Genomic DNA, 138,742 nt, shown 5'->3' with positions numbered 1-138,742 from the left:
TGTTGCTTTCGCAGTTTACTTTTTGTATTTCCTCCCCCTCGCCTTCCCCGCCAGCACAATTAGCAAATAGGTGAGAACGGGGAAGGGCCGGGGCGATGCCCAGCAGGGAGAGAGAGGCTCGGGGGTGAGGGGATTGAATTCGGGTTTGCACCGATGTCCTGGAACAAACCAGCAAGGTCAAAGCCCCACGGGCATCCCCCGGTGAGGATGCGGGGCCGTGAGTGCCGTGACACACGCGAGGGAGGGCCGTGGTTCCCTTTGAGTCACTGCCTGACCTTGGCTGGGTCTGCCCCTGGCTCCCCCAGCTCGGGGAACCGGCTGGCCCAGGGCGTGGGGCACCCAAAATGTTCCCAAGATGACCCCAGATGTTCCCAAAATTACCTTAAATATTCCCAAAATTACCCCAGGTGTTCCCAAATTTACCCCAAACGTTCCCAAAATGACCCGCGGGTCCCCAGAGGAGCCCAAACCCTTCCTTGATAAAAGCTGGGGAAAAAAGGGATTTGAGGCATCTCAGCAATGCCCCATGAGGAGGGCACCAAACCCTTTGCCCACCTTGGCTTGTCCCAGCCTGGCAGAGCTGGGAGAGGAGAGGAGAGGAGAGGAGAGGAGAGGAGAGGAGAGGAGAGGAGAGGAGAGGAGAGGAGAGGAGAGGAGAGGAGAGGAGAGGAGAGGAGAGGAGAGGAGAGGAGAGGAGAGGAGAGGAGAGGAGAGGAGAGGAGAGGAGAGGAGAGGAGAGGAGAGGAGAGGAGAGGAGAGGAGAGGAGAGGAGAGGAGAGGAGAGGAGAGGAGAGGAGAGGAGAGGAGAGGAGAGGAGAGGAGAGGAGAGGAGAGGATGCTCCCACCCACCTGCAGTGAGCGATCCCTGGTGGCACCGGGTTTGTGCCACCGCTGGGACACCCCCTGTGTGTCACCACCTGCTCTGAGTCACCCTACAAACACTGTCAGCTGCTCTGGGGTCTCTCTCACATTTGGAAATGTGGGCACGTTCCTGGTGTGGCAGTGAGGGTGAGGGACATCCCTGTGGGATGAGGGTGCAGGGTGTCCCCCCAAGAGAGGGGAGGTCTGGGGTCCCCTGGGTTTGGATCACGAGTGCTGTGAGCCATGAGGCTCTGCCTGGGTGCTGCTTTCCCTCCTCATCCTCATCCTCAGCGTCCCCCCAGATCCAGCAGGGACCACAAGGTGACACCTTGGGGACCACACGCCACATCCTGGGGCTGGAATCTCCCGAGCACAGGGAGGAGAAAGGTCCTGGCTGGACCTTTCCTGCTGCAGATCCCCCAAACCCCCTCAGCACCCAATCCCAGGAGTTTGGGTGCCAATTCCCACCAGACAGTGATGGGAGCAGGGCAGGAGGTGCTGAGACCCATCCTGTTCCCCGGGTGCGGATTTCTTCTTAATAATTGTAATTTTTTAATTTGTGCGGATTTCTTCTTAATAATTGTATTTTTTTTATTTGTGCGGATTTCTTATTAATAATTGTATTTTTTTTATTTGTGCGCATTTCTTATTAATAATTGTATTTTTTTAAATTTGTGCGGATTTCTTATTAATAATTGTATTTTTTTATTTGTGCGGATTTCTTCTTAGTATTTGTAATTTTTTTGCAGATTTCTTATTAATAATTTTTTTGCGGATTTCTTATTAATAATTGTATTTTTTTTGCAGATTTCTTATTAATAATTGTAATTTTTTTTAATTTTGGCAGATTTCTTCCGAAAAATTGTAATTTTTTTTCTTTTTTTTTTTTTTTCTCTTTTTTTTTCTGTATGCTGGCTTTTTCGCGGGCTTTTTGCGGCGAGGTGTGCGGGGAGGCGGCAGCATGGCTAATCTGCTTTGTGAATAGAGCCTGCCGGGGGGGCGGCCGAGGGGATCGGGGAGGTGGAAGGAGCCGCATATTTGGGATTCCATCATCTGGGTGGGCTCCTTCTCCCCAGACTCTCAGGATGTGGGAAATGGAAGATGAAAGGAGCTGCATTTCCAGCCTCTCGGGTTACAATGTCTAAAGCAGAAAAGGGGTGGTTGGGGAAAGAAAGAGGAAGAAAAAAAAAAAAAAAAAAGAAAAAAAGAGAAAGAGTGGGGAAGGGGGGGAGTGGGATGCTACAGGGAAACCTGGGTTGGGAAATGGCCCGGGTGGGTTGGGGCAGGGAAGGGGGCGGCTGGGGCCGAGCCGCTCGTGTTTCACATCACGTCAGGGCTGAGGAATTTCCTCTGCTCTGGGGGTGCCTCGCAGAGAAAAAGGGGGAGGCTTTAGGGTTAGCTGGGGATGAATAATAGCCAAGAGAGGGATTAGGAGTGTTACCCAGGGGCTGCTGTTTACAAGCAAACCCTCCTGCCGGGAGCAGCAGGGGAAAGTGGGATGCATCGGGGTGATGGTGGGGTGATGGATGTGCCACCCACATCCCACATCCCACACATCCCACATCCCACATCCCTTCCCCAGAGCACAGGGGGATCCCCCCAGCCCCTCAGCAGGGTCCCAGCACATGTGGCGCGTCCTGGGGTGCCCAGCCTGCCTTCCCCACCTGTCCCCCTTCTGTCACCCTGAGCTGCAGACACCCAGATCCTCCCTGTGAGAATCCACAGAGGATTTGTGTCACCCCTGGAGAAGGAGCAGGGGGAAGGGATGCATGGAATGGGGAGGGGGCACAGAGACACAGCCTGGTGTTTGTACCCTGCTGGGTGATGGGAGCCAACCGCTCCAGGTTGTGTCCCAAAACACCTCATTTCCATTTCCCCTTTATTTATTCATTTTCATTTCCCCTCTGTTGTTACCCTGGGTGATGCAAGGTGGAGGTGGGGAGGAGTAAAGGGAGCCACATTTCTCCTGTGTGGTTCCACATCATCCTAGGACAGTGGGAAGGGATTGTCACAGGGTGGAAGTGCAGCCTCCAAGCTGGGCCCAGGGAAACTGTGGGATCCAACCCTGGGATAATGGCAGAGACACTGGAATGTGCTGTGGGCAACTGGGCTCCACTTCCAGGGTCTGCTCTCCCTGATTTAGCCCAGGGAAACTGAGGCACGGGAAGCCCCTGTGAGGCTGGAGTGGGGAAATGAGCTTATTCCAGCCCATAAAGGGGATGAAAGAGCAACGGGAAGGTGGCTGGAATCAGCTGGGTGCTGTTTGGAGGAGGCTGGGCTGGTCCATCCACCCTGGTGACACCCCTGACCATGCCTGGGGACCTGGACCTGGCCCAGTGACAGCGCCAGGGCCCGGCACCACTTGGGGGACACAAAACAAATCCATGCCCAGGCTTAACAGGTTTCTTCCTGCAGAGCATTTGCACAAGAAAAGCACATTTTAATGGCCATAGAACAAAGTCGGTGGCTAACTGCGGGCAGGAGGGTGCTCAGCTCTCCTCTTCCCCCTCCACCCTGCCTGTTCCCAGGTACATTCCTGGCATTGCTCCGTCCTGGAGTGCAGGGAGGGCCCTGACCCCCTGAGCATGGGAAAAATGCCTGTCTGCGTGCGGGAGAGGAGGCGCAAACAGTGCGGGGTGAGGAGGTCAGCCGGGAAATCCCTTTCATCTCCTGCCGGGCCCTCCCGACACGCGGCCGTGGGGTTTTGTGGGCAGAGGGAACAGGGGAGGCTCCCGATGGTGGAGCTGGGCTGGAGGAGGATGAATGGCCACGTGGGGATGGGATGGGATGGGATTGATGGGATGGGGTGGGATGGGATCCATGGGATCCATGGGATCCATGGGATCCATGGGATGGGATTGGATTGATGGGATGGGGTGGGATGGGATGGATGGGATGGGATGGGGTGGGATGGGATGGGATTGATGGGATGGGATGGGGTGGGATGGGATGGCCTGGCCAGGTGACAGTGGCCACCCCAGGATGGGTGATGGATGTGGTGTTTGTCCCCTTGTGCCACTCAGGTCACCGGGCCCTGCCACATGCCAGGGCGAGGGGGCAGAGGGGACCCCCACACCCCACAGCACCCCTGGCACACAGGCACCAGCTCTTGGTGCTGGTGGGTCAGCCCAGTTAGTGACAGGGAGGTTCCCAGTGTCACCTCAGAGAGCTCTGAGTGACAGAGGGACTGGACTGGTGCTGTCCCATCCTGCAGAGATCCCATGGATCTCAGCCGATGAACAGGACAAATTGGTCGTTGGCCATGATTAGGATGAGTAGAGCGTTTAGGAAGAATAGTAGGTAGGTGAAACATTTTGTAATGTAGGGGTCTGAGGCCATATATCATGTTGCAAATTGTAGGATGGACCATGATACAAACAGTGCAGTGGGGAAGAAGGTAAGAGAGTAGAAGTCTATTTTTAGGCTGATGGGGATTTTGAAGTTTATGATGAACTTTCATTCCCAGAGGGTGGTGAGGTTTTCTGTTCTGGAGTGGATGTAAAAGCCCATCCCCACCTGCAGGAGACCCGACACTGCTGCAAAGGCTGGGCCTGGCTCTGCACCGGGGCTGCTGCAGCAGGAAAAATCTCCTGGCAGGAGCACAATAAAGGCAGGTCCTGCTCTCCCTGTTTGGCAAAAACCTCCTGAGTGGAGGAGAAAGGGAAATCCCTGAGGAGCCCGGGAGATCCCGGGGCCGTCCCATCCTCTGCCGCATTCTGTCCCTCCTCTCTATCTCTGTGTCCCACCTGGACAATTACAAACCTCTCCCTGCGGTTTGAACTCTGCCATCTCTGTCCCAGCAGCCCCCCCTCACCCGGGGCCACCATCGTCACCGCTGTCACCTGCCCTTGTTGGCCAAAGGAGGAGTCGGAGCCAGCCCAGCCCGGCCCCGTGCGTGCGGAGCCGGATCCGGCCCGGCTTCCAGGAACCGGGGCTGTGTGTGTGTGTGAGTGTGTGTGTGTGTGTCCGTGTGTGAGTGTGTGTGTGTGTGTGCGTGCGCTCTGTGTTGTGTGTGTGCGTGTGCGTGTGTGCTCTGTGTGTGCGCTCTGTGTGTGTGTGTGAGTGTGTGTGTGTTTGTGTGCTCTGTGTGTGTGAGTGTGCGTGTGTGTGCGTGTGTCTGTGTGTGCGCTCTGTGTATGTGTGTCTGTGTGTGTGTGTCTGTGTGTGTGTGTCTCTGTCTGTGTGTCTGTGTATGTGCATGTGTGTGCACGTGTGTGTGTGTGTGTGTCTGTGTGTGCACGTGTGTGTGTGTGTCTCTGTGTGTGTCTCTGTCTGTGTGTCTGTGTGTCTCTGTTTATGTGCACGTGTGTCTGTGTCTCTGTGTGTGTGCCCGACAGCTGCTGCCTGCGGTGGCATCCGCTCCCCCCGGTGTGCTCAGCTCCCCATCCACCCTTCTCCCAAAGCACCCACTGCTCTGTGGGACCCAGCTCTGCCCAGCGGTTCCCCAGCGTGGCACCAGGGCTGCTCCTGCCTGCACCAAGCAGATGGTAAAACACGGCCTAACGAGATCAGAGATTAATCCCCACTTTGCTTCCAAATCGCATAATCGTGTAATTATTGCCAGTATCGGGGAGGAGCAGGCTCCTGCTTCCTCCTGGGCCGCTTTGCATGGCAGCGTGGTGTCAGGGGTGGGATCCTGCCCTGCTGCAGTGCAGGGCACTGTGGTGACACTGTGGTGACACTGCCCAGTGTCCTGCTGGGTTATTGCCTCCAGCTCAGTTTCCAGTGTGAGGTGTTGGGAGAGGCCCAGGTGTGTTTGAGCAGCTCCCCATCACGCCCCCATCCCCATCCAGCCTTGCTGTGGAGTTATCCACCTTGTGCCAGGGCAGGAAACACATCCCAGAGCACCTTTCCACAGGAGCAAACCCAGCCCAGAGACTCCCAGTTCCCACCAGTAAGAGTCCCTGGGGTGGAACTGGGCTGCTGGTGATGTGATGCTGCTCTATGCCCTGCACAGGAGTCAGGTGCCACCAGCACCACGCACTGCTGCCCCAGTACATTCTCTTGCTTTTCTGGGAGAGGAAATGGGGAAAATCCCACATTTAGGGCAGCACGTGTGGCTCTGAATTCCTGGGTGGCCGTGGCAGGGCCCCATTATCAGCAGGCCTCACTGTTTGCTGGAAAAGGGCGGCAGCGGGGCTGGCTGAGCCCACACTTCCTTCCTTTCCTGGAAGCCGCTCGCTGCGGCGTGACGCCCGCTCTGATAACAGCTGCTTTCACAACACGGGCTGGGCTGCCTCATCCCAGCTCTGCCACCCTCCTTCCCGCCCAGCAAACAGCCACTGCCTTCCCTGCCTCAGTTTACCTCCTTTCCAAGGTGGGAACGCAGCCTGGAGTACTGCAAGAGTGAGGGTGTGGGTGTGTTCCACTGCGGGGTGGAATGAAATGTATTGGGCCTCAGCCTCACTGTCTGTCCATCCATCTGTCTGTCTATCTATCTATCTATCTATCTATCTATCCTTCCATCCATCATCTATCCATCGTCCATCCGTCCATCCATCTGTCCGTCCATCTGTCCATCCATCCATCATCCATCCATCCATGGACCCATCCATAGATCCATCCATCCATCCATCCATCCATCCATCCATCCATCCATCCATCCATCCAGGAGAACTGGGGGCTCCTTCTCCACCTTGGCAGCACCCAGGGAAGGGCTCCTGAGCTGTGCTGACCCTCTCTGCTCCCCCTGTTCCCTGGAGAACCTCAGTGCAAGGTGCAGATGGGACAGGAGTGGCCTGGGGGGTTCTTTGTCCCCCTCATGCCCAGGGCAGAGCATTTGGTGGCTCCTGTGTGCTCCCAGGGGCTGAGCAATCTCAGCTGCCATTGCAGGGGAGTGGCAGGCAGGGTCCTGCCTCACTCAGGTGTGCCCAGCACCGTCCCCTCCCTGCGTGGTGGCAGGTCCCTGCACGCCCCAGGAGCCACCGCTGCGGGTCAGGGAGGGACAGGCTGAGGGGGAAACTGAGGTAGGGGTGGGAATGCCATGACTTGCCCGAATCCTTATGGAAAGGGACCCAGCAGCTGCTCCCTGGACACTGCTGGTGTGCAGCTCTGGGTGTTACATGGAGCCCAGCTGGTGCTAACAGGGTTTGGAAACCTGGCAGGGGCTGGTGCTGAAATCCTCCCAAACCCCACTGGGATCCACTCTGCACTGTGCAGGGGACAGGATCCCGCCTGTGCAGGGGACAAGGATCAGCATCAGGGTCTGGGGCTCCAGGGACCTCCCTGTGAGCCTGGCGTGGCCGAGCTGAGCTCCTGGGCCCATCCAAGGAGGAAGTTTGCAGGGTGAATTCCAGCAGACAGGTAAACAGCAGCCAGATGGGACCCAGCTACCTGCCCAGAGCCACCCTGCAGGCTGGGTTTGCTCAGCCCCGGTGTGTGTTTGCTCTGGGGAGGGTTTTCCCTTTGCTGGACGTCAGCAGCGGGGCCAGGACGTCACCCCAGCAGCTCTGCCGGGCTCCTGGTCACGCTCCTGGCCAGGTGCCTGATCCGGGGCTGCACTGCCCAAAGTGCCACTGGTGCCCAGCCTCACCCCCAGGTGCCAGTTGATGACCAGGGCTCCTCTGACACGGCCAAAAGGGCTGGGGGTGTTCAGGTGGGGGTCCTGGCCTCACTGCACCCCTTTGGAACTGAGGGGTTCTGCTGTCTCACCTGGCTCAGGCAGCAGAGGAGGCTGGCAGAGGGTGCCAGGCATGCCCTGGCACACGTGCAGGAGCACCTCACACCCAGCCCTGCTCTGCAGTGCCACCAGGAAAGCTCCCAGCCCTGTTGTGAGATCCTGCCTTGGCTCATGCAGCTTGCTCAGCTCACCCTGCTGCTGCTGCCACACCCAGCCTTCCCTGCTCCCGGGGGAAACTGAGGCACGGGGACGGCAGGATGGCTGCAGGGACATGGACTGAAGGTCACCAAGCATCACCCACCCATGGAGCAGCACTTCATCCCAGGTGCTGCTGTGTCACCCAGAGCCCCGGGGCTGCATCACTCCCAGCCAGGGGATGCTGCTGCTTCTTCTCCAGGTTTCCATCTCTCCCCATCCCTGCAGGCCGAGGTGGGCAGCTCTGGGGCGCCGTGCCCACCGCAGCATCACCGCAGCATCACCGCATTCGCTGCCCTTTTTGTGGTGATGAATAATGCAGAGCCCGGCCCCGAGGGCTCCTGGCTGCCACAGGAGGAGCCGGAGGCCGCTCCCTTCGCCCGCCGGGGCGCGGAGGGGAAATGCCGGGTCAGGACCTCGTCAGCGTGTGTTTACTGTGTCAGGAGAAGCCGTAAATTCACTCGCTTTAATTGAAAGCCGGTGCTGTGGGTTTGGCTTAATCCACCCTCCTCCTCCTCCTCCTCCTCCTCCTCCATTAGATAACGTCTCGCTGAAACCACTTTGCAAGCTGACGGCATTCCTGTGTGCTGAGCGCCGGGCGGGACAGACGGACACGGCCGCGCCGGGGGCTCACAAACCCCGCGGGGACTTTGCTGCTGCCAGCTCTGGTCACTGTAGGAGTGACAAGGGTAGGATGGTGGGGATGGATGGAGAGGAGAGATCTCTGCAGCCAGGGCTGGGAACTTGTGGGTTATTGCAAAGGGCCTGGGTGCAGGGCCCTGCTGGGAGCTGCCAGCCACAGCTGGAGCAGGGCTGAGAGAAGAGAGGGGCAGAGAGGATGAGGGGGTGAGAGAGTAAAAGGGGTAAAGGGAGCGAAGTTCTCATTACAATACCATAAATCTTCTTCTGTGCTGAATATTTTAATTCTTACCAACCGATCTAGTACAAGATACAAATCCTACAGCATTTCCATACAGCCTATAAGAATCATTACATTACCACACTGTGTTACATTTTAAACCCTAAAAACTCCTCTTTGGGCCCCTTCTGCCAAGCTGCAGGGTCTGCTCTGACCCTTGGGCCTGTCTGCAAGCAGAGGGTGTTCTTCCACCTTCAGTCTGGCCACACCATTGTTTTCCAGTTGTTCAGTACCTGAGGTATCTCAAAGCTTGCTTTCATTTCAATCTCACTTATAGTTTCCATATTCTCAAAATCTTTTGCCAGACAATCATATTTACAAGGCTTTCCTGTCTCATCTTCCCCAACAGGTCCCCTGTGCTCATCCTGCCCCAATCCTGGTCCCACTGACCCACTGGTGACATGAAACAGCAGAACAGGATGGCTGAAGGTGGTGGGATGCAGGAAGATGCAGAATTGTGCTGGGTGAGCACCCAGGAGCGGATTCAAAGGGCTGAAGTTGAAAAGACAAAGGGAAACTCTTTGGGAGGGGGGAAATCCAAGCTGGGATGGGCTGGGATGTTCCCAAAAAGAGCTGCTGGGGAGGAGCAATGGGAACCCTCTCAGAGGGGTCAGCACTGCTTCTCCTCGCCCCAACAAAGGGAAACTGAGTCACAGAGCTGGGCAGTGCTCGGGGAGTGCTCGGAGTCGGGGCTGTTTGTGGGGAGCCCGTTCCTCCTCGGGGTTCTGCAGAACTGGTGGAGGAGGAAGCACCGAGGCCATGGAGAGGTCAAACGCTGACTACCCCGTGTCCGTGAGGTCTGTCCCTGTGCCCTGTCCCCATCCCCTCGCAGGGACACCCGTGGGGTGTCCCCTTTTGCCTCCCCTTTCCCGCAGCCACGGAACGGAGGATCCCCGGCGTCTGGCACCAGGGGAAATTCGCTTTGCCAGCGGAGTTCAGGCGGAGGCCAGGGGCGGCCGGGGCTGTCGGGGTGTCCCGCGGCCGCCGCTGACCTGCCAGGAATGCTGTGAGTCACCGGGAAAGCATCCCCGGGCCGCCAGCCCCGCTCCGAGCCTCCGGAACCGGCACCTCGGCCTTGGGGTGCCGTGCCGGGGATACCCCGGGACTCCCTAATACAGCCCGGGCTTTGGGGTGCCGTGCCGGGACACCCCTTACACCCCGGTACACCCTGTTACACCCCGGGACTCCCCGGTACAACCCGAGACACCCCGGGACACCCCATTACACCCTGGGACACCCCTGTACATGCCAGGACACCCGGGGACACCCCGGGACACCTCGATACATCCCGGTACACCCCAATACAGCCCGGTTCACCCCGGTACACCCCGGGCTTTGGGGTGCCGTGCTCGGGACACCCCGGGACACTGCGGGACATCCCGGTACACCCCATTACACCCCGTATACCCCGGGACACCCCGGTACACCTCGATACAGCCCGAGACACCCCAGAAAACCCTCGGTACACCCCGGGACACTCCCGTACAGTCTGGGACAGCCCTGGACACCCTGGTTCACCTCGGGACGCCCCGATACACCTCGGGACATCCCCGTGCACCCCAGTACCACCCGGTACACCCTGGGACACCCTGGGACACCCAGGTACACCCCCGTACACTTTGATACACCCCGTTACACCTCGGGACACCCCCGTACACCCCAGGACACCACGGAACACCGCGGCACACCCCGTTACATCCCGTTACACCCCGGGACACCCCACAGGGGCACGGGCAGCGCTCACCCGGGGCTGAGCCCCGGTGCTGCGGCCAGCCCGGCAGGGACAGGGACAGGGACAGGGCAGGCCAGGAGCGATCCCCAGCTCCGGGAAAGGCCAGACATGAACTCAGCCCCTCCGAGAGGGAAGAGCTGACGCGATGCCGGGAGGTCACCGGGACACCGTGCCAGCCCAGCCCGGCACCGGGAGGGGAGTGGGAGATTCTCCCGGAGGCGGCTCCGGTTCGGTCCGGTCCTTCCCCCGGGCCAGCCAGTGTTCCAGGCTTTATCAGCTCTCGGCAGAGGAGGGAATGGCTTTTCCCTTATCGAGCCTCGGACCGTGCATTGTTTCTGGTCACGTTGCGAAATTAAAGAGGCAAACGGCATTTCGGGGAGGAATTGTGAATTCTTGGAAGGTTATCTGAGCGTGGCACCTGCCCCTGGTGTGGGGCACTGGGAGTGGGAATGCCAGGAGGAGACAATCCCAGAGCATCCATCCCTCTGTGGGTGAGCACCCAGAGCCTGCCCAGCTGTGCCCTCACAGCTGGACTCATCCTAAAGGGGAGGAACTTTCTGTGTTTTCAAAACAGTCTCAGGAGCAGCACCCATGGGTGGCCACAGGCAGCACCACGAGCAGGACCGTGGGGGCCACAAGGGTCCCTTGCCCCGGTGGCAGAGCAAGAGCTGCCACAAGGTTGCATCACCGAGGTTGGAAAACTCCTGGATCAGTCCTGAATCCATCCCCAAAAAATCAAACCCTTGGAGTTACCCAGCACCAGCAAACCCAGGCCCTGCTCTGTTGGGTCACATCCCTCACGTTCCTGTTTGCTCTGATCCTGCACCAGGCTCTCTGAAGAAAACAGAGCAGGCAGTTTTCAGGCTGGAAAACTCCTGGATCAGTCCTCAATCCATCACCAAGGGATCAAACCCTTGGAGTTACCCAGCACCAGCAAGCCCAGACCCTGCTCTGTTGGGTCACATCCTTCACACTCCTGTTTGCTCTGACCCTGCAGGGCTCCAGGCCCCATCCCAGCACACACAGACTGCACCTGCAGCCCCTCACACCCTGCTGGTGTCACTTTGACCATCTCCCTTGCCCTGGTGGCACAGCAGGATGCTGCCTCCAGACCTGGGTATTTTCTGCTGGGTGCATCCAGCCCAGCCCAGGATTGGCATCCCCAGGGGCCCTGAGGTTCTCTGCCTCCCCACACCCTCCCTCTGCACAGCCAGGGCCAGCTGGGGTGCAGGGGGTGTGGATGGACCCAAATTCCACGAATTTCTGGGAATTGAGCTACCAGACCACACACCACGCTCTCCACAGCTTCTGTTCCTGGGCAGAGAGGGGACAGGGACATGAGCAGCACCCATGGGTGGCTGCAGACAAGCAGGATGGGGAAACTGAGGCACAGAGCAGGTCTCTGGGCTGCCCATGGTGTCACCACAGCTGCTGAAGGAGGCAGCAAGGCCAGGAGCTGCCCCTGGAGCTGGGGAAGGATCTTCTGGGCTGGATCAGGCTCCAGAGGACGCAGCCCTGGAGCCCTCCCTGAATTTCCACCCACCTTCAGGCTCTTTTTGCAGGGCGGCTCTGGGCTTCTCCTGGGCACTGGGAGGATACAGGAGGATACAGGAGGCTGCACTGGGAGCTGTGATGCTCCAGCACTGGCTGCTCCCTTTGCTTCCCTGCAGTAAAACACAGCAGGTTATCGAAGGGACAAGCGTGACACAGGAGGAACTGGTGCCACCTCCTGCCTGTCCCCAGCACTAGGGCAGGGCACCCAGGAGGTGACAGAAGGGATCAGCTGTGGGCAGAAAGACAGTGACCTCCAGGCAAGGCTGTGGTACCACAAGGGACGTGTGGTGCTCTCCCAGCAGCCAGAGCTCATCCCTGTCCCCAAGGTGCCACCCCAAGGGCCACCTCAGCACCTCACCCCTGCTGTCCCATCCTCCCAGGAAGAGCAAAGACCCGAGGCTCTTGTGACACCTAATGGCAGCTGCTGTTATCCGACACTCCCAGCAAGGCTCATCTCACCCTGCAGCTGCAGACCAGGGCGTGCTCTGCTCCCACCCCAGGCTGGTGTTCCTGGGCTGCCAGAGGGGTTTGGGAGGTGGAAACATCAGCTCTGGGAAATGCAAGCCCAGGAGGTGTTTTTTACCCCGTTCCTCTCAGGAAGGCTGGCTGTGGTGTGGGATGGGGCTTTGGGAAGTGCCTGGAGCCCTGCAGGGTCAGAGCAAACAGGAGTGTGAGGGATGTGACCCAACAGAGCAGGGTCTGGGCTTGCTGGTGCTGGGTAACCCCAAGGGTTTGATTTTTTGGGGATGGATTCAGGACTGATCCAGGAGTTTTCCAGCCTGAAAACTGCCTGCTCTGTTTTCTTCAGAGAGCCTGGTGCAGGATCAGAGCAAACAGGAACGTGAGGGATGTGACCCAACAGAGCAGGGCCTGGGTTTGCTGGTGCTGGGTAACCCCAAGGGTTTGATCCTTTGGGGATGGATTCAGGACTGATCCAGGAGTTTTCCAACCTCGGTGATGGAACCTTGTGGCAGCTCCTGCTCCGAGGTTTCAGTGGGTGTCCTTTTGTCCCCTCTTGGGGATTTTTGAGCCTCCTGATCACTCCCAGCTCCCAGTGGTGCCTGCAGGAGAGCCAGGCAGGTGCACAGACAGGAGAAGCTGCCGCTGCTGCTCCTCAGTGCTGTCCCAACCCCTGCCCACAACCACAGCCCCAGACATCAGAGGATGCACACGCAGCAGCCCTGACACCCAAATCCAAATCCTGCTGCTGGGGGAACGCCCTGATAAACACAGCCCTGTCCCTGGGGAGGAGGATGGGTGCCCTCAGCTCACAGCACCCAAACCTCGGGCCAGGGGCTGCCACAAGGTTCCATCACTGATGTTGGAAAACTCCTGGATCCATCCCCAAAGGATCAAACCCTTGGAGTTACCCAGAACCAGCAAACCCAGGCCCTGCTCTGTTGGGTCACATCCCTCACGTTCCTGTTTGCTCTGATCCTGCACCAGGCTCTCTGAAGAAAACAGAGCAGGCAGTTTTCAGGCTGGAAAACTCCTGGATCAGTCCTCAATCCATCACCAAGGGATCAAACCCTTGGAGTTACCCAGCACCAGCAAGCCCAGACCCTGCTCTGTTGGGTCACATCCCTCACACTCCTGTTTGCTCTGACCCTGCAGGGCTCCAGGCACTTCCCAAAGCCCCATCCCAGCACACACAGACTGCACCTGCAGCCCCTCACACCCTGCTGGTGTCACTTTGACCATCTCCCTTGCCCTGGTGGCACAGCAGGATGCTGCCTCCAGACCTGGGTATTTTCTGCTGGGTGCATCCAGCCCAGCCCAGGATTGGCATCCCCAGGGGCCCTGAGGTTCTCTGCCTCCCCACACCCTCCCTCTGCACAGCCAGGGCCAGCTGGGGTGCAGGGGGTGTGGATGGACCCAAATTCCACGAATTTCTGGGAATTGAGCTACCAGACCACACGGTCTCCACAGCTTCTGTTCCTGGGCAGAGAGGGGACAGGGACACGAGCAGCACCCATGGGTGGCTGCAGACAAGCAGGATGGGGAAACTGAGGCACAGAGCAGGTCCCTGGGCTGCCCATGGTGTCACCACAGCTGCTGAAGGAGGCAGCAAGGCCAGGAGCTGCCCCTGGAGCTGGGGAAGGATCTTCTGGGCTGGATCAGGCTCCAGAGGACGCAGCCCTGGAGCCCCCCCTGAATTTCCACCCACCTTCAGGCTATTTTTCCTTGCTGAAGTGCCTCTTTGCAGGGTGGCTGGCAGAGGGGGGCACTGCCTTTAAGTGTATTTGATGGATAATTCCTCATTACTCTAATGCATTTGCAAGCTGGGATAATTGATGAATGTTTAACAGGATGCGTTTCCGACAGTCGGCTGGAGAAATGGACTCCCATTACTCTGCAAACGTTTCTTTTTACCATTGAACTCCTTTGTTTCAATTGATCCTCGCCTTTCCCATCACTTGCTGCTCATTAATAATCCCCAAAGCAGCTGCTCCCCCACTCCAGCTCCTCCCAACCTGCCGTGCCCGAGGCTTTAGGTTTGCAAGCAGATCGCTGCAGTTTTATAATAAACAACATTTTTCTCTACCCAAAGTGAGGCAAAAGCTGGGCAGGAGCAAGGCAGGGTGGCTGGGGAATCTCCTGGGTTCATCAGAGTGATACCAGCTGCTAATCAGGGGGAATTTGGGGTGGAGAGGGGGATGTGCAGGTCCCTGGGGCTGAGCCGAGCCCAAGGGAGAGGTTGCCCTTTGGGACTGGTATCAGCCCAGGCCAGGCTTGGAGCTGAGCCCTGCTCTGCCTGCAGAGCTTTTATCTGCACTCCCTGAGCTTGGGAAGGGCAGCCAGGGGTTATCAGCCCTGCCTGTGCCGTGGGCAGGCTCCGTGCCCACCCACAGAGGGTCCCTGTGTCTGTCCCCAGCCTGCAGAGCCTCTCGTGGGGCTGGGCTGCAGGGGACATCTCCCACTCGCTGAGCAGCCTGGAATCTCACCCGCTGTAGGAGTGACAGGGGCAGGACGGTCAGGATGGACAGAGAGGAGAGATCTCTGCAGCCAGGGCTGGGAACTTGTGGGTTATTGCAAAGGGCCTGGGTGCAGGGCCCTGCTGGGAGCTGCCAGCCACAGCTGGAGCAGGGCTGAGAGAAGAGAGGGGCAGAGAGGATGAGAGGGTGAGAGAGTAAAAGAGGCAAGAGCTAAGAGAGCAAAGTTCCCATTCCAATACCACAAATCTTCTTCTGTGCTGAATATTCTGATTCTCACTAAACAATCCAGTCCAAGATACAAATCCTACAGCATTTCCATACAGCCTGTAAGAATCATTACATTACCATACTGTGTTACATTTTAAACCCTTAAAACTCCTCTTTGGGCCCCTTCAAAAGGGGATCACCTTCATGGCCACACCATTGTTTTCCAGTTGTTCAGCAACTGAGGGATCTCAAAGCTTGCTTTCATTTCAATCTCGCCTACAGTTTCCATATTCTCAAAATCTTTTGCCAAGCAATCATATTTATAAGGCGTGGATGGGATGCTTTTCCCATCCACATCTTGCTCAGGATGAGGCACAAGAGCCTTGGCACAGGAGAAGAGCATCCACAGGCCTGGCTTAAGGCAGAATTTAGGAGGAAAAAATAAAAGAGAAAAAGGAGAAAAAAAACCAAAGTCCATAGAGGAGAAAATCAGCTGTGGGTGCTCAGGGGTTACACAGACCTGAGCGGGTGGTAGGAGGGGGATTCAGGTCAGCTGGAGAGATGGGGCAGGACAAGACTGCGAGACCTGAGATGGAGTGTGGGGAACAGGAGATGTTCCTGCCCTGGGCTGACCCTGTCCCAGGGCATGGACCCACCTGATGGAGCCCACACTGCTGGGGCCAGCGGGAACAGCAAACCCCAAATGGCTGAGCCATGGGAAAGAGCCCCTGAGCTCCCCAAAACGTGGCCTGCACCCCTTGCACCAAGAGCAAACAGGCTTGGGGCCATGGCTGATTGTCCCCAGAGCCCCATGCCAGGGAGCAGCTGCCTGCAAAACAGCCTGGGCAGGCCATAATCTGCTTTTGGGGGGCTCCCTTTGAAGTCTCAGCTCAGGAGGGTCTGGGGGTGACAGAGGAACCCACACAGCCCATGCCCACCATCCTCCACAGGATTAACACCCTGAGAAGGGATGAGCACCATGGGCAGGGATGGATGAGACCCCTGTGGCTGCAGACAAGGTGCTGAGGAGTTGGGGGACAGAGGGACAGCAGGGACTGGGAATTATCCGTGTTCCCATAAAGCACATCCCAGGCAGGATGTGTCCTGGAGATGCCCCCATGTCCTGGAGGTGCCCCCAGTGACTCTGGAGCTGCCCCCTGAGCAGCCCTGCTCTGTCCCTGCCCATCACTTGGAGCATTTCTGCGCCTGGGCACACCTGGGGGGTCCCACGGAGCTGCCAAAGCCAGCTCTGGTCCCCTCCTGAACTGCGGAGCTGCTCTTAAATCATCGCGGGAAGGCCGGTAAAAGCCTCGGTGCCTTCAAGCATGAAATACAAAGCACTCACCGCCCCCTTTCAGCCTCTTCCCTGAGTGCCCGACTCACCACATGAAACCTTTTATATCCCCCCTCCCCTCCCCGTTCTCCCCCATCAGCCCGGAGAGCGCCGGCGCCGCCAGCAGCACAATCCCAAATCGCTCCCTTTATTAGGAAAAAAAAAAAAAGGAGAAAAGGAAGAAAACCGAAGCTTCGATTTCCTTTCTCACCTCTGAGATGGCCTGGGGGGGTTGAGGAGGGGGGTGCGAGGCCAAAGTCACCCCAACCCCAACACTGAGCCCAAACCCAAATACACCAAAGGGTTGGGTTTGAACGGGAAGGGATCAGAGAGGAATTTTGCAGTGAGGGAGGGAGGCTGTGAGTGCAGAGGAACCATGGGGATGTGTGTAGGGGAGCAGGATGGTGGGGATGGATGGAGATGAGAGATCTCTGCAGCCAGGGCTGGGAACCTGTGGGTTATTGCAGAGGGCCTGGGTGCAGGGCCCTGCTGGGAGCTGCCAGCCACAGCTGGGGCAGGGCTGAGAGAAGAGAGGGGCAGAGAGGATGAGGGGGTGAGAGAGTAAAAGAGGCAAGAGCTAAGAAAGCAAAGTTCCCATTCCAATACCATAAATCATTTTCTGTGTTGAATATTCTCATTCTCACCAACCAATCTAGTCCAAGATACAAATCCTACAGCATTTCCATACAGCCTATAAGAATCATTACATGACCACACTGTGTTACATTTTAAACCCTAAAAACTCCTCTTTGGGCCCCTTCTGCCAAGCTGTAGGGTCTGCTCTGACCCTTGGAGCTGCCTGCAAGCAGAGGGTGTTGTTCCATCAAAAGGGGATCACCTTCAGCTGGCCACACCATTGTTTTCCAGTTGTTCAGTACCTGAGGTATCTCAAAGCTTGCTTTCATTTCAATCTCACTTATAGTTTCCATATTCTCAAAATCTTTTGCCAGGCAATCATATTTATAAGGCTTTCCTGTTTCATCCTCCCCAACAGATGCGGAAGGACCCCAGTGGCTGGATCAGGGCTGGTACCCAGAGCAGGAGGGCTGATGGAGCCAGTGATGCTCCCGCAGGCCGGGATAGGATTGGGATCCTCAATCCCACTGCAATCCCAGGGCATGGAGGCAGCCGGGGGTGCCTCGGGGCGCTGCCCAGCATCCTCCCTGCACCCTGGAGGTAGGGAGGGCCCCGTGGGGCGCTGTCCCTGCGGGCAGATGGGTCTGGGGGTGTCCCCAAGCCGGGGCAGGCGCAGATGGCGCACGTGGGCTGGCTCCTGTCGCGCTGCCATCAATCAGCGCCGGCTCCTCCGAGCACAGCAGCGGCTCCGGGCTGTAAATCTGCCCTGAACGAGGCTCAGGGTTTCTCTGCAAGGCCTGGCCTCACTGCTGGCATTCCCTCGGGTGGCAGCGTCGCGACGGGCAGACCTTGTGTCCCTGCCGGCCCCGCAAAGGGCGCCCGAGGACGGCGGCGGGAGGATGCTGAAGGTGGCATCTTCTGCTGCGGGGGAACAGCCCAGGGGAGGAGAAACGGCAGCTCCTGGCAGCCTGAACCCCTCCTCAGACATATTTCTCACCCTCCTGTGTCCTGCTGATGGAGCCCCAGCCGAGCAGGTGTCTCCCCACCCGCCGGGTCCTGCTGGGGTTTGTAGGGGACGATGAGGCACCCACAGGCCCTGCATGGCACCCACAGACCCTGAATGGGACCCACAGATCCTGCAGGGCACCCACAAACCCTGCACTGCACCCACAGACCCTGCACTGCACCCACAGACCCTGAATGGGACCCACAGACCCCACATGGCACCCACAGACCCTCTAGAGCACCCACAGACCCTGAAGAGCACCCACAGACCCTGAACTGCACCCACAGAACCTGAACTGCACCCACAGACCCTGCACAGAACCCATGGACCCTAATGGGCACCCACAGACTCTACACGACACCCACAGACCCTGCACTGCACCCACAGACCCTGCACTGCACCAACAGACCCTGAATGGCACCCACACACCCAGCAAACCCTACATGGCACCCACAGACTCTGCATGGCACCCACAGACCCTGCAGGGCACCCACAGACCCTGCAGGGCACCCACTCCCTCCCCAAACCAGGATTTGTCTGTGCAACACCAGGATTGGCCCCCAAGCTGCCCCAAGGAGAGACTGGGATGGGGACAGGGCCTCTCTGGGTGTCCAGAGGCTGTCTGGTCTCTGCAGTGGCCTGTCACCTTGTCCCCATCCTGCCTGGCACAGTGTCTGGGGGCGTTTCAATCCCCTCCTCCTCCTTTTCCTCAGCATCCTCTGGGTGTGGTGCAGCCCAAGGTAGCCCAGCATCCTTCCCACGTGCTTTATCCTCCCTCCTGGTGCTGCAGCTTCCCAGCAAGGCTGAATTGTTTCATCTCTTTCCAACATTTGCCTCGCTGGGAGCCAGCCCAGCCTTTAAACTGTGCCATGGTCTGTGTATAAAACCATTTAAACCATGCCTGGTCTGGGTATTTCTGGTACTGCTGCTTCACCCAGAGGCTCGGGGTTTCACTTTGCTGCCCCGGGTTTCTCCCATCGCCCCCAGGCTCCCTTGTGTCCACCCAAAGCTGGGGCAGCTCCAGCTCTTCCCTGCAAACACCGAGCCCTGCTCTGGCTGCATCCCTTCCTGATGCCAGCCAGCCTTGGCACAGAGAGGGCAACCCCCAGAGCAGGGTCTGTGGTGCTTCAGTGTCCCCTACAAACATCCCTGCTCCCCACAAAGGCTGATCTGATCTGTTCCTTCCCCTCCGCGGGGTGGGGGAGAGCGGCTGAGCTCTCTGCCTGGCTCATGTGAGCATCTTTCATCCCTGCACCGAACGTGCTCACATTTAAGGAGTAATTACAGCCTGGTGACTCAGCCGTTCTGGCAAACACCCGATGCTGCTCCCCCTGTTATCCCCACCCTGCTCAGGGGTGTGAGCTCGGGGCATCCCCAGCAGCAGATTTTGGGGGATGCAGCTCAGAGTGTCCCTTGAGAGGTTCAAGCCGCGGGGACAGCGGTGCGGGTTGTGCTCCGGCATCCCCCCGGCACATCCCGGCCCGGGAGCAGGGGAGGGCCGGGCGGCTGCGATTATTCAATCTGGAGCAACCCTGACCTGCTGACAAAGGCAAAGTTATTTTTAAAAAGCAACCACTCAGCGAAATTCGCCTCTGCTGCTCGTCCTGCTGCTGCTGCTGCTGCCCGCCGGGGAGAGAGAAACAGCATTTCTGTCCCGGGAAAGGCTGTCCTGGGATGGCAGCACCGGGGCAGGGGCGTGGGCTCTGCCCCATACCCTCCAGGCTCCGGCCCCGCTGGATTTTTGGGCTGTCGGATCTTCCACAGAGCCCCGGGAGCATCACAACCTGCTTTCCAGCATTATTTATATATATTATATATATATATATATATGTATCTCTATCTATATCTATATCTATATCTTTATATTTATATATATAATTATATATATAATTTTATATATATAATTATATATATATAATTTTGTATATATCATTATATACAGTTATATATATTATAATACTATATTATAGATAGTATTATTATATTATATTTATATAATATAATAATATATTTCTATATTAATAATACATTATAATATATTTTATATATTTATTATATATTGTATCTGAGCTTATACTATATTTATAGTTATTATATTATAATTATAGAACAGTATATTTATATCTATTAATATATAACATAATGATATATATTATATTATATTATATTATATTATATTATATTATATTATATTATATTATATTATATTTATTATTTATAGCCCCACGTGCATGGTGAGCCCGGGGGACCCCAAATTCACCCCCCAGAGCATCTCCCTGCTCCCTCCAGCAGCAGCAGAATGGATTCTGAAGGGCGCAGGGACATTTTGATGTCAGGGTGGTGCTCACTGCAGCAATGCAGGTGCAGGGACTGGGAATCACCAGGATTGCAGGGTGGGAGTGTGGGGGTCCCCCATTTTCACTGCCCCCTGCTCAGCCTGGGGGTCAGCAGCAGCCTCAGACTCAGCCCGTGCTGGGGTTTGTTCTCTCCGTGCCAAGGCTGGTTGGCATAAGGAAGGGAAGCAGCCAGAGCAGGGCTCGGTGTTTGCAAGGGAAGAGTTGGACCTGCTCCAAATTTCCAGGGTGAGAAAACCTCCCCGAGTCACGCTCCAGCTCCAAACAAACGCTCGGCTCCAGGGGCCGCCGATGATTCAGCCGGGTGAGACCTCGGCGCTCCCACCTTGCAGCCGCCCCCTTTCCAAATCTGAGAGCGCTCGGGGAGGGTTAATTCCCAGTTCAAGGGGGGATGGCTCCAAGATTGCCTGGCTCTTGCCCAGGGCTGTGATCCCAGCCCCGCTCGCCTTCACTCCCCCGAGGTGGCCCGGGAGCCCTCCTTCCCTTTTATTGCCACGAGGTGAATTAATACTCATTTCCTGAAGCTTTTATAGTTTCCTCCCAAATGGCTCTTACATCAGGGGCATATTGGGTTACAGCAAATACCAGCAGCAAGGAAGAGCCAGGCTTTGCTGTTCCCGTGCATTTGGGGACCGCCAGCCTCCGGTCCCTCTCCCTTCCCCCAGAGCCTGGTGGATGCTCCCAGCAACAAACGACTCCCTTGAGATGCTGGGAAACAAGAAGGACTCTCGTGAGGCTCTGCAGGAGGAGCCCTGGGCTGGCTGAGCCCCTGAGGGGTGTGGATTGGGGGGTGCCCCCCGGTTTCGGGCTGGTTTCGGGGTGCCTGCTGCGGCTGCCGAGGCTGCTGGCTCCGTCTCGCTCGGAGCGCACGCACACCTCTCGGGCTGGTTACTGTAGAAACGAAATTAGCACGGGGAGGGAATGCAATCCCAGAGCTAATTAAGGTAATTACAGCTTCACACCAGCTGCTCACGAGGTCCAAGGACCTTCTGGAACTTGTGGAGGGGATCAGGCGCTCCGGGGGACTTTGAATTCCGATTCCCCAGGACCACGCGGCTCTCGTGGTGGCACTTGTGTCACCCGCCGGTGTGACATTGAGCTGGGGGGGGATGCACGGCGGCAGATGTGCCCCCCAGATGTGCTGGCCCCATCGCAGTTTCAGGCTGTGATTGGGGCCTGGGGTGTGTTTGGGGTCCCTGGGGAGCTGCTTTGGAGGGGGTCAGTGCTGGGAGGTGGCAGGAAGTGCTCTGTGAGCCCAGGGCATCCTCTGGAGGTTTTGCTTTACAGATGTGTCACTTTGGCTCTTCAGCTGGGGACAGGGGAGGGGCAGGGAGGGAAACTAGAGCTGGCTTGGGGTGCCCTTGCACCCCATATTTCTATTGTATTATAGTTATCATATTATATTTATGGTTACTATATTATATTTATAATTATTATATTAAATTTATTATTTATAGGCTCACGTGCATGGTAGGCCATGGGCACCCCACATGCACCCCCCAAAGCATCTCCCTGCTCCCTCCACGAGCAGCAGAATGGATTCTGAAGGGCCCAGGGACATTTTGGGGACCCAGGGCCATTTTGGGGACCCGGGGGACAGGCTGGCTGGGGTCAGAGGCTGCAGGATGGGTGCAGGCAGCAGGGAGGTGGCAGCACCCAGAGCTGGTGGGTGTCAGGGGTGTTTGGGTGGGGCGCTGGAAAATGAGATTTCTGCTCCAGGCTTGGATGAGCTCACTGGAACCAGTTGGACATACTGGGGATGGGGTGAACGACCTGGCACAGGGTCAGCCCCAGCATCCCCAGATCTCCTCATCCTCCTTTCAGCTGGCAAAACGTTCCCCCCCAGTGGTAAAACCCATGGATTTTGGAGCTGATTCCTGGCACTGATGGAGACGGGAGCCAGGAGGATGTGGCCAAACGTGTTTGTGCCGAGAGTGCCCGGGGGCGTTGAGGGGCTGGCACCGGGGGCTGCGCTGCCCGGGGGCTGGCGGGGGCCGGGGCTGGGGACGGGAGCTCCGGGTGCCGCCGTGTGTCAGCAGCAGCAGCAGAGCCGGCAGCGGGCGGTGATTCACCGCTTCCCAGCAGCTGATATTTATTACTCAGCCTCGCTGCGGGCCCGACATGAAATGTGGTCCAGGGAGGGGGAATAAACACCGAGCGGAGCGAGAGGGGGGCGGCGGCATCGCCCGTGCAACCTGATGGGTTTCCCCATCCTCCCCCTCCCGCTGCTCTCTCCGGCTGGTGGATTTTGATGGAGGAAAATAAAGGCTCACAAAAATCACTCTCTCTCTCTCTCCTGGCTTGTCCCCGTTTGCCCTGTGCTTTGGCAGCTCCGCCGCGGTGGGCTGGGACGTGGCAGGAATGGAAGCGAGGAGGGAGGGAGGGAGGGAGGGACGGCAGGATGGGGTTCTCCTGGGATGCCTGGCCCCAGCAGGGTGATGGGGCTGAACTGGGACCCTCCTCCTGAATGGGACCCCCCTCTTGCAGCCTGTTTTCCCTGGCTTTGGAGAAAGCCAGGCGTGATGTGGAACTGCGGGCATGAGAACTGCCCAGGTCGGTTCACGGGTGAGAGGCAGGAACGGGGACCCATGAGATGAAGAGGTGGGGGAGAAGGGGGCAAATCCCCGAGAGATGGTCCCCAGAGCTCGTCCTGCACCCTGAGAGGGGTGGTGTGGGGAGGGTTTGGGTCTAGGGCTGCATCCATGGCAGCAGAATGGACCCATGGCAGCAGGGTGGACCTATGGGAGGGATGGGGTCCCATGGGATGAAGAGGTGGGGGAGAAGGGGGCAAATCCCCGAGAGATGGTCCCCAGAGCTTGTCCTGCACCCTGAGAGGGGTGGTGTGGGGAGGGTTTGGGTCTAGGGCTGGATCCTCAGCAGCAGGGTGGATCCATGGCAGCAAGGTGGATCCACAGGAGTAGGATGGATCCACAGGAGTAGGATGGATCCATGGCAGCAGGGTGGACCCACGGGAGGGATGGGGTCCCATGGGATGAAGAGGTGAGGGAGAAGGGGGCAAAATCCCGAGAGATGGTCCCCAGAGCTTGTCCTGCACCGTGAGGAGGGTGATGTGGGGAGAGTGAGGCAGTTTGGGTCTGGGGTTGGATCCTGAGCAACAGGATGGATCCGTGGGGATAGGATGGATCCATGGCAGCAGGGTGGATCCATAGGAGTAGGATGGATCCATGGCAGCAGAATGGACCCACAGGAGCAGGGTGGATCCATTGGAATACAATGGATCCATGGCAGCAGGGTGGATCCACGGGAGCAGGATGGATCCATGGCAGCAGGGTGGATCCACGGGAGCAGGGTGGATCTGGTGCAAAGCAAAGCAGCCAAAGCACAAGCATGCAGCTGCTGCTTGGGGACAGATCCAGCACAGAGGGCTGGCTCGGGTGCGGGCAGCTGGTTGTGCTGCAGGGGATGGAGCTGCTGCAAAGGGACGGGTCTGATGCAGAGGGATGTGACTCAGAGTGACACGAGTGCCAGGCTTTGTGTATCCCGCCACTCCAGCCCTGCTGATCCCCTCTCCCACCCCAGCATCGCAGGCACACGGGTCCATCACCTCCCCTCGCCCCCCAGCAGAGCCCCACCTGTGCCTCAGTTTCCCTGTGCAGCAGCCAAGGGGCAGAGGCCGCTCCGTCCCCGTTTCCCTGAGTGCCTCCATGTGTCCATCCACCCTCCAGCGGCTCGGTGAGGACGGGGGGCTCCGACCTCCTCCCACAAGGGCCCGTGCGAGCTCCCCCGGGTTATTTATCACCGCTCCCAGGGCCGGTGTGCAGCTCCCGGGGATATTTTTAGCCCGCTGCAGGGAATCACGGCGGCGAGGGCTCGGGAGCAGCAGGAGGGAGGCAGAGGTGCCGCAGCACGAAACCCTGCCAGTATTCCTGCTCCAAAAACCCTTTCCAGGGAGGATCCCCGCTCCGGGATGGCTGCGGGGTCACGCCCGGGCCTGGCGCCGTCGCATCCCCGCTGGGACCCGGGGGCTGCAGGCTGGGCTGGGCACGCAGCGAGGAGCCGAGGGCGGCTGCAGCACACACAGGAGCTGAGCAGGCTGCTGCTGTCTGCTCGAGACAGGAAGACATTAGAGAGCAGCGCCGTCTGCATCCCTAATCGGCCTCGCTCCGCCGCTGCCGCCCGCTCCCCCTCACGGCGCTGCGCCGGGGGCTGCGGGAAAGCCGGGCCGGGGAGCACCGGGAATGAAGGGCCAGGGAAAGCTGGGAAAGCTGGGCCAGGGAAAGCTGGGAATGAAGGGCCAGGGAAAGCTGGGAATGAAGGGCCAGGGAAAGCTGGGAAACCAGGGCCGGGGAGCACCGGGAATGAAGGGCCAGGGAAAGCTGGGAAAGCCGGGCCGGGGAGCACGAGCACCGGGAATGAAGGGCCAGGGAAAGCTGGGAAAGCCGGGCCGGGGAGCACCGGGAATGAAGGGCCAGGGAAAGCTGGGAAAGCCGGGCCGGGGAGCACCGGGAATGAAGGGCCAGGGAAAGCTGGGAAAGCAGGGCCAGGGAAAGCTGGGAATGAAGGGCCAGGGAAAGCTGGGAAACCAGGGCTGGGGAGCACCGGGAATGAAGGGCCAGGGAAAGCTGGGAAACCAGGGCCGGGGAGCCCCGGGAATGAAGGGCCAAGGGAAAGCAGGAAAGCCATGCCGGGGAGCCCCGGGAATGAGGGGTCAGGGACCCCAGGGAAAGCAGGGCCAGGGAGCACCAGGAATGAAGGGCGAGGGAGCCCCGGGAAATTCGGGCTAGGCACCCCTGGGAAGGACGGGGCAGGGAGCACCAGGAAAACCGAGCCAAGGAGCCCCAGGAAAGCTGAGCTAGGGAGCCCCAGGAAAGCAGGGCCAGGGACCCCAGGAATGTAGAGCAGGGAGCCCGAGGAAAGCCAGGCTGGGGACCCCAGGGAAAGAAGGGCCAGGGAAAGCTGGGAAAGCTGGGCCAGGGAGCACCGGGAAATTCGGGCCAGGGACCCCTGCGAAAGCAGGGCCAGGGACTCCCAGGAAAGGTGGCCAGGGAGCCCCGGAAAGCAGGGCCAGGAGCCTCACAATAGCCAGGCCAGGGACCCCCAAGAAATTCAGGCCAGGACCCCTGGGAAAGCAGGGCCAGGGAGCCCCGGGAAATTCGGGCTAGGGACCCCTGGGAAAGTGGAGCTAGGGACTTCCAGGAAAGAAGGGCCAGGGATCCCAGGAAAGCCGGGCCAGGACCCCTGGGAAAGCAGGGCCAGGGAGCCCTGGGATAGCCAGGCTAGGGACCCCCAGGAAATTCAGGCCAGGGACCCCGGGATAGCCAGGCTAGGGACCCCCAGGAAATTCAGGCCAGGGACCCCGGGATAGCCAGGCTAGGGACCCCCAGGAAATTCAGGCCAGGGACCTCCAGGAAAGAAGGGCCAGGGACCTCCGGGTGCTCCGTCCCTGCAGTGGGTGCTGCTGCCCACCCTGGTGCTGCTGCCACCCCTGTCCCTGTGGGTGGGTGCTCTGCAGCACCCGTGTGGCACTGCCACACACCCCTGTGTGCACACACACGTGTGCCCATGTACACACATACACACACACGTGTGCCTTGCTGGCAGGGAAAGAGCACCCACCCTGAGCTCTGGGCTCACCCACCCAGGCCTTGCTGAGCAAGGAGGGACCCCTTGTGCCAGCCCCCCAAACACTCTGTAGCTTTATTCTCCTGTGACCCTCTTACCCCCAGTGCCAACAACACTCCCCATTTCCACACCCCAAAGCTCATTACAGCCTGCAGCAGCTGCAGAGCACTCAGTGACTGCTTCCCAAACACCCCAGGATTTGGGCACATGAGGATCTGGGCAAGCAGGACCAGGGCTGGGTACTCCAGGGTGCAGGGCTGGGCACCCAGAACAGGGGCTGGGCATCCCAGGGTGCAGGGCTGGGCACCCAGAACAGGGGCTGGGCACCCAGAACTAGGCTGGGCATCCCAGAGTGCAGGGCTGGGTACTCAGAACAGGGGCTGGGCATCCAGAACTAGGGCTGAGCATGCCAGGGTACAGGGCTCAGCATCCAGGACCACAGCTGGGCATCCCAGGGTGCAGGGCTGGGCACCCAGAACTAGGGTTGGGCATGCCAGGGTGCAGGGCTGGGCATCCAGAACTAGGGTTGGGCATGCCAGGGTGCAGGGCTGGGCATCCAGAACTAGGGTTGGGCATGCCAGGGTGCGGCGCTCAGCATCCAGGACCACAGCTGGGCATCCCAGGTTGCAGGGCTGGGCACCCAGAGCTAGGGCTGGGTACACCAGGGTGCAGGGCTCAACATCCAGGACCACATCTGGGCAGCCCAGGATGCAGGGCAGGATTCCCAGGACCAGGGACAGACACCCTGGGGACAGGGACAGACAGACATTCCCCCCTGGCAGTGCTGGCAGGGCATGGTGCTGATGTGTGAGGCACCGCCCTCCTGTTCCAGGCAGTTTCCCAGTTTATTTTCTCCCCTATTAGATTCCAGCTGTCAGGATGGCTCCTATAAATATACATAAGGGCTCATTTCCATGACAGTTTATTCGGGAGCAAATTCCACAGCTGCCTGGCAGACGCTGCTGCAGTGGGTGAGAGTCGTGCCCGAAACCAGCCCTGCCTCAGTTTCCCCATCTGCAGCCCAGGCGACAGGGAATGGCTTTCCCCACATTTTTGACAATCTGTTCCTGGAAAACCCAGGGTGTTATTATCAAGGCTATTTATAGCCTGCTAAATGTGTTATTAATGTGATTATTTGCTGTGTGGCAATGGGTAATTGCCTTGGGTGGGGAGTGTGTGTGAGGTGCTGCATGGGGATGGTCACAGACCCAACCTGCTTCCAGCTGAGGGGGAAGCTCACCCCAAAAACCCCAGGAGGGCACTGGGGTGTGCCTGGTGGGTGATGGGGTCCCAGGGCACAACCAGGGACCCACCAGGGCAGGGCAGGTGAGGGGGTTTGGTGGCTCCAGCGCTGGAGTCCAGCTCTTGTTTCGATCATGATGATTAGCTGAGTCACAGCTGGGGTGCTGCTAATTAAATGTATTTCTTAATTAACAAGATCACAGAGAAGGCCTGCCAGCCCGGCTTGGCTTTCAATCACGGCTGACAGAGGCAGCTGCGGCCACGAGGAGCAGCGATCAGCCCAGCCCGTGCTCAGCACTGCCCCTGCAGAGCTGGGGATGCTCCCCTGGATCTGGGGATGTTCCCTGGATCTGGGGATGTTCCCTGGATCTGGGGATGTTCCCTGGATCTGGGGATGCTCCCCTGGATCTGGGGATGTTCCCTGGATCTGGGGATGCTCCCCTGGATCTGGGGATGCTCTGCTGGATCTGGGGATGCTCCCCTGGATCTGGGGATGTTCCCCTGGATCTGGGGATGCTCCCTGGATCTGGGGATGCTCCCCTGGATCTGGGGATGCTCTGCTGGATCTGGGGATGTTCCCCTGGATCTGGGGATGCTCCCCTGGATCTGGGGATGCTCCCTGGATCTGGGGATGCTCTGCTGGATCTGGGGATGTTCCCCTGGATCTGGGGATGCTCCCCTGGATCTGGGGATGTTCCCCTGGATCTGGGGGTGTTCCCTGGATCTGGGGATGTTCCCTGGATCTGGGGATGCTCTGCTGGATCTGGGGATGCTCCGCTGGATCTGGGGATGCTCTGCCGGATCTGGGGATGCTCCCTGGATCTGGGGATGCTCCCTGGATCTGGGGATGCTCTGCTGGATCTGGGGATGCTCCCTGGATCTGGGGATGCTCTGCTGGATCTGGGGATGCTCTGCTGGATCTGGGGATGCTTCCCTGGATCTGGGGATGCTCCGCTACCCTCCTGCTCCTCAGGGCCCATCCCACAGGCAGCAGGAGGGTGAGGATGAGGAGGGCTCCTGCCCGGCATCGCCCAGCCCTGGCTGTGCCTCTCTGGGGTGCAGTGAGTGTGTCAGGGCTGCTCTGCCCTGTGACTCAGGGCTGCTTCATCCCTCGCTGCCACCTGAGCCCCGGCCGAGCCTGGCTATTAATTAATATTAATAACAACCCCTTGCAGCTGCTGTTCACTGGCCTCAAAGCACAACCTGAAGTAACCCCCGGTCCCGATGGGGAAATCTCCACTCCGCACCGGATGGGGAAACTGAGGCACGGGAACTGGGGCAGGCACCGTGCCAGAAGCTTTCCCTGCTCACGCATAGAGACAGAGCCTGGAAAATGAGGAAGCAAAAGCCCAGGGACTGCCCCATGGCAGTGCATGGATGGGTGAGCCGGAGTGGGTGGAGAGGGTTTTCCTAGCTGGAAAAAAAAAAAAAAAAAAAGAAAAAAAAAGGGAAAAAAAATTTAAAAATACAGAAATAAATAAATACAGAAATAAATAAATACATAAATAAATAAGCCCATTGTGCCCCCCATGCCTAGCTCTGTTTTCTGGCTCCCTGGCAAGTGGGATGCTGAGCTCCCCGAGGGGATTTCGCGTGTCCTCGGCCCCCGGCGCGGGCGGGAATGGGAGCTGGGGCTTCTCCCGCTTTTTGGCAGTCTGGTCATGTCCTGGCGGCGGAGCAGCAGCAGGACTGAGTTACGTTCCAGCGGCAGCAGTGACTCACGGCCACCCCAGCCTCCCGGCGAGCAGCCGGCACATTGCAGAGATTCCTGGATGGAGGAAGGAAAATAAAATTAAATAATAACAACTGCCAGCATCATCCCCCCCACCTCCACCGCCACCTCCGCCCCTTCTTCCTTCCCCCAGCCTCCCACAACACAGGCGCAAACAGCGAATTCCTGCGGCACCGGGAAACACCTCCCGCCTCGCCAGAGCAGGGATGCACGACCTGTGCTTCCCCAGTGCACGAAATGCCCTTTGCAGGCTCCCGCGGGGGCACCGAGGAGCAGGTGGAACCTTCTCCCTCCTCAAATGCTGCCCCAAGCATGGGGACACCCCCAGAGTGAAAAAATGGGGTGCAGCTGGGTGGATCCTGGGATCCCCCTCTGGGTCTGAGTTGCTCCCTGAGGGACTTGGGGGGTGAGGAACCCCTAAGGTTACACAATCCTGGCTGTGGGGTTTTATTTTTTGGGGGGGGGTATCACCAATATTTTCCATCATTTAGCATCATCTCCTACCCCCACAGCGAGGTCCTGCCCATGCGCTGCAAAAATGGGGTGCAGGTGGAAGGATCCTGGGATCCCCCTCTGGATCTGGGTTGCTCCCTGAGGGATTGGGGGTGTGAAGAACCCCTAAGGTTACACAGGTTACACAATCTTGGCTGTGGGGTTTTATTTTTTTTGAGGGGGGGGGTATCACCAATATTTTCCATCATTTAGCATCATCTCGCATCCATGCAGGGGGTGCCCCCAGACCCAGGGGACACCCGTGTCCCTCGTGTCCCCGCAGCCCTGGGAGCCCCCCGGGGCAGGGCTCTGCTGTGGCCGCCCCTGAACTCCGTTTATTTATTTATTATTTAAAGCGCTTGGCGGGAGCAGCGGAAGCGCCGGTGGGGCTGAGAGGCTGCAGAGGCTGCAGAGGCTGAGCTGCTGCAGCTCCGGCACCGCGGCGCTGCGGAGAGCTGCCCAAAAACCTGCCCAAAAAACGCCTCAGTGAGGGGGGAGTGCCCAAAAACCTGCCCAAAAACACCTCAGTGAGGGGGGAGTGCCCAAAAACCTGCCCAAAAACGCCTCAGCCAGGGGAGAGCTGCCCAAAAATGCCTCAGTGAAGGGGAGAGCTGCCCAAAAATGCCTCAGTGAAGGGGGAGCTGCCCAAAAATGCCTCAGTGAGGGGGGAGTGCCCAAAAACCTGCCCAAAAACGCCTCAGTGAGGGGGGAGTGTCCCCTGCCCCATAGCGAGGGGTGTGCTGCCCAAAATCTCATAGTGAGGGGTGTGTGACTCAGGATCTCATAGTAAGGGGTGTGTGACCCAAAATTCAGTGAGGGATGTGCTGCCCAAAATCTCACAGTGAGGGGTGTGCTGCCCAAAATCTCAGTGAGGGGTGTGTTGAACTACTCAAAATCTCATAGAGAGGGGTGTGCTATTCAGTATCTCTTTATGAGGGGCGTGCTACCCAAAATCTCACAATGAGGGGTGTGCTACCCTAAATCTCAGTGAGGGGTGCGTGACCCAAAATCTCATGGTGAGGGATGTGCTGCCCAAAATCTCATAGTGAGGGATATGAGATCCAAAATCTCATAGCGAGGGATGTGCTGCCCAAAATCTTACAGTGAAAGGTGTGCTACTCAAAATCTCAGTGAGGGGTGTGCTACTCAATATCTCATAGTGAGGGGTGTGCTGCCCAAAATCCCACAGTGAGGGGTGTGCTACCTTAAATCTCATAGTGAGGGGTGTGCTGCCCCAAGAGCCCCATGGCAAGGGTTGTCCTGTCCCACAGTGAGGGATGTGCTGTCCTCGAGCAGGGACCCTCTGCTGTGGGTCACAGCCCCTATGGAACTCAACACCTACAAGCACTCGGCGTGGGGCTGGCCCCTATGGAGCCCAGCACCCTTACAACCAAATCCCAGGGGTTACAGAGCAGAATCTGCTGTCCCAGCAGAGCAGACACCCAAAGAACAGCCCCTAGAGAGCACAAAACCCCATCCCATGTAGTGCAGAGGGACCTGCAGTCAGTGAGTGAGGAACATGCCCAGTGGAACAGTCCCCAAAGAGGGGGACAGCCAGGCATGCAGAGAACCCCCTACAGAGCCTGTCCCGATGGATGAAGAGCCCAGAGCCCCCAGAGCAGCCCCCAGAGCAGCCCTGCAGGCTGGGCCTGTGGGGTCCTACTGCCCCACATGGTTCCCATCCCACCCCACACCTGGAGGGCACCAGCCCAGGCCCTGCTGAGCCCCTTCTTGGGGATCAGAGGGGGACTGCACCCACAGAGCCCTGCAAGGGGGGACCACAGCTGTGCCCCTGCCACCTCCCCTGCTCCCTCAAACCTCTCCATGTGCCCCAGAGGTGGGGGCCACATAGAATGCATGACATTCATGGGCTGTGTTAATCCACTTCCAGTGATTGCACTGGTACATCTGAAGGGTTAATGGCATGCAATTAATAGCAGCGTGCTTATTTTGCTGTTTAACATGTTGTTCATCTGCCTTTATGGTACAGAGGCATACAAACAACGCCAGTGGCAGCTCATACTGTTCCTGAATTTAAGAGATTCTCTGGAATCTCTTAGAGTTTAGAGAATCTCCTTAGAATTTAAGAGATTCTCTGGAATCTCTTAGAGTTTAGAGAATCTCCTTAGAATTTAAGAGATCCTCTGGAATTAGAGTCTCTGCAGCAGATAACAAACAGTACCATTTGTACGTGTGGCTCTGAATTCAGCAGAGCGTTATCCCCAGCTGGATTTGGGATGGACAGTGGAGGCTCTGCAGGGCAGCAGCTCAGGGACACAGGTTCCCCTGGGTGTCTCTGATGCTGTCCCAGCCCAGCACAGCCCCTGTGGCTTTCACAGGGTATTTTGGTCAGTGCTTACGGGAAGAGGCGTGGGGGGGCCCGCGGGGGGATGCCAGTAAATGGCCTCTGAGCCTTCCCCATTCTCGAGAATAGGAAACTGTGGCTTCTGCACCGGGGTTTCACTTTCTGTTCTGGAGGCGGGAGGGCCAAACTGCTCTGCTTGACCACTGCTGTGGCACTGCCTGGGGACTGAAAAATCCATCACTGTATTTATTCTCTGCACGTGTAAAAATCCTTTTATTTGTGGAATCAAAATAAAGTCTGATCTCTGAAAGTTTGGTCTCCCACCCTCCTGCTCGGGGATGCTCAGGGCAGTGATGCTGTCACCCTGTCCTTGAGGGTGGCACAGTGCAGGCCCAGCCTGCAGGGCTGCTCTGGGGGCTGCTCTGGGGGCTCTGGGCTCTTCATCCATCGGGACAGGCTCTGTAGGGGGTTCTCTGCATGCCTGGCTGTCCCCCTCTTTGGGGACTGTTCCACTGGGCATGTTCCTCACTCACTGACTGCAGGTCCCTCTGCACTACATGGGATGGGGTTTTGTGCTCTCTAGGGGCTGTTCTTTGGGTGCCTGCTCTGCTGGGACAGCAGATTCTGCTCTGTAACCCCTGGGATTTGGTTGTAAGGGTGCTGGGCTCCATAGGGGCCAGCCCCACACAGGGCCTGCCCTGGTGCCCTGTGCCACCTCTCCTCTGTGGCAGCTCCTTTCCAAGGCACCCATGGGTGCTGTAATGGTCCCGAGGGTGCTGAGGATGAGAAGGGAGGAGAGCAGGAGCTCTAAAAATACCCCCAGGTGCCCTCTGCCCCGGGAGCGATTCCTCACTGGGTAAACAGGAAATTTATTCTGAGGCCATTCATGAGCTGAGCTGAGGGCAGCTCCGTGCCCGGGGCTTGTTTTGTTCCTCTGCTCCTCGCTGACACAGCGGTGACACAGCTGAGGTGGAAGGGCCACCGGGCAGAACCTTCCAGCCCCGAGGGTTTCCCCTTTGCTCACTCTTTCCTCCCCTTGCTCACCCTGCCAGGGTTGCTGAGAGGGGGTTCCCCTTCCCACGGAGTGACTCTGGGAGCTGAGGCTGCTTTGGGGTGTCTCTGCAAAGCCCTGCTTGTGCTGTGTGCAGCTGGGCTCAGATGGCACCCTGAGATCCAGCTCCTCCTCTCCTTGACAGCATCTCTGGAGCTGGAGGAGGTAAAGCCACCACAGTTTGCTCTTTCCCAGGATGAGCTAGGTAGAGAAGACTGAGGAAGGACATTGCTCACAGCTTTTTCCTGTCTCCCCAAAGCCCCCCAGGGTGGTGACAGCTGTGATTCATCTTTACCCCCCACCTCATCCTTTCCCCAGGTGTTGTTCCCATTTGCAGGACCCTGCTCCACCTCCCTTCCCAGTCTGCAGGGCTCTGTTCAGCCTGTGACACCCCTGGGCCTCTGCCCAAGGCTGCAATCCCTGCCTGCCAGGGATCATGAGCTCCTCCAGCTCTGGGCATGAGGCCCCTGGCGGGCTCAGAAGTGGCAGCTTCTGCCTGGGCAACGTTTTTGGGGAGCTAAAGAGGACACAGAGAGAAAAATGTGGGGCTGCAGCCTAAAGCACTGACTGAAATGAACAGGGGTGCTCATTATGCTGATGATAGAGAGGGGATCCCTGTGTTTCCCCAGCATCACCTGTGTGGATGTGACCTTGTCCCAAAGTGTTTTCCTATGGAAATGTAACTGAGGGAGGTAAAGGGTGGAAGGTGCTTGTGGGCAGGAGGGTGCAGGGAAAGCCTGGGATGGGCAGGAGTGAGGGCTGTCTGGGGTTAAGGGGTACCCCCACACCATGGGACTGCAGTGTGAGGCCAGGAGTGGTGACAAACTGGAAAAGGGACATCCTGAATCCAGCACAGGTGTCCCTGAGCTGTGAGGCTGAGCTACAAGCTGGATCCCTGATATATTTGTGACACAAATGTGGAGCCACGGGGACAATCCCACGGGGTTCTCTGTAAAACAGGCGCCCAAAGAAGGCTGCACGGAGCGCAGAGAGGGTGCCAGGAGGGTTTATCCGAGCAGCCCCAGCCCCGCGGGCTCTCCCGGCTCGGGCATCCCCGCCCGGCTGCGGAACCACGGAGCGGTGCTGCCCTCGCGTGGCCACGGGCGGCACCGCATCGCGCCCGGGCCGGGGACTCCCCCAAATCCCCCAAATCCCCCCTCCCCAAATCCCTGCTCCCCCAAATCCCGGGCTCCCCAAATCCCCCGCTCCCCCAAATCCCGGACTCCTCTAAATCCCTGCTCCCCAAATCGCCGCTCCTCTAAATCCCCCAAATCCCCTGCTCCCCAAATCCCTGACCCCCCCAAATCCTCTGCTCCCCCAAATCCCCCCCTCCCCTAAATCCCCGCTTCCCAAATCCCCCAAATCCCCATCTCCCGCAAATCCCTGCTCCCCAAATCCCCCTGCTCCCCAAATCCTGGGCTCCCCCAAAGCCCCACTCCCCAAATCTCCCACTCCCCAAAATCCTTGCTCCTCAAATCCCCGCTCCCCAAATCCCCGCTCCCCCAAATCCCGGGCTTCCCAAATCCCCCGCTCTCCAAAATCCCTCACTCCCCAAAATTCCCGCTCCCCCAAATCCCCTCCTCCCCAAATCCCCATTCCCCAAATCCCCGCTCCCCTAAATCCCCCACTCCCGAAATCCCCCAAATCCCCCGCTCCCCAAATCCCCTCTCCCCCAAATCCCTCACTCTCCAGTTCCCCATGTTCCCCAAATCCCGGGCTCCCCTAAATCCCCTCTCCCCCAAATACCCCAAATCCCCGCTCCCTCACATCCCCGCTTCCCCAAATTCCCCGCGTCCCCAAATCCCCACTCCTCAAAATCCCGAGCTCCCCTAAATACCCCAAATCTCCCGCTCCCCAAAATTCCCGCTCCACCAAATCTCCATTTCGCAATCCCCCGCTCCCCAAATCCCAGGCTCCCCAAAATCCTGCTGCTCCTAGGGGCTCTGTCCAGCACGGAGAGTGAGCAGGGAGCAAAAGGGGATCCCAGCTTTGTCCGTGTGCTGGCAAACGTGTCCCCATCCTGCCCCATCGCGATGGAAATCCAGAACGCAGCGATGTCGGGGGTGTGCCCAAAGGCAGCAGTGAGAGCAGGCAGGGGGAGTGTGACCCCCCCCAAGGCAGCACAGGGCTGGGAATGGCCTCATTCTGCTTCATCTTCATCCTCCTCCTCCTCGGTGATCCCCGCAGCAGAGCGCGCCATGGCCTTCATCCAGCGCTGTTTGAGCTCCTCGGTGTCGGCCACGAAGGTGAACACCTGCCGGGACTGCACCAGCTGGAACAGGTGCCGGGACTCGCTCTGGGGCAGGTCCCGCACCTGGTAGCCCAGCAGGGGGATGGAGGTGTGGGCTCGGACATCCTGCCAAGGAGAGAGACAGGGGTGGGAGGCAGGGCATGGGCACAGCGGGATGGGATGTCCCTTGGGCACATTGGGATGTCACATGGGCACATTGGGATGTCCCTTGGGCACAGCGGGATGAGATGTCCCTTGGGCACAGTGGGATGTCCTTTGGGCACATTGGGATGTCCTTTGGGCACATCGGGATGTCCCTTGGGCACATTGGGATGTCCCTTGGGCACATCGGGATGAGATGTCCCTTGGGCACAGTGGGATGTCCTTTGGGCACATTGGGATGTCTCGGGCACAGCAGGATGTCCCTTGGGCACATTGGGATGTCCTTTGGGCACATTGGGATGTCCCTTGGGCACATCGGGATGAGATGTCCCTTGGGCACAGTGGGATGTCCTTTGGGCACATTGGGATGTCCTTTGGGCACAGTGGGATGTCCCTTGGGCACAGTAGGATGTCCTTTGGGCACAGTAGGATGTCTCTTGGGCACATCAGAATGGGTTGTCCTTTGGGCACAGTGGCATGTCCCTTGGCACAGCGGGATGGGATGTCCCTTGGGCACAGCGGGATGTCCCAGGATGTCCCTTGGGCAAAGCGAGATGTCCCTTGGACACATTGGGATGGGATGTCCCTTGGGCACAGTGGGATATCCCTTGGACAAAGCAGGATATCCCTTGGACACAGGAGGATGGGATGTCCCTTGGGCCCAGTGGGATGTCCTGGGGTGTCCCTTGGGCACAGTGGGACGTCCTTTGGGCACATCAGGATGTCCTGGGATGTCCCTTGAGCACAGTGGGATGTCCCCTGGGGGTGCATTCGAGCCAGGCCTCACCTGGGGGGCTGCATAGATGTAGAGCACGAGGGGATCGTCCTGTGGGATCACGAACCAGCCCCGCGTGCCCCCCTTGCCGTTCTTGTCCAGCAGCTGCAGGGAACTGCAGAGCAAACTCCTGCTTGATACCTCTGCAGCTCCTTTCTGCCAAAACAACCAACAAATCCCTCAACCAACAAATCCCTCAATATCCAGTGCAGATGGCAGAAAGGGCACTGAGCTGAGAGAATTTCCTGGGGAATTCCCTGCCCACTCCAGGGAAGGCAGGGGCAGGTGAGGGGCTGTCCTAGATGTGACAGTGCTTCATCCTGTGGTGAAGGGAGTTGCTTGGTCCCAAAGCTTGGAGCACGAGGGAGGGAAGGAGATCAACACATCCATCTTCTGAGTGCCCTGGGAGTGACTCCCACCCCTCCTGGGACAGCGAGGCTGGGACAGAGAGGCTGGAGCCGGGGTGGGTGGCAGTGCTCAGGGGGCAGAGCAGGGTGGTGCTCACCTCCAGGATGCCTTTGTGCTTCCCCTCGCGGTCCTCCAGCACCGTGTGGCCGGTGAGGAAGATGAAACACTCCTGGCAGACGCGGTTGGGGCGGTTCCCATCGTACTGCAGCTCAGCCTTGTAGTCAGAGCAGCGAGCACACACCACCTGCAGCCACCAACGGGGACACTGGTGACACTGGGGCAGGGCCAGGGGACCCAGCCACAGCTCTATGAGGAGCTGAGGGGCAGGAGCAGCCCCTGTCACAGACATCTTTTATGAAAAATCCTTTCCTTAGGATTTTTTCCTTCTGAGAAGATGAGAGGCCTCAGGAACAAAATGTAAACAATGGTTATCTGCTGCTGTGGAATGCAACAGGTGCATCTGTGATTGGTCTCATGGGGTTGTTTGTAATTAATGGTCAATCACAGTCAGCTGGCTTGGACCGAGAGTCCAAGCCACAAACCTTTGTTATCATTCTTTCTTTTTCTATTCTTAGCCAGCCTTCTGATGAAATCCTTTCTTCTATTCTTTTAGTACAGTTTTAATGTAAGATGTATAATAAAATAATAAATCAAGCCTTTTGAAACATGGAGTCAGATCCTCATCTCTTCCCTCATCCTTGGACCCCTGTGAACATGGTCACACAGCCCCAAGCCTAGGAAAGGGGTACAAGGTGTAGGAGAGGTGCAGCAGCCACCTGAGCAGGCCAGGAGGGAGGGAAGGAGGGAGGGGACACTCCCAGGCCAGCAGGAGGGAGGGAGGGGACACTCACATAGCCACAGGCCCGGCAGTGGTGCCTGCGGCGGGTGATGGCATTGAAGGGCTCCCTGCAGCGCATGCACATGGTCACCAGGTTGTCCCTCACCCACTGAGGGGCTCGGCGGCCCAGCTCCTCTGCCTGGGGGTGGGACAGCACAGGCTGGGTGTCCTCAGCCTCCCCACAGGCTGGTTTAGCTAGGGAAACTGAGGCACAGCACAGTGTGTTCTCCCAGGTGGGGCACAGGGAGAGCAGGGGCGTTACCTTCAGTGCAGGGGTGTCTGTCTCCAGTCCATGGACTGCTGTCTTAAAGGTCTCACTCCTCTTCTCCTTCCTGTCAATGGCATCTTGGAAGGCCTGGAGGGGAAGGCAGGGCTGGAGGGGCACTGGGGGTGCCCTCACCCAGGGGGCTGTGCCCCCTTTCCCAGCACTCCGTGGTACCTGGATCCAGTCGTTCATCTCCTCCTCAGACCTGGGTACAAAAAGGACCTGGATGAGCTGTTGTCCCTCCTCCCTGAGGATCTGCATGACTTCACCCTTCCCCTCACCTGGCTTGGAGCTCCAGTGTCCGCTGCTTTCCTGAAACCAGAAAGGTGTGAGGGAACTCGGTGTCCTTCAGCTCCCGCACCTGTGGGAGACAGAGGAAGGATGTGGAGCTGAACCCACTTCCAGCACACTTGGATTTTCTCCATGATGTGGGGCCCAGGGATGTCCCTCTGGCACGAGCCCTTCAGCCCCTCAGATCCCACAGGCACAAGATTCCACCAGCATTTCCCAGGATCAGAGCATCAACCCCATTCACAAAGCCACCCCTGGCTCCAGCTCCTCCCTCCCTCCTGAGGAAATTCAGGTAGCAGCCACAGCCCAGAGCAGAGGCTTTAGGAGCAGGCAGGAGCTAGGGGAAGCACAAGATGTGTGTCTGACCTTCATGCCCCCCACATCCATGCGGAGGTGGACCTGGAACTCGGCGCCCACCTGGATGACCTTGGGCACGCAGTAGAGCAGCATGTTGTTGAACTGGGAGGGCAGAAGAGGGTGGGTTGGAGCCCAGCACTGCCTGCTCTGAGCTGTGGGCTTGTCTGGGCTCTGGGGTCCTTCACTGCCACCTAAAACTTGTCTGTTTCTGCCTCAGCCCCCTCCTACCCTGCAAAGGTGAAGCATCTCCCAGGGATCAGCAGATTGCCAACTGTGCCCTGCACTGAGCGGGGTCAAACCCTCCCTCCCCAGCTCTGAATTCATCCTCGCTGTTTCAAGGTGACCCAGCAACACCCTGGCCAGGCTGTACCACCCCTCTCCCCACTCCCATCTCATGTTCTCCCTGCCCCAGGCACCCCAGCTCCCACCAGGAACAGGTATTTCTCCGACGTGCTGTTGCTGCGGGTGGAGATTTTTTGGATTGGCCCCTCCTTGATCAGCTCATTGGAGGGATCCACGATGTCATCCTCGAGGCCCAGCCTCTGATAGACCACCCAGAGGTTCTGCAGCCGTTCCTGGGGGGGTCACAGGATCTGTTCTTGTGGGGTGCTGAGTACTGGGAGAGGTGGCACAGCTCTCCCAGCCCAGACTGATCTTTGGGAGCAGCTCCCAGCCTTGACCAGCTGGTCACACCCCAGCTGATGCTACAGATGTGACTTGGTGGTGAGGTTGGGCATTAAGAGCAGGGTCTAAGCTCCACAGCTGAACCCACAGGGCTGTTGGCCCCTTCAGGGGGACTGTGCAGTGAGCTGCAAAGCATTTCCAGCTGGGTCAGGGCCTCACCATCTCAGCAATGGCTGCATTGGAGTGCTTGGCCACCATAAAAATCATCTCCAGGGCCTCTGCAATGAGAACAGACAGGAGGTGAAACACCTGCTCTGGAGCTGTGGGAGGAAGATTCTGGCTCTGTCCCTTATGGATGCACATGAGTAGCAGCTGCTGCCCTTCCATGAGCACAACCAAAGTGGCCCTGAAATGCTGTGCAGGAGTCTGGGTACAGCTGGACTGCACATGGAGGGACAGACAGCCCACTCCTGTACCCCTCCATCCCAGCAGGACTGGGAGCTGTGCTATCTACAGGGGTCTGAAAGCTCCCCCAGCTGCTACAGGGGATACTGTGGACACCTGGCACACCACCCTTATCCTCCCCAGCCCATGAAAAGGAAGATTAATCTCTCTCCCTGCTAGAAAAGGATCAGACTGAGAGGTTTATCCAAAGGCACAGGGCAGCTGGTGAGTGAATCCAGGTTTTCTGGTGCCCATGTACAACCCCAGGTGTAGGAGCACCGGGGGTAGGACGGTGGGGACGGACGGACAGACAGACACGAGAGATCTCTGCAGCCAGGGCTGGGAACTTGTGAGTTATTGCAAAGGGCCTGGGTGCAGGGTCCTGCTGGGAGCTGCCAGCCACAGCTGGAGCAGGGCTGAGAGAAGAGAGGGGCAGAGAGGATGAGAGGGTGAGAGAGTAAAAAAGGTAAGAGAGTGAGGTTCCTATTCCAATACAATAAATCTTCTTCTGTGTTGAATGTTCTCATTCTCACTAACCAATCTAGTAGAAGATACAAATCCTACAGCATTTCCATACAGCCTATAAGAATCATTACATTACCACTGTAATTACATTTTAAACCCTAAAAACTCCTCTTTGGGCCCCTTCTGCCAAGCTGTAGGGTCTTCTCTGACCCTCGGAGCTGTCTGCAAGCAGAGGGTGTTCTTCCATCAAAAGGGGATCACCTTCAGCTGGCCACACCTTTGTTTTTCAGTTGTTCAGTAACTGAGGTATCTCAAAGCTTGCTTTCATTTCAATCTCACTTATAGTTTCTATATTCTCAATTTTTTTTGCCAGACAATCATATTTATAAGGCTTTCCTGTTTCATGTTCCCCGACAACCAGGGGTTGTTATTTCCCCACAAACCCACCCTGCCCTCCCCTCCGTGAGCCCTTACTCTCAGCATCGCCCCTGTCGGGGGACTGGGGCGGGAGTTTCCGGACGTAATCCTTGAGGAGGAGCTCGTAGCGCGGGATCCTCTGCACAGGCTCCAGCATGTGGTGCTGCAGCGTCAGGTTAGCACAGACCTTCCTCTTCTGGCCAGGGACAGCAGGCACGGACAGAGGAACAGTGACCAAGGCAGCTCCCACCCTCTGTTTCCTCATTCCATGGAGATTTTGGGAGCTGTGCTGCCAAAACCTCCCTTCCCCACTCCCTGTAAGTTTTCTGTGCTGTCTAGGTGGCCTGGAAAGGCCCAGGGATGGCCTTGAAGAGCCCGGTGCTTCAAAGGACGAGGAGAGACTTCTGATCTTGTCTCGGTCTCGGTGTTTATTAATTGTTTATCTAAAAGATTTTCTTTCAGCCCGACAGAGGTCTGCACAGCAAGTCAGCCATGGGCACACTCCACAAGCCCCCAGGCGGTCACTTATCTTTATACCCGAAGTTACGTGTACAATATTTATCATTTTTCCCCAATACCTTCTACCCTTATTAACCGGTGCACTTTTAGTAATAACCAATCCCAAAGTGCCACCACCACCACAGAAGATGGAGGCCAAGAAGAAGAAGAAGAAGAACAGGACACGCCCCAATTCCTCCATCTTACTTCTTTAGACCCCCCTGTACCAAAATCCTAAACCCTGTGTTTTACACTTTAACTAACTTATCCCTTCACCATTCACCCAGTGAAACCTTCCCAGTCCTCATACAGGTGTCGTCTCCTGTGTAGGATCAAAGCCCTGCCACCAGACACTTCTGGCAACATTCCAGGACTCCCGAGCCCCCCAAGGTTGGTCTCGGCCACTCTGCACCTCCGTCCTGAGGTGCTGAGATCCCACACTCCCCTGCCCTGTCCTTACCTGGATGTCAGCAATGAGCTCCTGGAAGGGCGGTGATTTCTCTGACCAGGCAGTGATGAGCTCCACGGCCTTGTCGAAGTTCTTGACGTACTCCCCGTACATCTTGAGGAAGGGTGCCAGCTTCTGGATGACATCTCCGATGCGGGGGTTGTGGTGCCTGCAGGAGGGAAGCACAGACCAGCAGCTTCCTCAGGACAGACAGACAGACAGACAGTGAGGGATGAACTGAAGGAGCACAGTGGAGGACTGTGGTTTGCTCTGCTGCAGGCTGCTACAGCCCCACAGTGTTTCCTGCTCTCCAGAACAGGAATGTCCCCACCTTGCAGCCAACCTTGCACCCAGGCACACCCTCAAGCCACCTGAGATGTCACCCAGCTTTCCATACTCTGATCTGAGCATTTTAAGGAAGTGTTTTCCAGCAAAAGACACTTGGAGTAAAACAGGTTGTGTGAGCATGTTCACAGGGATCTTAGGATGAGGGAAGAGATGAGGATCTGACTCCATGTTTCAGAAGGCTGATTTATTATTTTATGATATATATTATATTAAAACTATACTAAAAGAATAGAAGAAAGGATTTCATTAGAAGGCTGGCTAAGAATAGAAAAAGAAGGAATTATAACAAAGTTTGTGGCTTGGACTCTGTCTGAGCCAGCTGATTGTGATTGGCCATTAATTACAAACAACCATATGAGACCAATCAAAGATGCACCTGTTGCATTCCACAGCAGCAGATAATTATTGTTTACATTTTGTTCCTGAGGTCTCTCAGCTTCTCAGGAGGAAAAATCCTAAGGAAAGGATTTTTTCTAAAAGATGTCTGTGACAGGCTGAGCTCTGGTCCTGATGGGAGCCTGAACTCAGTGCTGCTCCCCCATTCTGGCCAAAGCACCCAGGTGTGCTGCCCTCCCATCCCCTCCTGAGGCTCACCAATCCTCCATGCGCTTCTGCAGCTCTGGCAGGAAGAACTCAGCATGGAACTGGTAGATGGAGGAGATGTTGGAAAAGATCATCTTCACCACCTCCTCTGGGACCGTCTTCCCAGTTTTGGCTTCTTTCATCAGCTCTGTATAGAATACCTGGAAGGAAGGAGGGTGAACAAAAAGGGCCAGGGAGATGCTTGAGGATCCCATTCCCTCTCTAGGACTGGCATATCACCCAGTGAAAGGTCTGTGCAGGAGGAAAATTCCAAACTCCAAGAGGAGAGGGGGATGGAAGGCTTTGCTGGGACAAAGGTGCTTCCCACAGGTGTGTGGTGTAGAAAAGACAAATGCCAGACCCAATCTCCGGCTGTAAAGACCAGCAGCCCACATGTTTCTCATTTTTACAGCTTCAGTCCCTCCAAAATCCCCTTGCACTGGTCCCTCCACTCCCCAGTTCACCTGGTCAAGGAGGTGCAGGCGGTTGACATAAGCCTGCTCTGTCTCCAGCAGCTCCAGGGCAATTTTCTTCTCCTCTGGTTCCTGCATGGGGAGCAAGGCTCAGCCTCATGGGCAGAGATGAGACCCTGAGCCAGCCCTGAGTGTGGGCACCCACCCCAGCAGCTCTGGAGCTCACCTGGCTGCCAGGCTCCAGGCCTGGGCCCTGTGGCCTCCTCCAGTCGTCCTCACGGATTTTGGAGCGCAGAGAACGGAGGCATTTGAAGCTGAGTCCACGCTGGCCTTGCTGACCCTTCTCCTCCTCATCCTCTTTTCTGCTCAGAGAGTGGCTCTGGCTGGCAGGGAATGCTGGAAGCTGCCTGCCTGCCTGCTTGTCCCTCTGGGCAGATGTGCTGTCCCTGCTACAAAGGAATGGGATCAGCTCAGCCATTCCCCCAGCACAGCCCAGCTCAAAGCCACCAAAAGGGACAAGAGCAGCAGCTGCTCAGCACTGTCACTGCCCTGCAGTGCAAACATCCTCAGCATCCTCCATGGCCAGGATCCAGTTTCTCTTCTCCCAGAGCCCCCTGTTGATGTGCCCAATCCCCCAGCACAGCCCAGCTCAAAGCCACCAAAAGGGACAAGAGCAGCAGCTGCCCAGTGCTGACAATGCTCTGCAGTGCAAACATCCTCAGCATCCTCCATGGTCAGGATCCAGTTTCTCTTCTCCCAGAGCCCCCTGTTGCTGTTCCCAGTCCCTCTCCTCCTCTAGAAAAGCAGGATGCTGCTGTTTATCCCACCCACAGCTCTGGATTTCTGCCTGCTGCCACCATGGAGAAAAGCAGGGAGCAGCCCAATAGCCAAGAGTTTTGAGCCATGTGTGGGAGGTTTTGCAGACAGGTTGTTTTTGGTGGTGTTCTCTCTTCCCTTTTCTGGCAAAGACAAAGAAAGCAGGTCCAGAGAGGGCATGAGGGAGAAGCCAGGCTGTGAAGGTGACAGCAGGTGACTTGTCTGTCATCCAAGAGCTGGTCACTGCAGGAAACTGCTCTGGCCAGAACTGGAAAGAAATCCACTGCTGGCCTGCAGGCAGGAGTGGGATGGATGGGATGGGAAAGACATGAAGAATTTGGACATCAAACTGCAAAGCTGAGGATGGGAAGTGGCTTGAGGGGCAGAGACTCATCTGAAGAGGATGCCAGCTCCATCCCATGCTCAGGATGTCTGTGAGCTCAGGAGAGCATCCACAGCCATGCACAAATCCCCTCCTGTCCAGGGGCGTTGGCAGAACCCTTCAGAAGCTTTTTCCATCTCTCCTGGTGCCTCCCAAACCTGTGTCAGCCTGAAGCCACAGCTGAGTCCCAACAGGGAACTTCTCTCTTTCTATTTATGCTGACTTAGGCCAGACCATTGTCTGCTCATTCCCAGGTTCCCCAGCTTCCTCTGAAAGTATTGAGTTACTTTTATTTCCTCTAAATCAAAGGCAAACAACAAACACACTGCAGCAGGGACATGGGGGCAGATCAAACACTGCAGTGGCTCCAACACAACATCACTGGGGGATGATGGGGACAACTCAAAGCCTGGGGACAGCACACAGCAGAGATGCAGGAGTTCCTGGAATGAAAGGAAATCTTGTGCCTGAGCATCTTCAGGAATTGCTGCAAAACTCACCTGCTCAACCACCCAGCCCCTCCAAGCTCACTGAGAGCATCTCATGGGTACAAGGAATGGCAGGATTCCATATCTTGATCCATCAGATGGAGAAAGTGAGAATAACTCACTTGAAATCTCAGAATTAGTTTTACACCAGGGCCAGGGCAGATGCCCTCGCACACGCTGTCTGAGGGTCCCAGCTCAGTCTCCAAAGGAAGGAGCTGCTTTATGAAAGGAATTCTCTCTCTCCCTTACCATATTGCTTTCTGTTTCCTTTCCTAGGAGCCACATCTCTGCAACCAGCTGGACAGTCTGAGGCTGGGACCCTCCCAGACACCCAGGCAGTCAATTCCCAGTGACAACCCCTGCCCAGAGGGACAATTCCCAAACCACGATTCCTTTCCCCAGCAGGAAGATGCACCAGCCAGGCTGAGTGTGAAGATGCTGGCTGTGGGGAAATGGGCTGCCACAGCCTAACCCTGAGCCAGGCACAACCACTCACACCCCACTGAGGTTTTCAGATTCTGCTCATGACCCTCAGCAGGAGGAAGACACTGAGGCTGACCTGAGTTGTGAAGGATTGTAAATCACCTTGTCAGCTTCTCCAAAATCGCCTTGTCAGCTTCTCCACAGGCTCCAAACCACCTCCACAGCGGGTTTCTTCCTTTCCAAACCCACCCCACGTGGAGCCCTAACACACCCTGAGCACCCAGAGCCCTCCTGCCTTACCAGTGCTCTTCAAATGCAGCCACCAGCTTCACCACACTCTGCTGACAATCTGCTTTTCCATCCATGGCACAGGCTGGGAGCAGCTCCAGGGTGTCCAGGAGCTGCAGCTCCTTCCTGTGTCCCCTTCTCTGCTCTGAAGTGCTTCTGGCTGCAGTTTGGGAGTGAGGATTTGCACGAGGCAAAGCCCAACCGCTGCCCTCTCTGTGGCAGCGGAGCTTGTCACTGGGCTGGCCTCAAAAGGGAAGGGAAAGAGGAACCAGAGCACTTTGTGGGTAGGAGAAATGCTGAGAAAACACTGGGAATGGCTTCAGTTTGGGAGGGACCCAAGTGTGGCACAGCCGAGGGCAGAGCAGCAGCAGGGATGGCGCAGGGCAGGTGTGACCTGGGACACCTCAGGTGGAGTGGGCTGTGTCCTCTCGGGGTCTCTCGCTGCTCACAGTGACCCTGAGATACATTAGAAAATATCTTTTCCCAGCCAGGCAATCAAAGAAGGAGTCAGAGCTCTTCATTTCTTGGTCTCAAGGTTGTTTATTTTTTCTCCTGTCCTGCTGAGGTCCGCTCAGCAAGACAGTCCCAGGCACTCTGCCTGCCCCCAGGGTGGTGTTATCTTTTTATACAAAACACATGTACAATATTTACAATTGCTTCCCAATACCTATCACCTGTGTTAGACAGTGAGCTTCTACTCTAAACCAATCTAAAAGTGCCAACATCACAGCAGAAGATGGAGGCCAAGAAGAAAAAGGAGAAAGGCTGGACACACCCAGATCCCTCCATCTTGCCCCCTGAACCCCCATTCTAAAAACCCCAAAAAACTATTTTTCACCCTGTGATAAATTCAGTATCATTCTACTTAAACTTTCATCACTTGTAAATAAGGTTGATAATTGTTTTTTCTAAGGGCTAAATCAAAGGCACAGGGGGCTTGGGCTCTGTGCCAAGCTCTCTGAGCCCCCAGGGCAGGGGCTATAGCCCTCCAGGGCAGCCAGAGGGATTTCCTGGGTTCTGAGTGTCCCACCAGGGTGGGAGTCTGGACAGTCTGGATGGCTGGAGTGGGCTGGCAGGACGCTGGTGCCCAGCTAGGGCTGGTGTGTCTGCCCCAAACACCCAGAGCTGCATGGCTGCGGGGCCAGCCAAGGACTGCTGGTAACAACAGACGAGGATTGTCGGTGATAACCGTGAGACAGAACAAGATGTGGCTGGAGAAGGGACCGTGTGGACATAGGGCAGTATTTTTCCAGAAAGGTCTAAGACAGTGCACTGTGTATGAGATCCAATGTGCACGGCAAGTGACAAACCCATCCCAGAGCTTGTGCCCCAGGAGGGTCAGGCAGACCAGTGACGGAACCAGCACTGGAGATCTGCTTTCCTTTTTTTCTCTTTTCCTTTCCTGGTATTTTTTGGGTCTTTTTAAATTTTCCTTCTCTTCTCTTCTCTTCTCTTCTCTTCTCTTCTCTTCTCTTCTCTTCTCTTCTCTTCTCTTCTCTTCTCTTCTCTTCTCTTCTCTTCTCTTCTCTTCTCTTCCTCTCTTCTCTTCCCCCCCTTTTTTCCCTTCCCTTCCCTTCCTCTTTAACTCCATTTATCTTTTATCTCTCCCCTCTCCCGTGTGCTCACAATCCCCGTCAGTCACTCACACCCAACTCCCCAAACCCCTAAACCCCTTCTCCATTTTCCGCTGCCCCTCCGCCTCTCCCGCCGCCGCCATCGCCTCCCCTCATACCTGCTCCCCCCCGCCCCTCAGTGGTTCCTCCCGCCCCTCAATGGTTCCGCGGTTCCCCCCCCGGCCCGCGGCGCGGTGGTGGCGGCCGGTGACGCGGGAGCCATGGCGGCCATGGCGGCGCTGCCCCCGGGGCCGCTGTCGCCGCCTGGCGGGGGCGCGGCGGACGCGGCGGGGCCTGAGGGCGCCGAGGGCCTGTTCGTGCTGCTGGGCGCGGGGCTCGCCGCCGCCAGCCACCCCCTGCTCTACGTCAAGCTGCTTGTGCAGGTCCGCTTTGGGGGGGGGACGGTGTGGTGGGGGTACCGTGTGTAACGGGAGGGGTGAATCCGGGATAACGGGAGGATTTGTGGATAGTGCTCCTATAGAGGCCTCCGTGCGCTGGGGGGTCACTGTTTGTGCAGCCCTACCCGGTATAACGGGGCCCCCTGTGCGGTGGGGGCACCTATAGGATGGGGGGTACCTATAGGACGGGGGGACCTCAATGTAATTAACGGGGTGGGGTCCCTGTGGGTAACAGAGCATCGGGACCCCGGTGTAATTAACGGGGCGGGGTCCCAATGGGTAACAGAGCATCGGGACCCCGGTGGACTTAATGGAGTGGGGTCCCTGTGAGTAACGGGGGATCGGGACCCCGGTGTAATTAACGGGGTGGGGTCCCAGTGGGTAACGGGGGATCGGGACCCCGGTGTAATTAATGGGATGGGGTCCCTGTGAGTAACGGGGGATCGGGACCCCAGTATAACAGGAGGAGATATACTGGATTTCCATAGGGGCACTGGATTCCTGCAGTGCCCCCATGGAAACCCCCATGTGCTAGGGTTATATACATGGTATGTGCAGCCCCCCGTTACAGTGGGACCCCCTGTGCAATGGGGGTATCTACAGAATGGGGGGCACCTATAGAATGGGGGACCCCTGTGTGGGATGGGGGATTGAGACCCCACTGTTACAGGTGGGAGTGGATTCCTGGTTCGTGCCCCTGTGGAGGCTTTGGGCACCTATAGAATGGGGGACCCCCATGGGTAATGTAACGGGGTGCAGTCCCTGTGTGGGATGGGGGATTGGGACCCCACTGTCACAGGTGGGAGTGGATTCCTGGTTCGTGCCCCTGTAGAGGACTCCCTGCCCTGGGGGTCACTGTACATGCAGCCCCCCCATTATAAGGGACCCCCTGAGCACTTACAGAATGAGGGACCTGTGGGTAATGGAGTGCCCCATATGTAAGGGAATGGGGTCCCCTATACACTGGTGGACCTATATAAAAATGGGGTCCCATATAATAGGAGGGTGAGGATGCCTTCTACAATAGGGGCACCATATATAGGGAATAGGGGACACCATACAGTGGGGGCTCCTTTGTAGTGGGGCATTTGGATCCCTCCTATGACAGGGAATGGGGACACCCAGCAATCTGGGAACCCCTATAAAATTACCCCTCTGCCATGGGGCCTCCCATATAAGAAGGGATAGGAAACCTCAAAACCCTCTCAGTAACAGGGAGCTCCTAAAATTGGAGGGTGGAGGACCCTCTGTAACCTAGGCACCCCATAAGAAGGGGAAAGGAGTGTCTGAGAGTGATGGGGGGATACTGGGATCAGTCCTCTTCATCCCAGGGACTTTGGGAACACCAGAACAGAGATCTGCTCACGAGCTTTCTCTCTCAGGTTGGCCATGAGCCACTACCTCCAACCATTGGCAGAAATGTGCTGGGGAGGAAGGTCCTGTACCTGCCTGGCTTCTTCACCTATGGTGAGTGACTGTCCCTCCCTGCCAGCACGAGGTCCTGCCCTCCTGGAGTCAGGGCTGGGAGCTGCCAGGCAGCCTGAGCTGACCCCAGCAGCACTCCCACATCCCCTTGGGATCATCCTGAGGCTCCAGTGAGGCATAAACCACCACAACTCCTTGCAAGGCTGTCACATTCATGTACCTCTTGCTGGGGGTGTTGGTGCTGCATCGTGTTCCTGTGGCACATTGCTCTGGGTTTGCACCATGGTGGAGGGGTTTGGGGGCTTTTAGGTGCTGTAGGTTTGTTGCAGGAGGTTTTTGTGTGTTTTGGAGGTTGCAAAATACTTTCCTTCTGCTCCAAAACAGCCCTGGAATAACCTGCCCCCTGCCCTGCTCATTTGTGTTATAGATGGAGCCCTAAAAAGGGACAGAAATACCAAGAAAAGGGCAGGTAATATATTTAGAAGGAAAGAAAATCAGTAGTTTCCTCTTTTGTGGGTGGAGCAGCATGGGAGAGGTGGGTGAATACTTTGTGACCTGCTGTCACAGCAGGCTTGCTGTGTGGAAGGGGAATGCACTGTCCTGGCAGCTGAGCTGGGCCAATCCCAAAATCTGCCAGTGGTGCCCATGGGGTGGAACCAGCACAGGAGCAGGATGAGAGCCCTGGAAGCCCATCCTGGGACACCCAGGGCTGGAAATGCTCCAGTGCTGCCCTTTGGAAGATGCAATTTCCAGAGATATGGGCAGAGTTGGGTGATGGAGAGGTGCAGAGCCTGCCTGGCTTTGCTTGGACAGCACAGAACAGGGACAGGAGCAGTCAGTAGCCACCAGCACACAGTGGGTTCTATCCTACCTTGTTATATGTGGGAGAAATGGGATCTCTGGGCTTTTTTTGCAACTGGAGACCTGAGGAAGTTTGCCTGGGAGAAGGTGGTGGGGCAGGAACTGAACGTGGGTTTGTGAGATCCATATGAACCCTCCTGGGGTGGAGGGAGGAGGTGACAGCACAGAGCACATGGGATGATCCCCCCTGCCTGGTTCAGTCCAAACTGCCTTGGAGCCCTTTCAGGTGAGCAAAACCATCAAAAAGACAAAAAATAGCCCAAAATATTGCAGCTGTCCTTCCAGATTAGCCAGATGGCAGAGTAAGAATTCTTGTCCTCCAGTGAGAAGTTTCTTTAGGACTGTACAATGAGTCACTTACTGTGGGGCCATGGAGTGCTGAGCTGAGCCTGGTGTGGTTTCAGCTGAGCCCTGGGGGTGTTTGGGGTGCTCTCCATGTCCCCTTCCCTGCTGACAGTACCCTGGTGTTGTCCCTCCCAGCCAGACACATCGTGGAAGTGGATGGGAAGAGAGGCCTCTTCCGTGGCCTCACCCCTCGCCTCATCTCAAGCACTTTATCAACCATCACCAGGGGGAGTGTGAAGAAGGTAAAGGTCAGCTTCTCTCCATTAATCACCTGCAGGGGCAGTGCTACTGCAGCAAGAGCTGCACAGGAGGACTGATACATCCATCCTCAAAGCATTTTTTAATTTATAAACCATTTTAATTTGATTTGGCATCCCTGTACCTTGTATCCTCTGTCTGCAGTTTTGTGACTCCTCTATTCCTCTGTTTTACTTTCCATCCTTTCTTCTCCTGTGTTTTTTTCTTGCCTGTTTGTCTTGCCTTTGCATCTAGAGTCTAGAGCACAGTTTTTTGTAGTTTCTCCCATCCTCAGACATTGTGGGTCAGGATCTCCATCAGTTCTGAGCATGTCGCTTCCCTCTCCACTCAGGCTTTTCCACTGGAAGACATGGAGCATGTGTCTAACAAGGATGATGTGAAAACTTCACTTAGGAAAGTGGTCAGAGAGGTGAGAAGTAGATATTGCCCATTCATGAGTGGCTGGGGACATCCCTGGGGACGTGGATGAGATCACTTGGAGAGAAACTGGAGTGAGAAGTTTGTGGTGAGAAATTTGTGGATTTGTTTGTCTGTCAGTTTAGTGGCCATTCTGTGTCAATCCATTAAATAATTCACAGGGGCAGAGGTTCACCACAAGAACAGATCTCAAAAGAGAGACCCAAAATGTGTGAGGGAAAGGGAGCAGGTGGAGCACACAGCTTTTCTCACAGTATTTTCTCCTCCCTTCCCAGACATCCCACGAGATGATGATGCAGTGTGTGTCCCGGGTTGTGTCACACCCCCTGCACGGTGAGTCCTGTGCCCTGGCTGGCAGCTCCCTCCAGGCTGGGCATCACCCCAAACCCTGCACACTCAGGGGGATGGTTCTTATACTTCTCTATCATAGGAGGCTGATGCTGGGGTTTGCCTTCAGGCACAAACACAGCTGAGCAAGAGTTTCTCTCTTGCCACTCATCCAGGACCTTGTCCTAGAGATCCCATTGGGGTTAGAGCCAGTAGCAGCTTTCCAGTGCCTAAAGGTGCTCCAAGAGAGCTGGAGAGGGACTTTGGATGAGGGCATGGAGACACAGGACACAGGGAATGGCTTCCCACTGCTGGAGAGCTGGGTTAGATGGGATTTTGGGAATAAATCTTCTCTGTGAGGGTGGGGAGGCCTTGGCACAGAGAAGCTGTGGCTGCCCCATGCCTGGAAGTGTCCAAGGCCAGGCTGGACAGGGCTTGGAGCAACCTAGGACAGTGGAAGGTGTCCCTGCCTATGCCAGGGAGTTTGGGAAAATATAGATCTTTTGGAAAAAGTTAGGGACTTGACAGATCCCTTCCAACCCAAACCTCTCTGTGATCCTCTGAAATCCTTCCCACCACTTACAGGCTCAGGAAAGGCCCCAGTTTCTAATGAGTCTTGCAGTGCTGATGACCACTGAGAGGAGCTGGAGATGCTGTGAGTTGAGGGAGAGCAGAAGGGTCATGTTTCATTTCCCTTGACATCCAGTACAACCCAAAGTGGATTTGTTTGTCTATCAGCCCTGTGTTTCTTTCCTCCCAGTGATCTCCATGCGCTGCATGGTCCAGTTCGTGGGCCGGGAAGTCAAATACAGGTGAGTGGCTGCACCTGGGGAGGCTCTGGAATGCCAGGTACTGATTCCAGATCAAATATAGGGTGCTCTGGGATGGTCCCTGTGAGTGGGGCATGGCTGTGAGTGGAGCAGGCTGCTCACAACCCTCCACCTCCCAGGGAAGTGGTCTGGAAAAAGCTGCCACATTCCCTTCCATCCACATGAAATAAACACTGCTGGTGGCCTAATGGAACTTAATGGTGGCTCCCATGCCATGGGGAATAGGGTTATCCAGGAGGCTTGAGAGGCTGAAAAGTTAATCTGAGCTGTGCTTAGAGGGTGGGTGACTGGGGCTTTAAAGGATGTGGAAGGCTGGGCTCTGTCCCTGATGTGCCTCTGTTCCACCTTGTGCCTGTTTGAGGCTGTATCACCTCTTGCTGAGTCTTCTTCCTTTTTCCTTTGCCTATTAATGGAAAGAGAAGGCAGCAGGGAGGCAGAGTGGGTAACACAAAGCTTTGCTGCAGCCCTGCTTAGTCTGTAAAATTTTTCCAGGCCTTTTGCAGTACCAGCTGCCTCTCTGCAGGGCAGAACTGCCTGTGGAGCAATGTGGAGGCACACTAGACAGGATTGCAGCCAGCCCACAACAGCCAGCTCGAGTTCCCAAAGGCAGACAGGGTTCTTGGGCTTAGAATCATCCAAATCAACCCATATCACACAACACCTGTACCCACTCACAAAGCCTCACAGAGCTCTTGTGCCTTCAGCACTGGACAGTTGTGTGCAGCTTGTTCTGCTGGTGTCACTGCAGACTGGCAGAGCACAGACACGACCTTCCTTTCCTCCAACCTGCCTGGTGTGAGGAGAACAGGCAGAACGAGCTGCTGGAATGATGGTTGAGGGCTGCAGGATGCATGTGAAGCTGCACAGGGCAGAGGTGGAACCACTCTGCACACTCACAGCTCTTTTCCTTTCTTGGCAGCGGTGTGTTCAGTGCCATTGGCAGGATATTTAAGGAAGAAGGGATCCTGGGATTCTTTGTGTAAGTGAATTGTTGTTTAAATACCTTCTCCCATAGCCTGAAGGCACTGATGGCTCTGCTGGCAGCTTTGCCACCCCCACCTGGAGTCACACTGAGCTGAAACCTTGTCTGACCAAGGGACTCCCACAGTTAAATCTGTGCCTTTGACAGCAATCCAGGTTGACCATTGAGTTTGCCCCAGATCTTATCTTCAATCAAACCTTCAGAGCCCAGAGCAAGCTGTGTTTTTTCTTATCTTTCTTTTTCCCTTGGTGCTTCTTTGTGTTTCAGTGAAGGGCCATTTAAAGCATTGTTTGTGCAACAGGCCCCAAGATCAAGTGCAACAATAAGTTCCCTTGTTGAAATGAAAGCCAGGCCCTGGATAAGCAGCAAATTGCTCTGCAGAGCACCGTGGGTGCTTGTAATGAGCAGGTTTACCTGTGTGGCTGGAGTGTGGTGGTGCCTGGACCAGGAGGAGCTGAAAGATGTTTCCAGCTGCTTTCAGAGCCTGGCAAATTGGTGCATCACTGAAATGGAAGTTTAGTGGACACCTTTTTGCTTGAACCCTTAATTAATGCTTCCTGCCTTTCTTTTTCACATCTACATAAAACAGAACCACCTGCTGTCTCTGCTCGTGGTGGGGAGATAACTCAATTTATTATGTCAATAATAGTAAAGGCAGCTCTGGAATTTCAGTAGGGATTTCCAGGATGCCTTTGGCTCTGCACTCACAAAATATGGGCCTCCAGATGAAACCTGAATGCATGAGGAAGAGGGAAAGAATCACAAGGGGTCTCACCCTGTCCTTCCCCAAGGGGAAATGGCCAGGGATCTGCACCCATTGAGGGTCACTGCTTCTTCCTTTGGCAGCCCACAGCTTCTCAGCTGAGCTGTGCAGCTCCAAATCTGCTCCACTCAATACAGGATGGTCCCTGTGAGTGGGGCATGGCTGGAGCAGGCTGCTCACAACCCTCCACCTCCCAGGGAAGTGATTGAAAGAAGCCACCACATTCCCTTCCATCCACATGGAAATAAACACTGCTGGTGGCCTAATGAAACTTAATGGTTCTCAGGAAAGGCTTTAACACAACCCCAATTGTCTCAGGAGGGCTCTGAAGTTCTACATGCTCTACAACCCTGTTAGGAAATCCCACTGCTGTGAGGGGAGCACAAACTGCATCTGAAGGGCCAAACTGCTGATTTTCTCCTCTGAGCCCTGGTGCAATCCCAGCACATCCACTGCCCTAAAATCATGGCAGGGCACTTGTTTCTCATGGCCTTATAACAGTGGCACACACTCTCTGAGTCTTCTCTCACACTCTCTGGGTGTGTGCCTGGCTGGAGATAAAGGCTTTGCAAGGATGGGTTTATCTCCCTTCCCCTCATATCTGCAGCAGGCTCCTGCCAGCCCAGGGAGGTGTTCCCTGAGCTCCAAAGCTGCTGGGCATGGTCAGTTCAAACTTGGCTTGTCCCAGGTCCCTTGCACTGGGGTTTCTGCTGTTGGGTCACATTGCTGTACATCATTGAGGCTTCCTCCTCTGCCTGCTGCTGTTCCAGCTTTTCATCATCTTCCAAAGATATTCCCAGTTCAGATCTTGGACATCTCAGCAGGTGTGAGAATTGCAGCACTCACTTTTTTATGTCAATAGTAGTAAAGGCAGTGCTGGAATTCCAGGAGGGGTTTTCAGGGCTGATGCCTTTGGCTTGTTGGTTTTTTTTAGTTATTTTCTGCAGCTCTCAGACCCCTGGTTTCCAGTCATCAGCTCAGGGCCAGCAGCTGTCATTACTTTGGAGGGGAGAAAGGGATGGGATCCTTATTGGAAGTGGAATAAACAGTCTGACTCCCTCTCAACAGTTGGGTGAGGTTTTCCTTCTGGGGCTGCCTTGGCACAGCCCTTTGCTTCTGGAATTTATTAGGCTCTGTTGTATCTGCAGCAGCTCAGGAGCTTCAGACTTAACTTTGAGTTACAGAAAGGATGGATTTTTTACAAAGGCTGAAAGCCAAACACAAAGCAGAACATCTCTTTGGGGCCAGAGAGCTTTGATTTCTTTGTCCTGTCTGCTGCTCTCATGTATCACATCTTTGAAGCCAGGGAATTTTCTGCTGAAGGTTTCTGCTGTGCCTGGCCCCTGAGACCTCAGCTGCATCCCCAGGGCTGCTGGGGCCTTAACAATGCTCAGGTTGTTCCCAAAACCAGTCCCAGCTGCTGCTTTGGTGCTGCAGCAACCACAGCAGGAAACAAACTGGTCCTTTGCTCCGAGGAGGCAGCATGGTGGTGTTTGGAAAGAAACAAAAGACTCAGATTAACGTGGCTGGAGGGGGCTCTTGGCAGCTCAGCAAACACTCCTGTGGCTCTTGACAGGCTTCTTTTCAGAGCTGACCACATCTGCTGGTGAAACACAGGTTTGACACACACCTGGATCCTTTTGCAGTGGAACAACCCCTGCAAAAGCAGGAAACCCTGCACTGCTGCAGCAGAGAAAACTGGAGAAACCCTCTGGAATATTTTATTAAAGTTTTAGTGCTGTTATCTGCAAAAGCTGGCAGTGCTGGTGCTGCTGGGAGCTCCAGTGTATCAGTGGGTGGCATTAACCAAAGAACTCTGCTCCTGGGGGCAGCAGGGACTGGGAAAAATCAATGTTCCCCCAGTTACTCCCATTTCTCAGTGGAGCAGGTTGTGCAGGAATAACCCCTCTCATTTTGATTTCTAAAAGGAGAGAGATTCCACAAAGAGATGAACTTCTCATTGTGCATCCAAAAGAGCATCTTCAGAAATGGAAATCACTTCATCTGTGTCTCACTTGGGTTTCTCAGCAGCAGGAACAAGGGGAATTGAATCATGCCCAAAAAAATCCCCCAAAAAATTCAGCCAGAGCAGCACGAGTAGTACCAAGTTTGAAGGCTGAGAGAGCTCTTCCCTGAAATTTCCCTTTTCCCTTCCTCCCAAAGTAGAAATTCCATTTGGGGGGAGTGGAGTTCCTCTGAGCTGGTGGAGGGAAGGAGGGCTGGGCATCTCAGGAGGTGCCACTGGGACCCTCCTGCACCTCACACCCTCTTTTTGCCCTTGCAGTGGGTTAGTCCCTCACGTCCTGGGGGATGTCATCTTCCTCTGGTGCTGCAACCTCCTGGCTCACTTCATCAACACCTACGCTGTGGACGACAACGTGAGTGGAAGTGCCCGAGGGAGGGCTTGGGGTCTGGAGCAAGCAGCTGCAGTGGGGAGGGATTCCTGGGGAGCAGGGGCTGACTTAGTACAGACCCCAGGCTTTGGGGACATCCCTGTGAGAGTGCTGGGGGCTCTGTGTCTGCTCAGGGCTGTGCTTCACCTTTGGGTGATCACAGTTCCCCAAATGCCTTCCCAGACTCTCAGCTGGAATGCAGCTGCTCTCTGTTGCTTTCTGCCTCCTCCCCTGCCCCTCACCTCAGGCGGTGTCACACAGTGACAGTGCCAGCCTGGTGTCATCCCCTGCTCCACAACGCCTTTGGTTTCTCTCTGCAGTTCAGCCAGGCCTCGGTGATCCGGAGCTACACCAAGTTCGTGATGGGGGTATGTAGGAGCTGCTGTGTCCTTTCCCCTCCTCCTGCCACCTCTGGGCTCAGAGCTCCTGCCCTGGGGACACAGGCTGCTCTGTACATGACATCCCTTATCCAAGGATAATTCTGCTAACATGCAAAAGCTGGAAATAGCGTTTTTGACATGGGGAGCTTTAGAGAGGCTGCTGCTTTTCTGTGCTTTCAGATCGCTGTGAGCATGCTGACCTACCCGTTCCTTCTCGTGGGAGATCTCATGGCAGTGAACAACTGCGGGTATGTCCTTCACACTGAGATCTAAAGCCTTTCTTTTCCTTTCTTGCAGCCCCTTGTTGTCTGAATGGGCTGCTAACGACCGTAAAGCTTTCCTCCAGCCCCGTAAACTCTGTGGCACCTCGCAGAGCTGGCTCGTATCCTCTCCCAGGTTGCTTATAATTTTAGATCAGAGGGCACAGACACGAGCAGCAGAAAAGCTCAGGTGGTGAGAAATCGGGAGAGTTGTGGTGGTCTGAGCTGAGCAGGAGGCACAGGGATCAAAGGGACAGTGCTGGCTCCAGGGAGCAGCACGAGGGAAGCAGAGCTCTTATGGCAGCAGACAGGAGCAGGACCAAGCTTGCCTTCCCAATCGCACCGCTGCAAGTCTTCTGCATTTTTTTTTGCTCATGGGAACGGGATCCGAGTCTGGTGCCGTGTTTTCTCAGTATCTGCTGGCTTTTGAAAGTGTAGATACGGTCCTGGACTCTCAAAGTCTCCAGGTAACGCTCCTTGTTTGTGCACTCCAGGGGTAATTAAATTACAGATCTGCTGCATTGTAAATAACGAGCTGTCACTTGGCTGCCAGCCCGGTGTGGACACTGTCCCCGTGTCCTCGTTCACACCTCCTGCTGCTCTTTTGTTACCTGTGCGGGTAAGGTGACACATCCACCTCAGCCGTTCCCTGTTGCCCTGCAGGTTGCGCGCCGGCCTCCCTCCCTACGCTCCTGCCTTTGCATCCTGGATCCACTGCTGGAGGTACCTCAGTGCTCAGGTGAGGGAGCAGGGCACACACGGGGCTTTGGGCTCCCTCTGCTCCTTTCCCAAGTCTCCAGCGTTCCCCAAAAGTGCCTGTGCTGCATCCTTGCTGTGCTCTGTAACCTGCTTTTGTCCCTCCAGTTGTGGCACTGGTACCAGCATGGCAGTGCTGCATCCTTGCCATGCTCTGTAACCTGCTTCTATCCCTCCAGTTGTGGCACTGGTACCAGCCTGGCAGTGCTGCTGTGCTCTGTAACCTGCTTTTGTCCCTCCAGTTGTGGCACTGGTACCAGCATGGCAGTGCTGCATCCTTGCCATGCTCTGTAGCCTGCTTCTGTCCCTCCAGTTGTGGCACTGGTACCAGCCTGGCAGTGCTGCTGTGCTCTGTAACCTGCTTTTGTCCCTCCAGTTGTGACACTGGTACCAGCATGGCAATGCTGCATCCTTGCTGTGCTTTGTAGCCTGCTTCTATCCCTCCAGTTGTGGCACAGATACCAGCTTGGCAGCGCTGCTGTGCCCCTTGCACACCCCAAGCTTGCAGCCTGTGAGCTTCTATCCCGTGCATTTCACACAGCAGAGTCTGTGCCCCTCTGCATGTCACCCCTGGAGGAAATGCTCACCTCAGCACCCACAGGGCTGGAACCTCACTTTGCCCAGCCTTGCAGCCCTGCCATGGGCATGGAGTGGGGCCCTGCTGAAGCAGCTGCAGCTCCCTGGGCAGGTCTGAGGCTGCCCTGACCCCGGGCTCTCCTCCTCAGGGGCAGCTGTTCCGTGGCTCCAGCCTCCTGTTCCGCAGGGCGCCCGTCCCAGCCTCCTTCCCCATGGACTGACGCCTCGGCAGGGACAGCTCATCAGCCTGGACTCCTCAAGAAACCCCCAGCTTGTTTCGATATCTGTACATTTCTATTTTCTGATCCAAAGTCCATGGTGCCAGAACTGACACCTCCTCCAGCAAGACCAGGAACAGACTTCTGGACATCTGGCTCAGGCTCCAGCTGCACCAAAGCTCCATCCTCGTGGCTGTCTCAACTGGGGTGTATAGCAGAGAGAGCAGAAAGCTGTTGTCTCTTTAGTCCAGGCTGTAGCTCTGGAGTTGCTGGGGAAGTTCAGGAATCCAGAAAATGCCCAGGTACTAAAGGAGCCAGCCATGAGCTGCAGGGACAAAAGACTGCTTTGTTCTGCCTGAGCTGATAAGCAGCAGGAGATCCAAGGTCACCTCCCTGGGAAGGTTATGCCCGGTGACAGCTCCTGCCTCATCCTTTCTGGAGAGAGCACCTTGGCCTGGCAGGTAGCTCATCCTGGGCAAGATCAACCTGGCATCCATATTCAAGGTTTGAGGGTACCCGATCACCCAGGAACATCCCACCTCCCACGGGCATGAAAATGAAATTATAGGATCAAAACAGGGAAGGGAAACAGATCCCACTGCAAAGAACAGCAGAGTCCCAAAGAGACAGGTCCAGCCCAGCTCAGGGCAGTGATGGGATGTGGACACAGAGAGCCCTTGGGAAGGGACATGTGCTGCCAGTGGTGCTGCTTTGGGCAGGATTTCAGTCATGGAATGGGCTGTGTTTGGGTACAGCCAGCAGGGCTGTGGGCTGGGCAGGCAGCCTGCACACAGTGGGTGCTGGGTTGGACTGGCTTGGCTGCACTGAGGGGCATCTCCCAGCTCCTGCTCCTGTTGCTGATGGAAATGGAGCTGCTGGGATCTGAGAGCTGCTCACAAAGGGCTCTCCTGCAGCAGGGGCAGCCATCCAGGGCTGTCTGCAATGAAGGGATGCACCTTGAGCTGGCCAAAGGCTGCTGAGGCATCAGAGTTGAAGGCTCCTGGTGTCAGTGGAGCATGGCTCTGTGTGTAGCAGAGCTCACCAGGGCAGGATTGATGCTCAGCTCCCCAGACAAGACTTTCTTTGCACCAGTCTGTCCTGTGATGGCAGCCAGGCAGATTTCCCCCATTTCACTTCCCCACAAAGCAGTCTTTTGCACAGAGGTGATGCTCCCCTCCTGGGAAGAGGTTTAGCAATGCTTGAGCAGGTTCCCATGTGGGGTCACATCCTGGTCCTCTGGGGACCTGCCATCACAGGGGGCTTTTCTCCAGCAGGCAGGGTCGATGCACACCCCTGGCAGGGTTGCAGGACAGTGCTGGTGTGTGCAGGGTTGCAGGACAGTGCTGGTGTGTGTGTGCAGGCTTGCAGGACAGTGCTGGTGTGTGCAGGGAGTGGCAGCCCCCACCCAGCTCCCTTCAGTGTGGTGAAGTCAGTCCTGTCTGTCCTCCCTCGCTCCCAGTTTGTGTTACAGTTAAATAATGCATGGACCTGTTCCCTAACACCACAGATGATTTCAAAGAGGATTTAATTATGCTCCAAAATACAGTTATAAAACAACTATTGGGTGGTTTGGTTTTTTTGGGGTTTTTCTGTGATTTTATTTTTGTGTGTGATTTTTTTTTCCCCTGTATAATGTATTCCCTCAGGGAAAGTTTCTGTTTAAGACAGGCACTTCCTTTGGTCTTCTCTACAAATCAGGGGCTAAACCAGCTGTTTAAAACTCAGATTCCCCCTGATTTTCCTCACCTCCATGGAAAGTGGGCATATTTAGGCTGAGCAAACTGCAATGAGTGCACCTGGAATGAGGGTGGAGGCAGCAGAGGGCTTGGCTGCTTGAAGCAATATATTTGAAATTAGGTTTTTGGAGTTAAAATTGACCCTGAGGTCTTCTGGAAAGTGGTGATGGGGACCCTTTGCTGCTCTCAGACTGGTGAGGTGGGCTCAGCCATTCCATCTTCCCCCTCACAGCTCCATCCTTCCCTTTAACCACCTTGTTTTGTGACCTGCTCCCACACAGGGCATTGCACCTGCCAGGTCACACAGCACCTGCTCAGGAACCTTTGCCCTCCAAATTAAAGCCACCTTCTGCTGCTCACATGCCTGTCAAACCTCCTGCAGCCTCTGCACAGCCTGACTGCAAGCCCTGCAGGGAAAAGTGCTATTTCCTGTCCTTTGAGGAGTTTACCTAAGGAATTTACCTAAGGGGTTTACCTAAAGCTGCACCAGTGGATGCATCCTGCCAGTAATTTCTTCCCAGTTCATCAGGGCCCACAAACTTGGCTGAAAACCCAACAGTTGACTGTAGTTTTTGCTCAATTTAAATGAAAACCAGGTTTCAAAGCTTTCACTGCACTGCCTTACTTTGAAGCAAGGGCCTGCCATTCTTAGGATGATTGAACATTTCCTCACCTCGTCTTTCTATTCCCGATTCTTCTTGTCCTGTCCTTCATTTGAGGGGCCTCAGGACAATTTTTATTTGAGGGACAACAAGGACAAATGTCTGCACAAAAAGCAGGCAAGGAGACAACCCAAACACTGGCTGGGCATCCCTCTCCCTTAAATTGCTGCCCATTCGTCAGTGCTTGGCCCTGCAGCTGGTGCTCAGGTGAAGGGAATGGGGCCCCATTCCCACAGGAGAGGGGAACCAGGGTGGAACATGTGGCTGGGAGAACAAATGAAGGGGTGGAGGAGGAGGTTTGGGTCTGGCGCCCAGGATGGAGCCGGGGGTTTGTCCTCCTGTCTGCCCAGGAAACAGCCTCTGGTTTAAATATTGACTCTCCCTCCTGCACAAAGCCAGGCTGGGTGGGGATTGCTGCTGTTCTGTGCCCACACCGTTTATCAGCCTCCAGTGGAGAGCTGAGATTGCTGGGACTTTGGCCTCATCTGCTCCCAGCTGCCCGGGGGAGAAGGGAGGCAGCGACAGCAGCCAGGAGAGGGAATCTCAGGTCAAGGCTGGTCTGTGTCTTCCGCTGGGCATGGATGCTCGAGTCTGGCAGGATCTGGAAAGCAGCAAGATGAGCCTTTGTGCCCAGGGAAGTGCAGCTGAGCTCAGAGCCAATGTTCCATCCTCTTCTTTCCCCTGCAGAGCCGTCCTGCTGGAGACCCTTCAGTTCAGTCCAAACCCCCTCCTGGCCGTGCCGCTCTCCTGCCCTGGAGCCGGGAGGGAACATCCCAGAGAGCCCTCCCGATGCCTGGATGGTGCCTGGTGTCTCCCTGGTGTCTGGTCAGTGGGAAGGGCAGGGGCTGCCAGCCTTCCCTCCCCTGCAGCCATGGAGGGCCCCATCTTGCAGCCACGCATGAGGAAGTGCCCTGTGGCACAGCTGCCCTCGATAACGCTGTTTGCTCTGTTCTCCCGCAGCGCCGAGCTCCACGTAGGCAAATAATTCCTTAAAAAAAATATATATATATGTAAAAAAATAATAACCCTCACAGAGGAGATCCTGCTGCTGGGGTGGTGGGGCTGGCTGGTGCCAGGAAATGCTCAGGGTGGGGACTTGGACTGGACCAGCAGCGTGGTGGCCCTGGACCTGTCCCTGTCTTCACACAGCCCCATCCCCTGGGATGGCCTTCATTTGAAATAGGGGATTACAGAGGAGCCAGGTCTTCGTGGATTCCCCCCTGGATAAGGGAAATCCTGCCTGGAAACAAGGAGAAGAGGCCACAAAGAGCACAGGAGCAAAGCTCGGCACAGCAGCCTGACCTGCCACGCTGACAGGGACAGCCCCGTCCATCACTCACGGTTGGTAAGAGGATGGGAACGAGGTGGGAAAGCTGCTTTCCATGCTCCTGCTTGCCTGCTGTGGGTTTTTTAGGGTAAACTCCCTCAAATTCCCCTAAACTGAGCTGCTCTGTTCCCTCCTGGGCAGTGCTCCCAGGGGGAGCCGGTGGTGTTTCATCCCACCCTGAGGGGATCTGAGTCTTTTGGGGAAGAGGTGGCAGCACAAAGTCAGCACAAGGTCAGACTCCTTTCCCTGCAGCCACCGTGACCCCTGCACACCTCCCTCGGCACTTACAACGTGCCGGCACTTACAACTCCCCATCCCAGGGGAGAAACACGAGGGGAAAAGTCTCCCCAGCTTTAAACTTGTCCCTTCTCCCCCTGCTGTGACCCCGGGCCGGGCAGGCGTGGCGAGGGTGGGCATTGCCGTGGCTGCGGCCCTGGCTCGAGGCGCTGCCCCTCGCTGCAGACATGTGAACGCTCCCATCCCTCAGAATGGAGTTTCTCCCTCCCTGAAAAGCCGCCTGCGCTCTGCGGCCGGGCGGCTCTTGTCAGGCTGCCAGAGGAGGCCGGAGCAGCGTCACATGCAGCAAAGTTTTACAAGGCGAGCGAGCGTCTGGGGAGAGGGACGGGAGAGGGACCGACCGCCGCACGCACACACTCGGACGCGCACGCGGAGAAACCTCCTCCAGCTCTCATCCCAACGCTGATTTTTTTTCTTCCCTCCTTTTTTTTCCTTTTGTTTTTGGAAGAACAAAGACTTTGGGGTGGGTTGGCGCTGTTGTTTTTCCGGGGTTGCTGTCGGTGGATGGGGGGAGGCTGGAGGTGGAGGGGGGCAGACGGTGGCTTGAATGTGAGAAAGTCCCAAATTTCTCTGGCCGAGTTGCCGAGATCATCTGTGCAAAACTTAGAGGAGGAAAGACGGGGGGGGGGAATAATTAAAAAATAAAATATGATGACGTCACTCAGAGCAGGGGTGCCTTCCCTGCTGCCTGTCAGATGCGCCTGAAAAGAACAGGGCAATAAAACAACAGCCGCCTCTGTCTCCCTCGTTAAACACAGCACTAATTGGATGTTAATTTTTCCTTGCTCTTCTCGCTGCTCGATTGTGAGGGCTCTGCCTGGCTCTCCCTCTCCCGCTTCCTTTCTTTCCTGTTGCAATGCTCTTGGCAGCTCTGAGGGACTCCGGACTGTTCGCTCCCCTCCCGCTCGTGGACTGGAATAATTCAGGAGCTGGGAGAATTAAAAAAGACGAGGCGCGGGGGCGAACGGTTCAGAAACGGGGCGGGCGTGATGGATTTTGAGAGCTACGCTAATCTCCCCGTTTCCCGTGCATTGTCCTACCGACTTGGAGCTATTCTCTTCCCATTTGATTTCTCTTCCCTTCCTTTCCCTTTGCGTTGGGTTTGGACTGCAGGGCAAAAATATATGTTTCAAAAAAAAAAAAGGCATAAAGAAAAGGGAAAAAGGCAGGAAAAAATAGAAAAAAGACTAAAAAAAAGGGGGAAAAAAAGAAGAAAAAAGCCAAAAAAAAAAAAAAAGAGGAAAAGAAAAAAAGCCTGGTTCAATGACGACAAACCCCCAAACCTCCTCCCAGCTCCCCCCGTCTCGCCGCGCTGCCTAACCCCTGCGTGGAAACAGGCGTTTTAGGGAGCCAGAGCAGGAAGTTGTTGTTCTCTGTCTTGCCCAGGTCATCCTTCCAGGGTATGTGAGCAAGGGCGGTGGGCACGAGGGCTCAGTGGGCGCCCAGCAGCCGTCGGCCGCCACCCACGCTACCCCCGGCCGACGAGGCGGGTGAGCAGCGCAGGGGGAAAGGGGGCCGGGTGGTGTTTTGGGGGACGCAAGAGGGGCCCAAGGGACAGGATGGGTGGGGGAGCGGAGGGGAGGGAGCAGGAGGCGGAGGTGGGGGGAGAGAGCGAGAGCCGGGGAGTAAAGTCCTACCTGGGATCGGTGCCAACTTCCTGCAAAGGGTTACAGACCCGCGGCTTTGAGAGCCCACCAGAGGCGAGTGCGCTCTTGTCACGGTTCCAAGGCGAGATGAAGGCAGCGGGAACAGGTACAGCAGATGCCGAGTGGCCTCGTTTGCCCGCCGAGCGGGGCTTCGGCTCGATTTAAGCCTTGCCGACGAGGAGCCTTCGGTGCTCCCGCCGGCGGGGGCCTCACCATCCCCGCACGAGGCCACCGGGGCTGTCGGGTGCCAAGGGTGGGGTGGGTGGCTCGGTGGCGGGGGGGGTGTGTGTGCATGGCACGGGGGGGGCCTCCGCAGCTCGCTCGCCTTCTTGCCGTTTGGATTAACATGCGGAAGATGCGCCTGTCACTTTGCTTACTGTCAGCTCCGGCTCGGGGATGGGTGACGGCTTTGTTCGGCGCAGCCGGGGGAGCCGTGCCAACTCGGACTTGGCAGGCGAAGCCGGGTGGGCAGGGAGAGGGGGACGAGGGAGCGGGAACGGCTGCTGGGGCGGCTGCGGAGGGACGTGGCCGCAGGCCCGCGTCTGAGCACGGCAGCTTTCTGTTGGCGTGCGCCTCCCTCTCCCTCCCTCTCTCCCGCGCTCGCCTGCGCCCAGGCTGGTGCAGACAAAATGAAAACGTGTTTTGTTTTGGTTTTTTGGCATCTCCCCAGCAGAGCTACCAACCCCAGCTGCCCCCCCTCCGCTCCCTTTCCCAACCCGCCGTGACTCCCTTTCACAATCGGCACGACCCAGGTGCTTGGGCAGCAACAAAATAAGGCCAAAAAAACCCCCTGGCACCCAAACCACCCCCAATCTGCCACCCTGGGTAACAACTGCTCCCAACCGTCCTCCATGGCGGGTGGGTTGTTGTTTGCATGTACATATATATATTTTGTCCTCTTTTTTTTTCTGCCCCCATCGAGTCCCTCTCGCGTTGGGTGTGTGTGTTCCTATTCAAGGACCCACCACCTCCTGTCGTGCTAAAACCAGGAAGGAGGGAGCCAAGGGCTCATTTCTGCCTGGACGCAGGGGCGGCGTGCGAGGGAGACAACGATGGAGGACAAGATGAGGGAGGAGAGGGATGGGAAGGCGGGAAAAGGAGCATGGGGAGGGCGGAAAAAAAATAATCCACCTCCCCAGGCCTTTTGTTTAACCTGCGTCGATGCAAAGAGGGGTCTTGGGGTTTTTTCCCTCCCCTTGTCCTTTTTTTTTCGCCATGTGCTTGAGCCACATGGGGCGTTTTCGAGCCTGACGGGGCAACTTTCCGGAGCGGGCGGTGTCGGAGGCTGATTTTTTGGGAGGCAACGGGCTCGTCCCGCAGGCGCGCGGCTCCCAGTGCAGGAATTCCTGCCAGCTCGCCTTTGTGCCAGCCTCCCTTGGCCTTGGGTGTCTCGTTCGGATGGAGCCTGGCATCCAGGCACCGCCCATTTCTTGGCATTGAGCTGCGAGGAGAAGGAAAGGGGAGAGAGCGAGCAGAGAGAAGGGAAAAAAAAAAGCTGTCTCACTCAAACTGGCCTTTCTCGGAAAAGGATCCTTCCCTGGTGATTGTCCGGATAAGCGGAGCTAAATCCAGCCACTACTCAACAACAAAACCACTCTCTTCCACGGTGCGTCTCTCTTGCTGCCTTGGTACGAAATCGAACCTCACTCTTAATTTTGGTTGCCTTTTTTTTTTTTTTTTTTTTTTTTTGGTCCGTCGTGCGGTTGGGGTTTTTTTTTTTTGCCTTTGATTTGAAATAACGTTTTGTTCCTCCAGTTGCTTTGTTGTTGCTGTAACCTGCCTTCTCCCCAAAATCCCTTCCCGCCGAGTCCTCTGGCCCTTGGTGCTAAAACACCCGACTTTAATCGGTCTCCTAGAGAGGGATGTGTAGCATAGCAGATAGGCAGGTCCCTACGTGCAGCATTTGGAGCAGAACTGGAGGGTGATTTCTCTCCCTGCCCTCGCCCCAGCACCCGGGACGTCCCCAAGAGCCACCCGGAGCTGGGCGTCGTTGCCCGGGTGCCTCTTTAGTTCCCCAGCGGGCACCACCGAGGGGGAGAATGTGTCGAATCATGTCGGATTTGCAATTCAACATGGCAGCCGGAGCAAACGTGGTGGGAGACGCTGGGCACGGGCACTCCTGGCAGCGCCAGCGCTGGGTGGGGGCACGGCAAGAGCGGATGCACGGACAGGGAGGACAGGAGGACAGCGGGGAGGACAGCAGGGCGAGGTCAGAGCAGGAGGATCATTTTATTTCATTTGAAGGGGGTGAGTTCCACCAGGAGCGGTCTGGGAAGCAGGGAACTCAAGCTGCCTGGTTTTGTCAGCATTAACTGTTTAGAAGCTGACTGGTTCCCCACGCTGGCACGGCGTGCCCGGGCGGGCGCGGGGCCGGGAGATGCCCAGCAGCAGGGCGGGACAGGGCACTATGGAGGCGGCTTTTCCTGGAGCCACGGCGGCCTCGGGGCTGGGCCGGGTGCTGCTGGAGGAGGCCCTGAGAAGGCCCAGGGTGGAGGAAGCGCTGTGAAGGCTCGGGGTGTTGCCAGCCTCTCCTGGAGGGAGCCCTGTGAAGGCTCGGGGTGGAGGAAGCCGTGCAAAGGCTTGGGATGTTCCCAGCCTCTGCTGGACAAAGCCCTGAGAAGGCTCGGGGTGGACGAAGCTCTGAGAAGGCTCGGGGTGTTCCCAGCCTCTGTGAAGGCTCAGGGTGTTCCCAGCCTCTGAGAAGGCTCGGGGTGTTCCCAGCCTCTGTGAAGGCTCAGGGTGTTCTCAGCCTCTGCTGGAAAAAGCCCTGTGAAGGCTCAGGGTGTTCCGAACCTCTGTGAAAGCTCAGGGTGTTCCCAGCCTCTGTGAAGGCTCAGGGTGTTCTCAGCCTCTCCTGGAGGGAGCCCTGTGAGGGCTCGGGACGTTCCCGGGCCCTGCGGCCCCTCCGGCCTCGTGCAGGTTCGCGCCTCGCACCGGGGCGAGGTTTGGCACGGCCGAGGCTCCCTCCGCAGGGTGGCCCAGCCCTACCCGAGCCCAGGGCTTGCCCCAGCGTGGGGGAATATGCCCTCTTTCTGTCAAACTTAATTTAGGCCTGGCTGGGACACAACAAAAGCAGCTTGTTTGCAGGGCAGGGTCCTCCTTCCTGGCTGCCGTGCACTCCGCAGGCGCTCGGAGCCATGGAAGCCGCCCCTCCTCCTTCACCAAATTTTTCCTCCCTGCTCCTCCCCCTTTCTCTGAAAAAAATCTTTTTTTCAGTGAGCAACGCATGGCCCTACAGTAAAACCTTCAAAGTGGCCACAAAGCACCCAAATGCTGCGGCCCTTCTGTGCCTCTGTGACCCAGCAGCCTGCACTGGCTGTATCAGCCCTGCCCTGGGGACATTCCCAAAACTGCCTCACCCACCAGGATGGTGATAGCTTCACCTCCCAGAGATGGTGTCCTGGGCATTTCACATCTCCTGACCCCGTGGCCTCATGCACCCTGGTTTGGTGGTTGGGATGCTGGGGTCCTGTCCTGGACCTTGCTTGTGCTGTTTCCACAACACCCCACGGCTGGTTTGGCAGCTGAAATCCCCACATTACGGGGGATTTCAGGCATTTGTGGGGTCTGACCCCCAAAATGTCTCCTCAGCAGAGCATGTGGACACAGTGGGTTACATTCAGACCCTTAATTCCAGTGAAAAGGCAGCACAAGTGTTTTACTCATCATTGCAGCTTTTCCTTTGCAGATTATTTATACAAAGAGGGGCTGGGGTGAAACCAGACCTTTCCCAGTTTGTTCCAAATCCCTATTGCTTTCCTGTGAAAATCTGGTGGAGAAAAAATACTAAAAAAAAAAACCAAAACCCCACTGAAGGTCCTGCAAGCAGCCTGAGAGGAAAAAAAGTCTGAACTCAAGGCTCTTCTGACGTGTCCTAAGCAAAACATCTGGCACCCCTGGAAGAGCCATGCAGCCAAGGGACACAGCTGTTTTATTCCACAGCTCACAGCACAACAGGGCTCGTGCTTCCAGAACATGGCTCAGCAGAAAGGGTGAATTCTTGAAAGGGGGAGTCAGATCTTTCTGCTGTTTATTGCCTCTGAATCCCCAGTTTGCTCTGAGGCTGCTCTGGTGTGAGCTCTGCTCCATCTCCTGGCAGGAGACCAGGAGCTCTGCTCTGAGGCTGGAGCCTCGTTCAGCTGCTGTAACCCCCAGCAGGCAGCAGAGCCACTCTGGATTTGCACAGAATTCCTCACAGCAGGATCAGGCCCCCAGGTTTCTCGAGGGTGGCTCTGGGTAATTTCCTTTCCTTAAAAGGACCAAGTTTGGCCAAGGCAGAATTTGAATTGTGATTTCCTTTTTTCTTTTTCCTCTTTTTTTTTTTTTTTTTTGTTTGTTTTAATCCCCTACAACTCACAGCAAAAATTGTCTTGGTGAGAACTCCTCATTTACAGCTGCAGAAAATGCTGAGCTCTGTGTCTTCACAGGCCAGACCTGAGGGGGAAAGGTTCCCCCATGCTGGACCATCCATGTAAGCAGCTTCACCACTCCAGCAACCACTTCTGGTGGGGAAAGAAGGGGTAAAAGGCAATGAGATTAATTTGACCTCTGTGGGCTCCACCCTCAGCCTTTCCACTAATTGTTCCAAGGGATTTGGGGGTACAAGTTTCATGAGATCCTTACAGAAGCCCATCCAAGGGAGAGCTGATGCTGGCAGGCTCCATGGGGAACACGGTGTCCAAGCATCAATCCCATTTATTTTTCCCCCTGCAGTGTTTTTCTCTCTTTGCCACCTCTCCTCATTTCTCTCTACCTTTTTTCTGTGGTACTGGTTTTTTATGTTGGAGCTGCTCATAGCTACTGTTTAACTTTGGTGAGAATTGGCTGCAGTGAAAGGTGAGGCCTGGGAGGACACAGGAGGTGCCCAGTTTGTTATTGTAGGGCTGCTCATGGGCACTGAGCTGTGCTGTCTGGCTCTGCAGCTGGAAAGCCCACGAGACACACAGGCTTTGGCATGCTAGGGCTGCTCTCCAGATAGTCCTGGCCACAGAAAATGTGAGAGAAATGGCCCAGCAAACACACAACCAACACTGCATGAGGCGAGGTCTGTGCAGTCAGAGGAGTGGAGGCTGTGTTGCTGAGGTGATGGCAGCCAAATATCACCCTGGGGTGGCTTCACTGAACCTCTCCTGCTCATTCCCACACCAGGGCTTTTCCCCAGCATGGCTTTTCCCCTCTGTGGTTGCTGCCAGCATCCCCATCCTGCTGCCCAAGGGAGGTGGCCGTGCCTCCCTGGCTCCTGCAGGGCTGGGCAGGAGGTTTCTCCTCATCTGCAAGACCACAACAAACATTGTGCTTCTTCCTCCTTTCACCTTCCTCCTCTTCCCCCCAGCTTTAGGGCAGCCACAGCCACCTTTATCTCAATATTAGGTCCATGTGGACTCACAGGATGGTCCATGCTGATGTTTTATTGCCAGGTGTGAAGACCTGGAACAGCTTTGCCAGGCCTGGGAGCTTCTGGGACTAACACCAAGAGTTCAGGTTCTCCCATCCTTCAGTCTGGGTTTGCCTGGCACTGGGCATCAGCTCTGATGAGGGGAAGGGAGGTTGTGGGGCAGCACATGGCAGCCTGGCACATGAGCCAGAGTGAATCTGGATGGGGAGCAGGCCCAAACATGGGAGCATTAATTTAATCAATTTTGACAACAGAAAGGTGAGCTCAGGCTGGTAGTGGAGGTACCCTGGGCGTGCAAGGAGAGAAGGTCCCAAAATCCCAACTCAGATCAACAAGTTGGGTTATAGAGTTTTCTGAACAGGAAACTCCTCACACAGACTCCACCAAAAGTCAGGGCAGCTGCTGATGCCAGTGTGATTGATAGCTTTAGTGTCTGCATATCTGCACATCTGCTCCCAGAGCTCCAGTTTGTGGGAGGAAGGTTGGGCTAATACCCCTGGAACTGAGCAGCCCACAGGGAGGATGTTGGGACCATCCCCACAGCTGCTGTGTGTTGGGAGCTGCCTCTGAAGAGAGCTGGGATGAACACAGAGGGAGATGGATAAAAGGAGGGCTTTGCTCCTTCCTCCAAGGTGGCACTGCCCAAAATCCAAGCAGGTGATGAAACCCATCCACTTGGCATGTTTCAGTGTCCAGATATAATACAGATGAGGTTTCCAACATCACCTCTCAACTCAGTAGTGGGGAATTGCTTCTGCTGCTTTAAATCCACAAAACTTCCTTCTCTCCCTGTCCCAAACAGCCACACACCAAACCCCACCCTAGGGGCAGCTGCATCTCAGCAGAGATGAGGAGACACACAGCAAGTGATGTGTCAAACCCCACAGCCTTTGCTGTTGACCTTGCTGACCCTGAAACCTTCCTGGCTCTTCAGAGGGGCAGCAGCAAAAGAAGAGCCTGGCACCAAACTCCCCGAGCTGAGCTGATGGAGCCGGGCTGTGCAGGATCTGCCCTGCCCCGGGGCTGCTCCAGCCGTGCCTCAGCGCGGTAGGAGCTCCCATGTGCATCTCAGCTTTGCAGTCCCGGCCCTCCCTGCCCGGGGGATTAGCGGGGCTGTGGTTCCCAGGGCGGGGGAGGGACTAATGAGCACAGACAGGACAACCAGGCAGGTATGGGCTTCCTGTGCTTTAGGGCTCAGGAGGAAATCCTGCAGCTGGTGAATCTGGATACAATTAGTGTCCATTTCTCCCTGTGTAATCAACCCATCTGTTCATCCTTGTGCATCAGCCATGCGCAGCCCAGTGCAGGCAGTGCCTCTGGGGCACTGTGTCCATCCCTGTCTGCCCCACTGCAGGGAGATGTCTCTCTGGGGCACTGTGTTCATCCCTGCCATGGCCCCACTGCAGGGAGATCCCTCTGGGGCACTGTGTCCATCCCTGTAACAGCCCCAGAGAGCCCCAGAGCCCTCTGTTCATTTTCACTGCAGGCAGATGTCTCTGGGGCACAGTTTCCCTCCCTGTTTGTCCCACTGCAGGCAGATGCCTCTGGGGCACTGTGTCCATCCCTGTTTGTCACAGCCCCACTGCAGGCAGTGCCTCTCTCAGGCACTGTTTCCATCCCTCTCTGCCCCACTGCAGGCAGGTGCCTCTCTCAGGCACTGTTTCCATCCCTCTCTGCCCCACTGCAGGCAGGTGCCTCTCTCAGGCACTGTTTCCATCCCTCTCTGCCACAGCCACTCAGGCAGGATAGGAACAGGGCTCACTCTGAGCCCGGGCAGTGCCTGCTCCTCTCCCTGCTGGGCTGGGGCAGCCCTGGAGGAGCTGCAGCCAACACAGCACAATCCCAAACTGCACCACCCAGCCCTTTTCTTCCTCCCCTTGTCCTTTATTTTTCACCATGGGGCATTTTCGAGCCTGACAGGGCAACCCTCTGGAGCAGGAGGTGTCAGAGGTTGATTTTTTAGGAGGCAGCAGGGCCTGCAGTGCAGGAATTCCTGCCAGCTCACCTTTGTGCCAGCCTCCCTTGGCCTTGGGTGTCTCGTTTGGATGGAGCCTGGCATCCAGGAAAGGTCACTGCTGTGGCAGGAGGGAGGGTGGCTGTTCCCAGGGGCCTGGAGCAGTTCAAAGGGATCCCTGTGACACACAGATAAGCTCAGCTTTCCACACTCTGCCTGCTCAGCCCAGCTCAGCTCTGCCACACGCAGGTAAAGGTGGATTATGTTTGGCTGCCTGGCTTCAAAGCCTCGTTCATCCCATGGGATGCTGAGCACAGGACACACAGGGCCCCTCATGGTCAGGAGAGGGATTGAGCTCTCAATCTGCTCTGTGAGAACACTGGGAAAGTTGAGAGGTGCTGTGCAGGATCCCCAGGGCTCATTTCAGCTTCTTTTCCTTGGCAATTTTGTCCAACTATGCAAAAAACACGACAGCCCTGCAGTGGGTACAAATGTCAGGTAATGCAGTGGCTGAAATGAAATCAAAAGAGGAGCTGGTGTGTGGATCAATGGGTTTTCTTTGTAGGGCAGTGGCTGGAGTTTGCATGGTCCTTTAGGGTCTTCTGAAAGGTCCATCTTGGTGACAGAGTTGGGACAAAACTCAGGGTTACAATTCCCAGTCCTGTATATCCAAACAGTGTCAACCTCCACTGAAATGGCCCTTACTGGTGGTCGCTGGAGTGTCCTGGGGATCTGTCACACCAAATGCTGTCCCCGTGAAGGTGAAAGTTGTCCCTACCCAGGGCAGTTCACATGCACAGCCCAGTCCTCCCCCATGTGTGGTGTTCAGGCACCTGAGCTCCTGCCAAAGTGTCATTACAGCCAGGAACAATCTCAGGAATGCAGCACAGGTTAAACATTTCATTTGCTTTCAAGGGCTACTTGTTGCTTCATTTCTAAATGCAACCTGTCCTCAGCCCCTGGGCTGCTCCTTGGCTCCTAAATCTTCTGATTTCTGTTTGGTTTGGAATGCACTGATTTACCATAAGGAATAAATGAAAAGCAAAAGAAAACAGCAGTGCTTGTTTGTATAGGCCCTACATTGTTCTGTGCTCTGCTGCTACTGAAATAGGAGACAAATTCCAATTCCTGGGTTTGTCAGGGGGTTTTTGGGTGGTGGCTGTATGCAAACAAGGCTGGGGAAGATAAACAAGCAGAAAAAAATGGGTTTAGGAAATGACAGTTGAGGGTGGTCAATAACTGATGGGTCAAAGCCAGCACAAGACCATCAATTAGCAAAGCCATATTGATATTGCTTCTCCAAAGCATTTTTGCATCTACAGAGAGGGCTGAGAGCTGGATCTGTGGTCAAACTTGGCTGCAGTTTGGAATCTGTACAGTTTCTATGTTGCAAAGGGGGGGTTTTAGAAAGGATTCTGCCTGTAGAAAATATGTCCACAGTTCCAGAAGGGCTCAGCCAAAAGGGTGATGAAAATCTGTCTGTTGGTGTCATCGTCAGAACTGCTGGAGGTGGGAACATTTGCTAATCTTGCTTATTTTAGGGGCCCTGCTTTCAGAAGCAGTTCAGTTCTGAAAATGCAGCTCTGAAAACTCAGCTCTCCAGAGTCTCAGACAATACCTGCCTCAGACTTAGACTAAAGAGGGATGAATTTTTCAGACTTGCTTGCCTAATTATGATTTTCAGCTTCTTTCCATTTGGTCTTTGCATTGTGTGAATGTGACACAGAAGGAATAGCTGTGACATTGCCTGGTGTTTTCTGTTCCAGCTGGGGAGGAACCAGCTAAACCTGCAGGGTTGGTGTGGAAGGAGAATTTAGTTTCACATTTGGGAATCAAACTCAGTAATCTAAATTGTCACAATTCTGTTCTTCCAGTGCCCCCAGGCCTGGGGACAGTGTCACTTTTAAGGGGTAACTTTGGCACCCTGAGGCAGTGCAGGATTGTTGTATTCATCCCAAACATGAATTCAAGGCAAACAACCTTCACCAGCTCCAGTGGTTACATCTCTGTTGGAACCTTTCAGTGGGTTAAAATCTCCACTATGGGCTTTGACTTCCCTGTTCAGTTGCCTCAACAGACACCTGAGGTGCCTGAAGCTGCACAAAATGGCTTTGGGATGAGCTCAGGACTGGCCAAAGCCTCAACTGGTTTGGCTTGCAGGATCTGTGGCAGCTGCAGCTCTAAATCCAGCCTGGGATGGGTCCCAGTGAGGTGGACAGAGAAGGCATCTCTCACTTCAGAGAGTTCTGTGCCACCACCCAGCTTCTGGAAGAGAGAGGAGAAGCTGCCCTGGGTGTGAGCAGAGCTCCAGAGCAGGGTGGGATGTGGCTCACAGACTGCTGGGCATGTACTAAAGAGGTCAGCAATGTTGTCAAAAGCCGGGCTTGGGGTTTTTCTGGAGCCCCAGAGCTCGGTGTGTGATGAGGCAGCTCCATCTTCATCCCTGATGGGAGCTTGGATGGACTCAGCCTTTGTGCTTCAGGAGTGCCAACAGCATGAATAATGTATAGGAGTTCAATTCTTCTCTCCCTGGCCAGGGGCAAGGTGTCCCAGCTGATAAGAACTGGGAGCCCAATCTTGTTAAAGCCAGTGTTAGACTTAGACCTTCATGAGATCCACTGCCTGGAGCAATTCTATTGTTCAAAGCACATTTGGTTAATTAGTACATTAACTAATAACCTTCTCGGCATCCCAGGTAGGGAATATCTGTCTCCCAAAGGAGGAAACAGGCAAAGTGACTCACTAAGACTGCATGCACAAGCTTAGCAATGCAGCTGTTAAGTCTGGGTTTTTCTGTCCCAAATGGTTTTGTGTGACTGCTGCTGGCTTATGCACATCATTTATTCGAGGCAGAAATGGAGGACTCCTAAAAAATCCCAAGAGAGTGCTCCCAGTGAGAGAAGGCACTCCTGGACAAACCTGAGAAGAACTGAATCCATCCAAATACTCAGAGGAGGCAATTTGCTTCACCCACATGCACCAGCTAAGGAATAAAACCAAAACCACTTCTCCTCATTTTCAAGGAAATTTTTTCTCACCACCTTGGCTTTTCACTCACATCTTCATCTGCTCTAAATTTCATGAGCAAATGGCCAGTGTGGGGAGGAGAGAGCACACGAGGAATGGCAGTGGGGCTGTGTTTGTACGGGCTCACTGGGATGGGATCAGAGCAGAGGGATAATTCCTGAAGAGATTCAGACAAACAGCCAGAGGAGAAACTTTGATGCTGAGGAAGCCCTTCAACTCCAACACATGAGGATGAGCAGCTGATTTACACAGCTTTGCAGCATGGCTGGAAAAAACCCTGAGCTGAAGGAGGGTAGAGTTCTTTGGCTTGCCAGACCCATGACAACACCACAGACCCTTTCTCAGGAACCCTGACCCCAAACAGAAAGGGGAAGCTTGTTCTCTCCACCCAGCCCTGACCTGAAGGCTCTGTGTGCTTTGCCTGCTCTCAAATGACAATTCTCAGCAGCGAGGATGTGTGTGCAGAGGAATGAGAACCAACTCCTGCGTGCAGGGATGCTTCCCTGAGGAGGAGAATCCCACAGGGTTTAATTGTGGGGCCTTATCAGTCTGCTGGCTTCCAGCAGCCCAGGCAGCCACAGACCAAACTCTGGAATGTCAAGGGAGTGCCTGGAATGAGGGACTGGTGGGGTCTCAGGAGCAGAAGGCACCAAAGCAAGTGGCCTGCCCTGCAGGAGGGACTCCTTTCATGACCACAGCTCAATCCACCACCAGTTTGCTGAGCCCACAGCAGCCCAGATTGGAGGCTACAAAAATATCCCTGCTCAGCAACTCCCCCCTTGTCCTTTGTGAAGCTCCAGCATTTTAATCATGTTCACACCTCCCTCTCCTGACACAAACAGCTCCCTCCCAGGTCCACAAAACCTGTGCATTCCTGGTCTCATTCTCTTGCTGATGCATCAGACACTCTCCCCTCCATCAGCCTCCCAAAACTCCCCATTTCTTATTCTCTGTATTTCCATCTTTCCCCCCCTAATTTGACTAAGATTTGTTGAATAACCAACTAGTGCTGAGGGGCTGCATGCAGCTCTGGGTGTGCTGTTGATAGACTGAGCAGCTCCAGCCCCTTGCATGTCCCCAGTTCTGTATTTCTCCATCTCAGGACCACCAGGAAGGTGCTGCTGATGTAGGGGAGCTGTTATTGGGAAAGGCAAAACACCCCAAATGTGTCTTGTAAATGTGTTTCATCCTGCTCTGTTCATTTTCCCTCAGAATAAGGGTAAAAACAGAGTTCCTCAGGTTGTTGGGGGTTTCTAGATGAGAATATTGGGTGCCAGAGCAGCTGAAATTGGTTTTTACTCTAAGCTTCACCCTGACATGCTGCATGTGGCCATTCTTGATCTCTTCCTATGCACATCTAGAGCCCTTTGATCATCATTCTCCAGCCTGTCTTGCTGGTTTTCCTGGAAGAGTACTTCACAAGAAATGCACTGTTCTCTCCATGCACAGGTGTTTTCAAGCAAACCTTGTCTTCTCAAAGCCTAGTAAAATAAACCAGACTTGGATCTCTCAAATTCCTTCAAAATTCCCAGACTTTGAGGTTAATACAAAGGGCACCAACCTGTGGGGTCAAATGGCTCCACATCAAACCCCTACCAGAAATCAGGATATCCTGAGCAGGCTCTCAGTGGAGTTTGTTACAGCTGATACTTATTTTTAGGGACATTTTAATAAGCCTAATCAATCACAACAAATTACTAATAAATCATAACAATTTTCACCTGGAGATCTTAGGTTACTTTGCCAGAAATTGCAGTGAGGATTAGTGGTTATTAAAAAAGATCTAAAGATTTAACATTTTCACAGGATAATTCAAGATGTTGCCATTATGCTTCTGCTCTGAATTACTCTGCAGAGAAATTACCCTCCCCAGTGGCTCCAGAAAGCTGAGCAGGTCCAGCCTCCTGTGCTTAAATTTATCCCATGTAAATATGGCACAGAGTGCCTCATCCTATTGACAGCCTTCTTACAGGATTTTCCTACAGGCCCTGTAACAGCTTCACAGCTGTGCTGGGTTTTGGCATTTCCAGTTCCCTGCATCCTTAAGGGATAGGACTTCTAATGAGGAGATCTTACCAGTCCTAAATCCTGGAATATTCCTGATTTTCACAGCTTGTCCCATCTACACAAGGAGGCAGCCCAGGGGCTGTTTGATTTGTGTCCTCCTAAGGGTCTTCCCACGCTGGGTACTCCCAGACAGGTTTGTGAGGTGTTTGCCTTGCTCTAAAACCCATCATTGGTTTTGGTGAGGATTTGGAGGAACATCACACCTGTGGTGAAGGGTGTGATTCATCTGAGTGTCTCTTTGGATGTAACTTCAGCCCTGTGCTTTTGGGAGAAGAGGTCCTCAAGCTGGTCCAGGGGCTGTTTGATTTGTGTCCTCCTAAAGGTCTTCCCATGCTGGTACTCCCAGACAGATTTGTGAGATGTTTGCCTTGCTCTAAAAACCTGTCATTGGTTTTGGTGAGGATTTAGAGGAACATAATGCGCATGGTGGAGGGTGGGATTCATCTGGGTGTCTCTTTGGATGCAACTGGGACTTCAGCCCTGTGCTTTTGGGAGACGAGGGCCCAGTGAGAGACATCTCTGGTTCCTCAAGCCATGGGATGGGCAGCTGTGGTGCCGCTCCCTGGAAGGGCAGCAAGATAAAAGTTGTGATGGATTTTGTGGGCACAAGGTGCTGCTGGAGAGAGCCTCTGTTTCTGAGGCAGGCTCATCCTGACGGGAGTGAGAGCGAGCAGGGAAAGCTGGGATTGCTGCTGGGATTGCTGCTGGGATTGCTGCTCCCGCGGGTGCCGTTGGGATCCGGGCTGTGGAGGCCACGCTGTCCCCAAGGCGGGTTCCTCTCCCCCTCTCTGCGGGTGTTATTTACACCATTTCCTGCCCAGGGAAGTTCAGGAGTTTGACGTTGCTGCGTTGGTTTCCGCTCTCCTGCCCGGTTCCCTCCGGGAGCTCTCGCAGAGCATGGCAGCAGCTGGGCCGGACCCCACGGGCGGGATGGAGGTGCCAGCCTGGCCCAGGGAGGGAAATGTCACCCACATCAGGCCGGGCAACTCAGGTTCAACCATCTTGGGAGGGCTGGAAAACCAACCCTGCGTCCATCCCTCCGGCTCAGTCCTGCTGTGGAGGAGGAAGGAGGACGCGCCCGGGCATGGCTGCAGAGCTTTTGGGTTCCTGCCGAATCGACGCCCTCCCCTCTCCCCCCTCATCCTTCCCGCCTGGCCTGCGTCTCCCCTCCCTTCCCTTCTCCCTCCCATCCCGCAGCAAACAAAATGGCTGCTCCATGGCCATTTTGTTTCCCGTCTGGAAGGGGGAAGCCGGGACGCTGGGACTTGGCTCTTTTTTGGAGGCTGCTGTCATGTCCGAGCCCAACTCTCCCGTCTCTACGTGGCACTGGCTGTAGCAAGAGAGAGAAAGGGAAAGAAAAAAAAAAAGAGGAAAAAAAAAAAAAAAAAAGGACATTTTGGAATGAGACCAAAGGCAGAGGCAGAGAGTGGGTAGTTTTGGCGTATGTTGAGCACTGAAAATGCCTGGAATTGCCAAACTGAGCTTTTGTATGAGCAGCGTAAGGGCTACTCGGTGCACGCAGAGCCGCGGGGCTGCACGGAATAGCCGGACGGAAAGGTTTGTTCGCTATATTCAATAAAACAGCCCTCCTTTCTTCTGGATTTATAAAGTACCAGAGAGCACTGTTGTCTTAATTTGTTTTTGGACGGGCGGATGGTTTTACACATCGGCTTGGTATGACCAGAGCCGGTCACTGCCGGACGGTAGCGTTTTAACCTGTTGTGTGTCCTCTTGTTTTTGGTGCTTACGGGATCTGACCTTTCCACCGAGCTGGCACTGCCTGGATTTAGCTGATGTAATCCGGAGGATATTTTTTTAGGGATTTTTTTTTGTTTGTTTATTGCCTTCTTGCCTTGAAAGTTTTCATCTCAGGAATAAAAGCATCTTAATTTAAATATTTAAAGCAATAGCTGTTCTTGGCTTTTTAAGCCCTTGCTTTTCTCCCAAGGCTGGAGCTGTACTGTGCTCACAAGCTGTTTACTGCACTCTGTGTGTATCCTGCACACGTTAAGGTGTGATACACAACAGAAACACCATCAACAGGAACACGCCTTGAAAGTTTAAAGCAACTTGGTGGCGTTACCATAAAATTTTGCGCAGAAGCAGGGCAAAAACACCAGAACATGCGCCAAATAAAAGTGATTTTTTTTTTTTAAGTGATTCTGCATTTCCTTCAGTAGCCTGGATGTCTTGGCGTGAGTAGCCACGTCACTTTGTTCGTGGACACTCTGAGGAGCAGATCCCTGCCCTGTGGCACGGGGGGGATCAGGCTGTGATAAGGTGCTGGAATGATCGTCCTGCTGTTCCTTGAGTGGCTTTCCAGACATGTGGAGAGAAGCAGACACTTGCAGATCGGAGCTGGGAAGGAGAGCAGAAAGAGGTGAAAAATGGCTTTCCTTGCACAGAAAGGTATTTGATTTGCCTCCATATCCCCTTGGCTTGTTTGCAAACAGACAATAGAGAGAATGGCAGGGCCACGGTGGTCCTGGAGCCGGGGCTGCAAGGGCAGGGGCTGGGCGGGTGCTTCACGGTGCAAATTTAATGTTTTGGTCCAAATCTACATTGGAGGTGGACATTACCTGCACACCTTTCATGAGCAGCTTATGAACTCAACATTGAGAAGGTTAACAGTATTAATAGACCAGTTTTATAGAGTATTACAGAAAAAAAGAGGTTTTTCTTTCAATTTTTGAGTTAGCCTATAGAATTGAGTGCAGAACAGGTAAAAATAAGCTTGAAGGATATTTTTTTCTTCTTATTTTTAGTATTTAATGAAATTACGCTGTGAAATATCAGTAGCGGCTATCTTTTATGACAAAAATTCTGGGACTTTTTTTGCTTCAGGAGAGGGTGAGGTATATACAAATTAAGAAGGAAAATACTTAGAAAATATTTAGAAAAATTTAGGAAAATATTTAGAAAAAGCATTGCCTTTATAGTCACCTTTAATAATGCATTTAGGAAGGGTTAATAAAAGATAAGTCATACAACAAGCAGGTTACAGATGCCTGCATTATAGATAACAATATCAGATTCATTAATAATGATCCAGATGTTTAGAAACATCTGATAGGACTCAAGACAACCCCTTAGTGATGAGCAATTGTTTATAAAGATACCTGCTAATTGCTTAATAATAAATGTGATGACAAAATTGATGTGAAATATTCCCTATGTCATTAAAAGTGTGTGGAGTAAAAGCATTGCTGAGAGGCATGGGCTGTTGCAGCATTGAACTGTAAATATTTTTACTTCCATTTCTCTTTCCCTATTCCTGGTGTCTTTGATTAATTGTTTCAAAGTGTGATATTTAATATTGACTTTAGGATGGGGTGTTTGCGAAGGTGGTTGGCCTTGCTTTGCTGAGAGGCTTTCCTGGCCTGGGAGAAGTTATAAACAACTTGTCTTCATGGCTAGTTTGGCAAATGTAATTTTTATTGCTTTCCCGTGGCACAGGGTGTGTCCAAGATGGGTTTTTGGGTTGTTTTCTGCTTTTTGTGCGAGCGAGTTCCTCGCTGCCGCCCGGATCAGCACCTCCAATTGGCGCTGTGGGTCCCCACAATATTGGGGAGTTACTGAAAACCTTCTACCCTTCTTTTCGCTTATTTTTGGTTTGATTTTTATTTTATTTTAATTTTTTATTTTGGTCTGTTTGGGTTTTGTTTTTCCAGCCAGGTTGGGAGGACACGAAGCCAAGGGAACAAAATGGCCACACTCGGCCATTTTGTGCCACCGCCACCGTTCCAGGGAGCCGGGGCTGGTTCTGCCCCAGCTCCAGGAGGCTGAAAATCCTCCTGGACACTCAGGGTCCTGAGTTCCCACTGAGAAACCCTCCCTGTGCCTGGCACGTTTCGGCACCGACACAAAGGCTGAAAGTGGTGTCAGCTTTTAAAGCAGAGACTTTGTTGTTTTCTGGTTTCCTCCTCCCCCCTCCTCCATTTCATTCAGTGCTCCTTAATGAACCAGAGCAGCTCCTCCAGGCTTCGGAGGCTTTCCAGCTCCTCTCCGAGGTGGGCTCCTTTTAAATGCAGACACTTGGCCATGCTCAGGAATCTCTGGGGCAAAGATGTTTTAAAATTTGGGGGACAGCATCTTGGGTTTTCTGCTGGAGTCATCACAAGCCACCCCGAGCAGTTTAGGTCACTTGGATCCCAAAAACTAGTCTGAAAGCTGGACTGCAAATGCCATTTTTATTGCAGCCTGGAGGATCTTGTTGTGAAAAAAAACCCTTTACCTCCCAATTTTCCTCACCCCTCCAAGCGCAGTAGACAGTGGGACCATGTAGTGACACACTCTGTGCACAGGGACCTTTGTACAGTGGCTTGCAGAAACCTATGAAGTGTTTTCACAGAAATCAGATTTGATCAATTTTGAGGGATTCCTATGAATCTGGAAAGTGGAAATTACAGGGTCACTGCCTTAAGGCCTGCACAGAAAGTGGTGTTTTTTGAAAAGGTTCTTGGCAATCAAGGATCCAATAATCTTTCAAAACTGTGTTTAATCTCAGAGGGCAGTGAGAAGCTTTGGGTGTGGGTCTCTGAGCCCTGCAGACCCTGTTGGCTGTTTTATCCAGAATTTTGCATAGCTGCATCACATCCAGGCAAATTTGGGCACATCTCCTTCCTTCCTTGTCTTTTGTTTTGATGGTTTAGACCTCAGGCCATGAGGAGAGGGAATTCCTGTCATTGCAATTTGTGTAGGACAAACAAGTGTGACAGTGATACTGAGGGTAGGATGCTCTTAGTCATCCTTACTGGGCATAAAAAATTCCCCGTTTGATCCATAAATCCTCCTGTTTGACTCCTTTCTTCACAGATCCTGCTAAAATCAGGATTCCAGAGTCAGCAGCTGGGTATTCCCAAAACCTATACTCATTAAGACAATTATTATAATTAAGCCTTCTGTTTTCAGGTTTACTTATAGAAGTCAGAAGGGATTTTTTTTCCCTCTCTCCATGTATAATTACATCTATGTGAGCTCAGAGTTATTTAATGTAATTTTCCACTAACAGTTTGAGATTGGCCCAAATGCCTGTTGTCTGCAATGGCATCAAGAGTGACCTTTGAAATGCCAGCCTGATACATCTGGCTTATGTGGTTAAAGTAATAAAAACCACCAGATTGGGAACTAGGAAAAATTATTCCTCCAGGCAAGTTGCTAAAAGTCTCCTTGGAGAAGACAATCATCCTCTGCCTCTATGCATCCCCCAGGAGTCATCTACACCACCCACCCTCCCAGTCCCTGACCAGTGCAGCATCTGGTGGTTTTCTTGCCACCCTTCTGCTTGATGCTTGTGGTAAATTTTTGGGAAGCTGAAACATTTTGGTTTAAACTATCCCTTCTGTCCCCAAGGAGCTGAGCAGTGACAGACCTGATGGACCCCAAAGCCTGGCTGTCACCTCACTGAAGTTCTGACTGGTTGAGGAGGGATGTGCAACCCCTGTGCATCACTTTCTGTGCTGATAAAACCAGGAGAAACAGCATTTCCCAGCAGGAGGCTGTTTGGGATGCAGCTGGCACCAGCGATGGGCTGGGCACTCTGGTGCTGTAGGATCCAGTTCTGCCACGTTGGGGTTTGATGTTCATGCCCTGTTACAGCAGGACAGGCCTGGGCCAGATGGTCCAGCTCAGTGGGTCACTCTCTGGCAAAGGAAATTAGGAGAATTACCTGTGCTGAATGCCATGAGGAGAGCCCATGGAGAGTTCTGGGAGAGGGCGCTTCCCATCCCTGCTGCAGAGACACCCTTGCACCTGAGGCCACCCTAAACTCTCCCAAGGATTCCAGCTGCAGTAGCTGACCAAAGCTTTGGGATTATTTAGCCTGTTGCCTGGTAGCTGTGGAAGCACAAAGCATTAGGCAGCTTTTATCCCTTTGGAAACTTCTCCCTGAGCCCCCTCCTCTCCCAGCACAGCGCTCAGCAGATGCTTGTGGAGGCTGGGGACATCTCCTGCTGAGCTCCCATGGGAAGTTGTCCTTTGGGGCTGTGCTGGGCTGCACATGCAGCCTGCTTGGCGTGGCTCCCTCGTCGTTAGGGCCTCTTTCATCTCCAAGGGGAATTCTTTCTTCTCCTTGCAAAAGAGCCTCACACGTTCCTTTCAAACTCCCAGATTAATACCTCGCCTCTGTATTTGGGTGTGCAGAGAGTGAAGAAGCCTCAGAAGGTGAGCCAAGGGCTTGGGGGGAAGCCAGTCTGTCTCAGATCCATGCTAATACTGCTTGGCTGGGCTGCAGCATTAGAGGGACAGCACGGCTGCATGTTGCACTCATTTGTTTAGGAAATAAGATCTGCCTTGATGTACTCGATACCATTACATTTGCAGCCTAAAAGCTTCCTTGTACTTAGTTATTTCTAATCTGCTCAATTCCCTGGAGTGCACAGGGAGCTAAATTGATGGATTCTCTTATCTGGTCTGGCAGGTTTGTTCTAGATATGCTGTGTGTTCAGGAGGTGAGGTCAGCCTGGCTGGGTGTGCTTGGCGCTGCTGCAGCTTCCCGAGAGCTCTGCTATCTCCATGTGCAGCCCCAGGTTCCAAGGGCAGGGCTGCTGCTTTTCTGCACCCCTGGGTGCACAAAGTCTGCAGCTGGTGTGAGTGCCAAGCACAAGGTACAGTCCAAGTGGGCTGAAGGAGGTTTGAAGAAGGAGAAGGAGCTCCAGGACAAGGCTGGATATGAGTCCTCTCCCCTGCCATCAAGAATTCTGATTTTTCATGCATTCCTTCTTGCAGGACCTGTGGAGCAGCCAATGCCTGGATAAGGCTCATCCTAGTGCCTGGATAAGGATGATCTTAGTGCCTGGATAAAAATCATCTCAGTGCATGGATAAAAATCATCTCAATGCCTGGATAAGTATCATCTCATAGCCTGGATAAGGATCATCCTATAGCCTGGATAAAGATCATCCCAGTGCCTGGATAAGGATCATCTCAGTGCCTGGATAAGAATCATCTCAGTGCCTTAGGCTGCCACGGTCCCAAGCTGTCCTTGAGGCTGAGGTAGTAGATTGAATAGTTGTGGAGTCTGGTCCTCCCTCTGAGCTAACTATACAATCTACTGTCTTTCCTAAGGAGACAGTCAGGTCTTCAGCTCTGCTCGTCCATTTCTACACCAGCTGTGGGGCAGGTGGTGCCAGGAAAGCAAATCCGTGCTGTGACCCGTCTGTTCTGCTCTGTGGAGGTGAGGTAGTAGGTTGTATAGTTTGGTGGGAGGGATTTGATCCCATTTCAGGTGATAACTATACAGTCTATTGCCTTCCTTAAAGAGCAGCAAAACCACGGAGGAGCTCCTGAGGCATCGCTTCTTTTGTTGAGGATCCAAAAAAGCAGCATGGCATTGTTAAATAGCTCAGTGGGTGTTTCTCTTACAGCATCCAGAATTGCATTCTTCCAGGAATTGCTTCATGCCTCAGGCACTGGAGCATGGAGCCACCTGCTTCCAGGGAACCCACCTCTCTAAGATTCCAGAGAACCAGGGAAATGAGTCTGCACAGCAGCTCAGTGTTCAATTCTATTGTTTTGGGGGTTTTTTTTGTTTTTTTGTTTTTTGTTTTTTTTTTTTTTTTTTTTCAGGAGATGGATTCGAGTTGTAAGGTGTTTAAATGTGTTGATCTTTTCAGGTCTGGAGGGGAGCAGATACTTTTGTTTAAATGGGACAGATCTGAGTTAATTATTTCATGCTTTTGTGCCCAGTTCTGAAGTTTGGGTTCAGAAGCAGACCCAGGGCCAAGCTCAGCCTGTGGACTCAGAGCCCTGGGAGCTGATCAGATTTGGCTGCTTGGCCCCTGCTCAGGAAGTGCATTTGGTTTTGGACAAGTTCCCAGCCTGTCCCATGGAACAGAGTCAGAGGGTTCTTTCTGCTCTGATAATCCCTTATCAACTGAACTCCCTCACATGCAAACCCCATCAGGGAATTTTGGGGCTCCTGGGTGTTTACATAAGGTGATCCAATGATTCCAACTAAAATCTTGTCCTGAAGTGGAGACAGGTAAGGAAGAGACATGAGGCAGAAGGAGCAGGTTCTAATCCTCCTGGGCTCTTCCTGACAACAGACATGAGAGAAGTCAACATTGCTCAGAGCTCTGGCCCTTGGCAAGGGACAGGGAACTGTTAATTCTTCTGTTTCTTAGGAGCAGATGGGACGATCCCTCTGCCGTTTTCCAGAGTGAGTAGGATCAGGAGCAGGAGTGGAGCTGTAACCCGATCAGGGCTGCACCAGGAAGGACATTTCAGGCCATTATCACGAGCATCTCAGTGCCAGGGAGACTGTGAGACCCGAGACTGGGGAGCGAGGGCAAGCAGAGGACACCTTCTCAGATGAAATGGGAGGGAGAGAGCACAGAGAAATTGGAGCCCTCCCATTTCAGAGGCTCAGGGAGAGCCAGAGCTGGCTGCTGGAGTCCCCAGGATGAAGCAGAATTTCAGGCCCCTCTGCTGGGACAGGGCGGAGCTGCAGCTGCTGGGTGGGGATGCTGCAGCTCCGAGCAGAGAAGGAATGCAGCCCTCTCTCCATAAATCTGGCTTTTCAGCAGTCCTGGCGACTTGCTGAGCAAAACTACAGCTTGGTGCTCTGAGCTGCATTATTATCCTCCAGCTGCTTGCTCAGGGGCAGGGCTCCTGCCCACAGATTGCCTGGAAGGTTCCAAAATAGCAGCACAAGGATGGGAACAGGACAGCAAATCCACTTCATCTGGAGAGGTGTCCCCTGGAAAAGAGCTAATCCCACATGTCCCAGATGGATTCTGTTCCGTTCCCCTCCATGGCATTGATACTAATGCAGAGAATCTCAAACAGTGGAACTGTGTGAGCTGGAAGCCATGAATAAAATATTACTGGAGATATTCCCTCGTGAAAATAAACTTGGTTTGACTTTTTTAAAACTGAGTCATTTTATTGCCCTGAAGTGAGCTTGGCTGGTGAACTGGGACCTCTTGAGGGGTGATCACTGTTCCTGACTGACCAAACTCCTGGGTGTGAAAGGGAAGCCACAAACAAGATGAGGATGTGGGGCAGACTGTGCTGGCCAAGCAGCTGGGACCATGTGTGTGGCTGTCAGCAGGTGCTTTCCTGACACAAATTCTCAGCACAGCTCTTACACAAAGCCTGACCTGTTTCCTCACCCTCAGTCAGATCAAGGGTTGCAGGTTGGGCTTCCCTCTGCCCTGGATAGTCCTTGCTATAAACATGTTTATAATGTGCATATCAGCAAGAGGAGAACACAGGGTTCACTAACTCAAATAAATCCCATCAAGGGCTAAGAAACCAGCCCAGGTAATGTTAAATTTCTCCAATGGATCCTGGCACAAAGGAAAGGGCAGCTTTGCCCAGGAGGAGGGTGACCAGCCTGGCTGAGCTCATACCCATGGGTCTGTGGGACACAAACCTGACTCACCAGCCAGGATCCCACAGCACATGGCATTGGGGCAGCCACAATGGCAGGGAGGAATGGGCACCTCCTTTTAGCAAAAAGCAGCCAGGAAGCAAGGTCAAGAAAGGAGGGTTGTCCCCAGACCCTCACAGGACATTGAGGAACAAGAGCACTTTCAGCCCAAACACTCTGAAGGAATACTTGGAAGCTGGATGGAACTGCCAGCAGCATAACCCCAAATACCCAGCAGGGTGTAGGTGCTCACCCCAACCCTTCTGACCCACTGCATTCACGGGAGATCCAGGAGCTGAAGCAAAGGAAGCTCCTCTCCCTCAACCAGCAGCAAACACCTCCCTGTCCCTGCTGGGAACAGGCCCTGGGATGGAGGGAACCCAGCAGGTGAGGTTGATAAAGAAGCCAGGCCTCACAAACACCACAAATGCCACCATTTCACCCCAGGCAGCACAGCTGGTGGGTAATGCCTTCTCCTCCCAGAAAAAAAAAAAGGTTTAAGGGTGTAAGAACCTGGCAGAATCTCTGCCAGGGTCACCCCAGTGCCAGAATCCCCTTTACACCAATCCTAGAAATTGAGTTGAAATGCTGCAAAACTCTGCCTTGAATGTTTCTGTGCACCACACCAAACTCTGTCCTGGCCTAAACCCCCAAATTCACCCTGAAGCCAAGCCCCCAAATGCCGGTGTGGGCAGGCTCAGCCCTGCTGTCCCGGGGAGCAGGGCAAGAGGAAAGCGGATTTCCTTCTGGCTTGGAGTTTGCTGCTGCAAGGATCTCTATAAATAGGTCCTTGCACAACAGCCTGTCCCCACAAGTCAAGACCTCCAGGAAAACAAAACTCAAGGGTTTTCACAGCCCCACACCAGTGATAAAACACTGCAATCCTGGAATTCTGTTGGTGCCTGATAATCAGCAGCAGCATTGTGCCTCGATGGCTCTCAGCAGGGTGGGGGATCCAGCCCTGCAAAAAATCAGGGTTTGCCCAAGTGCCCTGATCTTGCTGGGAGGAGAAATGTTCTTCTGCTCTTGGTGGTGTTTCGAGGGAACTTTTAGGGAATGCCACACTGTCTTTCACACAGATGCAAAAGCAGACGAGGTCCTGAAATGCTGTCCCAGCTCGGAGCCCTCTCCCCTCACAGGGCTGAGTTGCAGCCTCTGGGGCTGTGTTTTTATCTGTCCACAGGGCAGGGATGGATTTCTCCCCCAAGGCAGCTGGACAGCAGGAGACAAGAAGCATCCATAGCACCTGGGCACGAGGTTATTTCTAATCTGATTCTTAACCACACCTGAGGCTGGCAGTGAAATAAAGTTCGGCACTGCGGGCAGGGGCGAGTAGAGGTGCCCAGTTCTCAGCGGTGCCTGTCCCAGTGCCATCTGCTGGTCACCTCCTGCCTGGGCTGGGCCGGGCTGGGCTCAGAGCTCAGAGCTCTGCCCGGCTCCTGCAGAGGGGCTCGGGACAAGGGGAATTCGGGACAAGGGGAATGAGGGCCTCGGGACAAGGGGAATGAGGAGCTGCAGGACAGCTCTGCTGGGAAAAGCAGGGGCAGGAGGTTGGGGAAAAGCAGAAGGCAAAGACACCAGCATCACTGCAGTGCTGATTCTGCCTCTCAAGGTCCTTGCCCCTTGCCCCTTATGCTGCTCCCACATGGATGTTCTGATGTGAAAACACTGCAAAAACAGAATCTGGGGGCCCACACTTGGAATTTAACTTTTTTCTCTGCTGCAAAGAAGAAATTGTGTTTAGGGTGTGAGAGGCTTCCTAAAACAGGGAACCAGATGTGCTCCAGCCATAGTTTTTATTTCTTGTTTTGCTCTGAGCTCTTTTTCTCTTGCTTCCCTTGCCCTAGAATTCCTGGTGGGGACACATTTTTACTTTACACTCAGCTGGATGCTCAAGAAAAATTCCCTACGTCATCCCCAATCCCCGTGGCCTCCTGCTGCTTTTACAAAGGTTTAAAAACATTAAGTTACACCCTTACAAAAGGCAGCACATGGATGCTTTTGCAAAGCCAAAAAACCCCTTCAGGACCCACAGAAGTCATGTTGTCTTTTAGCAGTTCTGTGTGAGCACATAATTAAGAGCATTTTTAATAGTAAGCAGCTCCCAGGTGTGCAGATGCCCAGAGAGAGAGTGAACAGATTTTCACAACAGGATTTATTCAGTGCATGCTCTGGAGATGCACAGGACAGAATAATGGCCTTCAGGTCATCCTCCACCTCATGTGTAAGAAATGAAAGGTTGCAATGACCAGAGCAGGGTCTGCATCTCCCCATTTTCTTCCTTCCATCTGTCTGCACAGCTTGGCACATATTTAACAGACCTGACTGGGAATCCTCAGGTGAAGGGAGGAGAGACAAACAAAAATAAAACACAGTGGCCCAGACAATGCCAGTGGTCCTGCAACAGGCCCAGGAGCCACCAATAACCTCCAGCAGTGTCACTTGTACCTCTGAAGCTCAGATTGTACCAACACAAGTGGGGACTTGTTCTCCTTGACCACACATACACAAGTTACACGTCAAGAGGAATCTGTATCTAAGTTCAAATACACTGAAATTATGCAAAGAATGAAGCCATGCAGGGAAAAGCTACATGAAGGAGCTGGTGGCCCCTCTCAGCTCTGAAGGTTTCTCTTCTGTGTGTGCACACAGGTGCAGGCACAGGCGTAAAATGAATCTTGGGAGGATGCAAGGGCTGCAGAATGGAGGAGGAGAGGGGAGAACAGCTGGGCAGTACTGGCCAGAGCTCCACCAGAACCAGGAGGAAACAGAAATCCTCAATTCTGTTTGGACAAGAAGGGAAAGAGGTAACACTTGTCCAAAATTGAGACAGATACATTGGGAAAGAAAAGAGCATTTCTGCTGGGAAAAACCACCAAAGCCAACCACTGTGTCTCATCTACAAACACCAAAGCCAACCACCATGTCTCATTGTCCCCAAGTCACTCTGCTGTCCCCAGGGTCAGGCTGTGGCAGGGCCTGCCAACCACATGGGCAGATGGGTGGGAGAGCTCAACACTTCCAGCCTGGAAATTGAACAGAAGCCAGGAAAAAGGAGAAGCATCCAAGGTCACCAGCGTTATGGCAAACACCCTCCTGCCCTCAGGTCTCCTCAGGAAGGGGACAAAGCTCCCCCAGCATCAGCTGCCCTTGGCTCTCTGGGGCTGCAGCAGAGCAGGCAGCACAAGGAGGGAGCACAGGAATTGTCCAAGGAGCTCCTGAGCCTGCCAGGGCTGTGGAACAACCAGCGCTGACAAAAGCCTTGGTGAGGGTGCAGGGAGAGCTGAGGAAGACCCTTCAGAGCAGAAGGCCCACCAGGATGGCACTGGGGAGGAGGAAGAGTGAAAGGCCCAGGCAGGTACTGGGTGCTCCTCCTTTGGGTGGATCCACGCTTGTCTGGTCCGAGTTTGTCTCCAGTTCTGTGTCCAGGGCACCTGCTGGAAGAAGAGAGGAGAATGTGGGGTTAGAGGGGAGGATCTGGCAGAGGAGAAGCTCCCACTCATGCAGGTGTGCCATGACGTGCTCCGTGAGGCAGCAGAGCTCTGCCCAGGGAAGCTGTGCGTTAGTGGGAGCAGGCTGTGAACGGGACCATGCTGCAGGGACGGGACATCCAACAGCCCCTCAGGGTTAGAGCAGAGTGAGGGAAAGGCTTGGTGCCACATACAAGAGGAGGATCCGAAGGACCAGTGTGACACTGCTCCTCCCAAGCCCTCTCCATGCTGCTTGGGGATCCCTGAATGTCCGAGTGTCCATGCCAGGGCAAACTCCACGGTCGCCTTACCTGAGAGGGAGGTCTGGAAATGGGGGCTTGGCCCTTTTTTGTCTTTGGAGGATGATGTTAAGCGCAAGAACGTGGGCTCTTCAGGGCTGAGGACCATGGACTTGGAGGGGGTTATGAGCTCATCTCTATTGGAACCTAGCTTCATCTCTGGAGCAGCTTGGCTGAGGGATGGAGATGGGCTGGGAAAGGCTGATTTCTCCTCCCCATGCTCTTTGACACCTTTCTTTATTTCTGGGACTGATCTGGGGCTGAAGGCCGTGCCCATGCTTTCTAACAAGGCTGGATCCTCTGTAGTGAAGGAGCTAAGAGGCTCTCCAGTGTCTGCCTCTGGAGATACTTTATAATCTGGGTCTAAGGTGGGCTCAAAGGAAAGAGTGATCTTGGCTGCCTCAGTGGGATCAGGCCTTTCTGGTTCTGGCTTTGTGGTTGTGGCAGTTTTCAGTTGTGTCTTTGCTGTTGTGGCAGGTGCTAGTGTGGTAGCAGCAGGTGCTGGCTTGGCTGTGGTGGATGTTGGGGTGGTGGGTGTTGGTTTGGCTGTGGCTGCAGCAAGTTTTGGCTTAGCTGCAGTTGGGGTGGATTTTGGTGTGGTGGGTGTTGGCTTGGCCATAGTTGTGGTGGGGTTTTGTGTGGTGGGTGTTGGTTTGGTGGTGGTTGTGGTGGGTGTTGGTTTGGTGGTGATGGTGGTGGTTGTGGTGGGGTTTGTTGTGGTGGGTATTAGTTTGGTGGTGGTTGTGGTGGGTGTTGGTTTGGTGGTAGTGGTGGTGGTTGTGGCGGGTGCTGGTTTGGTGGTGGGTGTTGGTTTGGTGGTAGTGTTTGCTGTGGTGGGTTTCAGGGGGGTGGGTGTTGATTTGGTGGTAGTGGTGGTTGTTGGCTTAGTGGCAGTGGTTGTTAGGCTGGGTTTTGGTGTGCTGGGTGTTGGCCTGGCCACCGTTGAGGTGGGCTTTGGCTTGGCTGCAGTGCTGGTGGCTGCTGGCACGGTGGGTTTTGGCCTGGCTGGGGTTGTTGTTGGGACTGTGCTGGCAGGTTTTGGCTTGGCTGTGCTGAAGGGTGCCTGTGCTGGGGGCTTGGGCTTGGCTGTGGTAGACACTGGTTTTGTGGGCTCAGATTTGGCTGTGGTGGACACTGGTGAGGGTTCAGGTTTTGCTGTGGTGTGTACTGGTGTTGTAGGTGCTGGTTTGGCTGTGGTTGACACTGGTGTGGGTTCTGGTTCAACTGTGGTGTGAACTGGTGCTGTGGGCTCAGGTTTGGCTTTAGGCTCTGGTTTGGCTGTGGCTGAGGATTGAGGTTTGGCTGTGGGTTCAGGTTTGGCTGTGGGTTCAGGTTTGGCTGTGGGCTTTGTTTTGGCTGTGGGCTCTGGTTTGGCTGTGGGCTCTGTTTTGGCTGTGGGTTCAGGTTTGGCTGTGGATGAGGGTTCTGTTTTGGCTGTGGGCTCTGGTTTGGCTGTGGGCTCTGGTTTGGCTGTGGATGAGGGTTCTGTTTTGGCTGTGGGCTCTGTTTTGGCTGTGGGCTCTGTTTTGGCTGTGGGTTCTGTTTTGGCTGTGGGCTCTGTTTTGGCTGTGGGTTCAGGTTTGGCTGTGGGCTCTGGTTTGGCTGTGGGTTCAGGTTTGGCTGTGGGTTCAGGTTTGGCTGTGGGCTCTGTTTTGGCTGTGGCTGAGGGTTCAGGTTTGGCTGTGGGCTCTGGTTTGGCTGTGCCTGGGGTGGATGGCCTTGCCTTTGTTGTCACAGAGGCCGGAGTGGTCTCTTCTACAACGAGTTCTGGTGAGAGATGAAAAGTGCCGTGGGTTAGGGCTGGCTCAGCTCATCTCAATGGATTCCCTGCACTGAGCAGGACCAGCAGAAACCAACGAGGGGCTGAAACAGCAGCTGACCCCTCTCAGGTCACTCGGGGCCATCCCCCACTCTGGGGTTCCCAGCCTGGAGACATCTCATGGCCCTCACAACCTCCTGCCATGCAAGGGGCAAATAATGCTGCCTAACAGGGCACAAGCCGCTCCTTATCTTGAGGTAGTTGTCCTGTCTCATGGTTCAGCTCTGGAACTGCAGTTCCTGACAGCTCTGGGAGGGTTCAGAGCTCAGACCAGCCCAGGGTCTCAGTCCCAACATCCCCCCCAGGGCCATGCATGGCTCTGCTCACTCACCACACAGGTTGTTCACACAGACTGTGCCCCTGGGACACATTTCACATGAGGGTCCTTCCACGTAGGGCTTCTTGCCTTTCATGTTACCCCTGGAAGCAGAAAATGCCAAGATAAAGAACGTTGTAGTGTGATGTAATAGCCTGTTTCAGTCATCCAGGTTCCTTCCCCAGGTGTGCCAACAACCTCTCCCTTCCCCTCCCTTGCCCCTGCTGAGTGCTGTCCCTCAGTCTTGGCATCCCAGCAAGGGTGTTGTGTGATTAGCGAAGTTCAAAAGATGCCTCTCAGCCCTGGGGACACTGGGCCATCCAGGTGTCATTTGTCCCCTGAGACTTTCCCCCCCTTACCTGGTTGATGGGATGTCGCAGACATATTTTCATTAAAAATCCTTTCTTAGGATTTTTCTTCCTGAGAAGCTGAGAAGCCTCAGGAACAAAATGTAAACAATGGTTATCTGCTGCTGTGGAATGCAACAGGTGGATCTGTGACTGGTCCATGTTGGATGTTTATAATTAATGGCCAATCACAGCCCAGTTAGCTTGGACTCTCTGACCAAGACACAAACCTTTATTATTCATTCCTTTCTATTCTTAGCTTAGCTAGCCTTCTGAAATGAAACTTTTCCTTCTATTCTTTAGTATGTTTTTAATGTAAAATATATATCATAAAATAGTAAATCAAGCCTTCTGAAACATGGAGTCAGATCCTCATCTCTTCCCTCACCTGAAAGCCCCTGTGAACACGGTCACAGTGGGACCCCTACCCCTTCCCTGCCCCTCTCCCTGGGGTTCAAAGACACAGAAACCACGGGGTTCTTTGTTCTGTTGGAATGCCAAGGCTGACGGACAGCACTCAGCAAGGGGCAAGGGAGGGGAAGGGAGAGGTTGTCGGCACACCCAGGAAAGAACCGGGACAATCGAGACAGGCCACTGCATCACACTGCAACAAAAGGAGACATGAGGAAAGGGGAAACACCCATCCCAGAGAGGGGGCTGATTCAGCTGGGATATCTCAGCCAAGGCAAAACTTGGGATTAATGTAGAAAACAGGTCTTGGTCTCCTGCCACGGCCTGTCAGGGCTGTTTACTCACCAGCCTGACCCCAAGGCAGATAAAGCCAGGGCAGACAACTCTGGGGGATGAGCAGATCCCTTACCCCTTAGAACAGAGCAGGAGATGGACATTGGGACAGGGAATTCTGTCTCACTTCTGCTCCAGACCCCAGGAGGGTCTGCAGCCACCGGCCACCCTTGGTGCTCTCAGCAGCTCCAAGCCAGTGGTGCCAAGGCTGGTCCCAGGGCTGGGAAGGAGGTACCCAGCTCTCCTCCCACATCCAACCCTTCCTGCTGCTGCAAAAGGGCAAAAGGCACCCAGGGAATGGCTGCTGCCAGCTGGGAAGAACCAGGCCCAGGGCAGGGGAGAGGTTGTACCCTCAGCTACTGCCACCTCAGCCTTGAGCAGCTCTTGGGGAAGAAGGTCCTTCCCTGGGTGTGTTCCAGGAGCTGAACCAGCACTCAGAGTCACAATAATGGGCCGGGATCTCCAGACAACCCTTCCTTAGCCTGGGACCAACCCAAGATAACAGCAGCATTATTTGGAACTTCTATTTCTGACCAAGGACAAACCCTGCTGTGACATGAGGGCATTTCCAGCACAGAAACCCCACTGAGATGCACCAATCCATGCAGGGGCTGGGACTTACGGGGGATAATAGTTGCAGACCAGCAGGTGCATGTTCTCTGTTTCAATCCCATCAATCTTCTCACAGAAATGTGCCCCGCAGCCGATCTGATGTGTGCTTGACCAGACCACCTAAGGCAAAGACCAGGGTGGAGGTGAGGGAATTTGGTGAAAGCAATGTCCCCTGGCCTTAAAGGCTGCTCCAAAGACATCCTCACCCCACAGAGTATGCCCCACATCCCATATCCCCATGTTACTTTGGCATTCAGGATCCACCACTGTCACCCTGATTTTTTAAAGATTTTTCTAAGCCTTCTGATGTTGACATTCTTGTAGCGAACTTTCTCACACACTTTCTGTAAATAACTCATTGTTTTGCATTCCCTTATGGAAGAGGAGAAAGTTGATGGACTGTTGGTTTGTCCAGTGTCATTGGAGAGGTGGCACTGCCACCCTCCAATCCACTGGCACTTTTGGAAAACTATAAATGTTGGAGTCACAAAATAAACTTCTCTTTTATTCTTTACCTTGAGAACAGCAGTGTGTGTGCTTGTGTTCTTTTGTGCGCTATAACAACACACCACCATCTCTGCTCCTACCCAGACTGTGAAGAAACACTCAGACTTCATCTTTCTGAGAAAATCCTTCACCCAGCTCTGCTGAGCAGCCACCCCTGCACCCCAGCAGCTGTACCTGGGTGTAGTGGCCACACATCTGCCCGGGGACACACGTGGATGTTGTGAAGTTGTAGAATTTCTCTTCCCCATTCCAGTCTTCCACGGCGAATTCCAGTTCCAGCGTTGGGGCCATGGCAAAGAGGTTTTCTCCCCGTCGGCCTCTCTCCTTGTTGTGGTCCCAGATGCATTTCTCTGCATAGGATTGAGCAAGGGCCTCCAGCTCCTTGTCCCAGGTCTGAAAGGAGCTTGGAGTCAGCACACAGGGAGGGACACTGGGCTCTCCAACAGGAACAAGGCACCCACCAAGGACCCCTGCCCTGTCTGGCCAAAGTTTCCCCATTCATGAAGAAAATTCAAACCCCTGCCCAACACAGTCCTCAGGAGAGGGGAACTCCACGATCAATCCCAGTACAAAATGAACCTTGGCTTATGGGTCAAACAGGAGAACTCTCACAACCTCTCCTGGAGCTCATCTAACACCATCATGGAGCATCCTCAACTCAGCATGGAGAAACCATGAAGTCATGGAAGAAAGAAGGAAACCCACTGTGGGTCACACCAGAGGGGTCTGGGGCCATCCCTCCTCACCCAGGGTGGGGACAGGAGGGGAAGGGGACACATCTCTCCTGGCAGCTGAACAAAGCCTGGGAGCACAGGCTCCTGGAAACATCATCTGTTTGTCTGGAACTGAGATGTGGCCGCCAGCCAGGAGCCCCGACACCAGCTGAGCCCCCGGCCACAGGGATGTGCAGGAGGAGGACAAGGAGGAGGAGGAGAGCTTTTCTCACAGGGGGAAATCCTTTTCTCATATGGAGAATCCTGCACTGCAGCTCTTTGGACCATCCTTGATGGAGAGAGCAGCTTGGCCCTGCAAACAGAGTCCTGGGGGAACCTGGACAGAGCCAGAGCTGGATCCAAAAGGTGCCAGACAGGAGGACATGGCACCACTGGGCTGTTGAGGGGATGAGGACAGGCCTGAAGGCACTGGGGGAGGAAACACCTGGATGGGACACAGAGTGTTGGTTCAGCTCCCACCATGGCCCCAAGCCACGCTGACAGAGACCCAATTTGGGGAGCACACACCCCTCTCCCTCTGGCACAGAGCTGGGCTCCATAAACGGGGACTCACACCTGCAGATTTGCCTCATTAGCAAAGGGGCTTTAGGCTACAGATTCCCCCCCTTCAACTAAATATTTCCAAAGCAAGCAGCCCCATGTCGCCAAAGGAAGCACGGAGTGACCTCAGCCAGGCACAGTGCCACGGCAGCAGGTGAATCCAGAGCAAACTCAGCCCAAGCAAAGGTCCCAGGAGGGAGGTGAGGACGGTGTTCTCATGGAAAACCTCTGCTGAGGAATCGTCAGGGCTGCTGTGAGCTAAACATTTGCTGGGCTTCAAAAGGAAAAAGCCTTTGGCCCCGGACCAAGAGCAGGTCCTGAGTCTTCAAGCAGGAGCAGAAGCTGCAGAGGGAGCATCTCAAAGCACAGAGGCTGCAATCAAAGATTCAGCCAGGAGCAGCCCCCACAGGTTTGGAATTGACTTAAGGACCCTGAGAGATCACTTCCCTCAGGTTTTCTCTAAGACTTTGGCTCCAAAGCTGTGATACTCTGAGTTTGCTGTGCCTGGTGGATTCCATGGGATCACAGTGCTGAGGGTTCTGGCTCTGTCCCCTTTGATTCTGCAGTCACTGATCAGGTGTCCTCTCCCTGTGTTTAACTTTTTGCTTCTTCTAATTGTTAAGCTCCCATTTGCCAGCCCAAAAAGATTTTACTTATTCTGGGCAACTTCTGGGCCAGGCAGGGAGGTGTCCTCCAAGCACACTGCGACCCAAAGAGGAAAGGACACCAACTCTCCATAATAAACAATTGTCCTTCTCTGTGGGATTTGCAAACAGTGAGGAAAAATCACATGTGGTGCAAGATAAAACTTCATAGCCAAGTTCTAATCAAATCAAGAGTCTCAGCAAGAGAAAAAGCAGCAGCAGCACCAAGCTTGTTTTAGGTCCTACTACAGGTCCCACTGATGACCTGACTTGATTTCCCCAAGCAAAATAGGGGATCCTGCATCTCTAAGACACCAAGTCATGGTGAGGATTAGGAGTGTGATGAGCCCAAATAACTGAAAGACCTTGACTGACAAGTTGACATTCCCTCCAAAAGATAAAAGTACCTTCACCTGCAAAGGCAAATACAGAGCAGTGTGTGATGTCCCACACAGCAGGATTCCCCCACCACTCTTGGCAATGACCATGGCCAAGTCTCCAGGTCATGGCACCTGCTCATGGCAGGGTCTCACCTGCCCTTCCTGCCATCACAGGGAGCTCCAGCAGGCACGCCTGTGAGTGAGAGCTGCACCACTCTCATGGAAGAGCATCTGGGGACTCACATCACGCTTAGGAACTTCCAGAAAATGATCAAAGACAACTCCAAAGGTAAAGGAAACTCTTCTCTTTAGAGGCAGCTTTGGAAACCCCTCCATTAACACCTGCTTGTAACCCTACAGGAGAATTGCTCTGCCTCCCCTAAGGAACTCCCTGACCCCTCCTTGCATTAAGATCAAGCCTTGGACCACACAAACACCCCAATATTCCTCTCTAATAAAAGCCACTTACCATCTTCATCATAGCCTGGGCAGGAGGAGAGACCTGGGAGCGATATTTATTATGCTCATCCACGATGATCTTCTTTTCTTCATCACTCAGGCACCAGCTCAGCTCCAGCACTGAGAGCACCAGGAGAACGGGAGGAAGACCTGAGCTCAGCATTGTGCAGGCAGCTTCTGCTCTCAGCAGCCCACGGCTCTGGCAGTCGGATTTAAAGCACCTCCCAAAAGCCAGGAACACCCAACAGCTTGAAGACAGGGGAGGAAATGTATTTATTAGAGTTTTGGAGCCATGCAGAACACACCCATCTCACATATCGGCCTTGATGGAGAGGCAGCAGTGCCAACGACCACGCAGGGTCCTCTCCCTGGGACAGACCCTGTTCCTGAATCCCAATCCCTGGATTGGCATTGCTCATCCAAACCTCTGCTGCTCCAAACCTCAGCCATCCCCTGAGCCCTCAGTTACGGGTCGTCTCCTCCACCTCCTGCTCCATTTCTCTTAATCTCTAACAACAATCCCACAGCATTTGACAAAGCCCTGTTTCCACACGGGTCTTCCCCCGTGCCTGGAACGCAGCTGCGTTAGAAACAAAGGCAGCAGGATGCAATTGCTGAGAGCAGTTTGCAGCACAGCAACTCCCCAGGCAGAGGCAGAGCCCAGGTCTGTGATGGGGGGACAGCATTTGGCAGCTGAGGAACAGCCCCAGCCTGCTGGGAACAGGGGCAAGCTGAGGGTGATGCCTCTGCCCTGAACCATCAGCACAGGGGAGAGCAGGAGAGGAAGAACAGGGTACAGAGCTGAAATTGCCCCAAATAGGAGAGCTGGGAGTCTGGCTGGAATATCCAAACCATGGCTCGGCAGGGACAGGCTGTGCTCCCTCCGCAGACACCGGGGGGTTCCGCACCGTGTCCCGCAGACATCTGGGGGGTTTCACACCCGTGTCCCGCAGCCCCCGAGCCGGAGCGGGTCTGGCCGAGCCCCCCGGGCTGCTCCAGCCCCGGTTCCCATCTGTGATTGTGCAAGCGCCCGGCCCGGCTCCAGCAGCTCCGCAGGGATCGCGGAGGATCAGCGGGTGGGCAGCTCTGAGAGCCGAGCCAAGCTCATCGCAGCCCCGGCTCTGCCTCCCCTCCCCTCCCCAGGCAACGCTCTGTCGGTTCTCCTCCGGTTTTGGGCCACACGGGTCACCTCTCTCACCACAACAGCTCTGCTGCTGCCCCTCAGCTCTCTGAGCTCTGTGTGTTCCATTGTCCTTCACTAGCTCTGGGGTCAGCCATGCCCTCAATTGTCCAGGAATTCCTGCAAGTGGGGTCTGAGGCCAAGCTCTCACCAGGTCTTCAACTCAGATGGTAAAACCAGAGATCCCCATGTACTGCTAAGGCAAATCTGTCTCTTGATGGAGACACCTGCACACATTTGTTGTTTGATCTCTGGAGACCTGGAGAAACGTCTAGAAAACATCAACACAGGCTTCAGCTCCTGCTGGCCAGCTCACCATGGCCTGGCTTACAAGGAACAAGGCAGTGCTGAGAATTTAAAGTCATGGAATGGTTTGGGTTGGGAAGAACCTCAGAGCTCATCTCATTCCAACCCCTCTGCCATGAGCAGGACACCTTCCACTAGTGCAGATGCTGGTCTCCCCAAAAGTGATGTGGGGATGCAGGACCAAGCTCCCCATAGCCCCTGGCACTACAGCTCCCTGGCTGAACCCTGCAGGAGATAACGTGGCCACAAGGATGAAGGAAATTGGGATACACAGAGCTTGTGGGGAAGAGCAAACAGCCCTGGAGGAGTCATTACCAGGGCATGTGGCTCGTGGGGAAACGTGAGTAAGAGCTGATGCCTCTGGCAAGTGCAGGGCAGCTGCCAAAGGGGTGCAGGGCCATTTCTCAATCCCAACCTGCTCTGACAGCTTCTTCTGGAGCCAGTGTCTGAAGCATCAAGATTAGCAGTGCAAGGCCCAAGCCCCACCCTGGAGCTGACACTCGTGTCCAGCCGGCATTAGGTAAGTGTGTGTGGAATGTGGGATGCAGCTTTCCTTCTGCTCACTCAAGGAACAGCCCGTCCCCCACCCCTGGAGCAGCAGCCACTGCATGGGGACAGGGACAGGAGCCACACACCCGCACCTGACAGGCTCTGCTGGCTCCAAGAGGCCCCACTGTGCAGCACAGAAGTGACCAAGGCTGGGTTTCTATTGACTCACATCTCCAGCAGGGCTGGCCAGTGTCTAACAGGCTCCTGCTCTGCTTTGGGAGTAACAGGATCTCTCTTTTCTCCCTACTCACACAGACTTATGAGTTCTGGAGGAGTTAGTCATCTTCCACACTATTTATCCATTAATCCACTCTATTATTTAAAAATGCTGAGACACAAGTGTTGATGGGGAATTTCCCTGAGCTGGGCAGGATAACAGTGGGGTATTATCCAAACCAGTTCAGTGAGTGCTAGGGGGAGCTGAGATGAGGGAGGCCACGGTGAGACACCTCATCCAATTGTGTCTGTCACCACAATGCCTTGACAGCTGCAGGAACAGCCCATTCCCACCCAGTTCCACCTCAGCAAGTCACCAGGAACATCAGGCTCTCTAGGGAGGTCCCAGCTCCTGCAGCCTTTCCAAGGAGCTGTAAAACTGGAGCTCAAGATGAGGAAAACGACCTCATCAGGGCTCACTTGGAGCTCTTTGGCCAAGGTATCAAAACCTCCCCTTGGTCATCCCAGTTTTGCCATCGTGGGTTTCCCACCCTGGCAGTGCAGAAGGTGTGAGCACCACTCCCCTCTGGCAGCTGAAGACAGGAGCTACTCTGGAAGCTGTGCTGCAAACTGGAGCTTGGCAGATTTGGCCAAAATAGATTCCTTAGTCCCAGAAGAACTGCCCTCCTGTTTTAGTTTTGCAGATGGTTCCAATGGCCTGGAAACAGGCCCTGGGATGGAGGGAACCCAGCAGGTGAGGTTGATAAAGAAGCCAGGCCTCACAAACACCACAAATGCCACCATGTCACCCCAGGCAGCACAGCTGGTGGGTAATGCCTTCTCCTCCTCTCAGCACACAGGGCCATGGGGCTGTAAGAACCTGGCAGAATCTCTGCCAGGGTCACCCCAGTGCCAGAATCCCCTTTATGCCAACTCCAGAAATGGAGTGGAAATGCTGCAAAACTCTGCCTTGAATGTTTCTGTGCACCACACCAAACTCTGTCCTGGCCTAAACCCCCAAATTCACCCTGAAGCCAAGCCCCCAAATGCCGGTGTGGGCAGGCTCAGCCCTGCTGTCCCGGGGAGCAGGGCAAGAGGAAAGCGGATTTCCTTCTGGCTTGGAGTTTGCTGCTGCAAGGATCTCTATAAATAGGTCCTTGCACAACAGCCTGTCCCCACAAGTCAAGACCTCCAGGAAAACAAAACTCAAGGGTTTTCACAGCCCCACACCAGTGATAAAACACTGCAATCCTGGAATTCTGTTGGTGCCTGATAATCAGCAGCAGCATTTTGCCTCGATGGCTCTCAGCAGGGTGGGGGATCCAGCCCTGCAAAAAATCAGGGTTTGCCCAAGTGCCCTGATCTTGCTGGGAGGAGAAATGTTCTTCTGCTCTTGGTGGTGTTTCGAGGGAACTTTTAGGGAATGCCAACTGTCCTTCACTGAAATGCTGTCCCAGCTCAGAGCCCTCTCCCCTCACAGGGCTGAGTTGCAGCCTCTGGGGCTGTGTTTTTATCTGTCCACAGGGCAGGGATGGATTTCTCCCCCAAGGCAGCTGGACAGCAGGAGACAAGAAGCATCCACAGCACCTGGGCATGAGGTTATTTCTAATCTGATTCTTAACCACACCTGAGGCTGGCAGTGAAATAAAGCTCAGAGCTGTGGGCAGGGTGTGGGGGCGAGTAGAGGTGCCCAGTTCTCAGCGGTGCCTGTCCCAGTGCCATCTGCTGGTCACCTCCTGCCTGGGCTGGGCCGGGCTGGGAGCTCAGAGCATCCTGCAGCCAGCTGGGCTCCTAGGCTGCACTGTTGGGGCTGCTGGGCAGCAGAGCCACCAATAACCTCTAACAGCATCAATTGTACCTCTGGAGCTCAGATTGTACCAACACACGTGGGGATTTGTTCTCCCTGACCAGACACACACAAGTTACACATCAAGCAGGGTCTGTATTTAAATTCAAATACACTGAAATGATGCAATGAAGCCATGCAGGAAAAAGCTACATGAAGGAGCTGGTGGCTTCTCTCAGCTCTGAAGGTTTCTCTTCTGTGTGTGCACACAGGTGCAGGGACACGTGAAAAATAAATCTGTGGCATTGGAGTGACTGAGGAATGGGATATGTGCCAGAGAGCAAGAGAGAGGGAGGAGGAGAGAGGGAGGAGGCAAGGGCTGCAGAGTGGGAGGAGGAAAGGGGAGAACAGCTGGGCAGTACTGGCCAGAGCTCCACCAGAACCAGGAGGAAACAGAAATCCTCAAATAGCCATTCTAATTGGATAAGATAGAAAAGAGATAAAATATGTCCAAAACTGAAAGAAACACACTGGGAGGGAAAAGAGCCTTTATGTGGGAAACTCCTCCTGACAAAGACCTATGCAACCACCATGTCTCACTGTCCCCAAGTCACCCTGCTGTCCCCAGGGTCAGCCATATGGGTTTGTGGGTAAGTGGGGGAGCTCAACACTTCCAGCCTGGAAATGGAACAGAAGCCAGGAAAAAGGAGAAGCATCCAAGGTCACCAGCGTTATGGCAAACACCCTCCTGCCCTCAGGTCTCCTCAGGAAGGGGACAAAGCTCCCCCAGCATCAGCTGCCCTTGGCTCTCTGGGGCTGCAGCAGAGCAGGCAGCACAAGGAGGGAGCACAGGAATTGTCCAAGGAGCTCCTGAGCCTGCCAGGGCTGTGGAACAACCAGCGCTTACAAAAGCCTTGGTGAGGGTGCAGGGAGAGCTGAGGAAGACCCTTCAGAGCAGAAGGCCCACCAGGATGGCACTGGGGAGGAGGAGGAAGAGTGAAAGGCCCAGGCAGGTACTGGGTGCTCCTCCTTTGGGCTGATCCACACTTGTCCGGTCTGAGTTTGTTCCCGGTTTTGTTGTGTCCAGGGCAGATATGGAAGGAAAAGAAGACAAGATGAAGTTAGAGTAGAAGATCCTCTTTAGTGAGGGAGCTAAGAAGCTCTCCATTGCCTGCCTCAACCTCTGGAGATGGGTCTAACTTGGGCTCAGAGGAAAGAATGATCCTGGTTCAACAGGATCAGGTCTTTGTGCTTTGGCTTTGTGGTTGTGGCAGTTTTCAGTTGTGTCTTTGCCCTTGTGGCACATGCTGGTGTTGTAGCAGCAGATATTGGCTTAGCCAGAGTTGTGGTGGATTTTGGCTTAGCCAGAGTTGTGGTAGGTTTTGGTGTTGAGGGTTTTGGCCTGGCTGGGGTTGTTGTTGGGAGAGTGATGGCAGGTTTTGGTTTGGCTCTTGTGATGGGTGAGAGTTTTGGGGGTTTGGGCTTGGCTGTGTTTGGCAGTATGGCTGTGGGGGGTGGCTTGGCTGTGATTGTGGTTGGAAGTGAGCTTTTGGATGGTGGCTTGGCTGTGGTTATGGTGGCCTCTGATGCTGTGGGCTCTGGTTTGGCTGTGGCTGTGAGTTTTGGCAGGGCTGTTAGGGTGGGTGAAGAAGATGCAGAAATGAAAAGTGCCAGGGATTAGGGCTGGCTCACCTCAATGGATCCCCTGCACTGAGCAGGACCAGCAGAAACCAATGAGGGGCTGAAACAGCAGCCAAACCCTCTTGTTGGGGCCATCCCCCACTGTGGGGTTCCCAAACTGGTGACATCTCATGTCCCTCACAACCTCCTGCCCCACAAGGGGCAAAAAAATGCTCCCTAATGGGGTACAAGGCCCTTGACCAACCCTCCTCATTTTAAGGCAGTTGGCCTCTGTTTGGAGCAGCAATTGCTCCTGATGTCTCATGGTCCAGCCCTGGAACTGCAGTTCAGGAGCTTCCTGACAGCTCTGGGAGGGTTCAGAGCTCAGACCAGCCCGGGGTCTCAGTCCCAACATCCCCCCCAGGGCCATGCATGGCTCTGCTCACTCACCACACAGGTTGTTCACACAGACTGTGCCCCTGGGACACATTTTACACGAGGGTCCTTCCCAGTAGGCCTTTTTTTCTGTTATATTACTCCTGGAAGCAGAAAATGCAAAGATAAAGGAGACATGAGGAAAGGGGAAACACCCATTCCAGAGAGGGGGCTGATTCAGCTGGGATATCCCAGCCAAGGCAAAACTTGGGATTAATGTAGAAAACAGGTCTTGGTCTCCTGCCACGGCCTGTCAGGGCTGTTTACTCACCAGCCTGACCCCAAGGCAGATAAAGCCAGGGGAGACAACTCTGGGGGATGAGCAGATCCCTGACCCCTTAGAACAGAGCAGGGGATGGACACTGCAGCCTGGGACTTACGGGGGATAATAGTTGCAGACAAGCAGGTGCATGTTCTCTGCTTCCATTCCCTTGATCTTTGCACAATAATGGCTCCCACAGCCAACACGAGTTGTTGTTGCCCAGATCATCTAAGGCAAAGACCAGGGTTGAAGGTGAGGCAGTCTCTCCCCTGGCCTTAAAGGCTGCTCCAATATCTTCCTCATCTCCCAGCATGTGCCCCAGATCCCCATGCCCACGTTACTTTAGCATTCAGGATCTTCCCCCTTCCCCCTGTCTGAACCACCTTCCCAAGGCCATACATCCCAGTGCCACAGCTTTCCTACCATACAGTCTACCCAGGCAGAGCATCACCACCTCTGCTTTGGTGTTGGAACCATCCATCCATCCATCCATCCATCCATCCATCCATCCATCCATCCATATCCATCCATCCATCCATCCATCCATCCATCCATCCATCCATCCATCCCCATCCATATCCATCCATCCATCTATCCATCCATCCATCCATCCATCCATCCATCCATCCATCCATCCATCCATCCATCCATCCATCTATCCACTTACCACCACCATCGCTTCTCCTCCTTGCTCCCACTCAAGCTGTGAAGAAACACTCAGATCTCATCCTTCTACCCAAGATAAGTTGGCACTGAGCTGGCACTGCTGAGCAGCCAAACAAAAGGGCTGCAGAGCTTGTCTCAAAAAAGTTCTTCTCCAAAAGGCCACTCATGACTGACACCATGCCCAGGTCTGCCTCCATCATTGTGAATCCCACCTGGTTCCCTGTCCTTTTGCAAAGATTTTGGGAGGAGCTGGGGCAGTGCTCCACCCCAACAGCCCCTCCACCCCTGGTACCTGGACATAGTTGTCACACGAATGCACGGGGACACACTCGGATGTTTTCGGGTTGAAGAATTTCCTCTCCCTGTTCCATTCTTCAATGGCCAATTTTACATCCAGGGCTGAAGGTGTAGCAAAGAAGTTTAACCTGCCTGGGCCCCCATTCTGGGCCCTGATGCATTTCTCTGCATACTTTTGAGCATCAACCTCCAGGTCGGGGTCCCAGGTCTGAAAGGAGCTCGGAGTCAGCACACAGGGAGGGACACTGGGCTCTCCAACAGGAACAAGGCACCCACCAAGGACCCCTGCGCTGTCTGGCCAAAGTTTCCCCATTCATGAAGAAAATTCAAACCCCTGCCCAGCACAACCCTCAGGAGAGGGGAGTTCCATGGTCTGTCCAGCACAAGCCTTGGTTTAACCTGCCTGGGCCTCCATTCTGGGCCTAGATGTACTTCTCTGCATCTCTTCAAACAGGAGAAGGTCAGGGCACCAGCACAACTCTCACAACCTCTCCTAATTCATCTGACACTATCATGGAGCATCCTCAACTCAGTGTGGAGAAACCATCACAGTGCTGAGGGTTCTGGCTCTGTCTCCTTTGATTCTGCAGTCACTGTTAGGTCTCCTCTCCCTGAATTTTTGGCTTTGTTTGGTTGTTAAACTCCCATTTATCAGCCCACAAAGGTTTTACTCATTCTGGGCAACTTCTGGGCCAGGCAGGGAGGTGTCCTCCAAACACAGTGACCCAAGAAGGAAAGGGCTCCAACTTTCCAGGATAAACACTTGTCCTCCTCCTCCCCATAATTTGCAAACAATGAGGACAAATCACATGTGGTGCAAGATAAAACTTCATAGCCAAGTTCTAATAAAATCAAGAGTCTGAGCAAGACAAAAAGCACCAGCTCCAGAGCTCAGTTTTGCTCCTGCTGCAGCCACATGTGATGTGGGACCTGACTTGATTTCCTCAAGCAAAACAGGGGATCCCTCACATCCAAGGCAGCCCTGCACAAGGCATGCAGAGGAGTAGGAGCATGATGGGCCCAAATAACTGACAGATTTGACGAACATGTTTGAAGTTGATGCAAATACAGAGCAGTGTGTGATGTCCCACACAGCAGGATTCCCTCTTTTCACCTCTTTGGTGTGAGGTGTGTCTCCAGGTCATGGCACCTGCTCATGGCAGGGTCTCACCTGCCCTTCCTGCCATCACAGGGAGCTCCAGCAGGCACGCCTGTGAGTGAGAGCTGCACCACTCTCATGGAAGAGCATCTGGGGACTCACATCACGCTTAGGAACTTCCAGAAAATGATCAAAGACAACTCCAAAGGTAAAGGAAACTCTTCTCTTTAGAGGCAGCTTTGGAAACCCCTCCATTAACACCTGCTTGTAACCCTACAGGAGAATTGCTCTGCCTCCCCTAAGGAACTCCCTGACCCCTCCTTGCATTAAGATCAAGCCTTGGACCACACAAACACCCCAATATTCCTCTCTAATAAAAGCCACTTACCATCTTCATCATAGCCTGGGCAGGAGGAGAGACCTGGGAGCGATATTTATTATGCTCATCCACGATGATCTTCTTTTCTTCATCACTCAGGCACCAGCTCAGCTCCAGCACTGAGAGCACCAGGAGAACGGGAGGAAGACCTGAGCTCAGCATTGTGCAGGCAGCTTCTGCTCTCAGCAGCCCACGGCTCTGGCAGTCGGATTTAAAGCACCTCCCAAGAGCCAGGAACACCCAACAGCTTGAAGACTGGGGAGGAAATGTATTTATTAGAGTTTTGGAGCCCCATGGGACACACCCGTGTCACATATTGGCCTTGATGGAGAGGCTGCCCTGGGACTGGTGCCAACACGCAGGGTCACTGTCCATGCCTGAATCCCAGTCCCTGGACTGGCATTGTTCATCCAAACCTCAGCCATCCCCTGAGACCTCCATTATGGGTCCCCTTGTTCACTTCCTGTCTTTTTCCTCAAAATCAAAGAATAGCTGAGGTTGGAAGCGCCCTCTGGAAATCATCCAGTCCAACCCCTCTGCTGCTCCAAACCTCAGCCAACCCCTGAACCCTCAGTTATGGGTCCCCTTGTTTACCTTCTGTCCTTTTCCTCAAAATCACAGAATAGTTGAGGTTGGAAGCACCCTCTGCAAATCATCCAGTCCAACCCCTCTGCAAGATCACCTGGGACAGGTGATACAGGAACATATCCTGGTGAGTTTGAGATATCTCCAGAGTGAGAGACTCCATAACTCCCTGGGCATCTGTTCAGTGCTCTTCCACCCTCCATGGAATGATTTTTTTACTTGTCTTGAGGTGGAACTTCTTGTGTTTTGAGCTTATGGCCATTGCTCCTTGTCCTGTTGCTGGGCATCACTAAAGAGTCTGACACCATCCTTTGACACCTCCTGGATATATTTATACGGATTGATGAGATCCTCCCTCAGTCTTCTCTTCTCCTGACTAACAGGTCCAGCAGTCTTTCCTCATCAGAGGGATGCTCCAGTCCCTTCATCTTTATGGCCTCCATTGGAGTCTCTCCAGTAACTCCTGTCTTTCTTGAGATCAGAAGTGAACACAGACATGGCCTCCCCAGGGCAGAGCAGAGGGTAAGGATCACCTCCCTGACCTGCTCACCACACTCTTCCCAATGCTCCCCAATAGATCCCATTGTCCCTCCTGGCCCCAGGGCACACTGCTGGCTCATGGTCAACTCATGGATCTCTGCAGAGCTGCTCTCCACTAGGTCACCCCCAGCCTGTGCTGGTACCTGGGGTTATCCCTCCCCAGGTGCAGGACCTGCACTTGCTCCTGTTGAACTTCATTAGGTTTCTCTCCATCCCACTCTGCAGCCTGTCCAGGTCCCTCTGAAGGGCAGCCCAGCCTTCAGGTGGATCAGCCACTCCCCAGTTCTGTGCCATCACCAAACCTGTTCAGGGTCCATTCCATCCCTTCACCCAGGCTGTTGATAAACAAATTAGATAAGACTGGACCCATTACTGATCCCTGGGGAATGCCACTGACTACAGACCTCAAGGGGTTCTGCTCTGCTCACAACTCTCTGAGCTCAGCCATTGAGCCAGTTCTTGATCCACCTCATTGTCCATTCATCCAACTCACACTTCCTGAGCTTATCCATGGGGATGTTACAGGACACAGTGTCAAAATCCTGCTGAAGTCAAGGAAGACACCACCCACTGCTCTCCTCTCATCAACCCATCCTGCCATGCCATCACAGAGGGCATCAGATTGGCCAAGCAGGATTTCCTCTGGGTGAGTCCATGCTGACCCTTCCAATAACCTCCTTTACTTCCAGGTGTTTGTGATGATCTTCAGAATGAGCTGTTCCATCATGTTTCTGGGGATGAAGGTGAGGCTGACTGGCTGGGAGTTCCCCAGATCCTCCTTGCCCCTTCTGAAGACAGGATTTAACACTGGCTTTTCTCCAGTTTTTGGGAACCTCTCTCATTCTCTAGGGTTTTTTAAAGATGATGAAGAGTGGGTAAACAACTTCTGCCAGCTCCCTCAGCACCTGTGGGTGCATCCCACCATGGATTTATGGGTGTTAAGTTTGTCTCTCTCTCAACTTTCTGTGACCAAGGGGAAGTTTTCCTTTCTCCATCCTTCATCTCTTACTTCCAACATCTGGGATTCCTGAGGGCTGCTCTCAGCAGTAAAGACTGAGGCAAAGAAGGTGTTGAGAAATCTCACCTTCTCTGTATATTCCATGCCCAGGACACCCAGTGGATTCAGCAGCAGCCCCACATTTCCCTTAATCTTACTTTTGCTGCTGATGCACTTGGAGAAACCCTTCTTGTGGTTCTTGATATCCCTTGCCAGACTCAATTTCAAGTGGACTGTGGCCTTCCTTGTTGCATCCCTACATACCCCAAAGATGTTCCTATAGATCTGTCATGTGCCTGTCCCTTTTTCAATATCCCATAAGCGTCTTTCTTCTATTTGAGAATTGCTAGAAACTCCATGCTCTTCCATGCAGGTCTCCTGCCCCCTTTGCTTGATTTCTGGATCATGGGGATACACTGGTCTTGAGTTGGATGTTTGAATATTGACCAGCTTTCTTAGGCCCCCTTCCCTTCTAGAGCCCTATCCCATGGGGTTCCTCTAAGTAGGTCCTTGGAAAGGTTGAATTGGCCCTCTGGAAAATCAGGATTCTGGCCCTGCTACCCACACAGGATCCTGAGTTTCATCATAACATGGGTCACTACAGGCAAGGCTTTCCCCAACCTTCCATTCTTCAACCAGTCCCTCCTGGTTTGGCAGTACAAAACAGAAACACACCTCTCCTCCTTGGCTCCTCCACCCCTCCTATCAAAAAGTTACTTTCAATGATCTGCAGGAACTCCCTGGACTTCCAGCCTGTGTTATCTCTCCAACAAATCTCAGTATGGTTGAAGCTCCCCAGGAGAACCAGGACCTCTGACCATGAGGCCACTTCCAGCTGCCCAGAGAAAACCTCATCAGCTTCCTCCTCCTCACAGGTTCCCTGTAGTAAATAACCACCACAGTGCCACCCACAATCTGTAACAACAATCCCACAGCAATTAACAAAGCCCTGTTTTCACACAGGTCCTCTCCTACCCCTGGAATGCAGAGTTAGAAATGTGTTAGAAACAAAGGCAGGAGGATGCAATTGCTGAGAGCAGTTTGCAGCACAGAACTCCCCAGACAGAGGCAGAGCCCATCTCTGTGATGGGGGGACAGCATTTGGCAGCTGAGGAACAGCCCCTGGGCTGCCCAGCCTGATAGGAACAGGGGCAAGCTGAGGGTGATGCCTCTGCCCTGAACCATCAGGAGAGGAAGAACAGGGTACAGAGCTGACATGGCCCCAAACAGGAGGGCTGGGAGTCTCAGGGCTGGCTGGAATAACCAAACCATCTGACAGGGTATGTGCAATGCAGCTTTCCTTCTGCTCACTCAAGGAACAGCCCATGGCCCACCCCAGGGAGCAGCATGGGGACAGGGACAGGAGCCACATCCATTATGACCCCAAACACCCCATTATCCTTTCCTATGTCTGGTAGTGTCACCTGCTCATCCTTGGGAACCCAGCAGGGAGGGATTCAAAGTGTGCAAGGAAAAAGGGCTGCACCCTTTCAACCCCACCACAGGGATCAAGGGGATCTCACAACTGGGTTTAAGCTCCAGAAACCCTTTGTGCACTGCCCCAAAGCTTTGGGATCCCAGAATTACCTCAGCTTTTCCAGGGAGTTTCTGGCCAGAGTCATATCCCTGCTCTCCCATCGCTTCCTCCACCCTCCTGAAGGTTTCCCCACCCCAAAACTGCTGCCACCCAGGATGGTCCACAACACCTGACAGGCTCTGCTCCAGCACAGAAGTGACCAAGCCTCGGTTTCTACTGACTCACATCTCGAGGTCTCCAGTGGGGCTGGCCAGTGTCTAAGAGGCTCCTGCTCTGCTGTGGGAGTAACAGGATCTCTCTCTTTTCTCCCTACTCGCCTGGATTTATGAGCTCTGGAGGAGTTTATCGCCTTCCACGCCTCAAAGTTTGGCTAAAATCAACTGGATTGTGAAGGAAAGATGGAGATTGTTGCTGGGAAGAAAAGAAAGGAGGGATAGGCAGAGTTGTTGCATCAACTTTGTTCAGAAAATCAGGCTAAAACCTTTCCCAACCTGCTCCTTTTTCACAAAGTGTTTCTTATGACATTTTCCTAACAAAAGTGTTCGGACTTTTCATTTAAAATTACACTTCCCTTAGAAAAAGTGTACCAAAAAAGGTTAAATAACCCCTCAAAGCTGACATGCAACATGAGAATAAAAATCAGGAAAAGGGAAAAGGGTCATTAACACTTGTATTTAATTGCAAAAATTAAAAACTTTTTTATTCTTCTTACATACAAATCTCATTTATTTACATACTTTACAAGCTTTTCCCAAGTATTTACAAAGTTTGCAATATATTAAATTAGGACCATCCATAAAATTCTGCATTAAGTGCATATTCACATTCTTTTTTTTTTTAATCCATCACTAAGTTTAGTGTTCAGCATTGAAACAGTCTTTATGCATATATAGCTTTACTTCCCAGCACCTCTGAGCCTTTAGAATGTGACTCCCCTCCCCAAGACAAGGAGATAATGCTAAAAATAAATCACCTGCCATTTGTTTGAATCTCCAAAGCAAAGGGAAGTCCAGCATCTCCCTTGTCTAACTCAGCAGGACACTAAATCTGCCCTTTACAAAGAGGAGGTTCCTGAAGAGGAGGATTTCGAATTCTACCTATAAAATTTACCAAGAGGAGAAAAGTTTGGTTTGCAGGAAGCAAAAACTCTTTGTGCACCCACCAAAATGGCCTCACCCCAGGAAATGTTCCGTTTTCTTGGGGGCCACAGGGATGAACGAGGACCTGGGATTGGGATGTGTGGAAATTTCCCTCCTGCAGGGAGGGAACAAGAGGGTTTCAAGGCAGAAGGATCTCCTTTTCTGAGACACTGGGGATTACAGAGCTCACATCTCTACCATGAGATGCTCTCCTGCTCCCCACCTCCTGCTGCTGCTGGAGCCCAGGAGGCCATGAGGGAAGGGAGGTGCTTTGATCCAGCCCAGACAAAGCAGCTTCTCCTCCAGAACATTCCAAAAACAAGGCCTGGTGGGAGAAGCTGCAGTCTGGAGACTCATGGGGAATCTGACTCAAAAGAGACCCCTCAGGGGAATCAATGTGTGCAATAACAGTGGGCAGGGAAAAAAATGAAAAGGAACAAAGAAAGCAAAAAAAAAAGAATCAATAGGAACTGCCAGGTTGGCTCCCGTGGGGGCCGCTGATTTCCTGGTACTGCAGTAAATCATAATAATCCTTTCTTCTCCTCCTTTCAGTTACCCTGAGTTCAGGACTGACTGACAGCACTGGTCAGTGACCCTGCTTTGGGGAGCAGCTTTAAACCACGATCCTCCTGCCCTGCTGATGGGGACAGCCCGTCCTTCCAGCCTGGCAAGGGCAGAGGTGCCCCCTCCTCTGGGCTCGTGGGTAGTACCGATTTCTGGGGTGATTTCAGAGCAGCTTTGCAGCCTTTGGGATGTGGGGTGAGGAGGAATCCATCTCCCAGCTCACAGGCAATGAGCTCTGAAGCACACAAAGGGATTTTAAATTGTTTTAACTGGGGACTTGTGTGAGCTGGGAAGAGTGGGAGATTGTCCAAACCAGCACAGAGAGTGCAAAAGGGGAGCTGAGGTGAGGGAGACCATGGTGGGACACCCCCCTTTGAGATTCATATGATCATGGCTGTGAAACCTCAATAGCTGCAGGAACAGCCCTGTCCCACCTCAGCAGGCCACCAGGACCACCAGCCTCTCCAGGGAAGTCCTGCAGCCTTTCCAGGGACTCTGGGAAGCTGCAACTCTGGATGTGGAAGACAACCAGGTATCAAAACCTCCCTTTGGCCATCCCAGTTCTGCCATTGTGGCCTCACCTCTGGGTTTCCCACCGTGGCTCCTTGCCTGCCCTGGGATGTGGAAGGTGGGAGCACCACTCCTCTGGCAGCTGGAGACAGGAGCTGCCCTGGAAGCTGTGCTGCAGACTGGGGCTCTGCACTTGGGCCAAAATTGACTCTTTATCAGCAGGAGAACTGCCCTCCTGTTTCAGTTTAGCAGCTAATTCCTTACAGCCTTTGGAAGAGGAAGAGAAAATATACCAGAGAGCTTAAAAACAAATGATGTAAGCTCCAAAGGGAGTGAGGCTGGGACATATGCAATGTATCTGAGACAGAGCTGGAAACTTATGCAGAGCCCATAAAGTGCACTTGGAAGGCTGCTCTGCAAACAGGCCAGACTCACCAGCTCCTGTCCAACCAGCTGCAACTCTTCGAGGAAGGGAGAAGCACTACGTGAGAACATTTCTGCTAAAAACCTGCCCCTTCCTCCCCCCAGTCCAAACAACAATGTAAATAGATCCATTTTCTCTGCTTCTTCCTGAAAGAGCCAGACAGCCACAATGGCTTAAGTGTGACTCTCAAAATCCAGGCATTTCACAGACACTTGGGAATTGTCTCCGCAGCTCTTTTACAAGTTACAGTCAAGGACACTTAGCAGTGACAGTGTCACCAAACCTCCGCAATCTCAGCAAGAATGGCTCCAGCAGCATCTCTGAGCAAATGCTTTACAAAAATGGGTCAGATACAAAAGCAGTAAGAGGTGAAGTAACCTGGTCAGCCTTTGAATTTGATTTGAGAAGCTGCCAAAGTGTAAATAGCAACAGTCACTAATGAGGCCCTAATTCTGCCATCACTGAACTCCCAAATTTCCATTAACTAAGACCCAGGCTTTAAGAGGAGGGAGAGGGGTGGTGTGTGTGTGTGTCTTGGCATGTACAAGATTGAATGTAGTGTCATGAGTGTGAAATACACTCCAAGCAGTGAAAACACTAATGGAAGTTCTATTAGTCCAATTCCCTTTAATACTTGGTAACAAATTATATCAGTCCTTTTCTATCCTGAGAGAGCCAGACTCTCTCTCCCCTTTTGGCTCTACTAGATCTGGTGTGTGTCCAGCACCAAGGGCCATGCACAGACTGACACAGGTGCTGGGCTTGTTCGCATTGTTTTGACAGGAGAAAACCAAGGGTTATGCATAGAAATGTTTGTAGTGTCAAGGCCTCAGACTGAATTCTTTGGAGCAGGAACTGTCCTCTGCCTTATTCTTGTACAGGAGCCAGAAGTGGTCATCCCACTTGGCAGCTTTTATCAACTCCCAATCAGATTAGCACAATGTTTGCTCCCATTCTCCTCAAAAACAAAGGCTGGACAGACATTTTCCCAATCTGTCATTTTACATGTACCTAAAATATTTACAGAGAAAAAGGCTCTTGCTCCTGAGAACAGAGTTAACTCGCTGTCAACCAAAACCCCTCCCAACTCCATATTAACAAGTGTGAGAGAGTATGTCCTGAACTCCAGCCCTGGCCTATGAGTTCAGCCTGACACATCTGTAAATGATCTTCAGCAGTGGGATCAGACCCAAAGGATCAGACTTGGAAGGGACCGGAGCATCCGCAGTCTGCAAAGCCCGAACCAGAGCCTCTCTCAGGGCACTGGAGACAGCGCTGCTCCAGCAGCAGGAAACACGCAAAGGCAGCTTGGAAAGGACCCAGGAAAAACCAACGTTCATTCTGAAGACAGAGTTCCAGGTCTGGAAGGAGTCAATGCAAAAATATGCCAGGGAAGAGGGAGGTTTCAGGTGCTCCCAGAGGTACCGAGGGCTGGGAACAGAGGCAGTGCCTCCAAAAACAAGGAGCAGCTGAGAATGGCTGTGCAGCCCTTGGTGTCTGAGGTGAAAGCTGGACAGAGCTGCTCTCTCCCAGCCCCAGCTCCATCCAGAACTCCTCCACTGCCAGCACCTCTGAGACTTGTGTCGGTGTTTTTGCAGGAAAGGAAGTGGAGGTGAAGAAAAGCACAATTACCATTTGACTCACTCACAACCTGCTGACAGAGAGCTGCAGAAGGGTGATCACAACACAGAGAGGTCTGAAGGGATTCTTTTGGTACAAGAAGGATGCAGTGGGTGAGAGTTTCTGCCCTCAGGCTCAAGGCTCTCCCCAGGCAGGGAGCAGGAGCCAAGGTCAGCTCTGCAGGGCTCACACAGCTGCGGACGTGAGGGAGAGCTGGGACACATCACCAATTCATTCCCTTTATAGAACTGGGCCTGACTACACAGGCTCAAAGCTTCCTCCTCAGGAGGAATGTACACAGAAATGTCACACACCCCATCCACTCCCAAACCCCCCAGGAAGTTTCAGAAGTGCCATAATCCACAAAGAACATAAGGTGAATCTCATCCTGAGAAATCCATCTGCTGCTCCTGGAAAAAAAAAACCCTTTGCTGCAAACCCAGGGCTTACCTGAGGGGACAGGGAGGGTCATAAATAGCTTGAGCTTCTCCCAAAATACATTTGAGGAAAGGCAAAGGATTACCTCAAGGGTCAGGAAAATAGTCCTTTTTAAACACTGTAAACATGCAGGGTGGCAAAGCTGCCTGCCCCAGTTGCCCTGGCTCACTCCTCTCAAGACGTTGCCTTGGCTTCAAAGCTGAAAGTCTTCTTGTCCTGGGAACAGCTCTGTTTTCCCACCCCAACATCCTTAGCTGGCAGCTCCATCACAAATCACAGCTGGCTCTGTCCCTCTGGCCATGAAGCTCATTGTCCAGTGATCTGTGCTGGCATAACCTTGGGAAGAGGCAATGGAGAGGCTCTGTTAGATGGGCCCATCCTTAATGAGCGCTCCCATTTCCACAAAGGGATGTGCTCATGCTGGAGCTCTTTGGAAAGATAATTCCCTCAGTGGGCACTGGGTTTGTAACACCCATTGTGCACCCACACTGGTCAGCTTGGAGCATCTCCAGTGTTGCAGTTCCAGGCCACAAACTCACTCAGGATCACTCCCTGTGCTGTGACAAGCATGCACACACCAGCCTGGAGGTGACAATGGCACAAACCACCATCCCAGGTGTCAGACAGAAAAGACCTAGCTGGAAGCAGTCTCCTCATTCCACTCCCAGCCCCTGCAAGCCACAGCTCTGGTACTCACCCAAATCTCCAGCTTCTAGCTCCACCTTGAACACCTCACAGTGTCCTCTGCACGTGTCCAGAGGTGACACAGTCAGGGTGAGCTGCCCACTCCCAACAGCAAAGAGGCTGTGCAGGCTGTAGCTCTAGGACAAGAGGAGAGGATTTCAAAAGCTTTCCTTGGCTCTGTCTGCCCAAAGCAGGGATAGCCACTGCCCTGCAGGCAGGTGAAACAGAACAAACAACAAGTTTGCTGCTCCACCAGTTACCAGTGGAGCACAGAATTTTAGCTGAGGTCAGCTGCATGCAAGAGTTCTCCTCTGCTCCAAGGCAAGGCAGGGCCTGCACATCCCCATAACTCAGGAAAACACAGAGGAGGAGATCAGGCCAGTGAAGTGTCTCAGAATAAGTGAGACTCACTGCCAGGAACAGCTCCTAAAATGCAGCTCTTAAAACAATTCTGCCCAACTGTGCTCAGAAAGATCTCACCCAGCTATAGAGCAAGGCCAGACACATCAATGGAGCAGGCAAGGGGTGTTGGAACAGGGTGATCCTTAAAGTCCCTCTGTTTCTGTGACATTTCCAGCTCCAGGGGAGATGGGCACAAGGTATCTCCTTCCCCAAACTAGACACAGGTGCTGGGAAACACAATCACCTTGAGATGCCACTTTACACAGGGATGGACAGAACTGAGACAGCCCCAAAAGCTCCTTTTCAGGACTGAATCAGCTAAAAATGCCCTGCAAATCCCACAAAACCTCAGAGCTGCTGGGAGACAACTCATGGACAGAAAGAGAATGCCTTTGGAATTAATTTCTCACCTTATTCCCCAAGTCTGGGTGGCGGATGAGGAAGCAGCTCTCCAGGGACAGTGTCTTGGGGAAGGACAGCAAAGAGGAGGCAGGGAAAAATTCCTGGAGAATCCTGGATCTATTCACAGACTTGTTCCTAAACAAACCAGCCCATATTAAAGAATCATCATACAATGATAATGTTTGCATTAAAAAGCTACTTTCCAGATAAAATTCTTGCCAAATGTTCATGCTTGATAAACAGCATGACAGACTGGCCCTGGGAGTCAGGAGCAAAATTCAACCTCAGCCTCTAAATCTGCTCCTCCCCACTCTCTTCTGGGCTCCTGCACCAGGACCATGTAAAGATGGAGCAAACAGATCCTTATGGATACCTGAACTTCATTTCCCTCTCATTTTCCCTTAAAATGATCCAATTCATTGACCAGATCTATTAATTACAAAAGATGCAGAGAGGTGGCATCATACACAACCATAACTGAACCCACACTGTGAGGCAGGGGGGATCCAAGGTTATTCTCTAGACCAGGAAATGTGACTGGAAAAGGCCAGGTGAGGCTTGTTATCTTTACATCCCTGTCTAGGGAACTGATTAATTCTTCTGTACCCTGACCATCCCTCTACCAGTGCTGGCTCTGAGACCTCAGAGAGCTCTGAGTTGTTCACATGTCTTGTTCACATTAAAGGCTTTGGCAAAGAGCTTTTGGATAAAGGGGCAGGATGAGAGTTGGCTGTATTTCTGCACAAGACCAAACACAAACTGCAGGGTTCTTTGACTTTCCATTACTTCTCAGTGTTTGCAGAAGTCATGGCATCTCTCCTCAGTCAGCACCAGTGGTGGAGGATTTCCACTGAGCAGACAGAGGTGATAGAAATGTGAACCAGCTGCCTCAGGTGATTTGATCACAGTCCAGATGATTTACAGCCTGAAGAACAGTCCCTGGGATAATTTTATCTTAAAAAATGAGCAATAGCTGGAGACCAAACACCAACTCTCCATTTTTAGTGCAGAAGTCTCGTCCTCTGAACAAATCAGTGCCAACAAGCAGAAGCAGCCTGAAACCCACTCCTGTACACCCTCCCTCCAGTTAAACTGCAACTTGGTTCACACAGGCAGAGCCTGAGCACCCCTACAGAAAGGATGTGTCCGTCCATCCATCCATCCATCCATCCATCCACCCACCCACCCATCCATCCATCCATCCATCCATCCATCCATCCACCCACCCATCCATCCATCCATCCATCCATCCATCCATCCATCCATCCATCCATCCATCCATCCATCCATCCATCCATCCATCCATCCACCCATCCATCCATCCATCCATCCATCCATCCCATGGTTTCTCTGACTCACCAGGGAAAGAAAAATGGGCAGCTCCATAATTCAGCTGAATTTTCTTCTATTATAACCTCTGCCAGTTCTGGATCCTGGGACTGAAAATGCTTCAGTTCTTCATAGGAGAGGTGCTGCCCTGTCTTAAAGAACATGAAACAGAGATAAAAGCTGTGCCCACAGGGTTGCCCCCTGCTCCCATTTCCCTCCCACTAGAAAAGATCCAAGAGCAACAGCCACATGGATTGCTGAGTGTCCAAATGCAATGATCATTAGTCAGAGGAACAATGCAGGGAGCTCTTTCCTCCCACATCTTTCCAGGAGTGAAATATCTTCTTAAACATGTCCTGAATGAGCAGTTTGAGTTCATGGGTGAAAATACTGGGCAGGGGTTTTGGGCTTGTGCTGTTCAAGAGTCTGGACTCATCACCCAGCCTCACCAATCCCTGCATTACCTTGATTAGAAAAGGCTGATGTCTCTGGAGCTTTTCTGATAGCTCTCTGAAGTCTGTCACTATGTGAAGGCTTTTCACAGCAGAACAGACTGTGCAGTTTGCAGGAAGTGCAGAAGTGTTCTGTCTGCAACCTGCTGCCCACCAGTCCTGGCATTCTGGGGAAGAAACAAGGGAAACCTCTTTAGTAAAACCAAAAATGGAATGGAAAGGAGACAAATTCGATTACAAACTCATTATCCCTAACATGAAACACTGAGATTTCTTATAGTTTCTGATGGCTGTAACTCAAAAAGAAGCAGCTTCACCAGCAGGGAATGTTTCCAGCACATTTTGGAGATAGAGCTGGAGGTTGTGAGCAATAGAGAGCTCATGGAAATTCCATTTCTCTGTACACGAGGCACACAGGCTCAGCTACCCTTCCATGAGCAACAGAGGGATGGCAACCATCATATGTAGTGTAATTAAACTGAAACAACTCCATAAGCAAACGAGCAACCCAAAGGTGTTATCAAGGAGGTAACACCCAGTAAACCAAAAATAGATTCAGGGTGGAAAGAGTAACTCCCACATGGCTGGCACTGGTGTCATGAACCCTGCTAGGACATACCTGAAATCATCACCCTCCCCTTTACCACTGTGTTAATTTAGAAATTTGTCCCAGGCAATTGTTGCCCAATCTCATGTGATGTGCAGAAGATGCTGGGAAATGATGTGCAGAAGATGCTGGGAAATGTCAGATTTCACCAAGACATGCTGCTGCTGTTTTCATTCATCCCATGCATTGACTTGAAGATGAAATTGGGAGAAAAGTCCCAGTATGAGCAACCTCTGGACCACAGCCACATTTATTTTAAATTCCAAAAATTGTTGTTACACCACAATCAACTGAACTGGCCTACAATGAACACTGCATATGTTTACATCTTCAAAAATTTAATTTTTACATGAAAACACAACTTGATGCCTATATTCCACCTCCCTCTTCCAATTAACAGCTGTCCCAAAAAACTAATAAATATTAAGAGAAGGGACTTGTTGCCGCAGGGAATGAGCAGGACAGTGCTGAACACCCTCTGAATTTCTGTGGAAAGGATGCGCAGAGCAGGCACCACTCTGATAGGGTGTGGCTCTAATTTGCAGAACCACACAAAGATCAAATTCCAACTCCTGGCCCTGACAGAGACATCCCAAACTCCCACACTGTGTCTGAGAGTGTTGTCCAAGCACTCCTGGAGCTCCAGCAGCCTCAGGGCTGTGCCCATTCCCTGGGGAGCCTGTTCAGTGCCCAGAACCCTCTGGATGAAGAACCCTTCCCTGATATCCACTCTAAACAACCCTAACACAATTTATTCTTTGGAGATACAGCAGCAGGCTGTGAGAAATGGGAGAGCTTAATGGAAATTCCATTTCAAACACGGATTTTATGGCAGTGACAGCCCTGGTTCTGCAGCCTTAATCCAACAGGAGAGGCTTAACTGGGGCAGTGGCAGCAAACCCAACCCAGGCCTGATCTGTCAGGGTGGGTCAGGAAAAACCCAAGGCCTGGGACACATCTCTCATGAAATATTCAGAGATCTGTCCTCACCAACAGGCCCACCCTGCCAGCACATGCCAAAACAGCCCCAAAATCTCCTGGACATTGCTGCAAGCAAACCAGGAAAAATGGAGGGGATGGCAAAGGGAGAAAGAAGAGAGAAGTCTGGCTGAAAAATCAAAGATGCACAGCTGCTTTTTGGGGCAAAAAGACCATGCACAAGCTGCTTGTCACTGCCACTGCAATTTCCAGCCACACTCATGCTCCTGCACAGGGCTAAGAAGGGACGAGCAGCACTTCATAGGGAAACTCTTGTTTTATTTTCCCCTCTGACATCTGCAATGGGCCACGAGGAATGCTACAGAGGATTTATGTTCATTGGGACATAACAACAAGGAGCAGACTGGGATTCATTTTGCTTCTTTCTTGCTGAGTATTTCCAACTCCCAAATGCTGCATTTCCCACCCTACTGCTGGGATATGGACTGAAAGGGATCAGGATATAATTCCTAGTCTTTCTGGAAAAGGCATCTACACTGCTTTCAGGGGAAGGGGAAAAAAGGCAAAACAAAGTGTAAAATCCTTCTTGCAAGCAGAAGTCCCAGTCCCATGAGAAACTGCTCCAATGTACTTTCCCTCCCTGCTCACAAGAGAAAAAAGAAAATCTTTGTTCCACTGCCTGTGGAAAGCTTCGGTTTTACAACAACAAAAAAACTCAACTCACAAAAAACAGCTGGTCAGTGACAGGAAACAAAAGGCTGAAAGATCTCACCAGAGAAAGGGCAGTCGCTGTGAAGAGAACACGAAAACATCTCTATGGTCTGTCATCAGATGGGGCATAGCAAGGCTGTAATTTCTCTCTGGGCAAAACTCAGAAACCTCATCCTTAAGCATTAAGCACAGTTGTCCCCAAATTTTCCCTCTGGGCTCAGGGCAGTACCCCACTGAACGGATGCTAATCAGCTTGACAGTACAGAGCTTGATTCCTCTTTTGAGCCAGCCTGGGATATTTGCATTCTCAATTGCTCGATTCAGGAGGTGATTTCTTTTCCCCATGAATAACCAGAGCACAGCACTGGCTGAGATGCATTTCAAATGCTGCAAGTGGGGTTGTGGGATTTTTTTTTCCCCTAGTAATTAATCTTTTAGATTTATTGTGGAGGGTGTTAGTCTGTGCACCAGCATGTGTGTGACTGGCATGACAAGTACAGGCAGAGCCTGCCCTTCCCAGGGAGGGTGGGAGGAGAGACGGAGCACACAGGAGCCAACTGCCACTGGGGACCAGGGCAGGATTTTACCCAGGATGCTGATTTTGTCTCCTTACCCTCCCTGCATTCCTTTTACATTATCACCCTGCCTGCCCAGACACCCTGGGGATGGCTCGGTGGAGGCTGAGCGCTGTCTGTGCACACACACACTACTCAGGGATGCAAATGGAGGATGCTCTTTTCATCCCAGCACGGCCCTCACACCATGGTCACATCCACTCCCATCCACACACTGAAGTGCTGGGCGTGGGCAATTCTCCCTGAGGAGCTGGAGTGCAGGAGAGCAGCTGGAGCAGTGACACATCCAGCTATCCATTACAGGACAGAAGTGTGGCCAACTTCTCTCTGCTTTCTCACCCCTTTTTGAGGGGCAGCCTTTGGTTTGTCCCACAGAACTTCAGTTCCCCATCGGCCAAAACCACCTCATATTTCCTTTTATGTGTTATTATTTCTCCAGAACAAGAGCTGCCTTCTCCCCTGTGTCAGGAGAGCTCCTAGCAGAGCCAGGCCTGGGATTTTCAGCTGCTAACACAGCACAGACCAAAAGATAACAATCTTCCCTCAAAACACATCTATGATTAATACTACAAGGAGTTTATGACTCTACTTTCCACTATGCAGAAAAATAATTTTCAAGTCACCCTCAATTTAAAATGAGCACCCCGCCCTTCTTGGCTGTTTTCACAGAGGATCTCCCAAATTTTTGGCTGCCCACAACACTAGAGAGGGGTGTGTGTGCACAGCCCCAGAGATGCTGGGTGTGGATGATCAGATCGTAAACTCAAGGCTTCTGAGAAGATCTGGCCCTGCTTCTGCCCATTGCAGCAAAGCAAATGCACTGATGGAAACGTGCCCACATGGATGTGAGAGCAGGATCCCAGCAAGCCCTGCTCTCTTCAGGGACCCTACAGAGAGTGCAGGATCAATCTGCCACTGCAGAGGGTTCAAAGGGAAGCCTCTAGCAGGGGGAACTTTTGTTCCTGCAGGATACAGAGCCAAGGGCTGCTCCTGACCCTAACAAAGTGTTCAAAACACAAAAACCTCCTGCTTGTAACACTGCAGGTGCTGAGGCAGTTTGCTGGCTCCCCACCACGCTGCTTTGCTCCCCAGCACTCAGGGCTGCAAGGCTGAAGCAATCTCCACCAGGAAAGCACCTGCCAGGTCTGCACAGGCAAGTCTGGTCCCAGGGAGACCCCCCAGGACTTCACAGCCCCCCAGGTGTTGTGTCTGCAGGGGCTGCTGCTGCCATCACCCACAGGCACTGACAGGAAGCTCCCCAGAGGACTGGCTGAGGTACTGAGCAGCTGCACAGCCTGCAAAGGCTGGCTCCAAATCCCAGATCCTTCTTTCTGAGGATGAGACTATTCCCCAGACCTACCACATACTTCACTGGGGCCAATCCTTGGAATATTCAAGCAAACATAGAATGAAATCCTTGGAATATTCAAGCAACTTCAGCAAGCATTTTTTTCCTGCAGGATACAGAGCCAAGGGTTGCTCCTGACCCTAACAAAGTGTTCAAAACACAAAAACCTCCTGCTTGTAGCACTGCAGGTGCTGAGGCAGTTTGCTGGCTCCCCACCACACTGAACATTCAAGCAACTTCAGCAAACATTGGATGAACTCAGGGCTCCCAAGAATGGCTGTGCACTGAATATTCCCAAGACATTTCTCTGTCCTTTCTTGTAGTTCCATTGTACAAACCTGGCTGCTTCATTAAAAGGGGATTCTCTGCCCCTCTGCCCTGCTCAGGTGAGACCCCACCTGCAGAGCTGCCTCCACTCTGGGACTCCAACACAAGAAGGATGTGGAGCTGCTGGAGTGAGTCCCAAGGAAGCCACAGAAATGCTCTGAGGGCTGGAGCCCCTCTGCTCTGGAGCCAGGCTGGGAGAGCTGGAGTTGTTCATCTAGAGAGGAAAAGGCTCTGGGGAGACCTTGGATCCCTTTCCAGTGCCTGAAGGAGATCCCAGAGAGCTGGAGAGGGATCTGGGACAAGGTCAGGATGAGGGGGAATGGCTTCCACTGCCAGAGGGCAGGGATAGATGGGATATTGGAAGGACATTCTTCCCTGGGAGGGTGGGGAGGCCCTGGCACAGGCTGCCCAGAGAAGCTGTGGCTGCCCTATCTCTGGAAGTGTTCAAGGCCAGGCTTGAAGAGACTTGGAATAACCTGGGATAGTGAAACAATTTAGGCATCAATTCACAATCACAACATTTACACAGCTAAATCCCATCATTCTTACTTTACAGATCTAGGAATTCCAAGCTCTGTAGTTACCAGTGGCACAGTTTGGGAGAGGCATTTGGAGCACTTTGTTGCACAAGCAATGTTTCCATCTTGCTGCAAATTCTTCACTAGGCTAAAAATTAATTTGATCATTTTTAATGTCATATCAAAGTCAGGCTAAACTGATGGGCTCCTAAGTAAGTCAGGCAGGAAACAAGGATTATTAATTACAGCCTGCAAGTCCTGATTAAGGACTGCATCACAGTGGGGCTTTAAATATACACTACAAAGAGTGTCCCTGTTCAGCACCAGATCCTCACCCCTCCCTCATATTGAACTTTTATTGTAGCTCTGGCTATACTGAATATATTTACGCCATGAGAAGAAAGCACCTCCCAGCTTGGTTCACAGCATTTTTAGGAACAGCAAGGAACAAAATAACAACTACAAAAAAGCCCATCAAGAACCCCTTTATTGTTGTTCTGAGTAGAAGTCAACAGCTTGAAGAACTACTCGTTCATCTCACTAATGGGTAACGGCTGCTGCACCAGCACAGGGATCATTAGTCAACCCCGAGCAAGGCATGAAAATGATTTTGATCCAACCAGACATTGTGAAATCAAGTCTGCTGAGCCGAGCCCAAGAGGAATTCACAGTCCACTGGGACAAGAGAGCATTATTTCCAGGAGAAATCTGCACCTACCAGTCTCAAGAATGAAAAGCAGGGGCCAAGCTGTCAGGAAAGCATCCAAAGTCCAGCTGCACCTCTGGTTACCTGCCCCAGTGACAGCTTGTGCTGCACGAGCAATCTGCCTCAGAGAACAGCTTTGGAAACAAATCCCTCCCAGCTGCTGTCACCTGCCTGATGGTGGCCTCAGCCTGTGCAAGGTTTGACATGTCTGTGTCACAAGTGCACAGAGAGCTCTGCCAGGCTGCTAAATGCCTCTGCAAGAGGCCACCTATGGCAAACATTGCCGGGAAGCAAATCCAAAGTAAGGATTCACTCTGCAAATAAGGAACAAGAAATTTTGGAGGCTTCACAATATAGAAGTAAAAGGAAGAGTATTTGTGTTCCACAGCACCACAATGGTTTGGGGTTAGTTTACTGCCAGCAAACCCAAATAAACAGCTCACTGGCTGAACCAAGGCCAAATTAACAGAGTATGAACAGCTTGGCACCACCCTGCCCTGCAAAGTCAGCCGTTTTCTTTCCCCTTTGAACGAGCCAACACATGTCTGCTGGTTGCTTTCAGGTTATATCATAAAAGGGTTGTTTACACACACAAAAGATCAGATAAACTGGCAGCTGTGCAGTGATGGGAGGCAGCCCTGCACATGCTGTGACCCACAACCACCTCCAAGTGCTTCAGCCCCCAAAGCGGGTGCATGAAAAACAAGAGCAAAAACCAGCTCAACTTTGCTGAGGAAAAAAAAAATAACATCCTTTGAGAGCAAGAGGAGAGGAAACAAGTTAGAAATCAGCCTCATTGTTCAACCCTTTATTCTGAGCAGGCCCACGCTCCTTGGGCTAAGGAATGGGTCAGACAGAGCATGGGCTGCAAAGCCCATGGGGAAAGGCTGGATGAACACCTGGGTGCTCAGCTCACAGGGAAAGGTTGGATGAATATCTGGGTGCTCAGGAAAAGGCTGGATGAACCCCTGGGTGCCCAGCTCACAGGGAAAGGCTGGATGAATACCTGGGTGCTCAGCTCATTGGGAAAGGCTGGATGAGTGCCTGGGTGCTGCAGGATGAACCCCTGGGTGTTGAGCTCACAGGGAGAGGCTGGATGAACCCCTGGGTGCCCAGGCTGCTCTCAAGAAGCAGCAAGTCTCCATGCAAGGCAGGCATGCTGGATGCTCCCCTTTTGCACAAATCTATGCCAAGGATTAAAACTCTCCAAGGCTGGAGTGAGAGAAGCATAGGGAAAAGTGCTTTGCCTGCAAAGGGTTAAGATCAGAGAAGAGACAGGGGCTGGCCAAGTGCCAAGGCAAGCCTCCAGCTAAACCCAAGGTGGGCCAGCCAAGAGGCAGAGGCTGCTGCCCTCTCCCAGTAACCAGCTGCTGCTCTCCCCCAGTAACCCAGCCTGCTGTGACCCATCCCCACAAATAGCTCTGGCACCCAGCAGGCTTTAGTAACACACTGACAGGCCATTTACAAGGTGTTGCTAAACACTGCTCCTCCAGCTGGGCTCCTTTCTCTACAATAATTACACATAAAGCTGTAAACATGATTTTAGCCCTACTGGTCTAGGCAAAAAGGGGAATTTAACACTTCTTCTCCAAGCTGGGGATAACTTGCACAGGATCTCTTTTCCAGCACTGAGATCCATGTCTGCTTTTGTCTGATTTTAGGTGTGCTGAGCATTTATTGACCCAGCTGATTCTGGGCTGTGCAGGATGAGTGTGCCCAGGACCAAGTGTCATTATTAAAAGAAAAACTGGATTTTCTTTGAGGTCATTACAATCCCTGCTATCAGTACAACGTACAAATTGTCACACTGGGCCACAGCCTGGTCCCCACTGACAGACCTGCTCTGCTGAGGTTTTTGAGCTGCAAGGACTGAAATTACCATGAGCAGACACATGAGTTAATGTGAGAGCAGCTGAATGCTCTGCTCATCACATCATTGCATGGCTGGCAGGAAACAGTTACCAACCAGCTGACATCAAAAATCATATTTAGGTATTAACAAAGCTATAGGGATGACATAGTTGTGAAGGAAAGAAAAATCAAGTAGAGGGACCACCAATGTGGTTTTAAAATTTCTGTTAAAAGAATAGAAAACCTCTTCTCATTTGGCTTTACTGAAGACTTTGAGAGCTCATGTATTCCTAATGCTTCCTAATGCTTGCAGGGGAGAGAGGAGCACTTGTACCCCTATTTTGCACCAGAGAACTGAAACACAGAGGGAATCTCCCCTTTCCTCTTTTCCCCAGATCTGGACTGCTGCCCAGCCTATTGCTCATCACTTCTGAAGACTTACAGGACTCATAGAGACATGAAGGATTTTATGTGCATTTAAATAACAACTCCACACAAACTCCATCCCAGCCTGTGTGAGAAATTCATCCACAATGCACAGGCCCTACATTTTCCTGGAATAGCATTAGACAGCTGTGAGTTAACCCATCAAAATACACTGTGTTCTTTACAGCAGGTAGACCCAGATGTCTGACAGCCCAGTGCCATTTAGAACCTCTCTGGGATTATACATGAAGGGCTGATGTGCCAAGAGCAGCCAATGTGACCCAGCAACAGGGTTTGCATAAACACCAGCTCAGGAAGAGCAAATGCAAACCACATTTCCAGAGAGCTTTTCCCCAACCACAGGGATCTTGCCCTGGGAAAACAGCTGGAAGAGAGGCACAGACCCAAGGGTCCAAGAGTCAGCTATCAAGGAACAAAGGGTGGGAACATAAGGTTTAATATGGGAATTGATTTGGGGAAAAAAAAGTCAGCAAGAAAGAGAGCACAGAGACAGGCAAAAAGGAAATTTACTTTGGACTCAATCCTATAAACAAGGCAAGAGAGTGTTGTGGATGCTGCTCCTCACCTCGGCTGCTCAAAGGTCCACCCACAGCCACTGACAGACAGACAGCCCTTGTCACCCACAGCACAGCTCTTGGGTGGAAGGCACAAGGATGGAGGGCAGGTCACCATCAGCAGGAGGGAGGGGAGAGCACATCCTGCACCTCTGCACCTCCCAAAGCCTCACCACCACTCTGACTGGAGCTCTTGGCTCTCAGGGGAAACCCAACAACTGAGCTGCCCTTGTTCTGCAACACAAACCTGGCTGCTCAGCCCACACCTCCCAGCAGAGCAGGCTCCAACCTCAACAGGAACAGAACCTCAACAACCTCAACAGGAACACAACCTCAACAGGAAAGCTCCCCAAAGCTCAGGGGGGACAGCACAGCCCAGGCTGGCCCTGCCTGCCCAGGCACAGAGGAAGGAGCCAGACCACCCATGCCCATGGCAGGGTAACGTGTGCCAGCACAGCCTCCAGCTGACAACAGGTGGTTTCCAACAGGAACAGCCCAAGCTGGCTTTGAACTGGTGCCCAAGCACAGAAAGCTCCAAGCTCCATCCTCAGCCCCCTCAGAATTTTCATCCCAGAACCCAGATTGGGAAAGGAAGAGGAGTCTGTACATTGAGTCCCTTCATTAGTGGTTTTCTCTGCTTCTCAGGCACAGTGCAAACATCTCCCTTCTAGAGACAGGAGACTCAGAGGGGATCTCATTAAGGCATATAAATATCTCCAAGGGATGCCAAGAGGATGTGCCAGACTTTTCCATGTGCCCAACAACATGTTTTAGCCACAAAGTAAAACACAGGAAATTCCACCTCAACCTGAGGAGGAACTTCTTTCCATGGAGGGTGGCAGAGCACTGGGACAGCTGCCAGGGAGGTCATGTCCCCCCCTCTGTACCCATCCCAAACCCACCTGTTTCAGGTGACCCTGCCTTGAAAGTGGGGTTGGACTGGGTGTCCTGCAAAGGTCCCTCCCAACCCAAACTATTCTGGCATTCTGTGATCAGAGAACACCAGACCTGCCTGCAAGACCCATAATTCCCCTTCCCTTCAGCAGATCACAAGGCCAAAATTAGGGGCAAAATAATACAACAAATAAAAAGCAGGGCTGAAAGGGCTTGGGGGATCACTCAGCCTCAAGCCATGGAACTGCCTCTTCCAGATCCCTGCTGGATGGCTTCACCAGTGTCCTCTGGGCAGCAAGCTGTGATGGTGACACCAGTGTCACTGGGACAGTGTCAGTGGCTGCAGCTGCCTGCTGGGAAGCCAGGACATGAGGGATTCCCACAGGAACCCAGCCAAGGTTCAGCCTGGGTGCTGCACTCTCCCATTTAAATAGCCAGGGTCTTGTCCAGGATCAAAGTCACTCCAGCCAACCCCAAGTCAATCTGTTAATTGGGACATGCTGTGGCTTCCACCACAACCTAATTCTGTGCAAAAGAGAGCAGGAACTGCCTCTCCCCTCTCCTCTTTTCCCCAGAACTGGATTGCTGCCCATCCTATTGCTCATCACTTCTGAAGACTTACAGGACTCAGAGAAATGAGGAATTTTATGTGCATTTAAATAACAACACTCCATCCTTCCCTTTTCCCTTGTTCCTCTGGATGGTTCCCCATCTCATCATTCAGCTGATTTTTCCAAAGGTAGGCCAGAACTGCTCCTGCTCTTATTTATCTTGACAAGGAGATCCTCATGGCTTCAGGCAGCTCTTGTCCTACAAACTTTAGCTGTGCCAAGGAACCTCCCTGGGCTCTTCTCATCCAAAGGGACCCTGTGGTAGCTGAAGGAAGAGCCTGGCAACTTTCTGGACAAAATCTGATTGAACAAACACAACAGAACCACAGAATGGTTTGGGTTGGAAGGGACCTTAAAATCCATCTTGCTTCACCCCATGCCATGTGCAGGGACACCTTCCACTGTCCCAGGCTGCTCCAAGCCCTCTCCAACCTGGCCTTGAAAGCTTCCAGAGATGGGGCAGCCAGAGCTTCTCTGAGCAACCTGTGCCAGGGCCTCCCCACCCTCACAGGGAAGAATTTCTTCCTATTGTCCAACCTGCCTTCAAATTTAGCTAATTTCCCCTTGTCCTGTCACTCCTGGCCTTTGTAAAAAGTGAAATAACCATTAAAATTCCCATTGGATTCCACCTCAATACAGGAGCAGGGGGTGTTCACCCATGGAAAAGCTGGAATGAAGCAGATAAGCAGGCTCCTAATGTCAAGTGCTTATCAGAGCCATCTTCTCACCTTTGTTTTTCACTCCCAGAATATCCCAAACCATGAGGAATAAGAGGAACAATGAGGGATACCCTGTCCCACCCATACAAATTGGAATCAACAGAACTCCCATGTCAGCAAGAGGGAGGGAGAGAATGCAGAATGGTGCTGGCATTTCAGGGAGCCCTTTTTAGCTCTGGCAGGAAGGTCAGAGCCAACACAGACATCTCCAACACAATGAGGTGCCCAAGCTAAATATAAACATGACAAGGGCACGGCTACAGGAGTTTGTTTTTACAGTGTGCCACATCCCTGCTCAAAATAATTCACAGCTTTATCATCACTGACAGTCTTTGTGTTCCAGCAGAGGCAGAGCCCAGGCTTGCACCCACCTGCCAGGCTAAGTCAGTGAAATGATTAACCAAGAATGAGAAATAGCCAAACTTTTCCATTTCTATTGTGCCATTCTAGGAAAATCTGGGATGTTGCTCTCCTGTGATGGGATCACCTCACAGGGAACCCTTATCTGACTTCCTCCCACACACACACATTGCCCTTAATGTCACATAAACATGACAGCACTCAATCCCCCAGGCCTTTCCCAATATGCCACTTGGCAAAAACTCCTTTTCCTTAAACCAGGCCACAAGTTGAGGTTTTTACACTTTGCTCACAGATATCAAGATTTGGTTAAGAAACTGGTTTTGCCTTACTCAGAAAAAAACAAGAAAAGGTGACATTTCCCTAGCAGAGCTATCTCAGTTCTGGTTCTCAGAAGTGCAAAGATTTCTAGAGAAAAGGGAACTCTTGTGGAAGAAAGACCCGAGGTGTTAAAAGCAAGGAAAAGAGAATGTGCAAGAAGAAAATTATCAAGTTAGATATAAAATATGCTTCAGTCCCAGTGAAGCTAGAAATCAGGCTGCTATTTTTAAGTTCAGTGGTAGGAAAAGAGAAAACCATGATGCCAAGCCAGCAACACATTTGTGGCACCCTGGAGATATTCGAGTGACTCTCGTGGCTGGTATTTAAGTTGGTATTTCTTGCTAGGCTTATGTTCTAGCAGGGAAAACATTTCCTTACTCTCCAACATGTACTTCTTGGCAATGGGCAGGGACAGCAGGCGGATGTGCCCGACGAGGGAGCCCCAGGCCTGGGCTCTGGAGAGTGGTGCTTCAGGTGGCAGAGGGTTGTAGGGCTGGATCACCAAGTAAACAGTCAGCAACACCAAGCCCAGGGTGAGCAGTCCCTGCAAGGGAAAACAGACACAGAGATAATCACACTGCAAGGAGCTGAGGTGTCCTCACACCAGGACACACCTTCTGCTGGTCTCAAAGGGCTGTGGCTGTGCACCACAGCATGAACATTCCTTATTTTTGCTGTGTCTCCTCGTTCAGCTGCAATGCTATTTATGTACCCAGAGTTGTCAGCCAGTTTTATTATTAGGGCTGTCCACGGATGAAATTAAACAGCCTCCAAACCCAAGCCACACAAACAGCTCTGTTCCTGTATTTTAGCACTGCAAATAATCCAGCATGAGATCAATCAGGATTATCTACAGATAGTTCCTTTTCCCTACCTAACCAAATAAAAGCTTGCACTCCTGCCATGCCTCTTACACAAGGAAAACCCTGTGGCTTTTGCAAACATCCGTCAAGCCTCGAAATACTTTGGCAGAGTTGGCACCAGCTCCCTCCTCCATACCAGAATCCCAAATAAGCCTTAAAGAGATGACATGACGCATTTCTCCCCCTGGCCAAAGTCAAACTGAATCAACAGCAAAAACAAGAACAGAAGCTGAAAGTTCAAATTTGCAGTTTCCTGTTCTCCTGCCTCATTTTACAGCTTTTCATAGGACACAAGGAAGAGAGCTTGAATTTTTTTCCCAAATAAAATCCATTGCAATGGATTTGTAGAGATGACACTAAAGTATTACTGAATATTATGTCAGTGGGAAGCTTTTTAGACTTGAAGCAAACATCTGGTCCAGTGGAAGGTGTCCTGCCCATGGAAGGGACTTGGAACTGGATGATTTTTAAGATTTCTTCCAGCCCAAACCAGTCTGGGATTGAATGGTCTCAAACCTACCGAACAATAGCATCCTTTCACTCACTTTGCAAAAGTTCTTACAGAATCTTTTAGTTCAGGCTTTTAAAACATTTTTCTACCATCAAGAATGATGATAGTAGCTTTATTTCATAGACCAGAAGGAGAATAAAGACATGTAGAAGTTTGTGGCAGGGTCAGAAACAGAGCCATGTTCACTTCATGACTCAACCCTGAACTTCAAGAATCTCTTTCCTTCCTCACATTTCCATTCAGGATGCCAACACTGAGAATCTTAGTCTGAAAAATCAATCCAAATCTAATTATTTAATAATTTATGGGAAAGGAGGATGTGGACAATGTAAATTTACAGCACACGTGAGCAATTCCAAATCTTGGGCAGCTGCTCTCGAAGCAGGTCATGGCATGAAGGAAGGAAGTTACACTTCTAAAAAAAAAAACTTTATTTTTTTAAATAAAGATCTTGGAAAATTCATCAAGAAAATGCAATGGGAAATAAAAAGCTCAGGTGCACAGGACCATCAAATGTTGTGTTCATGCACAAAACTCATCTTACCTTGTAGAGAGCCATTAAGACAGGGTACCGTGGGGGGCCCCTCTGGGGTTCGTTTCTTTCCAAGAGCTGCTTGATGAACTTCTCAATGGCTTTTTCTGACATGCCACACTGGTGGCCAGTCTGCCTCACCAGATCAATGGTCTCTGAGAGCTTGTCATAGATGCTGAGCTCGTTGGCTGAAAGCTCCATGGCCTCCGAGGAGAAATCCCTGAGGAGAGACGGGGTGTGTTAACAGAAATCACCTGCAGCCACACAACCCAACATCACAGCCATGCCAGGAAGGTGGCAGTGCCCAGCAAAGAAGGAAGATCCTCTGGAGCACAACACTGAGCTGCACTCCTAACAGCCTCTGCTGCTTCAGGATCTCCCACCGACTCAAAGAAGCCGTGAAATTCCCTGACAAGAGCAGAACCGGCTGAGATTCGCAGCTTATGTAAATGAACAAAGCTTCCCAGCAATCCATGAAACTCCATTTATTCATCTCCTCCAAATGAATCCGTCCCATAAAGCAATTGCTCACCGAGTACAAAAGCCAACAATACAAAGCTGATCATCACACACAGCAGCCCTGCTAAGCCCTCCCGTGCTACGATTTCAGTGGCTTATTTTAACCCGGATTTGTTTTCATTAAATCCCCCGTCAGCAGTGGGACAGGACAGAGAAACAAGCAGAAAGTGTCGGGCAAAGTTCGGCAGTTTACAATTTGTTTAAATTTTCGCAACCTAATGTCAAAGCCAACTGATTACTGAGTAAGAGCAACGTGAGAGCAGCTGCCCTGCAGGCAGCAAAGCCCCCACCTTCCTCTGCAAGCTTGCCTGCAGGTCAGAGATGCCACAGAACTAAATATCCCAGCAAGAACTGCACTGTGCTGGGTGACAAAATGGCATTTGACAGCAAATAATTTCTCACTTATATAAGAACACACCCATGAGGGATCAACATTCAGTTGCAAATAAATAAATAAATAAAAGTATATTCCTCTACCACTCTGCCACAAAGGCCTCTTTGAGAGCAGCTGATGGGCTCAAGAAAAGATGTAAAGAAATTGCTGGACAAGGTACAAGCTTCCAATGTGAGAATCACGCTGTAAAAACTTTTCCCATTGCCTGACACTGCCTGGGGGAAAGGCAGAATCTGCAGAGTTTTGCTTTGCCTCTCGTTTCTGATGTGGGTAACACTAACCTGATGAAACTGGGCCAGCTGGGGGAGAGTTGAGCAATGCTCTGCCCTGAGAGCACAGCCTGAGGATCATCACATAAAAACACAATAATCACAGCTGCAAACTGAAATCACACCCCTGTCCCCATTTTGCTCTACAGTTTCCTGGCCCCAGGAACCAGCTCATGAATCCACTTCACCCAATTCACCCCAGATTCTGTCCCTGCACTGTGAGAACTGTAATTACTGACAGGGCTCTGCTCACCTGAGCACACACTGACCAGCCCTGAGTAACAAACCACCTCAACTCAGATCTGCTCAGCTGTCATTTGTCCTGGCTGCTCCCACGGCACAAATCAGCCACAGCTCTATGTATGGACAGAACTAGAGACATGATAAAGCTCAGATTTGAACTCTGGTTTGCCTTAAATAACTGGCTGACAGCTCTCCCCTAAACCACCTACAAGTCACAGCTCAAGCAAGGGTGATGTTAGTATCTTCTTTTTAGAGCAAATCTGGGATGTATTTTCAAAAATCCCCACATTTCACAGCTTCAGTGGTTGCTCTTCTCCCCACAGGATCTGTTCTGCCCTTTCACACTTGTTTATGTGATCACATGGAGCATCAGATCAGGAAAATTATCTGGCTGAAAAATAACCCTGATTTGTTTCAGCAGCTGCCTAAGCATTCAACTCCAGCAGTTAATGTCAGATGTTATATTAACATCAGTGTCACATTTCTAGCCACAGCCACAGAAACACCAAAAAGGTAAAAATGCCAAATTAAAACTCAACTCTGAGAACATACTGCACTGCACTACCAGGTTAATTAGCTCCTGGCCCTCTTCTACCAGCATTCCCTGCATTCCATGCAAATATTTGTCCCAGATCTTGCCACCTGAGCAGCCCTATGGGCAAGCAAAGCAGGTTGGGTCAATAACATCTCATATTAACCTCTCCAAGACAAGAACTTTTTTTTCCTCATCTGTAAAGCACCTGCCATGCACGTGACAATAAAAACAAGCTTTACTAACTCTTTCATTCATGCAATACCCTGATTCATGGAACAAGCAGGAGCCAGCACATCTGCAGGATATTAAAGGCCTTTTCCCCCCCCCCCCCCTCCAGCTTTTCTGGTTACTGCAGTTGCCTGGACACTGTAATTGGTGTGCTAAGTGGTCTGAAAGATTATCTGGTGTCCTCTGGCTCCCGAGTGCCAAAGCTTTCCCCTTTGAAGCAGTCCCGTGGAGAATTCCAGCAGATTCAACAAGCTTCTCCTGCTTGCAGGATCTGCCTGGAACCACTTATAACAAACATCCCCACAGAAATGCTGTCAAACACTGTGATTTCCCCTTTTTCAAACAACACAAAAATCCTGCTAAAATACAACACTGAGATATATCCCAGTTCCCACCCCTCTCCACTCTGAGGAAACACCTTTGTAGACAGCCCCTGTAAATCACACACACTGAAAACCCAATCCAGCTCCTTGACAAATTCAAGAGTAACTCAATCCTCCAGCTAGGAAATAAGGCATCATGCTCCCACATTGCTGGGAGAACAGATGAGGCCTTAAAAAAACAAATATCAACCCAATTATTTCCCTTCCTATCCCTACAAAATAATAACAACAGGCTACTGTACCCTCATTGCCATCACAAACACTGAGCAGGGCTCATCCTTTGCAAACCCCTTAGAGAGAGGCCTTTGAAGGAGGAACCCATATGTTATTCTGGTTTTTTATGAACTCCAGCGGTCCGGGAGGAATCAGCAGTTCTCTCCACGAACAGAAACAGCGATGGCACTTGGCTGGCAGGGTTTGCACCCCAACACCCAGCTCTGCCCACAGACCCCAGCGTGGTTAGTCCAAGGCTTTACAAGGTAAATATTTAGACAGATACGGTGCTGGAGGAGTCTTTAAAAGGGAAAGCTCGCTCGTCTTGCGGGTGAACCTACAGTGATGTACATATATATAGATATCAAAATATATTCCCATCTGCTTGGTGCCGCCTCTCTCGCCCTGCCAGGGGATCAGGTCCCAGCCCTGCTCTGAAACCCCTCCGAAGGGATCCCGGCTACAGCCCCACGGCCTCGCCCGTGCTCCTCTGAGGCACAGGAGCCCCAGCCATGGGGTATTCTTAAAAATAAATCAATAAACTAAGCAGGACACCCCCCACCCCGGCCTCCCCAAGCCGGGGATCCCCCCGGCCCAGCCCGCAGTCAGAGGCCGCAATCCGGGCCCCCCGCGACCCCCGCCCGTGCCCGCGGCCTCACCCCGCTCGCGTCCCGCCCGGCGGCTCCTCCCGCTCCGGCTGCGGCCCCGCCCGCCCCGCTCCGCTCCGGCTCCAGCCCCGGCCCCGGCCCCGGCTCCTCCCGCGGCGGGGCGGGCACGGCCTGGCCCCGCTTCCGGCTTCCGGCACGGCCCGGGGCCTGCGTGCTGCCCGGGGATCGCCACATTACCCGGGGAACCAACACCGCCCCAGGACCGCCGCATTGACCGGGGAACCAACACCGCCAGGGGATCTCCGACAGTGCCCGGGAAACCGACACTGCCCAGAGAACACCGTCTGGGGAACCCCAGCAGCACTGCGAGGGGACGCCACACCGCTCAGGGAACCAACACTGCCCTGGGGAAGCCCCACATTGTCCGGGGAACCAACAATGCCCAGGGACTACCAACACTGCCCGCGGAACCGACACCGCCCAGGCAACCCCCACATTGCCTGGGAACTGCCACATTGCCCGGGAACTCAACACTGCCCGGGTCTGCCACATCCCTCAGGGAACACCGTCCGAGGAACACAAACACTCCCCGGGACTCCCAACACCACCCAGGGAACCCAGCGCTGCCCAGGGAACACCGCCCTACCCGGGGCCCTCAACACCCGGGCCGGGCCAGCCTGGGCCCCCCAACACTGTCCAGGACTCGCAACACCCTGCTCGGCCCAAAGGCTCAGCACTCCCCAGGACCTCACCAACACCTGTCCCTCTGCTGTCCCAAACACTCCTCAGGAACCCCCAACACCACCCTGCGATCACCAACACACTGTCCTGGGACCCCCAAAAACCCCCAGGACCCCCCAACACCTGCACCACCCTCAGGGCCTCGCAGTGCCACAAACATCCCTCAGGACCCCCAACACTGTCCTGGGACCCCCAAAAACCCCCAAAACCCACGCCAGCCCCAGGGCCACCACCATCCCTCAGGATCCCCAACCACCCCAGTACCTCCCAATAGCCCCCAGCACCCACATCCCTCCCTGCTGGCACCCCCAATGTCCCCCTGAGACTCCCGGCTCACGTTTCAGCCCAGAATATGGAGACCCCCTTCCCCATCATCCATCTCAGTCCATGATTGTCCCAAACCCAGACCAGCCTGAGCCTCACCTGGATCATCAGAGCTCCTCAAGACCCCTAAGACCCTCCCAGCATCCATCTGAGCCCATAAATACATTGAGACCGACCCCAGCAACTGCCTGACCCTGTCATTACACAGAGAAACCCCACCAGGACCTACCTGAGCCCATAAATACCTTGAGACCACCCCCAGCACCTGCCTGACCCCCTCATTACACAGAGAAACCCCACCAGGACCTACCTGAGCCCATAAACACCTTGAGACCATCCCCAACAACTGCCTGACCCTGTCAGAGACACCCCACCAAGACCTACCTGAGCCCATAAACACCTTGAGACCACCCCCAGCACCTGCCTGATCCCCCATCACTCACAGATCCCCCAAGAAACACCTGAGCCCCCACCAGCACCTTGAGACATCCCACACAGCACCCACAGGAACCCTCAGCATCTTCCTGAGCCCACAGCACACCCAACACCCTCCAGAACCCCCAAAATCTTTCATAGCCACATCCCACAGCATCCCTAACACCTCCCTTCATCCCCCAGCACCCCATTAGTCCCCAGTATCACCCCACAGCCACCCCCAGACCCTCCAGCACCTCCTGGGAGACCCATTTATCCCCCTGAACCCCACTTATCCCCACCCCATGGGGGACATGGGTGCCCATTCCCACAGGTCAAGTGACAACTGAGCACACAGTTAACAACCCCTAAAAATATGTGGGAAAGCCCTAAAAATTGTGGGAAAGGCTTCAAGGGGTAAAGGGCTGGAAATGGGGCAAAAAAATGTCCCTGGAGCCACCCCTAGTATGAAAAGCTTGGGAGAATGCAGGAGCCAGGGGTCTCAGCCTCACCCTACTCTCAGGCATGAACTTCAGTATTTAACTGCAATTAAACATATTTTCAGTCAGCTCTTGATTGTGGGTATGAAGGGTGTTTTTGTTATCTCTCAGATTCATAGAATCCTGGACTGGTTTGGGTTGGAAGAACCTTAGAGATTGTCTCATTCCATTCCCCCTGTTCCACCAGACCCTTTACAGCAACCTTGTTTAGATTTCAGCCTTAAGTTCTCAGCCTCAACAACTTCCTGCAGTGCTGAGTTCTGCAGATGAATTAAACATTGCAAGAAAAAGGACTTCCTCTCCTCAGGTTTGCATTTCCTGCCCTGTCAATCCCAGCCCAGGGGAGTGGGATTTTCTCCTCATCTCAATTTTGCTGCCTTTCCAGGGAAATGGGGTGAAATTCTGGGAAACACTCCTGGGCAAAACCCAAATCCCACGGCTGGGGCACTGAAAGCTGTGGTTGAAGATTTGTTCCAACTTGTCAGAAGCTCGTGTGGGTTCTCTGCTTCCAAGGTGGATTCATCCAAGCAGGATGATGGTAAATCCCTGGGATCCGAGATCTTCCCAATCTTGGCTTGGCTGAGGCAGCTCCTCTAATTCTTGTGGAGCGCCTTGAGGAATTTCAAACAGCTTAAAAGGAAACCACCTGATAAAAAAAAAACCCATCCTGTGGTCCAAACAAATATGCATTTCCCTCTTGCTATTAATATCCCAGGCCTTGATCCTCTTCCAAATACTGTGCAGGCATTTAATGGCTTGCAAAGGAGCGGTGCCTTTGATCCCAGAGTGGGAATGTTTGCTGGAATGTGAATTATTAAAGGTGAAAGATGCTTTCAAGTGCAACATGCTGCCCAATTTTTTCCAGTGTGATTTATTGCCTGCCCCGTGTTTCTCCCAGCCTGGCAATGAAAAATTCATTTCCAAGTTTGGAGTGTAGTAACTCATGCTTTGGGCACAAACTCCATCCTTTTTTTTCTAGAGATGATTTCCAGGGGAATAAGATAGACATTTCTTTCTGCCTGCTGTTCTGGGAATTCTTTTTTTTTTCAGCTCCCACTTTAGGCCCTGTTGGAGCTCCCTGGTCCTTTCCTGCAGCAGCAATATTGCAGTGGGGAGGAATTGCTGCAGCTGCTGCCATCTAATGGGAAAATTGAGCCTCCACAGCCTCAACTCTTCATTTTGGAATCAGATAAAATCGTTTCTTGCACAATCCTGCTGCCACTCGGCCAAGCAGAATCTTCCATGTGCAATCCCAGCACATTTAGGCAAAATAAAAGCTGATCTGATGGGTGGTTTTACATGGGGAAGTGTTACAGAGCCAGTAGAAAGATTTTGGCTTGATCAGACTGAAATGGTGCTTCTCTTATTATGGATCAAATTTGCAAAGTACACTTGGATTTATATTATTTTTAAGTAAAAGAAGAAATAGTGAACAGGGTCCCAAACAATAAGAAAAAGCAATTTCAGATATTCCAAATACCAAACCCCCCAGGCACAGCTCTGAGCTGAGCCACATAAATCCTTCCTCAGGAGCTGCTCCATCACTAAAAATATTATATAAAGAAATACGGTAAAGAGGGATGGACAGGGAATGGGAGCATTAAATATATCGAATTAAGAAAATAAAGTGTTTTAATGATGGGACCAAAGGAAAATGACTTGAGGTAGGCTGGGGACAGACACAGGGGATGGAGACTTAGGGTACAGAGGTACTGGAGTGATAAATTATGGTGTGGAAGAGAAATAAATCATCCCTAAAAGACCCCAAAATTCCAGAGTCACTGCAAAGTTGGACCGTGGCTGGTGAAGCTGATATTTATAAAATATATATAATTATATATGAAATATATAGTGTTGCTAGAAGCCAAACTCCTGCTTTCACTTTATTTTTCAAAGGCACAAACTGGCTCCTATTATGGCTTTGCCATTATGTACATATAAATAATAATGGCAACAAAAAGCAAACCTAACTAGGCAGAATTATTTCTGCAAACTCTGCACATAAGCACAGTCTTTAAACACACCTGTTGAACTGCTGGGAATTTACATGGAGCATATAAAATACTAAAATATAGCACTTGTATTCTTATTTATTTAGTCTGTATGTCTTTTTTTTTCCCTGCAAAAATATAGTTCAATCAAGCTGTGAAAAGAGAAAAAAACCCCTTGAAATTGTGACATGTGCTTATTTAGATTTTTCAAGCTGGATTTAAAACAAATTCAGCACTTCACAAAGAGCAGAAGGGCAGGATGCAGCAGCTCATTCTTCTCTGCTCAGCCTGAAATTTGTTGCAATAATCCAGAATTCTGCTCTGGGGACAACACAATGAAAGAAACCTCTTGCAAGCATTTATCTTCTTCTTACCCTGGATGTGCTCTTGGGGCTTTTGAATTTATTTTGAGCAAAATATTCAGTAGTTTCTGTCAAGCCTTATCACTGCTCACTGGCAGGATAAACCACAGAAGGGAAAAATTATCTTTACCTTGTGTCATTGGAGAGATTTAAGTGCATTTAGAATATATTGAATATCTCATTGTTCCCGATCAAATCCAATCAGATTGCAAAGCCAGAGGAGAAATCCCCACAGCCCAGAGCACCAACAGCACTAAACCCCCTTGGTTTACACACTTGGATGGCTTCAGGTTTTCATTTCTTCTCTCCCAAGGCTTGGGTTTACTCCCTGCTGCTTCCAGTATCATTGCAGCATCTCAGACCCAGCTGGGTTCCTTTTCTGCCTCTTTTCTTGGCCTGTTTTTGGTCTCCAAAAGAAAGTGGTAAAGTTCCCTGAGAAGTATTGTGGAGGGCTGGTGTGCTCTGGGGGAGTGGCAGGGGGTCCCCACAGCAGCTTTCGCTCTCAGCATCCAAGGAAGATCAGCAAGGAAGACACACAGGAAAAGAGAAGGTGTCCAAGCGTTATTTTTATGCTTTTCTGGCTGTGGGTGCAGTTTCAGATCAGTGTGTGGAATGTCTCTCCATCACCAGCAGCAGCTCTTTTTCTTCTGGGGTGCCTTTGGTACCTCTTCTGTTTTATTTTTCAATTCATCTTCACGATCTTTGAGCAACCTGAGAGAAAAGAAAGCAGATTAGCTGTGTATTCCCCTCATATTTTGTATTTCTGTGCTGTTTGATTTGACAAGCCTTGGTACAAGAGGCTCAGCACAGCTGAAAGGAGTCAGGATCCTTCCAGTTCCATGTGATCCTAGAGCTGTGGATGATGCTGAAAAATCCAACCTAAATCAAATCACAGACAGAACTTGCTTCAGTCAAGCCAGGGAGAAATCAGCAGCATCCCCAAGAGGGTTTAATTCACCTCCTAGCAATGCTGGTTGTTCAGGAGACATGTTAGAGCAGTGCTAAATGCTCATCCCAACATGAACTTCCCTCAGTTTTCCCTGATATTTGGGCATGGAGTCTCTCGTGATGGTGGCATCCAGTGTTTGGAGTTAAAAAAAAGCAGGGAGGTGCTAAAAAAAAAGCCAATTAAATTAAGGACAGGTGGAAAAATCCAAGTACATGGCTCACCTGGTGAAGCTGACCATGGACTCAAAGACATTGTGACCTGAGGCAGCGCTGCACTCATAAAACATGAGCTGGTGCTCCTGGAAAACACAAACCCCCAGTAGAAATGTAATGTTCCTGCACTGGAATCGTTTAATGTGGGAATAAATAGCAATGGGACAGTCCCAGTCAAGGAGAGAACAGGAGGGAATCAAGGAAACAAATAACTCAGTAACTTATTTACTGGAACATGAGGGTGAAATCCAGATTTTCTGGTTGCTACAACACCAGCTTTTAACACCAA

The 138,742-nt window shown here is 53.1% G+C and overlaps 5 protein-coding genes and 1 long non-coding RNA gene across 9 annotated transcripts; 2 read left to right on the top strand and 4 right to left on the bottom strand.

The window, feature by feature from the left end:
- Nucleotides 1-8,264: 8,264 nt before the first annotated feature.
- LOC131567803 (uncharacterized) lies at nt 8,265-10,677 on the top strand. The gene is made up of 3 exons (XR_009275663.1): nt 8,265-8,364; nt 8,944-9,058; nt 9,235-10,677. It is a non-coding gene; the product is annotated as an uncharacterized LOC131567803 (long non-coding RNA).
- Nucleotides 10,678-34,837: 24,160 nt separating this feature from the next.
- FGD2 (FYVE, RhoGEF and PH domain containing 2) lies at nt 34,838-44,736 on the bottom strand. Its single transcript, XM_058819220.1, has 16 exons — nt 44,672-44,736; nt 42,489-42,711; nt 42,314-42,394; nt 41,862-42,010; nt 40,932-41,088; nt 40,031-40,169; nt 38,867-38,925; nt 38,452-38,598; nt 38,033-38,125; nt 37,657-37,736; nt 37,550-37,580; nt 37,373-37,465; nt 37,124-37,249; nt 36,370-36,516; nt 35,877-36,020; nt 34,838-35,053 (listed from the first exon to the last, which is right to left on the bottom strand). The coding sequence occupies exons 1-16, from the start codon at nt 44,734-44,736 to the stop codon at nt 34,838-34,840; spliced, it is 1,950 nt and encodes a 649-aa protein (XP_058675203.1).
- A 1,754-nt stretch (nt 44,737-46,490) lies between these two features.
- Nucleotides 46,491-58,977, top strand: MTCH1 (mitochondrial carrier 1). 2 transcript variants are annotated; one of them, XM_058819342.1, is made up of 12 exons: nt 46,491-46,655; nt 48,053-48,137; nt 49,437-49,543; nt 49,891-49,968; nt 50,252-50,309; nt 51,064-51,115; nt 52,053-52,112; nt 55,163-55,256; nt 55,592-55,639; nt 55,832-55,899; nt 56,575-56,650; nt 57,393-58,977. In XM_058819342.1, the coding sequence occupies exons 1-12, from the start codon at nt 46,494-46,496 to the stop codon at nt 57,462-57,464; spliced, it is 960 nt and encodes a 319-aa protein (XP_058675325.1). In that variant the 5' UTR covers nt 46,491-46,493; the 3' UTR covers nt 57,465-58,977. The 2 variants fall into 2 exon arrangements, with proteins under 2 accessions (XP_058675325.1, XP_058675324.1); XM_058819341.1 differs by having other exon boundaries at nt 49,437-49,549.
- A 28,108-nt stretch (nt 58,978-87,085) lies between these two features.
- On the bottom strand, nt 87,086-96,027 carry LOC131567653 (peptidase inhibitor 16-like). 3 transcript variants are annotated; one of them, XM_058819351.1, is made up of 6 exons: nt 95,827-96,027; nt 93,234-93,452; nt 92,563-92,672; nt 90,865-90,953; nt 88,727-90,481; nt 87,086-88,382 (listed from the first exon to the last, which is right to left on the bottom strand). In XM_058819351.1, exons 1-6 carry the CDS (start codon nt 95,977-95,979, stop codon nt 88,243-88,245), a joined length of 2,466 nt encoding a protein of 821 aa, XP_058675334.1. In that variant the 5' UTR covers nt 95,980-96,027; the 3' UTR covers nt 87,086-88,242. The 3 variants fall into 3 exon arrangements, with proteins under 3 accessions (XP_058675334.1, XP_058675335.1, XP_058675336.1); XM_058819352.1 differs by having other exon boundaries at nt 87,086-88,379; XM_058819353.1 differs by lacking the exon at nt 88,727-90,481 and having other exon boundaries at nt 87,086-88,379.
- A 4,029-nt stretch (nt 96,028-100,056) lies between these two features.
- Nucleotides 100,057-104,783, bottom strand: LOC131567825 (peptidase inhibitor 16-like). The gene is made up of 5 exons (XM_058819572.1): nt 104,561-104,783; nt 103,069-103,281; nt 102,229-102,338; nt 101,864-101,952; nt 100,057-100,849 (listed from the first exon to the last, which is right to left on the bottom strand). Exons 1-5 carry the CDS (start codon nt 104,711-104,713, stop codon nt 100,743-100,745), a joined length of 672 nt encoding a protein of 223 aa, XP_058675555.1. The 5' UTR covers nt 104,714-104,783; the 3' UTR covers nt 100,057-100,742.
- Nucleotides 104,784-108,924: 4,141 nt separating this feature from the next.
- C24H6orf89 (chromosome 24 C6orf89 homolog) lies at nt 108,925-133,040 on the bottom strand. Its single transcript, XM_058819355.1, has 8 exons — nt 133,012-133,040; nt 129,581-129,788; nt 128,041-128,206; nt 116,187-116,341; nt 115,753-115,874; nt 114,402-114,528; nt 113,603-113,726; nt 108,925-113,241 (listed from the first exon to the last, which is right to left on the bottom strand). The coding sequence occupies exons 2-8, from the start codon at nt 129,767-129,769 to the stop codon at nt 113,156-113,158; spliced, it is 969 nt and encodes a 322-aa protein (XP_058675338.1). The 5' UTR covers nt 129,770-129,788; nt 133,012-133,040; the 3' UTR covers nt 108,925-113,155.
- Nucleotides 133,041-138,742: the final 5,702 nt, after the last annotated feature.

This window comes from Ammospiza caudacuta, chromosome 24, assembly GCF_027887145.1.
Source record: "Ammospiza caudacuta isolate bAmmCau1 chromosome 24, bAmmCau1.pri, whole genome shotgun sequence".
NCBI classification, from domain to species: Eukaryota; Metazoa; Chordata; class Aves; order Passeriformes; family Passerellidae; genus Ammospiza; species Ammospiza caudacuta.
Note: the sequence above shows the minus strand (reverse complement) of the source record. Positions and strands in the feature narration are given on the sequence as shown.

Bases quoted from the DNA above. Each gene is read 5' to 3' on its own strand.
- C24H6orf89 (XM_058819355.1), bottom strand. From the start codon at position 129,769: ATGGAGCTTTCAGCCAACGAGCTCAGCATCTATGACAAGCTCTCAGAG. The intron at 116,342-128,040 runs GTAAGGAAATGT...TTTCTTCCCCAG, and splicing joins CAAGAAGTACATGTTGGAGA to AATGCCAGGACTGGTGGGCA. The intron at 113,727-114,401 runs GTGAGAAATTAA...CTCTTGTCCTAG, and splicing joins ACCCAGACTTGGGGAATAAG to AGCTACAGCCTGCACAGCCT.
- LOC131567653 (XM_058819351.1), bottom strand. From the start codon at position 95,979: ATGCTGAGCTCAGGTCTTCCTCCCGTTCTCCTGGTGCTCTCAGTGCTG. The intron at 93,453-95,826 runs GTAAGTGGCTTT...AGCTCCTTTCAG, and splicing joins CCCAGGCTATGATGAAGATG to ACCTGGGACAAGGAGCTGGA. The intron at 92,673-93,233 runs GTACAGCTGCTG...TCTTTGCCTTAG, and splicing joins TGTGTGGCCACTACACCCAG to GTGGTCTGGTCAAGCACACA.
- FGD2 (XM_058819220.1), bottom strand. From the start codon at position 44,736: ATGGATGGAAAAGCAGATTGTCAGCAGAGTGTGGTGAAGCTGGTGGCT. The intron at 37,466-37,549 runs GTACCACGGAGT...CTTCCCCTCCAG, and splicing joins AGATGAACGACTGGATCCAG to GCCTTCCAAGATGCCATTGA. The intron at 36,517-37,123 runs GTGAGTGTCCCC...TGGTGGCTGCAG, and splicing joins ACTGCCGGGCCTGTGGCTAT to GTGGTGTGTGCTCGCTGCTC.
- LOC131567825 (XM_058819572.1), bottom strand. From the start codon at position 104,713: ATGCTGAGCTCAGGTCTTCCTCCCGTTCTCCTGGTGCTCTCAGTGCTG. The intron at 102,339-103,068 runs GTACCAGGGGTG...TCTTTGCCTTAG, and splicing joins CGTGTGACAACTATGTCCAG to ATGATCTGGGCAACAACAAC. The intron at 101,953-102,228 runs GTAAGTCCCAGG...TTCTGCTTCCAG, and splicing joins GTCTGCAACTATTATCCCCC to GAGTAATATAACAGAAAAAA.
- MTCH1 (XM_058819341.1), top strand. From the start codon at position 46,494: ATGGCGGCCATGGCGGCGCTGCCCCCGGGGCCGCTGTCGCCGCCTGGC. The intron at 49,550-49,890 runs GTCAGCTTCTCT...CTCTCCACTCAG, and splicing joins GGAGTGTGAAGAAGGTAAAG to GCTTTTCCACTGGAAGACAT. The intron at 55,900-56,574 runs GTATGTCCTTCA...GTTGCCCTGCAG, and splicing joins ATGGCAGTGAACAACTGCGG to GTTGCGCGCCGGCCTCCCTC.